General features: G+C 39.9%; 1 protein-coding gene across 2 annotated transcripts; it reads left to right on the forward strand.

Moving 5' to 3' along the window:
* The first annotated feature begins 1,820 nt into the window (after positions 1 to 1,820).
* MACC1 (MET transcriptional regulator MACC1) lies at positions 1,821 to 66,048 on the forward strand. Of its 2 annotated transcripts, none has more exons than XM_079786023.1 (5): positions 1,821 to 1,940; positions 41,465 to 41,587; positions 43,779 to 45,811; positions 50,286 to 50,474; positions 64,628 to 66,048. In XM_079786023.1, the coding sequence occupies exons 2-5, from the start codon at positions 41,548 to 41,550 to the stop codon at positions 64,838 to 64,840; spliced, it is 2,475 nt and encodes an 824-aa protein (XP_079642149.1). In that variant the 5' UTR covers positions 1,821 to 1,940; positions 41,465 to 41,547; the 3' UTR covers positions 64,841 to 66,048. The 2 variants fall into 2 exon arrangements, with proteins under 2 accessions (XP_079642149.1, XP_079642150.1); XM_079786024.1 differs by lacking the exon at positions 1,821 to 1,940 and adding an exon at positions 23,015 to 23,101.
* The last annotated feature ends 78,131 nt before the right edge of the window (positions 66,049 to 144,179 follow it).

Below are 144,179 nucleotides of genomic sequence, written 5' to 3' on the forward strand. Positions count from 1 at the left end.
ACTGGGAAGCTGTTAGAAAGCCTAGTACACAGCACGAGGCAGAGCCTTCATTCCGGGCACTGTCAGATTTCATACCTTACCTTTATGCAAATGTGGTTGTGGAGGCCACACCAGACTACTCCACAGGGATTTTGAAAATAGTATACATAGAGCTTTTAAAGTGAAAATGTTCTCTGAGAGAGATAAAGATGGCATTGAGTACTAAAATCCAGCTTAGAGTTAATATCTCAGTTATTTCATTCATTGATTATCAGAAACAGCTACATGTCAATTACTGAGTTAGTAAGGTGGGAATAAAATAAGGGCTTGCCTTCAAATAGGGCGGTAGCCTTGCCTGTGCGCACACACATATACTCACAACAATGAAACAAAGTATAACATCTGTTAGGAAAGGACTAGATAAAGTATTATGGAATTTATTAAGAAGAAGAGAATAATTCAGATTAGGGCTGACTGGGAGGGCTTCTCAGAGCAGAGTTTTTTTCATTAGGCTTTGAAGGAAAGAAAAGACCCGAACATTTAAAGGTGGGCAAAAATAGTTCAGGGAGAAGAAACAGCACGGAGAACCAAATCTGCGGGGTTTGTGGAAATAGAAAACCATTTGTTTTTAAAGGAGTATCAGTGACATAAGGGAGCGTTGGGGTCTGGTCAAGAGATTGAAGGACCTGTGACAAAGGAAAAAGAATGGTGCAGTTTGGCTTGCAGGATGACCCAAGGGGAAATGTTAGCAGGGCTCTGGGTGGATCACGTAGGTTGGGCAGCAGGGAGCCCCAGTGGAGAGGTGGCATGTAGAGAGGAAGGAGAGAAAAGTACACAAAAGGGAAAGAAATTTATCCTGTGTCATTATTTTGTATGCTATTTTAGCTGAAGTCTTCCATTACATTTTTGGGCCCAACCCAAGCCAATACTTTGTCTGTATCCATTTTTCTGGGCTGTGTCCAACAGAAAATAAAGGCTAGAGACAGATCCTGTATGAAAACCCTTTTCTTAGTTTTTGTTGGTTTGTTTTTAATACTCTATGTTCCTGATGTTGCAAAGAAGTGAAACAATTGTAGCAACTTTCATTTTACCCCCGTTTTAAAATTATTTTTTCTTTTCCCCCCTCCAAATTTCTTGTTCCTGAACTTTGAGCAGTAAGAAATAATGCTGGATCATACAGAAGGAAAACATTATATGAGGAAATGGAAAGGAAAATGGAAGGGAATATCAACAAGGGTTCTATTTTGCTCACATTTTTTAAAGCACATTTAACAAAATCTAGGCTATTTTGGAAGATGAAGGTCTTCATTATGCCTGTAGCGCCTCTGAGTGACAGTCATAGGGCGGATGCAGAGGCTTTTCGTCCTCCCTGGGAAGTAAGTCTTCATTCACCTGCCCCATAGGCTGGGAGGCATCCTCAGCTCTGAATCACTGACAGAGAATCTGGTGGGGCCAGTTCCACAGCTGCATGAGGTTCTGTTGGCATGAAGACCTTTTAGCTCTTGCCAACACTGAGGGTGCCTTCGTACTTCTTGGCAAACATCAAACTACTTCTGCTTCCTTTTAAGAAATAGGACCATATTTATAAATTGTTCTTAGACATGCCCACCTGATTACTTATTGCTTTGCTTTCCCATCTACTTACTTGGTGCTTTGCTTTTCCATCTACTTATTCTTTCTTCCTAAAGTGAAACTGTAGCCATCCACCCTCTTCTCCTGGTTTCAGGTGAGGACTTAGGAATTGTGGGTGTTGTAGTCTTTTGCCTTTTAGGGTTTCTGGTTGGGCAGCCTGGAGCTACACTGGGAGGACTTCTAGTCCCAGGTGGCTCTGTAAGCTGCAGTTCGGGTGCCACACGCAGAGCAAGACACCTTCGAAGAGAGCCCTTGGCTTAAGCAGAGTGACTTTCATTCACTGACATGATGTTCCTGAACTGAAGAGGCTTGGGTTCATTTCCACAACTGTAAGTGTTGTTTTCAAAAATTAATCTTCTTTTCACTATTGATATGTAATACACATAGGAAATTGTGTCATTTCCAGAACAATTGAAGAAATTATAAGGCTTCTTCCTTTCCAAGCACAGCTTTATATTTTGTGAGTTTGTTGGACATGGTTTAGAATAAACTTTGACACATGGAATAGAATACCTTGAGACATTATATAAAATAAAATAATTTATAAAAAGAGGAGGGAGACATGCAACATCCAAAATCAAATGTAAAAAACCCCACTTTGATTTGCTTCAAATACGTAGATGGTTGAAAACCTCTGAAAATTTTAATTATTTCAAAAGACAGCCAGCTGTATTGAAGAGAATGTGGGCATTGAAGTCAGATTCAGTGGCCCCTCTGCTTTAAATATGTGACCTTTGACAAGATTTTTCACCTTGTTGAAGACCAGGGCTTATGTTTGCTGGGAGTTTTGTTTGTGTGTGTGTGTGTGTGTGTGTGTGTGTGTTTTATTTCTGCTTCAATTTACAAATTTCCTCATTTGCAAAGTTGGCATAAAACCTACTTCACTGGGTTACTAGAGTGAAATTAGCATAGTGCATTATACTAAATAGATGGTTAGACAATAACTGATAGAGGATAAACTTGGTTTCTTCCTAATTAAGTTTCAATTGAACTCCAGAAACAGATTAAAGAGACAAAAATATTGTATGAATTAACTATGTGAGATATCTATAGTAGCAAATTCATAAAAACACAAATAGAATGGTGGTTTCCAGTGAGTGGGAGGAGAGAGAAAATAGGAAATGTTTAATGAGTGTAGAGTTTCAGTTTTGCAACTTGAAGACATTCTGGAGATGGGTCACACAACATCACAAATATAACTAACACTATTGAACTGTACACTTATAAATGGTTAAGATGGTAAATTTTGTATTATATATATTTTCACTACAATTTTTAACAAGAAGACAGAGAATGTAGTGAAAATTCTCGTGCCTCCCATTATTTATTTATCACTGACTCCTTAAAAAATGTTCAAGACTATTTTTCGTGGATCTAACTTCAGGATTTGATATTGGATCACATATGTATATGCCTAGTTTTTACATAACAATAATTAATAGTGATTATGATGTATTTCTGGTATATTCGTAAAGTTGTCTTGACCTTTGTGGTGATCATTTTTATACCTTCCTTAACTTAATTATGTGATTACCTCTAATTTATAACAGTTATTTTAAATATGATTTCATGGATACTGATAGGTATAGCAATTATGAAGTCATAATTATTAGTTACAACTTACCTGAAAACTTTAGATACAACCAAATGTATTACTTATTGCAGTTTTCACACATTGCCTGTAGCTTATTTATAAACAGACTAGAGGCCCGGTGCATGAAATTCATGAAATGGGGGGGGGTGTCCCTCAGCCCAGTCTGCACCCTCTCCAATCTGGGACCCCTCGAGGGATGTCCGACTGCCTGGTTAGGCCCAATCTCAGTAGGATCGGGCCTAAACAGGCAGTCGAACATCCCTCTCACAATCCAGGACTGCTGGCTCCCAACTGCTTGCCTGCCTGCCTTCCTAATTGCCCCTTACCACTTCTGCCTACCAGCCTGATCACCCCCTAACCACTCCCCTGCCAGCCTGATTGCCCCTAACTGCCCTCCCCTGCAGGCCTGGTGCCCCCCAACTGCTTTCCCCTGCAGGCCTGGTCCCTCCCAACTGCCCTCCTCTGCTGGCCGTCTTGTGGCAGCCATCTTGTGTCCACATGGGGGCAGCCATCTTGTGTGTTGGAGTGATGGTCAATTTGCATATTACTCTTTTATTAGATAGGATAGAGGCCTGGTGCACAGGTGGGGGCTGGCTGGTTTGCCCTGAAGGGTGTCCCGGATCAGGGTGGGGGTTTCCTTAGGGTGTGGGGCGGCCTGGGCGAGGGGCCTGTGGTGGTTTGCAGGCTGGCCACACCTCCCAGAGACACAAGCAGAGGCCCTGGCATCTGGGATTTATTTATTTTCTATAATTGAAACTTTGTAGCCTTGAGCGGAGGCCAGGGCCAGCAAGAGCGGGTGGAAAGCTTGGTTTCCTCCATTGCTGGGGAATCCCAAGCCTCCTGCTTGCTCCGTGGCCAGTTGCCATCTTGGTTGGGTTAATTTGCATACCCACTCCTGATTGGCTTGTGGGTGTAGCGGAGTGATGGTTAATTTGCATGTTTCTCTTTTATTAGTGTAGATTATCTTTGTGTCTGTGTCCCCAAGATAATAAAGACTATTAAGACAGGATCTGTGAAACACCATCTTATTTTAAACTGTATTAACTAATTTGGAGTACAAAAGACAATTTAGGTTTTATTTATTTTAAACATTAAACATGTCATTATTGACTTTTTGGAAAACCTTTTCTTGAAAAACCACTCTTATGCCTAACTGTCTATTAAAACTAAGTATCCTCTGTGGTATTTGTTAAACTAAGTATCCTCTGTGGTATCCTCTGTGGTATTGGTGACAACAACCATTATTTGTGATGAGTGTGCAACATTTTGCATGTGATATATTTAAATGAAAACTCTCTGATGAGCAATATAAGTAAGTCCAGGGTAGTATTAGAATGAAAACAAGGAGAAGGAAAGCTGCAGAAGCACTTGAGAAATACAGTTTACTATTTGAGAGGGCAGTATTGGTTTTGCTGTTGAATGACTTCTATGGTCTACTCTCTCTAGGAAATGTCATTTATTAATTTAACAATTACTTTGAACAATCCTAAAATGTTCTTCCACTAGACTTGGGGTTAAAGAGTGACTGAGGCATGGTCCTCTCGGGAATCCTGGTCCACTAGAGTAGATATGTACTCATAAAAACTTAAAGAGAGGAAATGCTAACCCATCAATCACTCATGCCATTTCTGGTATCACTGTTGATTAATTCCCATTCCTTAGAAGATATGATGTTCAGTATAATGGGATTAAAAAGAAGCCTCCATAAATCTTTGCTTGAATTGTAATCATTAGAGACCAGAAAAAAATAAGTTGGAAAATTTATATATGAGTCTCTCACAAGCAGAGTGGAGTGACTTCCCAAAATACCAAAGAAATGTATACCTAGCATGCCAGTGGAAGGGGGTTCATGTTGTATAAATATCACGAGGATGCTCTGGGATGTGGTGGACCTATACCCAGGTCTGGAAGGATGTGCAGAGTTGAAATGAGCAGGAAAAGATGTAGAGAATATTTCATGTATAGCAGTGCTTCCCTAAATTTTTACGGATGAAATGACTAGGCAATATCAATAACTATGAATAACTTTGAGTTCACAGTGAGAAAGTTATTATTTTTTAAAATTACTTTTAATTCTTCAAGAACAGAGCGTTTTTGTTGTTGATATGACTTTAAAATTCTTCTAACATTTGTGTAATCCTCTTTTATAACAGTAGAATAGTAACAGGCACAATGATTTTAGCAGGCAAAATGAATTTAGTTATAACTTAATAACTTTCAGAAAAACATTTATTCTTATAGTTATTGACTATTTACTCCAATAGATACTGACTTTTCCATTTATGTGACTGATAGAAATTTGCTATTAAAAGACTTATCTGAGCTAAAATGAGGGTGAATTTTCCAGAAAATAGTAGGTAAAAATAGTTCAGATGGTACTTGGTAATGGAAATATCATGAAGAGGCACCAGAAGGCCTGAAGTTTGAGAAACATTGAAGGTGAGGCAATGTCAAATACAGAAATTAGAAGTGAAACTGAATAGGCTGTTTTGTGTATAGTTAAAAAGGAGGGACATTGTGTATTCTATGGAGGATATTGTTGATTTGTGAATATTGAATCAGCCTTGCATCTCCAGAATAAATCTCACTTGGTCATGGTGTATGATCTTTTTGATCTATTGCCGTATCCAATTTGTTAATATTTTGTTGAGGAGTTTAGCATCTATGTTCATCAGGGATATTGGCCTGTAATTTTCTTTCTTTGTAGTGTCTTTATCTGGTTTTGGAATTAAGCTAATGCTGGCCTTTTGTAAAAAGGGTTTGGGAGTGGTCCTTTCTCTTAGATTTTTTGGAATAGTTTAAGGAGGATAGGTGTTAGTTCTTCTTTGAATGTTTGGTAAAACTCTCCTGTGAAGTCATCCAGACCAGGGCTAATGTTTGCTGGGAGTTTTTTTATTTTATTATTACTGCTTCAATTTCATCAGAAATTATGGGCATATTCAGGTTTTCTGATTCTTCCTGATAGAGTTTTGGAAGATTGTATTTTTCTAGGAATATGTCCATTTCATCCAGGTTGTCCAATTTGTTGGCATTTTTTTAATTTTTATGATCCTTTGTATTTCTATGAGGTCAGTTGTTACTTCACTTCTTTTGTTTCTGCTCTTGTTTATTTGGTTCCTCTCTCTTTGTTTTTTGATGAGTCTAGATAAAAGTTCATCAGTCTTGCCCAGCCAGTGTGGCTCAATGGTTGAGCGTCAATCTATAAACCAGGAGATCATGTTTCAATTCTCAGTCAGGGCACATGCCAGGTTGCGGGCTCAATCCCCACTGGAGGGTGTGCAGGAAGCAGTAGATCAATGATTCTCTCTCATCATTGATGTGTCTCTCTCTCTTTCCCTTTCCCTTCCCCTCTGAAATCAATAAAAATATATTAAAAAAAATAAATGAAAGTTTATCAATCTTGTTTATCTTTTTAAGGAACCAATTCTTGGTTTCATTGATCATAGATATAGCTATAGCTATAGATATAGCTATAGATATAGATATACATTACTAAAATATATATGTATATATATTTTAATCTCTTTAATATTTATTTCTGCTCTAATCTTTATTAGTTCCTTCCTTCTGCTTACTCTGAGCTTTTCTTGCTGTTCTCTTTCTAATTCTTTAAGTTACAGAAGTTTTTTTTAGTTTATTAGAAGTTTTTCTTATTTTTGAGGTAGGCCTGTAATCCTATGACCTTCTCTCTCAGGACTCCTTTCACTGTGTCCCATAGATTTTGGGTTGTTGTGTTTTCATTTTAATTTATTTCCAGGAAGTTTTTGATTTCTTCCTTGATCTTATTGGTAACCCATTCATTGTTTAATAATATGTGATTTAACCTCCATATGTTTAATGTTTTTGAGAGTTTTTATTGTAGTTGATTTCTAGTTTCATGCCATTGTAGTCCAAGAAGATTTTGATATGATTTCAATCTTCTTGAACTTATGGAGACTTAGTTTCTGAACTTATGGAGACTTAGTTTCCAAAAGTTTAGAATCTAGTTAATATTTAAATAACATTAAATGTGCATAATTCAGTAATGGGAAATGTCAAGCAAATGCTATATTTGTATTGGGGGGGATTTAATTTCTGTAGCAAGATTAGAAAATAATCCTTATACGTCATCAAACATTATTGAGCCTTGGAGACAAGAGAAAGGAAGTTAAAGAGGCAAAAAAAAAAAAATGAAGGGAGTAGCTTTCTAGAAAATATGGGAAATTGAAAATTACACGATATATTTGGTAAAGTTAATTTATCCAATCATTAACTCAACAAATAATTTCTGAACATCTGTGTGTGAGCTAAAGTGTGGGATATAATATGAACAAGAAAGACACCATCTCTCCCCATAGATGGATATACTTGGACATGTAGAATTTAGGAAATGGGGCCAAAAATATGAATGAGAAAAAAGCTTGTCTGTAATTATGAAGGGTTTTGAAATATCAGCTTAAGGAGTGTGCACTTATTCTGAAGGCACTGAGGAATCAGTGTGAGTCACTGTGTGGTGAGTGGCAATATTCATTTACTTATTCAGTAAACATTTATTCTACCTGTGCTTTGCTTAGTGCTGGGGATATAGGGATGGAGGAGCTCCTATTACAGAGGAAGTGAAAAATATGTATAAAAAAAGTTGATAATGCCATGAGTTAAACAAGGCAGTGGTTGTGCAACACAGAGATTCCTAACCCAGGCTGGAGAACTGTGGTAAGAAGAGGGATGACCATGGTGAGAGATCTTCCAAGATATTTTTGGGGGGATAAATAAAATGGCTTGAAGAAATTTGACAACTGAGTTTAGTCGTTTATAAAATAGCAGCTATGTGGTGTTTTATTTTGACTTTAAAATGTGGTGTGTTCACTCTAGAAAACTTGAGAACCACAATCAGAATTATGGAGGATGTACATCTTTGATATATAAGGAGAGGCCAGAGAAATAGTGTATATATTTATGTCTTTTTATGGCTGTAATATATATTAATGATGAATAAATTACAAAAAAATGTTATGGATCATTTTAATTCACTTCACAATATACTATACATTTCCATATAATTATATAGTCTTCTGTAACATAATTTTAAATTGCTCATTATATATGATATTATAACTTAACCAATTATCTACTGTTAATCTTTTTCTGTAGCCAATGTTTGCTATTGTGAATAGTGCCACATTGAACATTGTTATACAAACATCTTAGACATGTTTGATTACTTTTAAAGGTAAATTTCTAGAATTTGAATTATATATCATATTACTCCATACAAAAGATGTAAAGCTTTTATGGAATGCTCGTAAGAGATTGAACTGATGAAACCTACATTTTAGAAATATACCCTTAAAATATTGTGAAGGGAGATAGAAAAGATGGAGGCAGCAAACTAGGTAGTATTTATCATAAAAATCTAGGTGAGAAAAAAAATACAACCTTCACAAATGAAGTCACATTATTGATGGAATGTTGCAAAAGATTTTAGAGAAATTAATTTTGCAGAAATTGATAGATTGGAGACAGTGTCTCAGGGACAAGAAAGGGGTAAAATTGATTGTGGATTACCTCCCAGTTTCTGACATAGGTAACTAACTGGGTGGATGGTAGTATCCTTGTTCCCTTAGATAGGGAAGATAGGAGAAACAGGTTCAGTTGAGACTAGTAGTCTTTGACGTGCCTGTTACCATCCACATGGAGAAATTGTTTAAGCAGTTGGACAGGTCCAGGAGTCAGGAGTACATATAGGTTAAAATAGATAGTTGTGGGAGTCAGTGATACCCAGGCATTGCTACAGTCATGGGTGTGGATGGGCATTCCCAGAGGTATTGAGGACTGCTTCAGGAGAAGAGAAGAGCTCATGATTGTGCCTCCTGACATAATAGCATTAAAGATTAATCAGAGGAAGAAATAGCCATACTAGAGACTGACAAGGAGAGGCCAGAGAAATAGGAGGAAATCCAGTGAAGTATAGAGTGAGGGAAGACAAAAAAGAACTTTCCAAGATGGGAGAAGTTAACAGTGTCACATGTCACAAAGAGGCCTAATAAGAATGAAAGTTGTCTTTTACATTTCACTGGAACTTTTGTCTGGAACAGCTTCAGTAGAGGGTCAGGGACAGGCACTTGAATACCATGATTAGAGCTGTGTTTCAATATGATGACTTCAGAGGTGGTGGGTAAATAGGCTTAGGGAAGGAAGAGATGAGAAAATGGGAAGCCAGTGCAACAGAGAGGGCACTGGGCTCCAGAAATGAGGTAATAAGGGTGAATGCAGAACACTGCCATGGCACAACAAGACTGACTGTGGTAGCAGGATTTATCAAGCACAGGGATATAATGTATGAGGGAGAGGATGAAGTTCAAGAGGGCTCCAAAATTTTGATCTGATATGCCTGATAAAACCAACAATAAAGGCAGATTTAAGGAAAAGAAATAGGCATTTTTGTTGGTAGAGAAAAGGAAGAGCAGATTAGTTCTACCTTGGAGATGCTGATGTGTGATGCATAGGATATGACAACATTCACATGGAGACATTCTGAAGATGGCTTTATGGTTTTGTAGCTCAGGGCAGAGATCTAGGTTGGAAACCAAGATCACTGAGTTTTTCCCATTAAAAAAAAAGGGGGGGGGCGTGGAATCATGGGAAAGGCTGCAAAAGCTCAAAGGGATCACTGAGAGTGAGAAGAACAAGAAAACCATAGGTAATCTTTAAATAAACAGGTAACATCGGTGGAAACACTGAAGAAAACATGGAAGAAATGATCAAAGCAATAGTAGGCAAACCACTAAGGCAATTCAAAAAGTGGAGGGGGGGGGGGCAGTTTTAGGTTGCCTGGGTCATGACCAAATCAGCCACAGACAAGACACGCAGGGAGAGGACAAGGAAGACCTTTGGGATCTGGGCTAATTTCAACTCTTGCTTTGTCCTGAAAAATACACTTTTAAAATATTTATTGAAATACTGTGATTTATGTTGTCTTGTAAGTTTTTGTTTTCACAATTTCTTTTTCCTTTTGTATGGAACTAAGTACCTACCTTTGTTTAATTCCTTAACATAGCTTTAAATTTCTATTCCTGACTAGATGACAGGAAATATTTTATGACCAAACTTCTTATACTTCTAGAAAGTAGCCCAATTTTGAACTCATGAAAATTTATCAGAGGTACAACTCTATGTGGATTTTTCTTCTTGTTCTTGTTCTCCTCCTCCTTCTCCTCCTCCTCCTCCTCCTCCTCCTCCTTCTGCTTCTTCTGCTTCTCCTTCCTATTCTAAAGAAAATAAATTGTGTTAATTCATATATTAAACTTTTTTTTATTTGCTGAATCTTTCTCCTTGAAAAATTTAGTTCTAGAACTTCAGACTAAGGTGCTAGGAGTAGCCTCTTTATCCTTTGCTAATTAAAAATAGCAAAGTGAGCAGGTCCTACTCACTGGGCTATTCTCTTTGTGGATGATCTTAATAAACTGAAAATTCAATAAAAATATTACTTGCTTTTTAATATCTGGCATCATTTTCCAGCTGTAAAAGGTATGAATGTGGTTTTATGTTTTGTCTGTAATCTGGGAAAAGAAAGCATGTTTGTTACAGGTCACCTATTTACTGAAAAATCAGATACATTTATTGTCTTTGATATTTCATGCAAGTTTCCAAAGGTTCATGTTATAAATTGTTATAAATGAGTTAGACAATGATTTGAAAAGTGCATTTCACTTGTACTGGAGTTTAGACACAGCTGTGTCAGGATGTCTGCGCTGAAAAAAAAAGTTGTGCCCAATAAAGAGACTTAACATAATATTTTAAAAATTGAACTGTGACTGGAGGCCTTAATATGTATCTATGTATCTAAATATATTTACAAAGATATTAAATAAAAACAAAGTAATTCTTATGTATCATAAAAAATCCAAATAATATAAAAGCATATCCTGTATAATAAAAGTCTAATATGCAAATAGACCGAATGGTGGAATAACTGGTTGCTATGCATACAGTGACCACCAGGGGCAGAAGGTCAACGCAGGAGCTGCCTCCTGGTGATCAGTGCACACCCACAGGGGGAGCGCTGCTCAGCCAGAAGCTGGGCTCATGGCTGGTGAGCGCAGCAGCAGTGGCAGGAGCCTCTCCTGCCTCCACTGCAGGTAGACAGTAAGGAGCGAGGGGTCCTGGGATGTGAGAGTCCTGGATTGCGAGAGGAATGTCTGACTGCCCCCTGGGGATCAGGCCTAAGCCAGCAGGCAGACATCCCACGAGGGGTCCCTGACTGTGAGAGGGCACGGGCCAGGCTGAGGGACCCTCCCCACTTCCCCCAGTTCATGAATCGCATGCACCAGGCCTCTAGTAGTATATAAAGTAAGCTGAAATGCCTGGTTTCAGACTCCCATCTGAGTCCTCTCCTCAGGACAGCATGGCAGCTTTCCATTTCTTTGGAAAGCTTCCAGTAATAAACATTCTAAGCATATGGAATGTCCTTTAGTTTTCTGTTATGGTGATTGCTTCATATCACTGCATATGAAGAGACCACATTGTTCTTTACCATGTGGTTATGGATATGTCCTCGTTTGTTTATTGGTTTCATATTGATGATTTTTATTTTTTAAAATATGTTTTTATTGATTTCAGAGGGAGGAAGGGAGAGGGAGAGAGAAAGAGAAACATCAATGATGAGAATCATTGATTGGCTGTCTCCTGAATGTCCCCTACTGGGGATTGAGCCTGCAACCCAGGCATGTGTCCTGACAGGGAACCGAACTGTGACCTTCTGGTTCATGGATCGATGCTCAAACACTGAGCATCATATTGATGATTTTTAAATGTAATTTCCGGTCTTTAGCTGCTATTAACACAGCTGCAATGATCAAAGATGTTAAATTGGAAAATTTATCTTAGATTCTAAGACAATAGATGTCAGATACCAAAAAGATATATCTGACTAAAATCCCAACTGGAGATATTTTCATAATTCCTGATATCCTCACCTACTCCCTGGTTTTAAAGAAAAATAAAGAGACAAAAACACTGAGAGGCTTTTGTGAGAATGCTTTTTGGACAGCTAACCCAATGCAGAGAGGTAGAAATGAGAGAGGTTGCTTTTTATGCCTGAAGCTTAGAGAAACTGGAACCTGCAAAGCTGGTATGTTTTCTGTTAGAAAATGAGAGTTGAGGGAGGCCTAGCTGACAGAAGAATTAGAAGCATTGCTCAGTGTACAGGTAGTTGTAAGCTTGTGAGGATACCCCAAAACTCATTCATGTACATGTGCGCACACACACACACACACCCCTTACACATAGTATCAGCAATAAATATTTCAGAGGCAAAGCCAGCTTACAATCAGAGCAGTAGATTAAAAATGTTCTGTTTTATTTCTCCCTTTTCTTCATCATTCTCCAACTTTAGAGACTTCAATAACAGGAGCTTGCAAGTTGGGTGATGGAGGAGGTGAGGAAGAAAAAGAGACTTGCGCTGTACCCTCCTCAGAAGGCTGTAGACTCACAGGGTGTGGGCGCAGGGAGATCTGTCTTACACTGGAAAATTGCTATGCTGATGGAAATATTGGATGGGGCATTCTAATTTATGAATCAAAACTGCATTTTGCAACTTAAAGTAACCACAGGATTTTCTTTAAATCTACGAGTGGCCATAAGATACCTGGGGCCAACTGGGGAATTTTCGTCAGTGGTGTTAGAAAAAACTCCCCGCAGTGATTGCATTTTTAAAAGGAAAGTGGTGGCCAAAAATATAATTGCATTCTGATTTGTCTCACAAATTGTGTTAAAATAGTTACATACCTATCTTTGCCTATATATAAGGGAAACTCATTCTTTTTTAAAATTCTTTTTTAATTTTATTGATTTCAGAGAGGAAGAGGGAAAGAGAGAGAGAGAAACATCAATGATGAGAGAGAATCGTTGAATTGATCGGCCGCCTCCTATCCCACACTGGGGACTGAGCCGGCAACCTGGGCATGTGCCCTGACTGGGACTGTACCCTGAGCTCCTGGTTCATAGATCGGTGCTCAATCCCTGAGCCATGCTGCCAGGCAGAGAAACTCATTCTTAAACAAGGACAATATACTAATCAAAGGATTTCCAGAACAGCAGTTAATTAACTTGCAGCAGGAACAAATTAAACACAAACCACTCGCTACCTGTCTTTTAAATTTTAAATTAATTTAAATTACCTAATAAAAATTCAGTTCCTCACTTGCACTATCCATGTTTCAAATGTTCAATAGCTATATGTAGCTACTGATGACATGATTTGACAAAACAGAAATAGAACATTCCCCAAACCACAGAACTTTTGGTCCTTATCACAGGCATTACACCATTTATTTCTCACAAAACATGCTAGAAAAGGGATAGTTATTATTCCCACTTAATAGATGTAAAAATCAAAGTTCAGAGATGTTTAGAAATGTGATCAAGTTCTTTCATTCCAGGCCCCATGTTCTTTCTTCTAAGCCACATCGGTCAACCCTCAAGGCAGGTATAAAATATAAAATTGACTTCACTATACTTACAAAATGCATATAGGAATATTCTGAAATCTAGGAATCCCTAAGGAGGCTGTGCTCTTCTCCATATCATTACTGGATTTGTGGGAAGCACAAGCTTGTATCTAGTTTCTAATACCTCCTATTTTACAACACATAAAATTTATTCACTGACATAGATTCGACTAAGAGACTTTTAGTGAATGCTAAAGGTTTTATTAGCGACAGCAAAGTACTAAATAACAACATTTATCTATATTATCTCTTCACTGTGGTATATGGTTCTCTAAGGAAGTAATCACTGGCTTGGTTATGCACAGATTGCTTTGAGACCAGACTTACTTTCTGTTGTCTTTTACAAATGAAGAGAAATGAAATTCATAAAAAAACTATCGCTTCACACTAAACATCTAGCAGTGTATGGGGATAACTGTTTTATTGGAGAGAGAAAATACAGGAGCAATTAAAAAAACAAAACTAAAGATGATTAGCAGTCAGTGAGTTATGAACACCACCCCTCTTCTTTAATAGGAGGTCTGAGAGGTCCAACTGGTGCATGGACTGAGGATGTGACCTCCAAGTTGTGTGTCCCTAGAGGCTGAAGCTCAAAAATGGAATCTAAGTAGGTCCTGAGTGTAAGACCTCAAGGGATGGCTTGTAATCTTTAGGGGCCTCAGGAGTAGAAGATGATGAATGAGTTGGGCCCTGTCCCTTCTCCATTCTCACCTCCACTTTCCTAATTCAGGCAGCTGCCACCTCTCCGTGCCTCTAGTTCTGCTCCACCTTTTGCTTTCCATTTTTCTAAAATGTAAATCATAGACAGGATCATGTTACTCCCTTAATTTAACCCCTCTGTGTCTTCTTTCTTGTAGGCTCAAGTTCAAGCTCCTGGGGATGTCTCATAAGACCATTCAGGGCCCGTCCCTGTTGGCCTCTGCATCCTTTCCTCTTGCTACTTCCCCAGACCTCCCACCTCTGTTCCTACCCCACTGCTATGGCCCAGCCTTCCTCCACTACTTCGTTTCCCGAATGTTCACTCTTGTGTTCATGTCCTGTGTATCACATTCCTTTCACTTGAAGCACTCTTTACCCTTCTTCTCCCTACAAACCTTAGTGTGGAACTGGCATTTGAAGCCAGACAGCTCAACCTTCACAACCCATTTCATAAACACTACATGACACCATGGGGCAGGAAAGCCTCGCCTGTCCTCTTGTATATCATGATCCCGTCTGCTACTTTCATCCCTCTCTTTTTTATACCTGCAGATTGTGTCCACCTTCCTCTGGGTCTGACCAGTACCCATCAAGATCATCTTTATATTTGATTTATCAATTCAGATGACTTTGTGCCACATCTCTCCTTTTAGAATATATAATTTTAATAAGGAAACATAATAATAGAAATCCATCATTACAAATAATACCCAGTCATCTTTGAAGACTTTAAAAAAAGAGCTAAACAACTTAGGTTGACACTTTCCTAGATGCAGAGTGAAATTACAAATATTCAAAAAAGGATATAGCACATCCACTGACCTATCAGAATGGATGCTAGCCAGTATGTGGTACCCAGGTATTCTCACTGAATATCCTCTCTGCCTGGAAGTAGGGGATAGGCATGCAAACATTGGATAGACCCATGTTTCTAGACTAGCATGACAAGGGATATCTTTAGCTACCCAGCAATGGGAATTTCTCCTGGCTCAAGCAAAATAGGAAATTGGGTACAGATTGTTGAGTGTATTGTTTTGGCTCCCCTTTTATGTAATTGCTTGATCTCTCATGTGTTGAGTTGAGTTAAGTCATTTCCTAAAGTTGAAATTCCCTGTAATTAACCTATGCACTTTTGCCTGTTGCAATTTGACAATAATTTACTTTTTCTTCCAGGATTTGTTGTTATGAGTAAATTGATTGAGAATGTTGATACTAGAGGTCTCCCAGTAACTTCTTTTTTTCTTGGATGTTATATTTTTCTTCAGTTTTTATTATTATTATTCTGAAATATAACTTAGTGTTTGTTATTGAAAGATATTTTTATGTTTATCTGTAGATCTCCATTTCTAGTAATCTTTTAAGTGAGTATATGAATATAAATGCATGTGTGTGTGTGTGCATACAAAATGGTATAGTCATTTGTTTTCCCTTCATTATCTTGCTAATAAGTGTATAGGATGTGGTTAAATCAAAACTGCTTTATAAAACGCTTTTCTAAAGGCCTTTTTCCTTTATGAAACTATATATATATAATTCACAGCTTTCTTATTGATTCATTTTATAAAACTCCTACTGTTATTTATTTCTAAATTTATTTTAAATATTTTCTTAAAAAGAACAAGAATAGATCCAGAGACAAATGGTAGGGGAAGGGGGGGCGGGTGTTAGAGAGCAACCAAAGGACTTGTATGCATGCATATTAGCATATCCAATGGACACAGGCACTGAGGCGGTGGGGGCTTGCCTGGAATGGGAATGGCTGTGGGATGGGGGTCAATTGGGGAAAAAGAAGACGAATGTAAAACTTTAGACAATAAAATAATAATAATAATGAAAAGAATTATTTATTTAAAAATACAGTCTTTTATTATTAAAAGAAGATGGTAAGGATTAAAAGTGGATTCTGTCGTATGATTTTTGAATGACATTTTATGTGCTCTTGACTCACCTCTGTGAGTTCTTCATTCATTGTGTTGTTTACTTCTCATGTTAATAAATGCTCTGTTGTTGCTGGGTGTTTCCTATTTAACTTGAGCCATTTCATTTTACTAGTAGAGCATGGTTCTGAAGTGGATTGCTTCCTGATGATTATGTGATGATCTCCTAGTGTTGTTGGAGGGTGTGGTGGGAGAGCAAGGGGTTGTCTTCAGGCCAAGAAGGTGCCAGAATGGCCATTATGCTGAGCAAGGCAAGCCAGGGCTTTCACCTGTCTACTTCGCTGGTATCTCCTGCATTAAACGGCCGCCTCCAACACTCCACACACTCCCAGATCTCTTCATGGTGTAATCCCCTTATGCCTCAGATATCTTTAGCTGGGATGGTGCCTACTTTCTTCATGCGTCTGAACAGGAGAAGGTCAAGGCTGCCAACTCTTTATCTGTGGGCCACATTCCCACCTTCATAGCTAATGATTTTTCCTTCTACTCCCAGTTTCCTTGCGCAAACTTTGAATAAGCCACATAATCTGTCTGTGTCTCAATGTCTTATCTGCAAAAGGAGCTAATAACTTTGGCTACTTTTCCTATAAGATAGTCCTGAGGATTGATAAGCCGGCATTCTAAAGCACAAGTGTCTAAGGTGATAGGCCCTTCATAAATTCAGATTACTATTATTACCATCCTCCCTTTTTACTGCCAGAAGAATAACTCACGTAGAATCTGGTATCTACAGAGGGCTTTGAATTTTTAAAGTATTTTATAATGCTTAATAATTTAGAAAGCCTCTCTCTGCATAGTCTCATCATCATACTTCTATGTACAAAGGATTCACTAAGAGTCCTCTGTAGATCTCTCTTTGTCATGAACTCTTCATTGTTTTGCCAATTCAGATTATTATCTTTTAATCCTATTTGGTCTCTCATTTGAAAGATTTGTTCTATATCAAGACTGCTTGAGGTGTATGGGGTGGCTTGGATTTATTCTTCTAATTGAATTAATCAGATAATCTACATGTCATTTGACTTATCAATTGGTGATCTTTATAAAAATTTGCTTCATTAAAGGGAACTGGAGAGATTAAAGATGAGATTGATCTCAGAATGGAGAACTCCAGGATAAAGGCTAGGACCAGGGGCAGACTTCAGGAGCTTATCAAGACATGACTACATGCCCTAACCGGTTTGGCTCAGTGGATGGAGCGTCGGCCTACAGACTGAAGGGCCCCAGGTTCGATTCCGGTCAAGTGCATGTACCTTGGTTGCGGGCACACACCCAGTAGGGAGTGTGCAGGAGGCAGCTGATCGATGTTTCTCTCCCATCAATGTTTCTAACTCTCTATCCCTCTCCCTTCCTCTCTGTAAAAAAAATCAATAAAATGTATATATTTTTAAAAAGACATGACTACATAACCAAAGGGTGGAGCCTGAACACAGTATTTACTTGTCTGGATAAGCCTCAGTGTTTACATTGGCCAACTGATCCCTTTTCATCCCCTCCCGGCCTCTAGGAGACCAACATCCAATAAACTTGAGTTGTTGGCAGTCCTGCTTTGTTCATTGTTTATATCCTGAACTAGGCTGATACACTTGAGTTCTTTATTCCTCTTGATCTCCCATCCAACGCCTAATTCTAGTTCAGAAAAGCCCCTGGGACTTTACTCAGGCACTAGTTTAATTAGTGCCAGGTTTTTCCCAGCACTCATGAAAGGGAATCAGACATTGCTTTGATCAATATCTTTTTGGCAATGGTTTGCTTTTTCCCCCACCACTCTCCTTCATGTCCCTGGTATCCCGTGCTCTCGGGACATCCAGATATATGTAGTCTTCTTGAGGTTTCTTTGCTAATATCCAAACTTCAGACCTTCTCGTTCCTTCCTCTACCTGGATGAGCCAGTGTGGTAACTGGAAGACAATCTCCCCTAATGACTTTGCTACTTCAGGGTTTCACCACTAGAGAGTGGTGTTATCTTCGTATGATTCTTGAAATTTTTAATGTTGAAATGGTTTTTACTAAATATTTCTATCAATAACATCATCTATATATTCTAATGGACAAAATAAGCCTATGTGTGTAAAATATAAAAATGAAAACGACAATAAATTGTAGCTTTGGAAGCATCCTATCTAATAAAGAGAGAATATGCTAATTGATCGCCATGCCATGACAAAGATGGTGGTACCCACAGCCAATAAGGAGAGAATATGCTAATTGATTGCCATGCCCTCAAAGATGACAGTGCCCACAGCCACAAGATGGTGGCATGTAGTCCCCTCAGCCCCACTGGGGCACCTGCCTCCGGAGTCCCCCAAACCCCTCAGTCCTCCAGCTGCCCAGGGCCAGCCCAAGGTGTAGGCAAACCTCGGATGGCAGCTGCCCAGCCACCCAGGGCCGCCTGAGGCTCAGGTAACCAGGGCCAGCCGAGGCTTGAGCGGCCGGCAGTGGCAGCAGCAGAGGTGTGATAGGGGTGTCGCCTTCCGCTGATGGCTGGGTTGCCTCCTGCCCCTGAGGGCTCCCAGACTGTGAAAGGGGGAAGGCCGGGCTGAGGGACCCTCCCCACTCCAATGTATGAATTTTCATGCACCGGGCCTCCAGTTTCTCATAAAAGCCAAAATTCTCAGTCTACAAAAATTGATTCTAACCTTTCTGTACTTTCCTGTCCCATCTGAAAATTGAGTGTGAAAAATTGTGACTTTGAAATTTTTAGCTCAAATGTGGCTTTAAAAAACTTTATATGATGTGTCTGCAGTTTGTCTGAAATCTTTGTATATCATATAGTTACATTATATTTCTTAGTTTTTGTCTAGAAACATTTGTAAAATAAACCATGCTCTCAAGCTTATTCATTCCTCAATTTATTGATTGCTGGTACACAAAGACATGTGCAGCTTTTACTAACAGACAATAGAATTTGGTATGTATAAAGTTAAAAATCAAAGTAAGGCCAACATTTTAAAATGGCTAAGAAAGAAAAACAAGTTATCACTAAGATTCCACAGAATCTTTATCTTATCTGTGCTTATTAAATATAAAACATGCAGGGCCGTATAATTCTTTACTCAGAGGTAAAAAAAAAAAATTGAGATATTTTAGGGGATAGAACCAGTTGAAAGCAAATCTGCAAAGAATAAAACACAGCACCTCCCTGGATAGGCCTGGGAGAAGTAGGAAAGAGAAAATAATGTTTGCATCGTTGTTGAGTTTTAAAAATTCTTAGATTGTCTTTAATTTTTAACAAAATACCAAATCATTGAACCCTTCTCAAGTACCATAGTTTTCATTTTAAACCAATAGTGGGGTTGACTTCTCAACTGTGACAGAAATAAATATCTGGCAATCATGGAAGTGTTTTTAGAAGATCCATCGTCCCACTTTTCTATATTTATAAAAGGAGAAACTGGAGTTGATCAATAATATTCAAATGTGAACCATGGGAAGCTATGAGCTCTGTGGAGTGACAGCAGAGCTCCTCATTAGGGGGAAAGTGGTGGCAACAAGGTGAGGGGTGGGGGCTATTCTCCCCTTTCCTTCTACCAGATGAACTTGGCCTTTATATATTCATTTTCCAACTGTATTTCTTTAGGTTTTGAAGACATTTGGTCATGCATGAGAGAATTACGTTTACAACCATTCACTTAAATTATTGCTAAGGTCTTTTCAGTTCTAAATTGCTGCTAGGTCTTTTCAGTTTTCTATTACCATTAATGATAATATATATTGCATACAACACACACATACATACATCAACACACTTTGTTATATATATGTAACCTTTCCCCAATATAACTTGAAGTACCCAATCATATAAATACATACACATTAAAATGGAAAACCATTGCCCTAACCGGTTTGGCTCAGTGGATAGAGCGCCGGCCTGTGGACTGAAAGGTCCCAGGTTCGATTCCGGTCAAGGGCATGTACCTTGGTTGCGGGCACATCCCCAGTAGGAGGTGTGCAGGAGGCAGCTGATCGATGTTTCTCTCTCATTGATGTTTCTAACTCTCTATCACTCTCCTTTCCTCTCTGTAAAAAATCAATAAATATATTTTGAAAAATTGAAAACCATTAACAATAAAGCTAATAATATTATTATAATGTCAAGGTATGGTGATTAGGGAGGAAATTAAGTATTCAACAAATAAACAACTGGGATATGGAAAGTTACTGAAAAATGCATAAAAACCTAGCCTGAGTTTCATTAGTAGCCAAGGTAAAACCCAAAGCATGAGAGGGTACTAGTCTTTTATATGAGAAAACATTAGGAGGAAGAAACTTTTCCTATCCTAAACTATGAGAATAATTTGCTATGACACAGTGGGCAAATTCCCTGACTAAACATTTACAAAAATAATAGAGAAATTTTATATATTGTGGCATCTCATCTTTATCATGAGAAAAATCCAAGGAGATAGTGCTAAGCCATCACTCAGTGAAGGCCACTTTGTTAGGAGGCTGGAGCAAAATGCTTTATTTTTTATTGGAATTGATTTGGGGATGAGACTATAAGAACTGTATGCTGTGAGTGGTTCACTGGATCTTGGCCAGAGATGGCATAGGCTCTCAGGGAGCACCTGAGTGATTCAGGTATAAGCTTTTGGGTGCAGTGAAAGGAGTGAGGCCTACTTAAGAGGCTCTTTACACCTCTTCCATGAGGCCAGATAAGTGTCTCTCCCTGTTTCTTTCCAATAAAAACTAAGGAGAAAGAAAATGAGAAGGGGCCATGACTTTGTTGTACTTTTTTTCTCAGTTTGAAGAAAAAAAAGAAAAGCTGGTTTTCCTGCCTCTATCATTACTGAGCAGTGTGTGAGAACCTGGTAATTATTTTCAATTTCACTAGTAATATAGAAGCATACTCTGTCCCTGACGCTTCGTTAGTACTGTGGTTTGATTTAATTATTTTTAGCTCATATAGCTAGCATAACCAGGTTACATTTTGCAGGGATAATTTGAGTTAGTGTGCGTTTCTTTGTTCCTTAAAAAGAGCATACTCTGTTATTTCTTGCCACATAAGCAGATTACCCCCAAACAGTGCTCAGAACAAGCATTTTAGTATATCTCACACATAGGTAGCTAAGAGATTTAGGTCGGGATTGGCTGGGTGGTTTTATGCTCAGTATAGGGCCACCCGAGTCTCTGGGCTTTCAGGTGGGCTGGACTGGAGGGTTCAAGATGGCTTCACATTCACCTCTGGCACTTTGCAGGGGTGACTAGAAGTCGGGGCTCAGTTGGGACTGTCCACCAGAGCACTTTCAGCCTGGTGGCCTCAGGGCAGTCGGACTTCTTAAATGGCAGCTGGTTTCAACTAGAGCAAGTTTTCCAAGAGACCTAGTCAAGGCTCCAAGGCTTTGCATGATAGACCTGGAAATCCCAACACATTGCTTTTCTTGCATTCTATTAGTCCAGCAAATCACTAAGGCCAATCTAGATTCATGGGGAATCTCAATAAGAGGATAGCAAAGAATTGAATTAGAGGTCATATTTAATATACCACAGGCTAATAAATTTTTTCTTACTTGTATACTTCTTGTATAAATTATCTGCTCAACAACATCATCTATTGGTTTGAGTAGAACATTAACATGGCTTTATGACAGTAAGAAAAGATAGATATAATTTAGTAACTTGCATAAAATTACTAAATGTTCCTTGGTAAACTTGAAAAATTATAATTTATTCAATCGTAGGCTTAAATAAAAAGTTTATAGTAATATATATATATATATATATATATATATATATATATATACATATTATGTATTATATATATTATATCCTCATCTTCTATTTTTATTATTTTTCTTTTTTAGTTAAATGATAAAAATGAGATGCCAAATTCTCATTTGCAAGTTTAGTTGTAGTCATATTAAATAAATACTACAGAAAAATTGACATAGAAAAGAGGAGATGTGCCAGCCATCTGCCTGTTTGCCTTGAGCCTCCATTTCTACCAGTTGATGCTCTTCTAGGTATTATAGATTTTCCATACCCTACAGATTACCTTTGCAGGTTATTATTGTCAGAAAGATTCCAGTTTGGTCTTACAAATGGGAGGTCCTGGCAAGAGACTGAGAAATGAAGGAGGGGGAAAGAGACTCCTTTTCTGTTTTCAGCTCCAGGGCCTCTATCCACAGCAGCAAAAAGCCGTGAACGCCAGCATCTTCTGGCCATCCCAGTAGCTCTAGTACAGAATTCTGCCTTGGATCCAGCACTAGTGCCTCCTCAGGTACCCCAGCACCTGCCACGTGGAGTTCCCCTAGGCTATACCAGCACTTGTCAGCAGAGCCGCTTGGTACCAGCTGAGTGGTACCTCCTCAGCAGTTCCAGCACCGTTCTGTAGGTCCCAGTGTATTTCCCAACGAGTGTGTTCAAGACTCCTCGTCCCAGCTATCCAAGCACCTACTGCATGGCCCTCATCCATGGTCCAAATCGGACTTAGGGACCCCATGCTTAGAGTTTCAGTACTTCTTGAGGCACTCTAGAAATACAATGGCAAACGGGTTCTGGGTTCTACCACCTCCCCCTCCCTTTTGTTTCCCTGGCCGTGGGGGTAGTAGCTGCTTCCTGCAGGTATCCATAGCTAGGTTAATTCACTTTCGCTTTTTGTCCTTTCAGCTTTCGACTTCCCGTGGTAGAAAGACCTCATGTGGTTTCTATTTTTTCTTACTGGACCCTGAGTGCTACAGTAGGTGCTGGGTTGCAGCTAGTCATTTGCAGAGATGGATAAAATGTTCACTAAGGGAAAATGTTCAGATAAATGAAGCTGGTGTGACAGAAAGGTGAGCAGGTTGTTCATCAAATGTTGGATTTGTGTTTATAGGGTAATTTGTGTTTTTCAAGGAAACACTGTATTGTCATAAAACAGAAAACAAACATTATTGAGAGTAATGTGTATGTGTGTGTGTGTGTGTGTGTGTGTGTGTGTGTGCGCGCGCGCGTTTGGTAAATGTCAAATTGCATTTATATCAGCAGAAGCCATAGGAACAGGTCTATTGGTCATTCTGTCATTAGAAGTTCATAGGCAGGCTTTAAAAAAGAAAAAGTGCTTATTATTAGGAAAAGAGCTTATGATGAAAACCCTTTCATGCTTCTTGGTTTGACAAAAACCTAACAGATTTTGGCTTTATTGCTGTTTTGAAGCCGTGAACTTCGCCAGAGTTTTCATGCTTTAGAATTATCTCTGCAGGCTGTGGGGTGGAAAAAGACACAGGCAATTCCTTTTTGAACAAAAGAATCAACAAAGAGGAATGTTTATTTGTTATGGCTTGACTCTTATATTCACTTGTCAGCTCTGAAAAATTTGTGCCAAGGAAAAACTTTTATTTAATGTTAAGATCCAGTAACAATTTGTTAATTAATTTTTGGCTTTGAATATACTATGCTAAACAATAATTAAAATATTAGGAAAAATGTTTCGGATAAAGGAAATTAAGTGGAAACCCTTAAAATTAAACATTTAATTTGGCATCACTGTAATTATATTTGATGTTCACTAGACAACAAAGTCATTTGGAATACATATATCTGAGCAAACATAAAATGGCCCTGATTTATTTTTTAGCACTGTAAACCTGGTCATTAGATAATTACCTTTCTACTTTTAGAGTACCACTTATTTATTGTTAGTCCATGTCCTAGATGTCCTTCTTTTATTATTAAGTCACTTTGGGATGCAAAAGACTAGCCTCCATCAAAGTAAGATCTTATTTATTAAAGCTAGTTGGGGCTTATTTAGAATATCACTTCATGCATCTGTCTCTGTGAGCTTGTAAAACAAGTAAATGCTTGAAATTAATAACCAAACTAGATCAAGAGTGAGCTATTCAAATATTCACAGAATGAGATCTTGGGCTGTATGTAGACTAAAGAATGTAGACATTTGCTAGCTCTCAAAGTATGAATCTGAAGATAATTTAGGAAAGTGATTGTCTGTTCTAATCATTTACAATGAGCCACTTTAACCCTCTAATATAGCACTGATTATAATCAGATTAGAAGGTAGAAGGATAGACATCAGAGTCTTCCCTGGATCTCTGTCTGTCTGCTATTTGTCCCTGTTTCTTTCCCCTATCTTATATTTGCAGGCAGCCTCCTTCACTTTGGTCTAGAACTGATAGATGGTGTAATTTAACTGTCTCTTCTTGGTTAGTCTTTCCAGAGCTTTTGCACTGTGGTTGGCATTTAAAACTGATTTCAGAAAGGAAGAGAGAGGGAGAGAGAAAAACATCAATGATGAGAGAGAATTGTTGATTGGCTGCCTCCTGCACACCCCACACTGGGGATCGAGCCCACAACCTGGGCATGTGCTCTGACTGGGAATTGAACCATGACCTCCTGGTGCTTAGGTCAACCACTGAGCCATGCTGGCTGGGTGGTTAGCTTTTTTTTTTTTTTTACAAAAGCCAGCCATTCATGTAAATTACCTGTATGGCAGATTTGCAGTAGATTCACAAACTACCTAGAACACCTTCACAGACTTCTGTTGATTTGTCGCACATTAATTTTGGTCTGTTAATCCAGTTATTTCTTTCTCAATTTTCAAGGGGAAATAAAATTTATTCAACATCCTATATAATAAAGAGGTATTATGCAAATTAACCCTCATGCTATAATGCCATCACAAGATGGCGGTACGCACAGCGGGGGCAGGGCCACCTGCTGCTCCTCGAGGCTTCTGCTGGAGTTCCCTCAGCCCCGCCGGCGGGGGGGGGGGGGGGGGGGGGGGGTCCCGGCTGCTACTCCACACGGCTTCCACCGGGGTGATCAGGCCTGCAGGGGAGGGCAGTTGGGGACAATCAGGCAGGCAGACAGGCGGGCTGTTAGGAGCCAGCAGTCCTGGATTGCCAGAGGGATGTCTGACTACTGGTTTAGGCCCGATCCCTGAGGCAGTTGGACATCCCCCAAGGGGTCCCAGATAGGAGAGGGTGCAGGATGGGCTGAGGGACACCCCCCCCCCCAGTGCACGAATTTCGTGCACTGGGCCTCTAGTTTACTGTATAATTATTTATTTAACAGATGTTATGTACTAGAAACTATTCTAGGTTTTGGGGATGCAAGAGTGAACAAAATAGGCAAAGAAATAAATCTTCACCCTTAAGGAGATTGCATTCTAATATGGGGAAAATGGGACATAACAAAATAAATTAGCCACATATATAGCATATTTAACTATGGTAAGTGGTATGGAAAAAAATAAGGCAGAGAAATAACTGTTGAGTTATTAATTTTAAATAGGAGGCCAGGCAACTCCTCATTAATGAGGTGATATTTTAAAAAATATCTGAGATGTTGATGAAATATCTAGTGAAAGGGAAAACAGCAAGTGTAAAAGCCCTGAGGCAGGAATGTTCCCTGTGCAGTCAAGGAACAGCAAGTAACCAGAGTGGCTGGAGTCATATGAGGAAGGAGAAAGACCCCAGACAGGCAACCGGGCCAGATGCTATTGAGTAGGGCCATGTGACTTTGGCTTTTACTTGGCTGAGAAGTCAAGGTCTTGAACACGGATAAATAGTATGACCTGACTGTTTGAAGGAGAAGAGAGTGATAAGTTGTACTGCATTTGTTGATAGGTCAAGTAAAATTAGAAATAATAATTTACTGTTGAATTTGGCAATAGGAAGTCATAGGTGACCTCAACAAGAACATTTCTGGTGGAGTGGGGAGGTGGGCAAAAATGACCTCATGGTGTATAAAGAAAGGAAGAAAGTATTTGTAGATAAGGAGAGAAGTTTTTTGTTTGTTTTTTTTGTTTGTTTTTGTATGTCTGTTTTGGTTGCAAAGGGAAGGGTACAATGAGGTGAAACAAAATCAAGACAGGTTTGGTTGAATTTTTGTTTAAGATGTCAGAAGTATCAGCATGTTTTTATGCTTATGGGAAAGATGCAATAGAGGGGAATCCTATATAATAAAACCCTAATATGCAAATCAACCAAAAGGTGGAACAACTGGTCGCTATGACATGCACTGACCACCAGGGGGCAGACGCTCAACACAGGAGCTGCCCCTGGTGGTCAGTGCACTCCCACAGGGGGAGCGCTGCTCAGCCAGAAGTCGGGCTCACGGCGGGGGTGCACAGCGGCGCTGGCGGGAGCCTCTTCCACCTCTACAGCAGCACTAAGGACCCCTAGGGGTCCCAAACTGCAATAGGCCTCAGGCCAGGCTGAGGGACTCCCCCCAGTGCATGAATGTCATGCACCAGGCCTCTAGTAGACTTATAATGTAGGAAGAGTGTTTTTGATGCATTTTCTCCGCATAGGTCAGCAGGAATGGGACCTGCATACGTGTAGAAGGGAAGACTTGGCTGGCTGTGCCATAAGCTCATCCACAGTAATCTATAATAATAAAAACATAATATGCTAATTAGACAGGTCGTCCTTCTGGACAAAGCCGGGGCTGCAAGGGAAGCCCAGGTCCTGGGTGATGGAGGGAAGCCAGTGCCAGCAGCCGAGGGAAGGAAGGCCTACTTTTACACAAATTTTGTGCATCAGTCCTCTAGTAGGAAAGAAATCTAAATACATGGCTCCAAATACTTCAAGGCATGTGTTGTGAACAGGTGGAAGTTCTCTCTGATGGCTTCTTTTGAAAATTGTTAATAAAATATGAAGCAAGAGCAACAGCTTTCTGTATTAGGACAAGTAGGTGGAATGTTAGATTTCACCAATGTATGGTTCATTAATTAGTAGGAGAAAGTTGTATAGTATTTAGAAAGTTAAGGAGGCATGCAAGAAGGTGATTTGACTTCCTGTCATTTATGCTGTGAATATAGAAAGAGAAAGTTAGCAGGGAGGCAAGTCAGGTAAGGGGCAGTGAAAAGGTCATAGGGTTAGTAGGTTGTTGGTCCTATAAGGTGAAAGGATTGCCAAGAAATGTTAATTCATATTAGAGTTCATCTTCATTTTAAGAATTTTCTTTTGTTCCCATTATGGTTTCCTATTTATCCTGGTTTTCTATAAATGTCTCCCTCTTTAAAAACTACCTATGATTTAATCATGATTGCTTTCTCTGTGTAAAATAATATTTTTATAATCAAATATATCTGCTCAGTAAAAGTTGGAAAATATAAAAAAGAATATGAAAATAAGTATAAAGATTCTTACCACTTAAACACAGTACTAGTAATTTTTGAATATGTCATCCCAATCTTGGTTCCTTCTCTGATTTGATTAAAACACAATAGTAATCATTCTATGCATTTAATTTTGTACCATGTTTAATTTTTTTCATCTTACCATAGTCTCATAAGTATAATTCATGCTGTTACATACTTTTATCAAGATTATCTTTACTGACTGCATAATATTCCAATAGAGGTATGTTTAATAATTTACTCAATTTTGTCCACATTACAGGATATTTTACTTGGCTTATTATATTTCTTTATGCATAATTTTAAAAATTATTAGTTGGATTCCCTAAGGAATCTTTATAAGTTTATTCTTTCCTATTTCAAACAGGATAATTCAAATTCTACAAACCAATTTTCAGACATCTTTTTCTCTTTATGTGAATCCTTTCAAAATTTCCACATAAAATTTTAATTATTTTCACAGTGGATTTAAGCACAGCAGACTAATTTTATATTTTCAGTATTTGGGCTCCTCTTTATATTATTTTACAATATGATGCTACATTTTTTATGGTGCTCCACCATGACCACAAATTCACTCAGTGAACCTATAGTTTTATTAATATAATAATTTATCTTAAGTACTTAGTTTAGTGAATAAATATTTTATATTTATGGACCAATATTTTATTTTGAAAATTTCCAGGACCATTTAGAATATTGTCAGTAAATTACTCATTTATATTGAAAAACTCACAAAACATCCAAGTTAGCAGGTCGCTTTGCATTTATAAGGATAAAAAATGCTTTAAGATTCCAGGGTGTTTGGAGAGGAAACATGAGGAAAAGCAACCTGTGCATCCAAGGAGCAAGACTCTAAGGAATTGGAACCTCGTTATGGATGTAACAGGAGCTCGGGTCACATGGTGGTAATTCTTGTAGTTGTTCCCTCAGAAGATCTTCAAGGCCTTTCACATTAGTGTCTTCAGGGACACTGATTACTCTGCATGTAGTATGGACATCAGGGCAAGATTCTTGGGCTTTGGCTTCTGGCTGTTACTTCCAGATGGGTGATATTGGGCAAATTCATTAATCTCTGTGTATCTCAGTTTTCTTAACTGCCAAGTGGAGACAATAATATCTTCTACCCAACAGCGCTATTGTGCTGTTGAGAAGAGATAACAGGTGTAAAGTACTTATAACCCTGCCTATGCCCAGTAATTGTTAGCTACTATTAATTACTGCGAATCTAAGTTAATCTACATTAGACAATTATAAAAATACCTTTCTGCCTTTCTCTTTTATGCCATGGGATCATTTTTCCCACCTCCCACTCCACCAGAAATGCTCTTATTGAGGACACCTATGACTTCCTATTGCCAAAGTCTGCAGTAAATTATTATTGCCAATTTTACTTGACCTATCAACAAATACAGTACAGCCTTTCACTCTTTTCTCCTTCAAACAGTCAGATCATACCACTCAGGTCATATCAATCATAAATACAATCATAAAAATGAAGTTGGAATGGCAATACAACATATAATTAAGATTAGAAAACATTTGTGGAAATAAAGAGAAATACTACAGAAAATAAAGAGAAAACTCAATAAGAAAACATAACCTTTACATATTTATATGGTTTTAGCAGCAAAGATCTGAGCCTATGAAGCAAAAATAGAGCAAATTACAAGAAAAGTTGATTTTATAATTTTAAAATCATGGTTGGAAATTTTATCACACCCAGAGCCTAAACTTATAACCAAATGTGTAAAATAATTATAGTGTATACTTGAACAATGCAGTTTTAAAACTTCATCTAACAGATACAAAGGGACTCAGAAATTTCATGCGTTAATAATTTGTTCTTTAATTTCAGATTCTCAATTTTTATATATATAGTGCAATTTTATTTTTATATATATATATATATATATATATATATATATATATATATATACACAGCCCCCCCCACACTAACTACCATACAGTTAATATAGTTATATAAGAAAATATAGTGCTTAGTTCCAATAGCTTCAAAATTCATATTTCCTTTATCTATACTATTGTGATTTTGACATGACTAATTATAATTCTAATGTTCTACTTGTTAGATTTGGAAACTTTCAGTTTTCTTAATATTGTTTAGCTAAAAATGTTCCTTTGAGTTTATAGGAATTTTTTATTTATTTTTTTTGCCTAGAAAGATATTGGCCAATAGATTAAAAAGAGAGATACTTATACCATATAAAATTTATGTATTAAAAACCCAGATGCTTTTACTAGGGAGGTATTCTTTGGGATATACGTGTGTGTGTGTGTGTGTGTGTGTGTGTGTGTGTGTGCGCATTTATTTATTTATTTAGTGAGCTAAAATATTTCCACCTGGAGCATAAGAAAACTCTTTTTGCCTAAGCTACACTCAGAACCAAGGCTTATGCTAAAAGTGGGTTTTTACATCGTCTTAATGTCCAAAGTGCCTTCATCTAGATCTTATAATTCTAAGAGAAAGAAGAATAAAGGAGAAAATGAAGCCAAGAAATTATACTGAGAGAGATAGTATTTGTCCCTAAACCTGGAAGGATTGCCTTGTAGGGATGGGTATCTTGAGCTGCCATGTATTTTATTATGTCTAGTAATATGTTTGTCTAAAACCAAACAAAACAAATATATTCCGTCACTTTATAATTGTGGCCCGGTGCACAAAATTCGTGCATTGGTGGGGGGGCGTACCTCAGCCCAGCCTGCACCCTCTCCAATCTGGGACTGCTGGCTCCTAACTGCTCACCTGCCTGCCTGCCTGATCACCCCTAAATGCCTCTGCTTACCTGCCTGATCACCCCTAACTGCCCTCCCCTGCTGGCCTGATCTCACCCCTAACTGCCCTCCCCTGCTGGCCTGATCTCACCCCTAACTGCCCTCCCCTGCTGGCCTGATCTAGCCCCCAACTGCCCTCCCCATCTGGCCTGATCACCCCTAACTGCCTTTGCCTTGGACCCCACCATCATGGTTTTGTCCAGAAGGACGTTGGACATCCAGAAGATAGCCAGTTGACCCAGTCTAATTAGCATATTACCCTTTTAGTAGTATAGATAGATTATATAGGATAGGATTGCTTTAATGGGGGTGGAAGAGCTTTTTCATCAGGAGGAGATGCTCTTGGCAGACAAAAATACATAATCCCTATATCTGGACTGATAGCCAGCCATATGCACTTTACTGTCAAACCAGTCATTAAAAAATTGAACCACTTTCTTACACCTTACACCAAACAGCTGTTGCCCTTAAAACCCCTCCTCAGCCCCCACCTTAGGTTCTGCCTTGACAGTTCACCCAGACTAGGTTCTGATTGGTCGGTTTCTATGCCAGTCAATGTCAAAAGCTCTGCCACCTAGGCAGCCATTGGCTCCTCGCAGTTCACCCAGATTTGGTTCTGATTGGTCAGTTTCTATGCCAGTCAGCATCTCTGGGCCTATCTCTGGGCCTGATCAGAGAGGTGGGGCTGATCCGAAGCCCCTGTGGCTGCTGGCAAGGCCCAGAGAGAAAGAGAGGCAAGGGATGATCAACAGCTGCCTTGGAGGCTGCGGATCAGACCCTGCTTCTCTCTCCAGGCCTCTCTCTGGGCCTGATCCGCATCCTCCTCAGCAGTCAGTGCTGGGTCCCCACGCCTGCAGCAGCAGTAGTCAGTGCTGGGTCGTGACTACAGGATTGACTTCCAGTGTTTGGTCGTCCATTAGGTCGCTTTGAACATTACAGACCCTGGCTCTTTATATATATAGATTTAATGACTCTCTGTCTTTGCTAGACATCAGAATCTCCTGGTAATTTTTATAAAAATGGTATCTGGGTTCCACACTGTGGTCTTGGGATAAAACTGGACATCTGTATTTTTTTTTAAGTTCCATAGTTGATTTTGATGCAGAGGACCACTACTTAACACTAAACTCATTAGGGCAACTGGTTAGAGGGCTGGAAGCAAGACCATCGCAAGTTCTGTAACAGCAGCAGCCCAAGAGGTCCCGCCCTGGCACCAGGTGGTGCTGTGGACACAACTCTGAGGCTCCTCCAAGTTTCTCCAGCTGAACACAAGGAACCCACCAGCTCCCATAGAACAGTGTGGGTTTCAGCAGAGGGACACACTACTCCCAACCTGACTATGTCACTGTTTTAAATAAAAAGGGGAAATGGAGATGAAGGGAAAGGCAGAGTTCCTTCTGAAAGAATGGAAGTTCCTTTGGGCTGCTAAGTGAGAGGGCTCAATCTTTCAGACTGATTTAATAAAATAAAGAAGACAGTGATAGTTTTATTTATTTCATTCTGAATGGTTTCCTTTGTATTTAATTTGCTGTATTAGAATTTAACACCTGAAATAGAATGAAAAATTGTAATTTAAACATTAAAATTAATTATTTCTGTACAACTCAAATATATCTGTCTGTATTTCTACATAGTGGTTTTAAATATTTAAAAATTTTGTTCAAATAGAAGGAATTTACATTGACTATTTCACATTGTCAATGTGGGGCCATGTATTTTTACCCTATATGTGTAATCATAGTGACCAATTAGCCTGGTTTTCCCTGGGCTGAGAGAGTTAGTTTCAAAATGGAGCCATCCTAGGCAAATCCAGCTTGATGGATGATCCCCCTTTGTTCTGTATTCATTTATTTGAGCAGCTGTGTTTTCCTGTTATTCATTCCTTTGAGTAGGCCTCAACAACTCTTATTATTCACTATACTTTTTTTTGCATCAGTAAGTAATATGAATATTTCTGAAGACTGTATGGGCCAAGTAGATGGTAGGGTTGACAAATTATACCTCTCAGTGTTCCACTGAGAGTATTCTTCTTGCTTATATCTTATTGCCCTTTTCCCTTTTAGGCTGCAGTCACCCACAGTTGGAACCTCCAAGCCCCTCGGTCAATTTCCTTTCTTACACAGGAAAATTTTGGTCTCTCTTAGTTTCCTTTTTCAGACTTCTTTTGCACTTCATCAATACGTGATACTGTCTTCAAATAAGTGAAATTTTGAAGACTTAATTATCTCTCAGGAAGGAAGTAATCTTTTACTTCCCAATTTTCGGAACAGTGAGGCATTACTAATAATAAAATATTCTTGTTTAGCTAAGTTATATATGTACATACATTTATACTTACATCTACCTATCTCTCTGACTATATATTCAGATGTGAACACATATTAGTGTATTTTCAGTTTTTGCTTTGATAAACAGTTCACATTTTGCACACAATTCTCAGTTTACAAAATTGACCACAAAAACCCACTATGATTCCCTGAAACATTAAAAATTAGATGTAATAAGTTGTTGAGAATTTAAGGGAAACTCCTGCTTTACACATTGGATGATGTGGCATAATGTGTGTTCCTTTCCTTAATCTTATCAGTTTCAACCAACCTTTTCCTGTGCTCCTTCCCACAGTAATTACTGGTGCATGAACATTCTGTTCTCATTTAATAGCGGCTCACCATTCATATTTATCCTCTGTCAGGAGGTCTGTTTGCCAGATAATATATAAATGATTCATTCACACCAGTGTTCTAAGTTCAAACCAAGGAAGACTGTGGGTGTACACAAAATGTTTGTCAGAGGGTTTTTTTCTCTTGGCAAAGCCTATTGGGAATCTTATAATTATTTCTATCTAGTAGCAGTGGGGAAAGTGTTGACTGAAAAGATTGGTTATCATATAATAAGGTAATTTTTCAATTAACCTCTTTAGAGAAGTGAAAAGAACATTATCAGGTTGAACAATCAATTAAGCTAAAATAGCAATTAAAATTCCACAGTGATTTTTCTTCTTCCTCTTTTACAATATTCCTTAACCATCTTTGTCAGTAGCCACTCATTACTCTTGCTAAAATCAACAGAATTGGCACAGATGTGAAAAATAAAACAGATAAGAATTATCATTTTAAGCAGCTATTTGGTGTTAGCTGGGGATTTATGGTATTTAATTTAATCTTTACAGTAATTTTTGTTTCAAAAAAAGCTCCATTGAGATATAATTCACATACTGTTACAACAACTATTTGAAGTAGATATTTTATACTCTATTGATGAGAAAAGTGATGCTCAGACCAGTGAATTCCTTTGTAGGCTTTGCTTTGAACCCATATCTGTCTGACTTCAAAGCATGCATCTTCCTACTGCACCTCGGGGCCTCCTTTGTCACTCTTGTCCCAAGAAATAATGTCAATAGCTGCTGAAATGTTCTCTGAAGAGTGAGGAAGAGGAGATAGTCCTTGTTTGGTAGGATATATGATTCTAGGGGAGCATGAGGCTGGAGACCACTTTATTTCACTCTCAGTGAGTTCAATGTTTCATTATTTTTCCTTCAAAGTCTTAAAATCTAAGCTATTATTACTTGTGACATGAAATAGCATCAGAGTTTTAAAGGATCTCATATTTTACTCTTATAGAATTCGTGGAACGGGTAGAACTAGTTATTCCCATATCCTCCTTCTTAAGAAGGTCTGATCAGGAGATGTCAGTTTGATTTCTGAACCTGCTACCTTGGGCGATTCATTTAGTCTTTCTGAAGCTCCCTTTGTCATCTGTAAAGTGAGCCTTCTTCATCTTTATAGTAATGCTTTTTGCTTTTCTCCTTGAGCACTTATACTTGTAGTCATTTCCCTTGGGTCTGAAGGCTAAGGGTTTCCAACTTCATCAACCAGGACTGGCTACATAATTTGCTGTGCTCAGTACAAAATGAAAATATGGGACTTCTTGTTAACCACAATATTAAGTATTTCAAGATGGCAACAGCAGACCATTGCATCAAGCATAAAGCCTCTGTGAGAATGCGACCCTGTGTGACTGCACAGATCACATGTTCATGTTGTGGGCCCTGCTGTGAACTTGGTGAAGATCTCCTGGGATCACGAATGAGGCTTGATGCTCCCCAGCAATCAGCCCAGAGCATAGTCCCAAATCTCACTTCCTTTGGAAGGGAAGGGCTGACCTATGCGTAGGAAGCGCAGTGTAGGTTTCAACAGCTTGTTCTCTAGAGTCTGGTATCTCTAAATTGAAACCATGGCTCTGCTGCTTAACACCTATACAATCCTGGGCAAATAAATCCCTTAAACCTGATTTCTTTACCTTTAAAAGGGGAATAATGATAGAACAAACTTTTTAGGATTGTTGCAAATTATAAATGAGAAAATTCATGCATGGTACTGGGAATATAGGAAGCACTCACTAAATAATAGCCCTTAGGATGGATATTTTTTTGTTATTTTACAGCCCTGAAATGTTCCTTTTGTGAATCTGGTTAGAGTCCTTACATGTTCCCTTCCAGAGTGAGGTTTCTGGGAAGGTTCTTTGGCTACATCATTAAGCTGGACATAAAATAATTTCTGATCTACTATTTCTCTGTTTCTGATTTGTGCCCACTAATATGATGTTATCATGCACAATTATTATAATTTTCCCAAATTTCAGTTCTGCCAGTGATGGAAAGATCTTGAGTATGAAGAAAGTGATAGACAGTTTGATATGCTGATATTAACAAGACTAGAGGCCCAGTGCATGATTGAATCATGCACGTGTAGGGTCTCCTACACGCTTTCGCTTTTGATCGTGGTGGAGCTGGGTGCCTGTCCGCTGGTGCCGGAGTAGACAGGCACCCAGCTCCCCCGCTTTTGATGGTCCATAGCGGGACATGAGCTCGCTGCCCCAGAGGCCCCTTCTGTGCCGCAGCACAGCCATGGTGCAGACGCTGAGCTCGCGCCACCACTGGCCACGCGAGCTCAGCGTCCTGCCGGCCCAATCGGCTACCCCGGCCACCCCAAGTCCCACCCCCTGCGCCTCCCTCTGGCCCAATCGTGGGCGTAGCGGAGTGATGGTAATTTACATATTACCATTTTATTAGGTAGGGTTACATATTGACAGAATGTTCTGAGTTACCAAGATTGGAGGCATCATCAAAATTATTGTACATTACTAATACAGCTTAATGCACCAGGGTCCCTGGAGAATCTTATAAAGCCTTTAAAGAAAGATAAGTGACTTCTGTCATTTTTCCTGTTAGGTATTTTAAATCTTTAGTAATAATGACCAGTGATAAACTGGTGGTGGGTATATACACTACCAATCAGAGAGTGCCACTTGCCCATCAGAAGATGCCCTAAAGCCTAGAGTAACATCCAATGAGACCATACACACCATGATAACATCCAGTAAAATCACACCAGGGGAGCATCATCAGTTGGTTATAGTTCCTTTGTGATCCACTCAGGCAGTTACATATACAAGGGAATGCCAAGCTATTTGGTTAGGTTTGGCCTTCAGGAAATGAAGGAGTCCACCTGTCCAATAATTGCTCTTTTGACATTTTAGCATGTGCTGTCACCTATAAGAGCCTGTGCCAGGCCAGCATGGCTCAGTGGTTGAGCATCAACCTATGATCCAGGAGGTTACAGTTTGATTCCTGGTCAGGGCACATGCCTGGGTTGCAGGCTCGGTCCCCAGTGGGGGGCCTGCAGAAGGCAGCAGATCAATGATTTTCTCTCATCATTGATGTTTCTATCTCTCTCTCCCTCTTACTTTCTCTCTGAAATCAATAAACATATTTTTAAAAAGAGGTATAGCCTGAATGGAGGTACTTTTAATATTACATAGGTCAAGAGTTAAAAACAGTACACATCATAGAAACATAAAGGAGATCTGAGGTATTCAAGGACTATTTGGAAAATACTTCAAACCTACTGTATAGCTAAAAATAGCAATTTTCACTATATACTAAACACCATAAACATGACTTCAAAATAATACATTTTAAAGAAATAATTCTATTAAACAGTATTGCTTCCCTGGTTATTATTTTGTAAACTCACGCCCCTACCCCCCCAAAAAAAAATCTTGAGATTTTTTGCTAATTTGTACACTTAATGAATGTTCTCAGTTATTTAAGGCCTAGTTTAAACAGTAAACTAAATGAAAAGCAAAACTTTATTCATCTTTTTATGGAAAGAATTAATGAATCATGTAGAATCAGAGTAAGTTTGTTGTAAAAGGCATATTGTCAAGAATGTTGTTCCCAATTAAGTGAGTGGTAGACTGCTCTTTTCCCACTTACTCATTCCAACGAAGACTGACTCATGCTTCTTTAGACAAAGTTTTAAACATTTCTATTTAGGACAGCATTTGCCACTGAGTATCAAGTTAATTGGAAGAAAACACAGGGAAATGATAAATGTGGTTGGCTATTTGCACCTGTGTAAACAAGCACTGCCCTTCACAGGTGGGCCTTCTGGTCAAGGGCTTTCCTCTTATACCGTATTCACAGGGGGAAAAATCAGATTTAGGATGAGGTCCTGTGAAGTGTGTGTGTGTGTGTGTGTGTGTGTGTGTGTGTGTGTGTGTACATAAAAAGATTGGGAGAAGGAGACTAGTGGGAGCAGCCAGAGAATAGGGAGAAATCCACTTAGCCACGGAAAGAAATTAACATGGGGGTTTTCAAAATGTGGTGCTCAAAACATGGCCTCCAGAACTACAGCATCACACCACTTGGTCACTTGTTACAAATGCAAATTCTTGGGTGCAAGACCAGAAACACTGGGATTGGTCCAGCAAACGGTGTTGATCAAGCGCTCCGGGTGATTTTGGTACAGCTGAGACTTAGGACCACTGGCTTAAAGGACAGTGAAGATCTGCTTGGGTGACCAGAATGAATTTTAGCTAATCATCAACTTGAGCCTTCGTTTCTGAGATGTTATGATTCTCCAGGATCATAGCTGCCACAAGGCCCCATTCCTGGTGCTTATGTGGGTGAGGATTCCTAACTATTTTGACTGGGTTATAACTATTTTTTATATCCAGGGTGATTTGTCTCAACGGAATGCTAGGTATAAATTTTCTTTCTGCTTGTTTCTCCACAAGAAATTAGAGTTTAGGTAGATCTATCTAAATTGGTTTTCAATTGAAAATGTACTTTCTCTTTTTGAAATATACTTTTGCATCTAAAATTTTTCTCATCTTTTATTTGCTTAATTTTGTTGAAGGATGTGAACTTAGTTTTCCTATCTCAAAGTCTTAGCTACCTATGGTGTCCTAAGGACTCTTAGATTTTGACATTATATTTGGTAAAATCAACCACAGAATTTTGGAGATCTGCCAGGAAACTTGAGGTTTCAGTGCAAATTGTATATTGCACAATTTGGCTTTTCGCCCTATCTTTCCGTGTAGTTTCAAGTATCAAAGGAAAAAAACTGCTATTGCCCCATTTGATGTTTTAAAGTATGGCACCTTCTGAGATGAGTTTTGCATTTGCTTATTCATCATGTTTGGAAAATATGCCTTTCCTCTCCTTTTCTTTCCTCCATTTTCCATCTTCTCTTCATTTAATTTGCTCTTTATACAAGAAAAGGCTTGATTTCTTTTAAAAATGAAATAAACTTCTTGGAAATAAAGTGTCAAACACTTGAAAGATGAATATGACAAAAAAGAAGAGTCAACATTGAAAGACATGTGGTTAACACATGAAGGAGAGCAAGAAGTGAGGAAATTAGCATGCTGTAAACTTGAATTAGAAGGTGATAGTCTCAGAATATACTTGAGTTTGACAAGGGGTTACAACATCCAGAGTTATAGCTCTGTATGGTAGCTGTACTGTGTATGAGTAATTATTTCTGAGTAATCACTCACCAGTTGTTTGATCTTATAGGTCACTTATGTCTCATTGCTGCTATTCATTTTTGCACTTTATAAAATCTAATTTAAAAAAACTTTTTAGCAGGATATAAAATTAATATTCAGAAATTTGTTGCATTCCTATACACTAATAATGAATAACCAGAAGGAGAAATTAAAAAACAATCCCATTTACAATTGCATACAAAAGCATAAAATAGCCGAAACCGGTTTGGCTCAGTGGATAGAGCGTCGGCCTGCGGACTCAAGGGTCCCAGGTTCGATTCCGGTCAAGGGCATGTACCTTGGTTGTAGGCACATCCCCAGTGGGGGGTGTGCAAGAGGCAGCTGATCGATGTTTCTCTCTCATCGATGTTTCTAACTCTCTATCCCTCTCTCTTCCTCTCTGTAAAAAATCAATAAAATATATTAAAAAAAAAAAGCGTAAAATACCTAGGCTAAGTTTCAGTTTAGTACATTTTGATACTCTTAGTTGTAATTTATCCGTGTTCATAGTTACATGTTACTACTGTATATTAAGACACAATTTATTTATCTATTCATATAACAAAGGATATTATGGTTGATTTCACTTTCCTGTTAATATAATATAATGAACACTTATGTATATCTCTTCTAATGAACATATACATGGTTTTACTAGAACAAATAAGTGGGATTGGAATTGTGGGTGCTAGGCTGTAAGCATCTTTCCTAGACAATGCCAGATTGATTTCTATGTGGTTGTGCCTATTGATACTTCCAATAGGAGTGTATAGGGTTCCCCTTTGCCTGACATCTTTGCCAATAATTGGTGCTGCCAGATTTAAATATTTTTGCACATTTGATTGGTGGTAATTGTATCTCATGTGGTTTTACTTAGCATTTCCCTTATTATTAATAAATAGAGCATATTTTATATATTTAGGGGTAATTGTGTTTAATTTTTGAGAGAAATGCTTGTTTAGATATTTTCCCTCCAAAATTTTCTTTAATGTTTTTTTTATTTTGTTTAGTGATTTGTAGAAATCTTGATATATTTTGGAATTTAGTCCTTTTTTTCTTTTCTAGTCATATATAATGGGTATATCTTCTCCCATTTTTTCCCTTGTGAGGGTGAGTCTACTTCTGGGAGTATTCTGTGTGCTTCGTCTAATTCTGTTCCAATTTCATATTGTCTTTCAGCACTTATTTACAGTGAATGCTAGTATCTGTGGTACACATTACTTTTGAGATCTTCTTCTGGATTATTTTGAATATTAGCCCTTTGCTTTCTTTTTTTTCTGTTTTGTGATCTTTTTTATTTTTAGTTTTTATTTATTGGAGTGACACTGATAATAAGATTATATAGGTTTTTAAGTGTACATTTCTATGGTATGTGATCTGTATATCGCATTGTGTGCCCACCACCCAAAGTCAAATAATCTTCTGTCACCATATATTTGGCTCCCTTTACCCTTTAGTACTCCTCCATCCCCCTTCCCTCTGGTAACCCCCTTCCTCTGTGTCTATGAGTTTCAGTTTTATATCCCACACTAGAGGCCCCATGCACAAAATTCGTGCACGGATAAGGTCCCTAGGCCTGGCCAGCGATCAGGACCGATCGGGGCCTTCCTTCCCCCGAATGCTAGCTGCCAGCTGCGAGCTGGAGCCTCCCATCTCCAGCTGGAGGCCGGGGCCTTCCTTCATTCTGTGCTGTCCCCTGGTGGTCAGCGCATGTCATAGTGAGTGACCGAGCTCCCGGTCTCCTGGTCAAACTCCCGAGGGAACAATTTGCATATTAGGCTTTTATATATATAGACTAGGGGGGGTCCCTCAGCCCAACCTGCCCCCTCTCTCATACTGGGAGCCCTCAGGGGATGTCCTACTGATGGCTTAGGCCCAATCCCCACGGGAAGCGGGCCTAAGCCGCAGTCTGGCCTCCCTTTGTGGGAGCAACCGGGCTGATCAGGGGAAGGCACCAGCCCCATCACCCCGCTGCTGCAGCCACTGCCAGTCACCACAGCCACCAAGGTGTTTTCATCAACACAACTTCAGTTTCTTCACCAAGAAAAAATGACAACTTTCTTTAGGCATTTTCAAGATGTGTCTTTCATAGGATATGCATTTCTTTCTTACTTTTTTTTTTTATCCTTGCCTAGGGATATGTTTTCATTGACTTTTAGAGAATGTGGAAGAGAAAGGGCAAGACAGAGAGAAACATCTAAGTGAGAGGAACACTTTGATTGGTTGCCTCCTGCATGAGCCCTGATCTGGGCCCCAGCCAGGGAGGAGCCTGCAACCTAGGTACATGCCCTTGATCAGAATCAACCCAGACCCTGCTGTGGGCAGGCCGAGGCTCTATCCACTGAGTCAAACCGGCTAGGGCAGGATATTGACATTTCTTAGCCCTTCAGCAGCGGACCTTCGTTTTTTTCTCCAGAAGTGTGGTGGAAAAACCCTAGATCACCTTTTTGGATTCTTATTACCCAAGTTACTAAGAATATTACCAGTGGCATACAGGAAGCTTAGCCAATGTGCAATCAGAAAAGGTGTTTCCTCTATAGTTCACACCAATCACCGGCTGTGCCATGCCTAGGCCTAAAGCCTCTGGCCAAAGCTTTAGGCCTGGGAAGGGGACCTCCAGCTCCCTGTGATCGCAGACACTGCCCATTGGGCAGGGGACCCCAGCTCCCTGCAATCCACCACAGGAGCAGACCCCTTCACAGGAGCGGGCCCCCAGTTGCCTGTGATCCATTGCAGGCTCCCCGCTCATTCCCAAGGCCGGAAAAGCCTCCGGCGGATGGTTTCCTGGTGGGCGTGACTGGTGGGCGTGGCTTGTGGGTGTAACAGAGTGATGGTTAATTTGCATATTACTCTTTTATTAGGTAGGATAAGAGTGAAGTCATATGATTCTTACCTTTTTCTCTGACTGACTTATTTCAATTAGCATAATAGTCTCAAGGTATAATATATACATTTTAAAATAGCATAAGGACTTACAAACACACACACACACACACACATATATATGTCATATGTTATATACACATAACATTGTGATTTTTTTTTTTAACTGAATTGAATGTGTAGAAGGATTTGGGGAAGAATTCCAGTTTTGTGATTTTTTTTTTAGTCTTCCAGTCATCAAACAGGGAATGTCTATTTATTGAAATTTGCACTTCACTTTTAAAAAAATTATCCTTGGGATTTTCATTACTACTTTTTTGTAGTATTACAAATGCATTTCTATGTCTTCCTTCTTGCATTAATCCAGGATCTGAGTATTTTTCAATGGAGTATTGATACTTAAGCATCCTACCAGAAAGAGAGGACCTAGGAACAGTATTTTTATATGTACTTTTCTATTTAAATATGTGTGATTACCTTGAGTTTGGTTTCTCTGCCAACATGTATATGCTTACATATTGGTCTGTTTTTCACTTTGTAGGTGGAAAAATGTTAACCAGTGAAAGAGCCCATTTTTGGTTAGTATGAATTTCACAAAGCATATCTGAAGGAAGTTTGATTGACATGGAAGCCCAAAAATCATCAAAAAATTGCAATATCACAGGTATGGGAATGAATAATTGTTGTGATGTTTTCATCCATTACTAGCAGCTATTGCAAGTCTACCTCTGAAAAGTGCTACAAAAGATGAAAAGAATTAGAAAATCCCTACAGTATCATAGAAATATTTACTCTATCATTAAAAAGAGCAAAATAGTAGAGGCAAAAATTACAATAAATATTATGGGGAGGCAAAATTCATTATTAAATGAGTGGAATATGCAGTAAATATATAATGAATTTGGGGGTTAAGGACATCTCTAGAGGTTTGAGTGAGCTATTAAATCTTTATAGAGCATAAAAGAACTAAATTTATCCTTAGAGGAAAAGTAGTTTTAAGAGTTAGATGTAACTGGTTTGATGAAAGTATGGAAATAGGAGAAATACAACTTTTTTTTTCAAAATGCATCTTCTAAATTTTAATATATGCCACTAATAACTTATTTAGATCAAGGTAATCTATACTAATAAAAACCTAGGTGACCCTCGGGTGACGCCCTCACATCATCACAAGATGGCTGCCCCCACGTCATCACAAGATGGCCGCCCCAACGTTGTCACAAGATGGCCAGCATGGAAGGGCTGTTGTAGGCGATCAGGTTGACAGGGGAGGGCAGTTGTGGGCAAACTGGCCAGCAGGGGAGGGCAGTTGGGGGTGACCGGGCCAGCAGGGGAGGGCAGTTGGGGGCGATCGGGCCGGCAGGGGAGGGCAGTTGAAGGCGAGCAGGCCGGCTGGGGAGCAGTTAGGTGTCAATCAGGCTAGCTGGGGAGCAGTTAGGGGCAATCAGTCAGGCAGGCAGGCGAGTGGCTAGGAGCCAGCAGTCCCGGATTGTGAGAGGGATCCCAGATTGGAGAGGATGCAGGCTGGGCTGAGGGACACCCCTCCAGTGCACGAATTTCGTGCAATGGGCCTCTAGTAGTTCTATAAATGTTAAAGTAAAAACAGTCTGACAGATATGTCAGACTGTTTTTACTTTAACATTTATAGAACTATTACCTTGATCTAAATAAGTTATTACATATGTATTATATATATATATATTAAACAAAAGAAAGTCTGACAGTTTACTCGAACTCATTTTTCTCTTTTGGCTGGCCTCTTGGCTTTCATTTTTCCCTAAAGCAGTACTAGCCTTACAAAGTCCACAGAATCATTACCACTGTTTATTGATAAATGACCAAGTCTGAGTAGCTCTCAACATAAAAGGACTTCAATATTTGTGAGATATGTAGAAATTCCTTACAGTTGATATGTGACCATTTTAATGTGTTGCTGATTCTTAAAATACTCTCTTTTCAAAGTAATGTTTTTATTTAATAGTGGTAAAACTGTTCTTTGTCATGTTAAACTTGAAAATCAAAGCTGAATGAATTCCTAATCTGATGTTTATTGTATATGAAAATTTTTAAAAATATATGTTTATTGATTTCAGAGAGGAAGAGAGAGGGAGAGATAGGAATATCAATGATGCCCACTCTGGGGATTGAGCCCAAAACCTGGGCATGTACCTCAACTGGGAATGGAACCGAGACCTTCTGGTTCATAGGTTGATGCTCAACCATTGAGCCATGCTGGCCGGGCTTTGATGTCATTAAAATTTATCAACAAAGTTGTCAGGAAATAATCTGAAAAATGCACTATCTATTTGGCTTATTATTTTTAAATTATTTTAATTATTAACAGATATATTTGATATTTTTCACATATTGAGTATTATCAGAAATGAAAAAATTAATGAATAATCTAGATATATTGAGACCAACTATTTAATGTTTAGAAAAAAATCTGGGTAATTGACTGAATTATTCTGTTTATTGAGAGGTTTTCTTTTGTGAAAGTCAAACACAAAACTATAAGGAATAAGTGTATCTAGTCTGGGTCCTTTTGAAGAAGTGTGTTAAATAGATATCTAAATTGTTAAACATTTATTTATTTAAAAATCATTATGTCTTAAGATGAAATAGCATGACATATGGTCAAAATGAACTGGTAAAAATAGTGCTGTTTCCTCACAGCATGAAAAATTATCCAAATTTAACATTAATCTTGCAGTCCCTATTATACTGGCAATAAAAAGGCAAAATAAAAAGTCTTGAATTTTTAAGATATAATAAAAATTAATCTTGGTTGTATCTCAGAATGACACTCACTTTTGTTTTTCCTTTGTTTTTGCTAAAATGCCACAAATGTCCAGACTCAAGTTTGCTTCTCAATTGGCCAGATGCTTTCACACTTCACAGCAATAATGTTTCCAAAGCTACAAATCCATTCTGGAATGAACTGTCTGCTTCTAACCCATTTTTGGATGATGTAACTCAGCTAAGAAATAACCAGAAGAAAGATAATATTTCCATCTTGAAGGAAGATCCTTTTCTTTTTTTAAGAGAATTCGAAACTGGAAATTCTTTGGATTCCTCTGGTGATGAACTTGATGTGCATCAATTGTGTAGGCAGTCTTTCTCAAGGAAATCAGTGAGATCTAAAAGTGTTTCAGAACTTTTGGACATGTTAGATGACACAGCACGTGCCCATCAGAGTATACGTAACTCTGACCAGATCCTGGAACACGACTTAGAATGGCTTCAAAATGATCGAGAGGCTTATAAAATGGCTTGGTTAAGTCAACGCCAGCTGGCCCGCTCCTGCCTGGATTTGAATATAATTAATCAGAGTCCTGGATGGGCCCAAACACAAGTTGCGGAGACTGTGGTAGTTTGTAAATTAAACCACCAAGGAGGGTCAGTACAATTACCTGAATCAGATATCACTGTTCATGTGCCCCAAGGTCATGTAGCTGTGGGTGAATTCCAAGAGGTATCGCTAAGGGTTTTTCTTGATCCTCCACAAATGCTTAATCATGATCTTTCATGCACTGTAAGCCCACTGTTGGAAATCATGTTAAGCAACCTTAACACAATGGAAGCCATTTTGCTGGAGATGAAAATCGGGGCTGAAGTGAGAAAGGATCCTTTCAGCCAAGTCATGACAGAAATGGTGTGTTTGCACAGCCCGAGTAAAGAAGGCCCTTTCACAGTGTTAAACAACTGCTACATTTATAAAGACACCATCCAAGTCAAGTTAATAGATTTGAGTCACGTGATGTATCTAGTGGTTGCTGCACAAGCTAAAGCTACTCAGTCACCAGCTGCCACCATCTGGGATTATATCCACAAAACTACCTCAATTGGAATTTATGGGCCCAAATATATCCATCCCAGTTTCACTACTGTTTTCACAGTTTGTGGACACAGTTATATGCCAGGAAAGCTTACAATCTCTGATATTAAGAAGGGTGGGAAAAACACCTCTCCAGTTGTGTTTCAGCTCTGGGGGAAGCATTCATTCTTACTGGACAAGCCACAAGATTTAAGTATTTCTGTTTTTTCATGTGATCCTGGTTTTGAAGTAAAGACGGAAGGAAAAAGAAAAGAACTTAAACAAAAGCAGTTGCAAGCAAGTCAAGTAGTTCATCAGCAATTTTTATTTTCTTTAGTTGACTCCAGAAAAATGCACTTGTTTGTTTTCCAGGTTCAGTTGGGGCCTCCCAATGGTAGGCCAGTGACACAGTTCTTTATCACTACACCTGATCCAGCCCCAAACCTAAAAAGACACTTAAGTCTGCCAGGTAATTTGCAGAAGGAGAAGGAAATCAAGTTTGCTCCTTCATTACCAAGAGTGCATGTTAAATACCCCACATTTCAAGACAAAAAATTAAACTTTACCAAATATGGAGTGACTCTGAAGACAGTGCTAAGACAAAACAAGATTGACTACTTACTTGAATATATCAAAGGGGACACAATAGCTCTTCTTGGAGAAGGTAAGGTAAAAGCCATTGGGCAGTCCAGAGTGAAAGAATGGTATGTGGGAGTCCTGAGAGGTAAGATTGGACTTGTACACTGCAAAAATGTCAAGGTGATTGCAAAAGAGCAAGTAATATCAATGTCAGATCGTGTCTTCACAACCAGGAACCTTCTTGAACAAATTGTCCTGCCCTTTAAAAAACTGACTTATATCTATTCAGTTATATTGACATTGGTGTCAGAAAAAGTTTATGATTGGAAAGTTTTAGCTGATGTCCTGGGTTACTCACATCTGGCACTGGAAGGTTTTGAACGAACACATGCAGACAAAGAATCAGAAAAAGTTTCTTATGTTTTAAAGAAATTAAAGGAAGATTGCCATGGAGACAAGAATACCAGAAAGTTTCTTTATGAGCTTGTTGTGGTGAGTATTACTTGATCACAGTAATTAATTTACCATAGAAAACTTTATTAATTTGGTGATATTTATAACCAAACTCATGAAAGAAGATAAAAAATTCTTAGCATTCTCAAATAATTTGAAGTCACTTTACAATATATATATATATGTATATATATATATATAGCTTTTCCTGTAAGACCATATAATTAGTTTCTTAGATCCAGAAACTAGTCCCATAGGATCATCTTTTAAAGGAAGATTATAGTTTCTGTTTGTGCTACAGCATAATAGTTAAGAGATTCTTTTTCTCTCCCAAATATTTGGATAACTCTTAAAATATCAGAAATTCCAATTACATGAATGAGAGCAAACTGAAACAAAACTAATGAACTTGGCCTTTGCAATACGTCTGCTTTTTAGTGGTTTTTAAAAAACATATAATCAATGTCCTTTACTTTAGCAATTTAATATTCTTCTGTATGTGATTCATCATAACCCCCAAATAACATTGCTTATTCTCTTCTTAATCCTCATGTTTTAGTAAGACTCACAGGATCATTTTTTTTCTCCTCATAACATTCAACCTAGTATAAGGCTCAATGGAGAGTTATAAAGAAGATGATCAACTATTTTGCCTTAAAGGGAAAATTTGGTATTTTATAAAAAAAAAAAATCAAGAGCATACTTCTAAAAATTTCTAAAATGTGAAAGTATAAATAATCTATATAATAAAAGCCTAATATGCTAAGTGTCCAGTCATCCAGTCATCTGTTCAACCAATCAAAGCATAATATGCTAATGACAGCCCAAGTCTGCTCAACAGTTCACTATGACATGCACTGACCACCAGGGGGCAGATGCTTTGACCCATAGTTAGCTTGCTGCTGGGGTCTGGCTGATCGGGAATGAGCGAGACAAGCCGGACATGCCCTGGAGCCCTCCCAAAAATCCCTCCCAGGATGGCCAATCTCCCAGGTACCTTTCTGGCCCCAATTGTGCACTGGTGGAGTCCCTCAGCCTGGCCTCACAATCTGGGACCCCTCGGGGGATATCATAGAGCTGGTTTCAGCCCAAACCTGCAGGCCAGGCCAAGGGACCCCACTGGTGCTCGAATTTGTGCACTGGGCTTCTAGTCTATATATATAAAAGGCTAATATGCTAAGTGTCTGTCCTATTGGTAACTATGATGCACACTGAGCACCAGGGGGCAGGTGCTCAACGCAGGAGCTGCCGAGCTGCAGTGACTTGGTAGCAGTGTTTCTTGGATGATGCACGCCGAAACCAGAAAGGAGGGAGCCCAGTTCCTCACAGGGCTGCATGATTCCACCTTCAGCCATGGGTTATGTTGTTGCTGGGGCAATGTCAGGCCCAAATCTGCTTTACTGCACACTTGCGTTTGCGTTCCACACGCAATGCAACAGCAACTTTGCAGAGTGCCCTCTCGCACTGTGGGACCCCTCAGGGGATGTTGGAGAGCCAGTTTTGGCCCAATTGCTGCAGGCCAGGCTAAGGGACCCCACATGCCAGAGGGACCCCGCTCACTCCGCAGACGCCCTTCGAGCCACAGTGCCACCCCAGGTGCGGCCGGCCAGGGAGCAAATGCAGGAGGTTGGCTCAAGAGCATGTCTGGCTCGTCTCGCCCAGTCCTGCCCCGTCGGCCACCTTCTAATTAATTTCCTTTCAATGTGCATGAATCCGTGCACTAGGTCACTAGTAATAATAATAATAATAATAATAATAGTTAACACTACTCTAAGGTTCTTTATATGTTTGACACTGTGCTGAACACTCTATCAACACTATCTAATTCAGTCATTATAACAACTTTCAGGTAGGTATAGCTAGTCTTCATCTTGCAGATGAAGGAAATTGAGTCTTGAGGAGTTAGGGTCCACAGTTGGTTAGTATTGGAGATGAGATTTAAACACTTTTGATTCTAAAGCCATGCTTAAAACCACTGTGTCTTTCTCGAACAAAGTTGTGTGTGTATAAAAATGTTTAAGTACGTGTGTTGGTGAGTGTAGTAAATACCATTATGACTGCGTAAGGTTGGTACTCTGTAAGAGATGAGTGGGTCATGTAGATGAGGCAGGTTCTTGTAGAGGAGCAAAGTATTAATCAAGGTGCAAAATTAGGAGACAGATTTTTGGAGAGGAGTTTATTCAATTACATTAACAATAATTTATACACTGAGTGGCCAGATTATTATGATCTCTGAACGCATAATAATCTGGCCACTCAGTGTACTTCTCTTGAGTACCTCATTTATTCGATATCAAAGATACTATAAATTGTGCACCTGATCAGTTTTCCCCTTTGCACTGGCTGATAGAAAGCTCGGGGCAAATAGGTGGTTGATCTCCAGCAAAAGTCTAGAATACCTTTGGTACCCATTTGAGATACAAATACACTGAGTGGCCAGATTATTATGCATTCAGAGATCATAATAATCTGGCCACTCAGTGTATAATAAAGAAATAGGAATATTTAAAATATTTCTTCTCTTTCAATTATTTTGATGGTTCTACAGGGACACTGAAAGGGTTAAATTTTAAATGCCCCCTATGCAATTGAATGTATAGTTTTATGGTGATTTGCTGCAGTATCACTTAATCTGGGGCATTTAGAGTCATTGGCTGATCTACAAGGTCAAAGCTGCACATGTATTTTGCAGTAGCTCATTACTTCTCATAGCTCATGTACTGCTGGAAGATTTGAATTGAAAATTGCTTTGTTGAACTTAGTGGCAAAAAATGTAATATTGGCCAAATGGTCTGAAAGTTTAAACCTGACTGTGTTGATGTATGATCATGAATAGCTTTGGTGACAAACTAGACAGTACCGGTGGAGAACTTATTCAAAGGTGTAGTTCCTAAAAACTCCCAGGGTGCCCCAGGGGAGGCTTCAGGATTTCCGAATGGAAGGGGCTTAGGTGTGGTTGTCTGACCAGAAGATGATGGAATATATGGTACAGAGGCCACCTCTTGAAACTTAATTTGCAAATAAGTATACATTTTGCTTTGATTGTATCCTAATTTGGCGTAGCTGAATTGGAGTTGATAAAGATTGTGAGTTCTAAACTCTTTAGTCATCTCTAGACATTGAGACTGACTGTCCTTATATACTTGAAACTTGATACTCCACAAAGTACTTGAGCCTCTGCTTCAACTTTCATAATGATTATAGGAAATTAGATGGGGTGTTATTAATGCTATATTTATTTTAAAAATCATTAAGTAGAGATATTTTTAGATGTACCTAAAGTCCTGTACTATGTGGAGCTGGTCTTTAAACTCGGGTTTTGCAATTCTAAGTGCAGATTTTCCCCTTTGAAACAAGGAACTGGGATAAGCATTGCTAATCCCACTCCACAGTTTAGTAAAAGAACCCTAGTTGCCTGATGGCTCAGTACTACTTCTCCCTGTAATTATAAATCCTCACTATAAATGTATGGGCCAATATGTAGTCTATGTACTAGTATAAAGACCATGGGTAGTCCTTCTAATGGTTCCATGGGAAAGTACCATCTATGGACTTTAATAGTTGACTTATTTGGTCATTCATTTTTACTTATTGTTTCATAAAGATAGGCAATGTTTTTAAGTGCCATTAAATGATGAGGGGCCACCCAACATGTTTTTTTAGTTTTTTTGTTTTTTGGGTGTTTTTTTTTTTGCTTATTTGAACAAAAAAGAAATATAGATAGATTTAAACCCATATTTTAAAAATATATTCAAGGCAAAAGAGAAACTCATGGACTTCTTTGAAATGTGTAATGATTGACAAGGCTCAGACGCCTAATTAAGGAAGAAAAAGTCTGATGATTTTCCATATTGCATTATAGAAGACTAAATGTTTTATCTTTAATACCTTGTGGTTTCTATTAGGCACAATTACACTGGTGATGAAGGGAGAGGGTTAATTTTTTAAAAGTTATTATTATCAATAGCTTTGTTCAAAGTTGTGATAGTGTCTCATTTTCATGCAATGGCAGAATTCTGTGAATTTTTAAATCACATTTTGATGAAAAATCGAATGTTTATCGGCACCACTGTGCTCATTCCTCAGAGAAATACTGTAGTCAATCCTCTGATAAGGAAAGGAATTATTTTTTGAAGAGTGAATTATCATTCCTGAATTGGTCAATTATAGACCCTTAGAACCTCAGGATGTCTTTAGAAGTGTCTAGTTCAACATCCTCCTTTTGCAGTTAAAGATATTAAGAAACATATTAGTTAAGTGGTTTACCCAAGGCCCTATAATTAGCCACTGAGTTAGTCCTAAATCTCCTCTAATTTTGGTCCAGCTGTGTCCTCTGTACTTTGCTGGTTGGATTTGCTTAAAAGTAAATCAACTTTTTAAAATTTAGGAAACTCAAATATATGTGTGGTGAAAAATAGGATGCCAGTTTCTAGACCATGTAATGAAAAATTGGATTTCTAGGCAAAAGCCCACATTAGTTGCTTTTAATTGTGACACGTAATTATTGCTGCAGGCCCTGCTGAAGATGGATTGCCAAGGGATAGTAGCACATATCATCCAAGAGGCTGCGCTCCTGACTTCAGCTGTCAAGCTGGGAAAAGGCTGGAGGGAACTGGCTCAAAAGTTAGTACGATTCACAAAGCAACAAGTGGAGGCATATGAAATTCCTCACCGAGGAAAAGCTGGAGCTGTTGCTGCGGAGGTAATATTTCTGTTTGTCTAATTCAGTAGTGAAAAATTGCAGACCAAGTAAATCAAATGTAATCAATCCTGAACCACTTACATGGATAAATTGGGGTTGTGTTCTAGAGGACCCCTAACTGAAGTCACAGTTCCTATAATCATTGATATTATCTGAAATATACACATATCACTCTTTAAAGGCCTTTAAAATATGCAGTGAAAGCCTGTAAAATATATTGATGCTTATCTTATTGGATTGCATATTAACATGGTCTTTGATCAAATGAATTGACCAAATTAGATAGCTAGCCAGTTATTAGGCAGGCCTAGAAGAACTTGAGGCAGAGAACACATAACTTTGATGGAAGGAGACTGGACCCAGTCAGGGCAAGGGAAAATTATATAATGATAAGCATTTATCAATGTTAGGCATAGACTTAGTAATTTGTGATAAACAATATTTGGTGACAATAAGCATTAAGAGGGTGGATGGTAATGATAAAGATCTCTAAGAGCTTCGTTGTCTCTTTGACAATTTTGTGTAAAATAGAAACTATAGACATCAAATACAGAATGACAGCACATAACACAAAGTAAATATTTATCATTGCAAATATTAAATTAAATTAAATTTATTTTTATTAATATTAAATGTATACTGTTAGGCATAAGTTAATACATATTTGCTCTATTTAGCAAATAAATTGTGACAATTATTATGACTTAAATGAAAATATTCCAATGATAAGCACCTATAAAATGTTCTGTATTTTTTCTTTCACATGAGTGTAAGCATTTTCAAGATATGTATTTTAGTTAAGGGAAGATTATCTCTCTTATTAGTGATGACTTGGTAAGAGGCAGAAACTGTGTTCTCCACTTACTTTTGGGGCATAGAGCTGGAAATTAATAGAGCTGGAGAAAATTTTCTTACTTTGAAGCAACTGTGCCAGCTGGGTGTGCGGGACAAAACAACCTTTCCATGAAGGGACAAGAGTCAAGTCAGTTGAATCCCAGCAGGTGCAGTGGAGGTCTCAGCAGCATGGCTTCCTGGAACCTAGAGCCTACCTCTCCCTTAAACAAGACCTTTCAGCCAAGAGTAGCTGGAGGCTGACATATTCCCTCCTCTTTGACTACATTTATCTCTGTACCCTAAGAAGTGCTTTACAACTTACAAATCACTTTTTACTGAATGAGCTAAAAGATGAGGAATTTATAAGAAACAAGAATAACAACATTTAGAGGGATATGCTGCTCTGATATTTCAGTTAACTGATTAGAGAGTTGTCTAACTGAGATACCACTGCACACCTATTCGAATTGACAAATTCGAATTGACCAAATGCTGTTGAGGGTATGGAGCAACAGGAATTCTCATTCATTGCTGGTGAGAATGCAAAATGGTACAGCCACTTTGGAAGGGACTTTGGCTATTTCTTATAAATGAAACATACTCTTACCATATCCTCCATCAATTGTGCTCCTTGGTATTTACCCAAAGGCATTGAAAACATGTCTACACAAAAACCTGCACATGAATGTTTATAACAACTTTATTTATAACTAGAGGCCCATGCATGAAGAATTGAGCAAGAATGGGCCTTCCTCCCCCTGTCTGTCGGCACTGCCTTCGCTCTGGCCAGAGCCACCTTTCCACTTTCCCATGCTGCCCAGAGGCCTGGAGCGCCTGGGGTGGTGCGAAACACCTGCATCGTCGCCATGGCGATGACGCAAGCGTCCTGCCCCAGCTGGTTGGCGCTTATGTATGCAAATTAACTCACCACCTTTGTTGGGTTAATTTGAACACTCACTCCTGATTGGCTGGTGGGCATTGCGAAGGTACGGTCAATTAGCATGTTACTCTTTTATTTGGTAGATTACCAAAATTTAGCCCTAGCTGGTTTGACTCAGTAGATAGAGCATCAGCCTGGGGACCAAAGGGTCCTGGGTTTGATTCTGGTCAAGGGCATATACCTAGGTTGCAGGCTCCTTCCTGGCCCTGGCCCTGGTCAGGGCGCATGCAGGAGGCAACCAATTGATGTGTTTCTCTCACATCGATATTTCTCTCTGTCTTTCTATCTCTCACATCGATATTTCTCTCTGTCTTTCCCTCTCTCTTCCACTCTCTCTAAAAATCAATGGAAAAAAACCCTTGGGTGAGGGTTAAAAATATATACATATATATATGTATAAAAATAATATAATATATGTATAAAATATATAATACATATATATAATATATATGTATATACAATATATATAATTACCAAAATTTAGAAGGAACCAAGATGCCTTCAGTAGGTGAATGGATAAAATGAACTTGGAATATTATTCAGCACTAAAAAGAAACAAGTTATCAATCCATGAAAAGACATGGAGGAACCTTTAATGCATATTACTAAGCAAAATAAGCCAATCTGAAAAGGCTACATGCTGTATGATTTCAAATATATGACATTCTAGAAAAGGCAAAACTATGAAGACAGTAAAAAGATCAGTGGTTGCCAAGGTTTGGGAGGGAGGGATGAATAGGAAGAGCACATGATTTTTTGGGCAATGATACTATAATGATAGATATATGTCACTATACAGTTGTCCAAACCCATTGAATGCGCAATACCAAGAGTAAATCCTAATGTAAACTATGGACTTTGGGTGATTATGCTGTATCATTGTAGATTCATCAATTGTAACAAATATACCACCTCTGGGGAGAGTTGTTGATAATAGGGAGGCTATGAATATGAGGGGCAGGAAGTATATGGGAAATCTCTGCACCTTCCTCTCACTTTTTCTTTAAACCTAAAAGGTCTCTAAAAAAATATTTTTTTAAATTGTCTAATTGAAAGCAGGAATTTTTTTTGTTAATAAGTCTGTTTTTAAAAAGGTTTTGTTGAAAGTTGTTTATCAAAGAGTTATTTATTCTCTCAGCTTTGTTACGCATCTGAATTCTCTCTAATTGTGGTTGTTTATAGTTTGCCTTTCCCCAAATCTTGATGGAGGCCAAACAGCCTACTTTTCCATTATTTACATTTGCACAGCCCGAATCACAAATAACCAAGTCTGTGCCAAAGCTAATAAATTCTCAGAAGCAGAAAGGAAAGCCCCTAGGTGTCTTTTGAGGGGCTAATGTTTAATTTATTGTGGTTAATACTAACAGTCATCATTCTGATCCGTGTTATTAAATTCTTAAACATAACCCATAGTATATTGGCCTAAAGCCACCCCAAATAATCTGTGGGAAGCTTTACCTGTTAGGCCACTTAAACTAAAGAGTAAATCTATGCTAATTTCCGTCCCCCTGGAAAAAGCATGGCTGTATAATATTTTCTCTCAGGAAGGAGATGATTCTTAAATATGATCAATTTACAAGTCAAGTAGTTGATTTGAAAACAGACTGATATTAGTTCTGGGTAGGATACTCAGAGAAGGAAAGTGGAATTGGGCTGGGGAGATAATAAGGTCTCTTATTTCCTTTATCTCACCACTTCAGAGGTCACACATTCCGAATATTTCCAATGCCTATAGTCCAGCTCTTTCACTCACTTTCCTTTCTCTTCAACTTCTCTTTTCCCTTTGTTCTATTTTTATTGTATCTAACATTTATCCAGCACTTACTCAGTGCCAGGCACTCTTCTGGTAACATTTCAAAGATTAACTTAATCCTTTGAACAAAAACTTATGGGTCGGCACTAATATTATCTAAAATGTAGGGTGGCTGTTACTTGCTTAAAAGCATGCGTAGTGAGAAAGTTATGGAACCAGGTTTAGAGAGCAGGCCTTTGACTTTGGAGTCCTTGTGCTTTACACTCTGCCCACCCACTCCCAATCCAGTGTGGTGGCTGAATGACAGAGCTGGTAGATGTGGTTAGGATGGGGCTTTAAGCATCTCATTTCACCTTTTTTCTTCTTTTTTCAAGTTATGATACTACTAAAATTTGCCTGAACATCTTCATCAAGCCTCAGGCCAATTAAAGAATAGAGATTATTAATAGTATGTCTATTAGATATTTGTTGAGTATTTTGGCCATTTCTTACTCTTTTATAAGATGGGGGGAAAAAGTCTCTCTCTGGGGACTTCTGAGAAGTCACTTTTTAAATTAATCATCTCCCTAAATTAAATTTTAATAAATATTACTCAATTTTTCTAATGACATTGCAATTCCTACATAAAAACAGAACTATAAAAGTTGAACTATGACTGTTAGACACTTATGCTATGCAAAGATGTTTAATTGTTGCCAAGGTTTTCCTGTGAAAGTTAGTAAAAATTGGAGTTTTACTGAAGATATTTAAACAAAATAGGAATCAATAAAATATTGGAAAAATAGCATATTTTTAAAACGGTTGGGTTTTATAAGGGGCAGTGCTGGGGATTTCAGAGATTCAGGCGTCCTCAAACTACGGCCCGCGGGCCACAATGCGGGTGTTTTTGCCATTTTGTTTTTTTACTTCAAAATAAGATATGTGCAGTGTGCATAGGAATTTGTTCATAGTTTTTTTTAAACTATAGCCCGGCCCTCCAACGGTCTGAGGGACAGTGAACTGGCCCCCTGTTTAAAAAGTTTGAGGACCCCTGGATATTCACAGGCCTGTTAGGTATTCTTCACTTAGCCCTCCGGGGATTATGACCATATCCTAGCAACACTCTTCCATTGGCCCCCTGCCGAAGAATAGAGCAATGCGCTTTCCATCTTATTCAGTATGGACACTTACTCACCAAGGACACTAAAAGTTCACTTCCGCCTTTAAGGTACCTTTTACCAATGCTCGCTTCAACCACAGGCACCCGTCAGTTGAGGCTGATTTCTTATCTGACCTGCCAGAGTGGGCCACCCTCCCTACGGAAGCCCCCCAACACAGTCATAATTGTAATTGTTTTTTGTTTTTTTCCTTCTCAGAAGCCACTCACCTAGAGATTTAGAACTGGCAAGGTATGTTTATGTCTTTCTGTGGTCAACAAACAGGGAGGATCTAATTCTCCGTTTTATCTTCTAGCCGGAATCTGTCCTTCCTCATTTATGGCTGGCTTCCGTAGTGTTCAGAGCCCTTTATTCTAAGTCCAAATAAGAAATGGGAGAGTAGGTCAACCTCAACCAGCTAATTTTATTAATTGTTCAATAAGTTAAAAAAAAATTCTATATGGAATTCTTCCTGCTTGTTTGGTATTTTTTCCCTCTGTATATTTTATCTCAATGTTTAATTCATCCATACTTAACACATCCCCAGGGACTTCAGTTCTCAGCATTGGAGCATTAGGAGTTACAGAAAACACAAACAATGAAAAATATGATTTTTCCTCTCTAAAGCCAAGTTTTATTTGGCCTGGGAATTGTGATAAACTGTTATATTTGAATTGTTATATTTTAAAGAAGTATATGGTTAGTTGCTTTAAAAAGTGAAACTAAGAATAAGAATGATAATAGTTGTGCAATTTATTGTGTGTGAACTGAGTGTATGAACATTTTCTTTACAATATCATTTATTTCAACAAACTTTCTAAGGAAGATATTATACCATCTGCTTTTTATAGGAATGCAAACTAAGAGAATGAATTTGTGTAAGTTATTCAGAGTAACATGGGTCTTAAGTGACAGAATGAGGATTCAAATTCGGGTATTTTATGCACAGTCCTTTCCACTGTGCTCTACTGATAATCCCTTTCAGAATTAACTAAATGGAAAAGATCAAAGTTGGAGGGAACACAGCCTAATCCTGAAGAATGGGAAGCAGTTGAATAATTGGAGAGGACTAGATGGGGACTTCAGTGACTTCTCAAGACCACTAAGGAGGATATGTGGGCTAGAGGGTAGAGTTTATCCTAATAATTATTGGGATATGTGGTTAGATATATATATATTTTTTATGTTGGTGGAGGAAGGAGTCTCTAACGATTGCCACAGCATAGAGGTTAAGATTTCTTGTCTGGATTCAAGTTGCAGCTCTACCATCTATTAGCTCTAGGACCTTGGGAAATTTACTTAATTTTTGTAGGACTCAACTTTTTTAATTGAGGCAAATAATACTCTCTTACTCATCAGATGTCTTGAGATTAAAAGATGTAATATATGTGGCCCTGGCCAGGTAGCTCATTTGGTTAGAGCTTCATGCTAACACACCAAGGTTGCAGGTTCGATCCCCGGTCAGGACACATACAAGAATCAACCAATAAATGCATATATAAGGGAACAACAAATCAATGTTTTCTCTCTCTCTCTCTCTCTCTCTCTCTCTCTCTCTCTCTCTCTCTCTCTCAAATAAATAAAATAAAAATTTAAAAAGATATATGTGAAATATTTGGGACAATGCTTTGCTGATTGTAATAACAAAATACATTATTATCTGTTATTTTGACTAAGAGGCAGAGGTGAGTTTGGCAACTGGGTGACGTTGAGTGATTTTGGAAAGAGAATGAGGTACTGAATGGTAATTTTTAGTAAAATGGCTGAGAGTAACAATAGAAAGAACGCAGGTAAGGGAAAAGTCAGCATTTATTTCAAGGCTTGTCTTCTGAGAAACTGGCAGGATGGTTATACATGGAAACAAATGAGAAAAAGTCTTGGCTGATCAGCTTTTTCTTACTGGCTTAACACCATTTCGTTTTCCTTGGAAAATATCTCTTGCAAAAAGTAAAAGGAATGTCCTTGGACTCGTATGGTTTTTTTTTGGCTCACGTGGCAACTCCCAGATTCTGCTTACAAACACGTGGCATTGTCTGCGTCTGCTGAAACTGGTTCAGTTCTAGCCGTGGCACTTAAATCTATACTTCGCTGTTCTCAGTAAGACATGTATTTGCAGTTTCCTTAAAAAGGGGAAAGTGTTATATGGAAATGTACCTACCAGTGTACATAACAGTTCACTAAATCTTTGTTGTTTGTACTAGAGATTTGGCAGTGACATAATATTTAGATTACTATTGTCTAGTTTTTGCAATACTTTACGTCTTGCTGCTACAGTCTTTAATTCCAAAAAGGCTCCATTATTTGGAATGATGGAACAAAGAAATAAAGAGATCACAGTAAAATTAAGGGGGTTAAGCATTATATTCCTATGATATTTTATTTAATTATACATTGAATGTCTCATTACCACTCTGAATATCAAGTAGAAATAATAATCACATTAGGTTAAACATTATGGAGAGATTTTAGAATGGATTTTGAGACACTAATACTTGATTTAGATTTTTTATATCAAGGTTTATTAAGGAACACAAACAATAATGAATTTCAGAAAACCAAAGTCCACCTAAGTATAAGACACAAATCAGCGCTTATTGAAACTGCTTAATATTGAGGTAGATTCATGGGAATACTTCAGTGAAATGGCCCTAGATTTATGGCTAGGTGACCTGGATTCCTTTTCTAGATGTTTGGCCACGACTTTGTTATTTAACTTCATTTCAAGTACAAACTCCAATTAGCATTAATCAAGCACCTAGTATGTGCCAGGACCTTTCGGACCCGTTTACTGTGTACACTTGACAGTGCTTTTATGGCTTTAGGTACCCTTCCTCTACACCCCCTGTTTTACAGTAGGAGGAAATAAGAGTGTTGAGATGTTTTGAAACTTATCCAACATCCTAGAGCTAATAAGTCAGAAGTCTCGATTCAAACCCACAATGTGGTTCTTTAAATCCAGAGCTCTTACCACTGTCCAGGATGGGACAAATGTAGGTTTACAGTTGTTTGTATGGAAAATAATGCAATAACTAATAAATAATAATACAAGAATAAACTGTGTTCCACGTACTCACAACTATAAACCTACTTTTGCCACACCCTGTATTTTCTCTCATTTACCTCCACATTGAAAGATTGGATTAGAGAGGCCAGTTTCTTTAAACTACGATGTTCAGAGTTTCTACTAATATATAGTTGTGGTGGAGGTTGAGGGTTGGATGACAAGGAAGCAGCCTGGAATCTTCCTAACTAGGAATTTGTGAGAATGGTTTGACCAGCACATTTTCTTTTTTTTTTTTTTTTTTTTTAAATATATTTCCATCGATTTTTTACAGAGAGGAAGGGAGAGGGATAGAGAGCTAGAAACATCGATGAGAGAGAAACATCGACCAGCTGCCTCCTGCACACCCCCTACCGGGGATGTGCCCGCAACCAATGTACATGCCCTTGACCGGAATCGAACCCGGGACCTTTCAGTCTGCAGGACGACGCTCTATCCACTGAGCCAAACCGGTTTCGGCCAGCACATTTTCTTATGATGTTATACTATTTTGAGCAAATGTACTAACAAGGAATGGGTCTTCCATATTCCGCTGGCTCATTCTTAACCCCTGGAATTCCAAGTGATTGGTTATTCCTAGAACAAACAAAGCTTGGTTGTCTTAGAGTCTTTTCCAAGAGAATCTTATGTCAAGTTTTAAGCAAATATCATCTTCCCTCTGAGGAAATAGGGACCCTTAATATTCTCTTCTGAAGATAATGGCAACTTCCTCTTCAATAACATTTATGAACTTACCAATTATAGGTGCTAGAAGGACTACCTGGAAATTGTAAATGATAAATAATCATTAATAAGGCAAATTTGCCTTAATATCTCTGCAACTAATTGTACTAAAAATGGAACATTGCTTTTATAGTTTTATGAGGAAAGTAAGTGGATTATTAATCCTTTAATGTAGTAAAATGTAATTATCCAAAGGTAGTTAAAAAACTAATTGCTTTCTTCATGCTATTCATATTTTACAAGCTCAAAAGAAATACATAGCTGTTATACTCCAATCTGAATTGCTTTTATTCATGTTGCATTTCATTATCTAGACTATTATATAAAATCTTACTGGCTTCTGGGAATAAGCACTCTAAATTTGGAAAACTTCATTTTAAAAATCTCTATCCATGTTTCTTTTCTTTTGTTATTCCATTTATCACTTTTCCATTGCCCCTGTACCTTTGTCTTTGTCCTCTAGTACCTAGAAGATAAACTAAAGCAACACGTATTCCTCCCACACAAATGCTGGGACTTCAGAAAACTGCTCAACTCTGATAGATTAAATGCTTATTGATGCTGCTGCCCTTCCCATAAAGAGATCAAAGCACAGAAATGAGAAATTAACAACTCTGCATTTTGATCAGCCTTACGCTTCCGATTCAAAGATGAACCAGTAACACCATGAAGTTACCATTTAAAAATCTAAGAATGATGACTGGGTGTCCAATATTTGTGACAGAAGTGAGACGGCTGAGCGGAATTATTTTGTGGTTAAGAATAATTCTACTAAAGCAAATCCTCAGGAGCATGCTTTCCTTTTGATTTGTTAAAGCATTAGTTCAGTTTCTGAATATTTTCCCTTAAATCGTAACATTGAGCAAGAGCAGAAGAACTATTTTAAAACCACTGAATAGACAGATGATAACATAAACCTGGAAGAGGTCCTGGCAGTCCACCTCTCATTTCCAGCTTTTGGAGGCCATAACTTGGGTTATCTTGGAAAGGATATTGTTTATTTTACTCATTTTATCCATTCAAACATTTCCAGAGAAAATTATTTCATTTTCTCTTTAATTTACCACACAGTTTAGAATTCTTTGTGGCCTAGAGGTGTATGTATTTTTTAACATAGCTTTATAAAGTCCATAGTTAATTAATACATTCAAGTTACCGCTTGTGTCTTTGCCTTTAATAATATATGTTTACTTGCCGAGCAAGAAAACTAAAATGACCTAAGATAATTAGAAATGCCAAAAGAAATAAAATATAAGTATTTAAGGGCTTGAGGTCAAATGTCATATCTATATCATAAACAACTGTTTATTGCATTAATGAAAGCTGGACTTTGTCAAGCGTTGTTAAGGCAAATCTCAATAAAGAAAAAGTTATTTTTACCACATCTGACAGACATTTGCTTATTAAAGGAAAACATAGGTCCCCAAATTTAACATTTTTTATCAGTGTGTCAAGATACATAACTATAACATTTACTTTTGATCCAATTCCCATTCAATTTTTTTCTTGATACTTGCCCCCTAATTACCTACCCCTGCTCCGTAATAATTTTAATATTTCCCTTTGGTTTTTCTGCTTAAAGGAATTTAACTCTTTTTTTCTTGAGTGTTTTATATATGCTGTCACTTTAATTCTCAACAACCCTAAACTTTCCATCTAGCAAAGTTAGGACTTAAGCCTTCCTTTTCATTGTAGAATATTACTTTTTATATATTTTCCCTTTTAAAAATACTTTTATTTTTCACTGCTTCTCCTTCTAGCTTTGTCTCTTTAACTTTCAAATTCCAAATGTGACCCATTTTTTTTGTGCCTTTTAGTTCCTTGACACCTATTCATTCCTGAAGTCTTCCCTACACCTCTCTTTAAACTGCCTTCTCCAAAGTTTCCCAAGACTAATTGCCCAAATCCTGGCTTTTTCCAGTTTTCCTTCATGTTTCCACATTACTTGATGTTAGGAGTAGCAGAGGAGGTAACAGAAAAGGGATGTCCTCAGTGATTGGCATGTTGGTAGATGTTTAACAACCTATTTTTCAATTGTAGCTGTTGCCAATTTCCAAGGTGTAAATACTCCAACATGGATGATTTTAGTCTCCCAATATGTCACTGAACATGGAGTTGGAAGGCTATGTGAACAGTGGGCTCTGGGGAGCTGGTGTGACCTGGCTCCAGCAAACCACTGCTGATCTTTTTTTGGAATGTTATTAGGCCTTGGCTTTTGCAATATGTAGCACCCTGTTTCATTTTCTATCGTTCTGGCTCCAGTTTCTCTCCATTTTTTGTTGTTTTTATTTCATACTGTGCCCCTAATTTTAGACTTAATTGAGAGTTAAATTTTTCATCCCTTTATCCTCTTCCTTGGCATTTTCTTCTACTCTCATGCCTTTTATCATTACTTTATCATGAGTGATGCTAAACCCTTCACTGCTCTCCTGAGGTCATCTCCAAATTTCAGTTTCTTATCAGATAGCCCCTCCTTTACTTCTTATCCTGACCTCACCCAAAGAGTACTCACATTCCTACTATATGCCAGACACTCCATGAAGTATCTTGTACACAAGACTTGGGAGTTAGTACCCATATTTTATGGATTAAAATAACCAGATAATTTGATGAATTTACTCACATTGACCCATTCAATAGGCAATGGAATGCAGATGTGAAGCCAGGTTTTGGTAGTATGACACCAAAACCCATTTCTCTTTCTATTACACCATAGAGGTCCTCAGTTAATGGAACTATCATTTCTATCTCACACTGAATTGAAATATGAAAGTAATCTTTGCATTTTCTTAGTTGTTATTAACTACCAACTGTTTTTTATACATTGGGCACTTGTTCAAGTACCCATCTCCCTTCTATGTTATAAGCTTCTAAAAACAAGAGCCATACTATAGTAATAATTTTATCCCTTCATGTAACAAAATCACTTAATATTGCTAGGTATTCAATAATTCTTGGTTTAAAAAGTGAAATAATTATATAATGAACGGCAATGTATTTTGAATAGTTCCATTGTATCTGTGCTACAATAGTGCTTTTCTTCATCTGTGTTGCAAGCAACCAATGATATTAGATATAGAAAATCAAATTTAGCACTGAAGAAATATTCAAGTCTAGTTTGCTGCAAAGAGGAAAAAAAATAGGATGCAAAATATGCTCATATTTTAGTACAGATCATGAAGTTTACCATGTTCCTAGTGTTTTCAGCCCATTGCAATTGTATCCATTTCTAGGCCGCTTAAGGCTTAGACTCTAGGGAATCTCCAATGAGTTTAGGACAATATCCCTCCTTGCATCTCAGAGACATTGAGGGGACCTCTGAGAAGTCTTTTTACACTTTCAGAAGCCTTAATTAGGGTCAGGATGAAGTAATCTATCCAAATTTTTCTAAGTTGTAAGAGCTGGCCACACTGTCCTGCTATGGGTACAAATTGAATAATGAGGGAGGTTATCTTGCCCTCTGCCTGAGTAGATAGGTGTTTCACTGGACTTCTGAATTAGAAGTCTCCAACTCCGGCATCACCTTGGTGTGTTTCCTGTTCCCCGCAGACTGGGGCTGCTTCCTGGTTAAGAATCCCTCAGGCTTGTCTATAGAGAGCAGTCCACATGCAGCAGCAAGACATGGGATGCGGAGCTTTCTCCCTGAGAAGTCAGTGGGGCCGTTTTGACTGTGAAGGTATTTTGAGTCTGTAGAATAGTGAACAACCAGAAAATTACCTATTTGTGATTCTTTTTTTAATTCTTAAAGATATCTATTGTTGAAAGTATTACATAGGTTCTCCTTTTCCCCTCATTAACCTCTTCCAGCCTGCTTCCGTCCTCCCCCCAGACCCTTAACCACCTCATTGTCTGTGTCCACAGTTCTTAAGAGACATCGGTTTTCTGTGATACCCTGCTATCACCTTGGTACTGAAATGTTCTCAGTTATTGTTTACTGTTAAATATCCTCAAATACATCTTTTGTCAGACTCTGTCACTAAGGGACTTAGGTTAATGTCTTAGATGCCTTTACATGTAAACACCATTATTTTAAACAATACATGACAAATTGAAAAATAATGTACCAGTTAGTTGAGCATCAGGGAAAATTAAGTGAATGCAACATAGAATACAGGTGTCAAATCTTTTACAAAGGGTTACCAACTACAGAGTAATCTGCTGTCTTAGTGCTTCTTTGCTTCTGAGCTGTAGCAGACAAGATTGAGTCTGGCAAAAAGGCTCTATTATGTGCCTCAACTTATCTTCTACTTCTGAGCTATTAGTGGTGGCCAGTACTTTTAGGTTTGATTTCAATGAGTTCTTAGAATGATAAATAGATGAGAGAACACCTCATTCACATTATTTCAGAGTGGTAGATTGGTTTGGGTAAAAACTTATACAAAAATTTGGGAAGATTTTTGTTGCTGCATCATGACCACCTTGATCTGATATAATTTTGGTAATTGTCTTCCCTTCTCTACTTTGCAGAATCACATTTTGTAAATATATGGATGTTCATGACACCCAAGTAATGCCAGTGTGGACAAATAACTTCAAATGATCTTTTGAGCCTGATGAATGGCCTTTTGTATAGATTGACTGAAATATAATGATACTCCTTATATAGGTCTTTCATTCTTTTAACTTACATAGTAGCATATATAGGGATATCAGAGGAGGGTGAACAATTATATCCCAAGGCCCTACTTTATTTAATATTACTGTCAATGGGGGCCCTATTTTAAGAAGGCAACTCTGCATAATATTTAGCTCAGTCTGTGTTCCTGCATTTTGCAAGTGATAACATTACAAATGAATTAGTTTAGTGAGCCCAAATAAGTAGCAAGTAATAAAGTTTATTTTCCAAAGATTCCAATTATAACTGCATGGTTCATTTTGTTGTTTTCCTAGAGAAAATTTATTTTAAGGTGTCTGTGTGTGTGTGTGTGTGTGTGTGTGTGTGTGTGTGTGTGTGAGTATTATACAATTTGTCTTATTTGGTCAGCCTTTGTCTCTATTCTCTCTCAGCCTGGTTGCCCTGGTTACCATTACATATTCTCCTGTGCATGAAGATCCTCTTTGACGTGCATTTATTTCTATGGAAACAATGATGTCATTGGTATGGGTGGGTAATGAGGGAAAGCATAATGAGGTGTTAAATATTGATCTTTCTTTTGGTCATAAAATGTATTATTAAATTACATTTTTAATTAGATTTTTGCTTTCCCTTTGACGTGGTCATGAAGCTACATTTTCCCTTGTTTATAGACTTGCTTGAATAAAATGACTTTAAGCATTGAAATACTGTACATCTCCCTCTTATGATATGTGGTCATAAAGCTCAACACAGATACATATAACAGTAAAAGAATTGTTATTTTAAGCCTAAAAGTGTCTCAGAGAGTGAAAAGATTATCTCAATAACATGTTATCATCAAAATATTGCACAAATAATTTTATATTCACATCAAGGCAAGGTGCAATGCATAGATGGTGGATCAAGAGGAAATGAGACCCTGCTTGTAGTCCTTGGTTTAGAGTCGCAAGGCAATAATAGGAAACTGATAGTTATTAAAACATGTTTTCTATGACATTAAATAAGTCCATGTATAATTACTATTTCATTTTCTTTTAAGTCTCAGGAGGCTTTTAAACCCTTTTAGGCATCTGTTTTACTCCCTGTTTTCCTTCCACACTACTCCAGTCTATTTTTTTTTTCCTTTATAGATGATGTGGAAACCTGCATATGATTTTCTCTATACTTGGGGTGCTCACTACGGAAATAGCTACAGAGATGTGTTACAAGACCTGCAATCAGCTTTGGACAGAATGAAAAACCCTGTGACCAAACAATGGCGAGACTTAACTGGAGCTTTACTACTAGTACATTCTTTAGAGGTTTTGAGAGCAACTGCATTCTCCACTTCCGAAGAAGTATAGAAATGAAGGGTATGTCTTGTGGAGGAGGGAGAATAATAGGGGAAAATGTGTGTGTATGTGTGTGTGTGTGTGTGTGTGTGTGTGTGTGTGTGAAAGAGAAAGTCCTCAGAAAAATAGTACTTATATTTTTCCCATTTGAAAAAATATTTCCCATGTGAAAGCACACAAAATCCAAAGCAGAACACAAAATCCAAAATGGGTTTTATAACCAGACATGTATTTTTGTATCTATTTCAGATGCAAATTTGGGCTGCTTTGTTGTTGAGAAAGGAAAGAAAAACCCTCTCTCCCTTTCAAAATTACTTTTAATTTTTTTAAGTTAAAACAAATGACTATTAGCATAATCACATCACCCAGATACCCAGATAAGCTAGACGCTGTCAATGTGAACCATGCAGTTTTACCAGGAGGCAGACAGGGAGAGAGCAGAAGCAAACACACATTCTGTGCACAGTGCTGCAGGCTTCCTATATCAGATCTCTTATTTCTCAGTGGAGTTTGCCAGCATTATTCCCATTTTCCATAGGAAGAAACTAAGAACTGGATAGGATGCTCAGGGTTAAAATCTAGTGTGAAGTAGGTTTTCTCTTTGAAAAACCTGGTTTTATTTTTTTTTAATTTAGAATGTAATAGTAAATGCGTATTAAAACTTACAGGGGAATGGTAGCTATTTCATTCTAATTGAAACTCATTGCTCTTGTTCACCATCTCTTGAAAGACTGCCAAAGGGAATGTGTGAGTTATCAGAAATCTGTTGCCTGCAAAGATGGACACGAGTTCCCACCACCTTCCTCCAGTATCTTGGGACCAGCTAATCCTTGACCTCTCTTCAGGATCCTAATGTCAAATAGTTCATTAAGTCTCAGGGATTTTTAATAACAAGGACTATTTTTAAAAATAAAACCTTCCTTTATCACTGTTGAATGTAATAGTCTTAACCACCCAAAACACTGATACCTGTGTGTGTGCATGCTCACATGCTCATGCAAACACATGTGTGTGTTTGTGTACCAGAGTGTTTTATAAAGATTATATAGGAATCTGGGCCAGTATAAGGGCAAACTACTGGCAGAGAGTTCAGAAAGAAATGGTCTGTGCTTACTCATGGGTTCAACCCTCTGGCCACCTGCCAGTATTTATATATTTTGGATGCTCATTCATTTATTGTCATTCAATTGACAGATGGAGTGAGTGTTCCTTTTTTTTGTGGTAGGCACATAGGTTCTTGAGGTTAATAATGGGAAAATAAAACCAGCATGATCTCTGACATCAGGATTGCCAAGTGATGGATACAGATAATAATAATAAAAACATATACAGTTAAATGTAAATGGCATCTGGGATAACAGCTGCAATGGAGAGGCTAGGATGCCAAAAGATACAGGTAGGGGGCCATCATCTGAATCAGGGGGATCGAGTGAGCTTTCCCTGGGAAAGAAATGATGAGCCCGAAGGAGGAGGAGGCATTGCTTCCAGTCTGGGGATGGTGGGAGATGGAGTTCCTCAGACCTCTGAAGCCCTCTGGCGGGAGGGAGTGCAGGTGAGGCAGGGAATGCCTGAAAGGGTGAAGGAGTGAAGGAAAGAAAGACACACCTTCAAAGGTAATGTGGACGAGCTGAATAAGGATTTTGTTTGGGGATCCTGAATAAAACATGTCCATTTGGCTGAAGAGTAAAAGCAGAATCTTTTCAGAGCTTTTAATACATCCACCCTGGGGCATTTGGTATGCTGGCAAAGGTAACTTGAATTAGGGTTTCAGAACAATCTCTACGGCTTTCTATATTTATATTTGATGATAACAGAACAAAGCCTGCCCAAGGAGTTACATACACACATTCAAGGATGGAATTTATTTTAGTTGAAACTAAATTCTGGAGAAGGGAAAAAAATGACTTGGAAGTTCAGGACACAATCATTGAGTGGTAATTCTGCTTTCTTTAGAACATTCTTGGGATCTTATTAACATGTCAGCAATCAGAGAATTTCAGGAAGGGATAGTAAGGAATTAATAACTGGGTTTCTCCAGGCTCCAGGGTCTGAGAAGACAGAGATTTTGTTAGCTGGTTGGGGAAGTAAGATGAAATAAGTCACTTCAGGTTTACATAGCATCATGTGTTGTGATTGTGGCTGGGAAGTTTAAGAGTTTAAACAATGAAAAACACGATCTTTGTAACTTAAGGATGAAGCAATGGTTTCAATATTAATGGACACAAAGATATTTTGTAATCTTGAAATAAATCCTCTCAGATAAATTTTAAACCCATATCCAAACTCTGTTCTTATAAATATATTCTAATATTTTATAAATCATTTCTAGTTTTCTTTTCATAATGGATTTTCATAATCAAAAAATATTAACTCAGTAATCATGAATTGCCTTTAATATTTGGCAGCAAATCAAGGGAATTAATAAAGCACTTAAATCCCATCCTTGATAACATTAAAAGCATCAAAAACGATTAATCTAAAACTTCTTCAAGTATTTTGGAAGTTTAAAAGCATAGACAGTTCTTTCATTTCCTCGGGTTTTCCTCTAATGATGCCTCAGGATGAGATTTTAGTTCAGTGCTCAGCTTGCAACATAATAATTTCTGTGTAAGCCCCAGTCCTCTACTTCCTTCTGCTAAAGCCCTAATATGAAGGCCAGTTAAGGAGGTGCCTGCCAGAGTGGGTCATTAACTGCTCATATCAATAACGGATACAACACATTTTTGTAGAAAATACAAAATGAAGTTTTGAACTGGGGGATGACTAGTTTCCTGGAAGGAGCAGAATGATCTACATTAATGGGTGGTGTTGGTCTAAAAAATGTTGCCGCGAGTAAACAGCTTTGAATATGTGATATGAAAATGCAATAAAGTACATTCAAAATCATATAATATTGTAATTGGAAACTTCAAAACTTGAATTTTCATACTGTGCTCATGTAAATTATATTTTCTATAATTTTTGTAATGCCTAAGGAATATTTGAAGCAATTCAAAGGAAAAGGAGAATAATGAAAAATTATGTTGCTGGAGGCTTTTCTAATGAAAATAGATCTTGTTTCTTCTTATACATAGAAATTCTTCCTGCTCTTTCATATGGAGTGTTTTCCCATGTGCTGCTGTAGAGCTTAGTGAGTGAAGTTCCAAGATCAGATGTTGGCGTTATACCAGGTGGGCTTACTCCAAAGACATGCTTCAGAATAAAATAACAACCTGGAGAGTTTGTTGGCACTGACTGCTGGGCCCCACCCTCAGCATTTCTGACTGGGCAGGTCCAGAGTGGTGCCCGAGGATGGTGATGCAGATTCCTCTGGTCCAGGGACCCCAGTCAAGAACCACTGCATTAATTTCCTGCATTTCTATAGAAATATGAGAATCTTCATTAAACTGGAAAAACATACTTTTAGATAAACAAATGTTTGTCATTCCACCAGAGAAATGGTTTTTAAGCTGTAAAAATACACACCTAAATCACATTATATAACAGCTCAATTTATTTACATAAGCTGAACATGTTCTAAGTGGATTATTAAGAGCCTGAAAATAGTCATTTTGATTGTAAAACTAATTAAAATAATTAAGATCTGCCTATTTGAAATGTAAAGATATTAAAATAAAATAGATTAAGAATTTGAGACACTTATCAGTGTATTAAGATGATTTTGCAAATATATTCAATGATGTTCTTGTTTCTATAAAATATTTTTGGAGAAAGTCTTCTTTTCACTGACTTGTCATTTGTTAAATTTCATGTTGAATTAATTTTCCCCATTGAAAAATATGCTTATAATTAATGTGATCAGCTTAATTATGCCTTACTTTCATTGTAGAATTACAAAGGATTACAGGCACTTGTTAAAAAGACAGTCAGGTATTCTCTCTCCAGTGAGTAGTTCTACATTTAAAAGGCTAGTGACTCTGAGGAGGGGTGACGAGCTGAACAACCTCACTTTGACCTTAATGTATTATATCTCATTTTGCTTCTATAGTTCTCTTTTTGGTTATTCTTCTGTGGGTGAGTAGGAGGATCTATGGCTTCTTTCTTTCTGTTCTGGGATATTTGAGACTGCCAGGAAGCAGATTTTAATTGTTTCTAATATTTAAGTTCAGACTTGTACCTTTGGAATGTACTGAGACATTGAATATATTCATATAAATATATGACTAGTAGTTGAAAATCAAAACTTAGTCATGATGAAGTTACTGGTTTTACTTATACTGATTCTACCAAGTTCAGTGTTATAAGGAGTATCTGAGATTGGCAAGTTCCATGTAATGTTGACTGTAAGCATGTTAAGTTTAATGATATGCAATTAGTTACTACACTTTGTCATAATCAGAAAATCCATTCTGTTGGATTTTACTCCCAGAAAATATGATTCAGTGCTCACCCAGGTCCCTTACTTCATGGTGGGAAGTGAGGAAAGTGTTCAGGGAGAGATAGCAGAGAGTTTGATTATGGTCTAATGGTCTAATCATTAGACTCTAATGAAAGAAGACTATCCAGAGACAATGGGACATTGCCTTCCTCTCTTTGTGCTGATCTTCTTAAAAATGGAATATATATTTTATTCTTTCTCCTTAACTAGTTAATAATAAGATACAAAATAACTGTTGCTTTGTTTTCTCCAGGATTGATTTAATGCAACTTAAGGCTGCTCTTCAAAACTACGAAGAAACTTCAGTTAGAGCAAACTCAGCAACCCTATGCTGAGACTCACTTAGCGGTCCTCGGGAGCTGGTGTCAGAGAACCCATTTCAAATCAGCTTAAGCACAAAGAATGTATTGTCTCTCCCAACTGAAAACTCCAGGGGTAGTTTCAGGAATTCCAGGACTTTCAGGTGTAATCAAATTGCTTGTTTGGGTCCCGCCCGCCCCCATCCCCTTCTCTGCCTTTAATTACATGTTTCACCCTCAGGCTCCCCAAAGCAGCCCAGCAGTTCTGTGCTCTCTTTATGCGGCCCGATGCTGCAGCAGCTCAGCCTCACCTTTCCAGGTGTTCCAGTCTCAGGTGTCATGGCTTTGCAATGTGTCACCTTGGCCAAACTAAACTGTGTCTCCCAGAGTTCTGTTCTCTCCACTGAGTATTCTGGTTAGAGTTTGCCTCAAGAGAAATCCACAGTGGAAGATCTGATGGCCATTGTGGCTCCTGGAAGGTAGATGTAGGTCAGGCCCCATTGCAGCCCCTGACGCGGCTTGTCAGTGGGGGAGGCAGCTGGCGGGCCTGCAGGTCCAGTTTCCCTAGGTTCTCCGCCTTTCCCTTCCCCAAATCCGGGCCACGTGTGGGTGTGAGTCTGCGGCAGAGCACCGCTTCTCCTGTGGGTTACCCACAGCAGCTGTGTTGCAGGCTTGGCGTCAGGGAGGGACCAACATGGGTCCCTCATGTGGCTGACAAATACAGATTCTAGTTGTCCCTGCTCTTCCCAAGCCCACGCCCATTTTTCCTTCGCTCAAGCAGACCTATAACTTCTGGCTCAGCGCCAGAAACAAAAGAAAAAGCCAGGTAAGCTCTCACAAATATGTCTGGTCACATCATTGGGATAAATCCTATTGTACATCATTGCATGAGACTCAGCTTTTACGAATGAACCCTGATTGATAGGTAGGGCAAGAGACTATTTCCTTATAACTCCAAAAAAAGAGTCCCTATGATTGGACCATTTAGGTTTTGTGTTCATCCCTCAGCCAATCACTGAGGGCTGTAATCAGTGGCCCTCTGATTGGTCAGATCTGGGTCACATGCTCTTTCCTTCTGACCCGGTCCAGACCACCAGGTCTAATCAAGATCTGTTCCTGGAAATGGGAAGAGATGGATACTGGGGAGGCCAACAGCAATTTTCCACTAAAAATGTGAGTGAGTTTAAACTCAGCACTATTTTCTGTGTTAGGAAACCTTTATGCTTCACGTGTAATTCAAGAAACTAGTCATATGAGTCCTTCTAATAAGAGTGGGCAATGGGCCAGCTTCTATAAACTTCTGCAATATGATCAAACACTAAGTGGAACTTGACCAGCAATATCTGCCTTCTATAAACCATTAATAAGTTGCTGATGACATGACAGACCCTGTCAAGACTATGGGTTCACCTGGCCCAGAAGGCCCAGGGACAGATACCCTTAATTGCACACTCTCAAGCAGGACCCCTAACCTGGTAGATGCACCTCACCTGCTGCCAGAAAGAAATTGGGAGAGAGGGATAGAGGAGGAGGCTCCAGATGGGAAAATTGTAGTTAAGATCGCAGGGCATGACCAGCCAGTGCAAAACAGCACGGAAAACTCCTTTGAACATTCTCTAAATGAAGTTACAAAAGCAGGTATTCCTGTCTTTCTCAGCCACCTGATTTTTTCATTGCAGACCTTTACCTCCCCTTTTGAATCTGTAATTTCTAAATCCTGTCCAAGGTGGGAAGGGGAACAGCAGTATGAGCTAAATGAATTTGATGATTCTTAAGACAGTGAAAAATCGGGCAAAATGAAAGGGACATACAAAGATGGCACGCGTTTTCTTTCTTAAAACATTGTTTCTGTTTAATGTCCATTCAGTTATATTCACAATTTACTCCGTGTGGAGGAATGCTCTTCAGGAGGGAATATTATGTTTTTCAGGGTTGAGTGGAATGCTGTGGGTTGTGACAAATAACAGATTAGTGATCAAGGTTATTCATGAGAAGAGGAGGAAAGAGCACTTGATGTTACATTCCTAAAGCTGTTTTCAACGGTCTCACAGATAGTTTAAAAAAAAAAGTCTGAAGTCCTCCTTTCACTCTCTTAGGAACCTTTGTATTTCCCCCCATTTGATTGCTGAGAAGATTACTGTGTGCTTAGGGATAGGAGTCCAAGTTCAGATTCGAGAGCTGCAAACCAACTTCGAGAAATGAAGCCACCTGTTCTGGGTTGCTGCCTCGAGCAAGGTTCCAAATCTGTCCTTAATGAGAGCGCCGTAAACCCGAGTATGTCGTGTTTATCTACTAGAAAAGGTGTATTAATTTGCCAGGGCTGCCACAACACAATGCCACAGACTGGGTGCTTACACAACAGAGATTTATTTTCTTCAAGGCCAAGAGCAAAGTTGTGTCACGGTTGGTTTCTCCTGAGGGCATGAGGGGAGGATGTGTTCCAGGCCTCTGGGCTTGTGATCGTTATCCTCTCCCTGTGTCTTCACGTGTTTTTTACCTCCTACCTGAGTCTGTGTCCCAATCTTCTCTTCTTTATGGACACCAGTCACGATTAAGACCCACCCTGGTGACCTCATTTTAACTTAATTACCTCTTGCAAGTTGCTGTCTCCAAATACAGTCACGTTCCTAGCTTCTGGGAGTTAGTATTAAAACACACGATAATTCAGCCCGTAACAAAAATGATTTGGTCATTTTTTGTTTCTTCTTATTTACTGAAATCAACTACTTTGTTCAAATGACTTTTGAACAATCCTGCAATGAGCTTTTTTGCGTTTCCTTCTTTAGCACAGGCAACTAACTCATAGATGCCAGAGAAGTGGTAGGTGTTTCGAACACACAGAATGAGCAGAATTGCAGAGAGATGGCAGACCTAGGCAGCTGGAACTCTCTCACTGCGTTGTCCTCTGACCTCAGGCAAGATATATCATTAAACTCTGCTTATTAGAACTAATGAAAACTACTGGTGTGGATAATACACACTGATAGATAATTTCCCCTGGGTTTTCTTTGTTGTCACTATGGGATCTCAGTGCTGCAGATAAAGAATGCTCTTTCTTCATAAACTATGAAGACTGTCTAAGAACAGACTGGGTGTCCTGAGTAGGGATTATGACATGCACCTGGACCCCTTTATGAATTTGTTTATATTTTATTGACCACTGAAATGCCTGGGATTATCATCTGTTACTGAGACAACCAAAACAATGGAAGGCTTAGATCACACAGAGTACACTGAGCAAATCTAGGAAATTTGTCTGGGGGGTGGGGGGGGCGGGGAGGCAGGATTTGCTGGACTCTGAGTGGGGCAAGCAGATTATCCACAACAAGGATGTGAGAGAAGAGTCGGCAAAACCTCTGACTGGGAACTGCAATTTGAGAGAGAAGGCTTAAGTCTTCCCCAGTGGTCATATTTTAGGTTCTTCAGTGCAAGTAGGGTAAGCAACCTTTCCCAATTTACCGGGACAGAGGGATTTCCTGAGACTTGGGAATTTCATTGCTAAAACCAGGAAAGTCCCAGGCAAACAGACAGTTAGTTGGTCACCCCAGGTACAGAACACTGAAATCACTGTTAAAAATAAAACTGGGAAGGAGAAGACTTTTAAATCATTATCAGGCTTTTTCACTGTCGCTCAAATAATCACAGTAGTTAAACCTGTGTTATCAAAGGGATTTGGGATATTTTAATAGGTGAAGGGAGTTATGGAAAGTATCATAACAAGAATGTGTCACTGACTTGAAGACAGACTATTTTGAGGAAAGGGCAAAAACTTAAATATAAGGTGCAAACGTTGATAGGGAGATATACTAAGAACAATCCTTGCTAATTAACATTTTGGCTGAGGACCAGACTTGATAAAGCTCACACCACTCTGATGTGGATGATCTTTGCAAGGACATTTGTAAGTTACTTGGTTACCAATTTTTCTGATTACAAAACACTGAATTATTAGCTTAATTCAATTATATGTGTATATATACACACACATATATACATATATATGTATACACACACATGTATACATACTTACACAGTTTTGCAACTTTACTGGCCAGTTTATGGAAAAAGTACTTGTCAAACATTATTTTGGTTTGCAAAGACCAGTGTTAGGCATATTCATCTGCACATTATATTTAAAATATGGAGAAAGTGTAAAAAACTTTACAGTGTTTACTTTGCAATCTTTGTGAAGCATCTTTTGAAATCCTTCTCAAGATTCCCTAGAACGTGACAGTGACTTAACCATTAATTCCCATTTAAGGAACATTAACTTATGCCAAGTCAAGTACCATGTGTGTGAGCAATGATCCAAATATATTTGAATGGAAATTCATTGTTTTAATTATGACAATCCAGTCAATGTTAGTCTCCTCCCCGCCCCCTTCCCCTTTCTCCTCACCATTTTCCGTATCCTCCTCTTTTTCCTCTTCTTTTTTCTCATTGGCAAAAAGAATCGAAGGAGACCTAATAGTCTTAGAACTATATATGAAGTAACTACTTCCGAGAAAACTGTATTCATTGTCTATCCGTGTCTAAAGCACTACGCACAGCATGAGATGTAAACAAAGAAAATCCATTGTTACTTCATTTTCTATCTAGTGGAGGAGCTAGGCATGCAAACAAATAATTACAGAGAAGGCAGAAAAAATTGGTCAAAAGTTCAATTTACATGTAGAAAGGCCTTAAATGAATGCTCACTATCTTAAAGGATTTACAAAACATTAAACATGAAAAATAGCACAAGCTGTTGTCATCATTACTGCAGTCATTCCTGTTGCTTCCCCGTGGTTTTGTGGCATAAGAACAGACATGGTTGTGTTAACCATAAGTTCTTATTTTTTCTGTTTATACTTAGCTAGATTTAAAGCTCATTTGACAGTTAATTTCAACTGTGTACAGAGTAAAAACAGAGGACTTGAAGACTTTTCTTCTCTCTGGACTACAGACTTCTTAAATTCCATTTTTCTGTGTACTGGAAATGCAGAGTAAGCATCATCGACCGGCTTGCCTGCCTTCTCAGCCCTATTTGTATATTGATAGCTTCTCTATTATTTAGGAGCAAAAAAAACACCTTCAAATGGAAAGTTTCAAAAATTGCACACAAGATTTCTTATTAAATATTACAGTGACAACTGCATTAATGCACTTCTTGATTTCGTGGGGCAAAGGGCACTTGGAACACATTTAAAGCTCTGAGTAAATTCAGGAATCTATCAGTAATTCCTGACTTGACAGAATTAACTCAAGTTTACGGGCAAGGATCTTACATTAATAAAGGAGATTGTATTTCAAAACATTCCACTGTTTAAAAAAGTCTTAGACAAACTACAACCCTGTCTAAACAGAATTATTTCAAATAGAAATAATTCTGTGTGACTAAAGTACTTCATACAGGAAAAGATCTTGAGAGAGGCTCAGTTGTAATTAGCTGTGAAGAAGTGGCTTTGACAGTTGTTCCCGTCTTTCGAAAAGAAATGGTAAACATTTTGGGATATAAAAAAATAAATATTTCCTGGATATTGGAAAAGGTAATTGGAAAGAATCCCTAGAGCAAAGGGGTTGATATATCTCCCTAAAACACTAATGAATAAAAGTGTAGATAGTCAAAACCATCTGTAAAAGGATTATCTAAAATTATCTATAATAATAAAAGCGTAATATGCTAATTAGACCAGACAGCTGAACAACCTTCTGGACGACCTTCCGGATGAAGCCAGGGCTGTGAGGGCGCAGCTGTGAAGGCTGAGCCCCTTGCACAAATTTCGTGCATCAGGCCTCTAGTACAGGTGTCCTCAAACTATGGCCCGTGGGCCACATGCGGGTGTTTTTGCCGTTTTGTTTTTTTACTTCAAAATAAGATATGTGCAGTGTGCATAGGAATTTGTTCATAGTTTTTTTTAAACTATAGTCCGGCCCTCCAACGGTCTGAGGGACAGTGAACTGGCCCCCTGTTTAAAAAGTTTGAGGACCCCTGCTCTAGTCTATTATATAGGATTATGAAGGGTGGCCCTCCCAATCAGTAAACATACTGTAGTAATATAAAAAGTATGTACACATATATGTAATGCAGTTGATTTTTTATGTTTTTATTTGTCTATTTTTATAAACAATTTTATTTTCCATACAAAAATATCTTTTTAATTGTTTGAAGTGCTTTACAAAAAAAAAAAAAAGAGTCTAATAGAATATCTGCTTAAAAGTTTTTGTTATTTCATTGTGTCTTCCTTTGCCAGTGATGATGGATTGAATTCCTGTCTCTTCTTCTTTTCTGGTGTTTCTTGGGTCAACCACCATGATTTCCAAGAGGTTTGGATAAACTCACCATGATTTCCAAGATGTTTGGGTGAATATCAGTCACATTCGTATTGAGTATAGTTGTCAGAACCAATTGACCCAGAAAATAAAGGGTAACTCATTGGAAGTCCAGAGAATAGATCAGAAAATCTTACACTTGAAAGAAACCCACCATATGATCATCCAGATTGTATTTCAACAGCCTAAATACTGCAAAACTCACCACTCAGAAAGGCAGGTCATTTAAGTTTTTATCATTTCTCCATTTATGAAGGTCCGCCTATACTTGAGCCCTAATCTACCTCTGAACGTCATTAATTAATGTGTTCCTTCATTCCTTTATCACTTAATAATTCTGGTTGTGTACCTAATATGTGGCGTAAGTGCTGGCGATAAAATGATAAAAAGGACCTATTCCCTGCTCTCCTGGATCTTGTAGTCAGTGGGAGGAGCCTATTTCACCAACACCATTCTACATTCTACATTCAGACATTTGAGACAACTATAATTCCCTCAACCTTAACATATTTTCTTATCAGGCTACACACCCCAACTTCCTTCATTTCAAATAAAGAATTCCCAGATTCTTCCCTGCATTTGTTATTTTCTCTGTGGTTTGCCCATACTCCTCTTCAAATGTTTGCCCAGTACTAAGCCTAAAGGTCTTGGAGAGATCTGTCCAGAGTGTACTAATCCATTTAGTCATTCATTCAGAACACTTATTTAGCACCTGACAGACAAATGTAAATATGGTCATAATTCCTGTTTTCAAGAAGTTCGTGTTCTAAAGGAAGTTCCAGAATGGGTAAACAAGGCACTGCTTCTCTAATTGCGGGAACACCTCCCATGAATTCAGCCTGGGCTCTGCAGATAAGGAAGTGGGTCTCCATAGACTTATGACTTAATCCTTCTTGTGTTAAATTAAGGAGTTGTGGGCCAAGATCCAAGTCCAAATACGGCAAAATTCACTGAGCTGAGCCAATAGTCTGCAACTGAAGACCTGAGAAACAACAAAGCTGTCAGTTTTGAATATGTAACATGAGTCCTTGTGACATAAAGCTATTTAGGGTTGTGCTAAATTCTAACAAAGCAATAGATTTCTAACCAATACTGATTAAAAGAGGACTCCATACAGATATCCTATCTAATAATAGAGTAATATGCAAATTAGACGTCACTCCGCGACAAAAATGGCGGCCCCCATACCCACAAGATGGCGGCGCCCAGTCCCCTCAGCTAGCGGATCCTCGCCAGGGCGATCTGGAAGCCGCCTGGAGTCGGGGGAGGACCAGGGCCTGACGCCATGGCGATTGGTAAGCCCAGAAGCCTGCGGAGGACCAGGGCCCGTAGCCGTGGTGACCGGGAAGCCGCCTGGAGCTGGCAGAGGAGCTGGGCCTGTTACCGGCGATCGGAAAGCCGCCTGGAGCCTGCGGAGGACCAGGAAGCCGCCTGGAGCCTGCGGAGGACCAGGAAGCCGCCTGGAGCCTGCGCAGGACCAAGGCCGTCGCCGCGGTGATCGGAAAGCCGCCTGGAGCCTGCGGAGGACCAGGAAGCCGCCTGGAGCCTGTGCAGGACCAAGGCCGTCGCCGCGGCGATCGGAAAGCCGCCTGGAGCCTGCGGAGGACCAGGAAGCCGCCTGGAGCCTGCGCAGGACCAGGAAGCCGCCTGGAGCCTGTGCAGGACCAAGGCCGTCACCTAGGCGATCGGAAAGCCGCCTGGAGCCTGCAGAGGACCAGGAAGCCGCCTGGAGCCTGCGCAGGACCAGGAAGCCGCCTGGAGCCTGTGCAGGACCAAGGCCGTCACCTAGGCGATCGGAAAGCCGCCTGGAGCCTGCGGAGGACCAGGAAGCCGCCTGGAGCATGCGGTGGACCAGGGCCTGTGGCCTTGGCGATCAGGAAGCCGCCTGGAGCCTGCGGAGGACCAGGAAGCCGCCTGGAGCATGCGGAGGACCAGGAAGCCGCCTGGAGCCTGTGGAGGACCAGGAAGCCGCCTGGAGCCTGCGCAGGACCAGGGCCGTCGCCGCGGCGATCTGAAAGCCGCCTGGAGCCTGCAGAGGACCAGGAAGCCGCCTGGAGCCTGCGCAGGACCAGGAAGCCGCCTGGAGCCTGTGCAGGACCAAGGCCGTCACCTAGGCGATCGGAAAGCCGCCTGGAGCCTGCGGAGGACCAGGAAGCCGCCTGGAGCATGCGGAGGACCAGGGCCTGTGGCCTTGGCGATCAGGAAGCCGCCTGGAGCCTGCGGAGGACCAGGAAGCCGCCTGGAGCATGCGGAGGACCAGGAAGCCGCCTGGAGCCTGTGGAGGACCAGGAAGCCGCCTGGAGCCTGCGGAGGACCAGGAAGCCGCCTGGAGCCTGTGCAGGACCAAGGCCGTCGCCGCGGCGATCGGAAAGCCGCCTGGAGCCTGCGGAGGACCAGGAAGCCGCCTGGAGCCTGCGGAGGACCAGGAAGCCGCCTGGAGCATGCGGTGGACCAGGGCCTGTGGCCTTGGCGATCAGGAAGCCGCCTGGAGCCTGCGGAGGACCAGGAAGCCGCCTGGAGCCTGTGGAGGACCAGGAAGCCGCCTGGAGCCTGCGCAGGACCAGGAAGCCGCCTGGAGCCTGTGCAGGACCAAGGCCGTCGCCGCGGCGATCGGAAAGCCGCCTGGAGCCTGCGGAGGACCAGGAAGCCGCCTGGAGCCTGCGCAGGACCAGGAAGCCGCCTGGAGCCTGCGGAGGACCAGGAAGCCGCCTGGAGCATGCGGAGGACCAGGAAGCCGCCTGGAGCATGCGGAGGACCAGGAAGCCGCCTGGAGCCTGCGGAGGACCAGGAAGCCGCCTGGAGCATGCGGAGGACCAGGAAGCCGCCTGGAGCCTGCGGAGGACCAGGAAGCCGCCTGGAGCCTGCGCAGGACCAGGGCCGTCGCCGCGGTGATCGGAAAGCCGCCTGGAGCCTGCGGAGGACCAGGAAGCCGCCTGGAGCCTGCGCAGGACCAGGAAGCCGCCTGGAGCCTGCGGAGGACCAGGAAGCCGCCTGGAGCCTGTGCAGGACCAAGGCCGTTGCCGCGGCGATCGGAAAGCCGCCTGGAGCCTGCGGAGGACCAGGAAGCCGCCTGGAGCCTGCGCAGGACCAGGAAGCCGCCTGGAGCCTGTGCAGGACCAAGGCCGTCACCTAGGCGATCGGAAAGCCGCCTGGAGCCTGCGGAGGACCAGGAAGCCGCCTGGAGCATGCGGTGGACCAGGGCCTGTGGCCTTGGCGATCAGGAAGCCGCCTGGAGCCTGTGCAGTACCAAGGCCGTCGCCGCGGCGATCAGAAAGCCGCCTGGAGCCTGCGGAGGACCAGGAAGCCGCCTGGAGCCTGCGCAGGACCAGGGCCGTCCCCGCGGCGATCGGAAAGCCGCCTGGAGCCTGCGGAGGACCAGGAAGCCGCCTGGAGCATGCGGAGGATCAGGAAGCCGCCTGGAGCCTGTGGAGGACCAGGAAGCCGCCTGGAGCCTGTGCAGGACCAAGGCCGTCGCCGCGGCGATCGGAAAGCCGCCTGGAGCCTGCAGAGGACCAGGAAGCCGCCTGGAGCATGTGGAGGACCAGGGCCTGTCGCCGTGGCGATCGGAAAGCTGCCTGGAGCCTGTGGAGGACCAGGAAGCCGCCTGGAGCTGGCAGAGGAGCTGGGCCTGTTACGCGGCGATCTGGAAGCCACCAGGAGCCGGCGGAGGACCAGGGCCCGTCGCCACTGCGATCGGGAAGCCCAGAAGCCTGCAGAGGAGCTGGCCTGTTGCTCGGCGATCTGGAAGCCGCCAGGAGCCGGTGGAGGACCAGGGCTGTCGCCGCAGCGATCTGGAAGCCGCCAGGAGCCGGCGGAGGAGCAGGACCCCTCGCTGTGGTGATCGGAAGCCCAGGAGCCTGCAGAGGAGCTGGGCCCAGCGCGTGGCGATCTGGAAGCCGCCAGGAGCCAGCTGAGGAGCAGGGCATGGAGTCTTCCTGATTGTCGCTGAGGCGATCGGGAAGACTCCAGTGCCACCAGAGCAGGGCATGGTGGCTTCCTGATCTCGGCAGCTGGGAAGCCGCCAGACCCTGCAAAGCCGGGCCTGGTGGCTTCCTTAGTGCGGCAGTGGCAGGGAAGTCCCCAGACATGGCAGACAGAGCCCAGACAGCAGGGCTTGAGGGCTTCCTTAGTGGGCAGTGGCGATGGGAACACCCCCAGGTCCCGCAGACAGAGCCTGGACAACAGGGCATGGGGGCTTCCTTAGTGTGTCCATGTCTGGGAAGCCCCTAGGCCGGGCAGACAGAGCACACTGCAGGGCATTGGGGCTTCCTTCACATGGCACATGGCGGCAGCAGGCAGAGAGTGACAGCAGGGCATGGGGGCTTCATCTCCATGGCTGCAGGGAAACCTTCAGGCCCCACAGAGAGCAGAGAACCACGGGGAGTGGGCCTAAGCCATCAGTAGGATATCCTCTGAGAGCTCCTGGATTGTAGAGGGTGCAGGTTGGGCTGAGGGACCCCGTGCACGAATTTCGTGCACCGGGCCTCTAGTTTATGATAAAACTAAGTAGCCTTACACATTGGCACCATTATGAATTAATAACATTTTATTTTTGTTTCTTCCTCTTTCTACCAAGTAGTGACAGCTCCTGAGATTATAACAGTCTTATCGGCGATGACTTGGATATATGTGTCTCTTCTTCGTTCTCCCAGTTTCTGTAAATGTGAGGAGGCTTCTTGCCCACATTGTGCTCTGTGTTAAGGCTTTTGATTTTAAGTATAGTTCAGACCTGTGCTACAAAGAGAATTTGAGAACAAAGTGGCTTTAGTCAGTCTTTCATTCCTACACATATTCAAATCATTTTATTTATTAAATTTTTAAATAAGTTCAGTGCCTGGTCTATATTTGGAACTCAGTTAACTTCAGTGGAATGAGTGACGGCATGAAAGAGGACATAGTTAACTAACCCCTTGTGTCAGTAGATTAAGATTCATCTGCTTAATAGGCAGGAACAAGAACATGGTTTCTTGCAGCCTCAGGAAGCCATAAATTTGGGATGGAGAAATGATGCCAACAGCATCAGGGATATCACAAAGGGTGGCAGTCCAATGGGGGACAAGGTGGCTATGGTTCTGACATGATTCCGGGCTTCTCAAGTGACTAGCAAGTAGCCATGTTGCTATGCCCCTACTAAGGCCAGGCCCACAGGAAGATAGTTGATGGACTTCAGTATTCCTTTGGGCCTTTCTTAGGAATCATTTTGAAGATGATTCATTATTGCTGCATAATATTAAGTATCAGTATTGATTAGTGTGTGCCCATGCCTTATTTGTTATTAAATATTGTAAATATCACCCCTGCCCCTATGAGTGCAGCTCAGGCATTTGGAAATGGCTCTGCCCATGAGGGGTTTACAGTGATCCTTGGTCCTCCCAACATGATGGAGAAAAAGCCACAGGTTCTCAGGTCGGTGAGCTGTGTTGCCGAGTTAAGAAAACAGGCAGGTATCACTCACTCCCAGGGCAATAAATACATAGGCAGTCAAGGTTTTACATACGGAAAGCTCTTGCATTCATTTTGGGGAACCACATATGCCGGAGTTGAGAAGTAAAGACTGAGATGCAAATAAGTGACAATTCCCAAAAAGAAAAGAACAGCATGGAAAACAGAAACTAGACAAAGAGGAATTCAGGCAGGATGCAAATATAAAGTTACCTTGGTGGCTGGTTATCACTAGTACCCTAAGAAGAAGAAACTGGAAACTGCAAAGTAATTTCAGAAATCAGATTTAAGCCGTTGTAAGGATATATATTTAATGCTAAATATAACTGTATAGTACTGTGAGTGCAGATGAATTTTCTAAACCTCCCCCAAACCAATTCAAGAAACTTCTTGGAATGCACTGTATATCAAAGTTGAAATAGCACAGGGGGCTGGTTTTATCAGTGGAAAGGGGGGGACACAATTCAGCCTATAACACTGCAATGTATGGCCGTCCAGAGACAAGTGAAATAGACTAGAGAAGACATTCACATCCCAGGTACTATCTAGGCTTTGTGGGGAGCGAGAGAACATTCTCCAGCTGCCAGAGTGTGTACGTGGCTAAGACACAGACCTTTATTATGGGCCGCACCACATTCCACTCCTTTCAGGGACAGGGGGCTGAGGTCACAGTAGCACAAACAGAATGGCCAAGTGCAGATGATGACGTCCTTACCTAATCTTTATCTTAATGCAGCGCAAAAGTATACAACTTCCCAGATACTGTTACAGATATTTAGGCTAATTAGCCCTAATTTCAGTATTTCGTCAAAATGGCAACAGCCAAGTGGACCTTGCTAGAGGGCAAGCAGGCCCCTCCCTCTGAGAACATTGTCGGAAAAATGCTTATTTTCTCAGAGGGTGCTATGTGTTGACCTCTTGGATTTGGATCCCAAAAGGCAAGCCTATCTCCAGCTTTGTGTCTCAGTACTCTATAATGGATGATACAGGTGAAGATAGAGGCAAACTAGAAGGAAGTGTAGTCTACAGCTTTAAATTATTTTTATAGATTTTTTTAGGGAGAGAGAGAGAAACATCAATTTGCGGTTCCACTTATTTATGCATTCATTAATTGATTCTTGTATGTGCCCTGACCAGGATCAAACCTACAACCTTGGTGTACAGGGACAATGTCCTAACCAACTGAACTACCTGGCCAGGGTCTAGTTGTAGCATTAAATATCAATCTTTTTTTTTTTTTAATATCTCCCTGTTGTGAACATCAAATAAGGTAATGTAAGCAAGAGAGTTTTGCAAAACTATTAAGTGACTTCTCCATAAGCTGGTCATTACTTTGTAAGTGATTTGGCCCCTGTGCTGGTGTTTCGGCTTTCATCAAGTTTTGAGGTCATTTAGAGACCAGCACGCTTACTGGTGTCTCTAATTTTCAGACGGCCTTATTCATCTCTTTACCTCTTTATAAAGTCAACACCATGTATTTGACAGTGGAGTCCTGGAGAAATATCACTCAAGAAGCCACTGAGTTCTTAAAATTACTTATAAATGTGAATGCTTTAGTCACACAACAACAGTTGTGGGAAATGAGAAATTTGTGTCACATGCCTTGAGGAGTTTTTCCCACTAAAAGCATGAATAATGCAACAAGAAATGCAAAACAGTTTGTCATAGGGAGGACATTTGCAAGCGAGCTCCTGGGGCAGGGGGTGGGGGACTTGCCAGGAGATTTTGTTGGGTGGCAAGTTTTCAAGGGAAAGGAAGATGAGTTTCCACTGGGAGGAGAGAGAATAAGGAGACGATGGCAGGTGGGGATAGGAGATTTGGAAGGTAGTGGATAGGCAGAAGGCCTAAAGCCTGAGAGGACTGGGATCTCCACTTCAATGTTTTTTGTTTTGTTTTTTAGATTTTTAAAAATTGATTTTTAGAGAGAGAGATAGGGCAAGAGAGAGAGAAACGTTGATGTGAGCGAAACATCTATCAGATGCCTCCTGCATGACCCCCACTGGGGATCGGGCTGCAGCCTAGACATGTGCCCTGACTAGGAATCAAACCAGCAGCCCTTTGGTGCATGGGACAAAGCCCAACCAACTGAGCCACACCGACAGGGCTCCACCCCAATTTTGTTATGTCAGTTTTTCACCTTTAAGAAGTATACCACCTACATTAAAGATTACAAAATAATTTAAGGCATATAATATCCTTTACCTTAACGAGATCTGCTATTTGAGGTTTTTCCTTCAAAATATCTTATGCTCATACTTGTCAGATGCCTTAACACCTAAGGTTATAATTTATATACCTGAAGTCAGATAACACTTTCTAACTAAAGGTTAAAACAAATGCACGTGTTGAATGAAGAAAGTAAGGTCTAAAAAGACTCATACAATATGTAACACTTCGTATACATATTTTTTCCTAAAATAATGACATTTTTAATACTGAAATTATCTTCATAAGGTTCATAAACAGTTTAAATCCCTAACCAATTCTGACACAAGTGCCCAGAATTATAATATTTAAAATAACTAAGAAAAGACTATCCATAGTATTTCTTAATTGTTTATTTATCAAGAAAAAAATAGTCCAAATAGTCATGTTTCATTGTTCAGGAACACAGGTCAGTGACAAACTTCCATGGAATTCAACCCAAAGATACTTTTTACATTCAGGGGTCACTGCACTCTGAAAGATACCAGCCTTCCTCATGTCCTCAAAACCTTTCCTGGGATCATAATCTCTGTAGAAATCTGCGTATGGCATCTCTCTTGGTTCAGTCACAGCAAAGTTACAGAAAGCTGCAACCCCGCAGGGATACAGTGATCGCTCCAACAACATGCATTCGCAGATGCTTGGCCATAAGGCCACATATCTGAGGTTTCGTCAAAGCCCCGGAAGACATGGTAGTTATATTTGCCTTGCCACCAGCATCCTTCCCACTGGAGAAAGGGACCCTTCATGTGTATTTTAAGTATATACGTTGTGTTATTTATGATTACATTCATTTATATACAGTGAAAGTATAAAAGACACACACAGGGGAAATGCATGGCAAGAAGAGTGATCGCGTTTAGAGATGAAGAAGCAGATGGACAGTGGGTCATTGGCTGTTTGTTTGTTTGTTTGAATCATATATAAGCATTTATTCCAATACTGCCAGCAGGTCGGACACAGAAATCTGCTCTGCAGCTCACCATAAACCAGTTGCTTATATAGCAAAAGCACAAAGGAAAAGTAGGCAAAAGGGCCGTTTACAGATATGCAAAAGGATGTGCAAGGGCTGGAGTTACATGGGGAAGTAGCCAAAGGGAGTGCCAGATGGGCAGTTAACAGGTAAGCAGGCTGGAGGTCTGCAAAGGCCTGCAGGGATGCAAAAGGGGCTGGGATCTTCGAAGGCCTGGCGATTCTGGTTTCTGCAGCATCGTTGTTCATCTTTCCATGATAACAGGCAGCTCCTAATGGGGAGGAAGGGCTGCCTCTCCAGCTCCAGCCAGGGTAGATGTGCCTTCTGTGGTTGATCAGCAGTCAGTCTCCTGGTCAGTGCCAGGCTGCAGCTGTCCAAGGACAACAGGACTCTCGGTAAGAAAGAAGGCGAGCCCCCAAATTCAGGGGTCCTGGTAGAACACAAAACATACTGTGGAGCCAGGCAGCAAGGCAAATATCTTTACTTCTGCGTAGAAGGGTGTGCACACATGGTCTGGAAGCATGTGCACCCATTGGCTGTTTTTTTCTACTTGGAGCTTTGAACCATATGCAGCAAAATCTTAACATGCATTTAACCTAGTTATTTTCACCTATAGATGCTTGGATGGACAATATGTATTCTACTTTTACTAGTATGTTTGAAATACTTGGTAACCAAAAATAAATGAAAAATTAAAACAAATGAACAACAAAAAAGCCTAACCCCTGGTTTTTCTGCGTGGAAAAATCCTAGCAGGATTTCTCATCAAGCAGAATCTCAAATCACTCAGGACTCCTAGCTGACCTCTCCATTTAGTAGTTAAGAAATACACTTTCTGCCCTAACTGGTTTGGCTCAGTGGCTAGAGCATCGGCCTGCAGACTGAAGGGTCCCAGATTTGATTCGGGTCAAGGGCATGTACCTTGGTTGTGGGCACATCTCCAGTAGGGGGTGTGCAGGAGGCAGCTGATCGGTGTTTCTAATACTCTATCCCTCTCCCCTCCTCTCTGTTAAAAATCAATTATATATAATTACACTTTCTTTCGACATTAAGTGGTTAGGGATGCCACCTTTAAAACAATTAGTTATGTATTACTGTTTTTTAAAGATCACTCATATGCCATGAATGGAGTATGCAAGGGACTTTATCACCTTTGTGATCACTACAGTTTTCCTCTAAAACATTAAAACTGCACACAAATTACATGTATGTACTGCCTCCCAAAGAGGGAAGTATGCTGTAGTGGATGAACTGAGCTTAGGACCAGAACACTGGGGTCTATTTGAGTTCTGCCACTTAATAGTTAACCATAGGCAAGCTAGTTACCCGCTCTGGGTCTTCAGTTCTCCTTCTGTAAATGGGAGATTTGAAATTCTTTCTAGTTCTGGGTCCTCTTAGTAGTTGGCAAAGTAGCAGAGTGTTAGGAAGTAGGTTCTGAGGTGAGACTGGGGAGAACTGTCAGCCCTTCCTTGTAGGATGCTTGTGAGGACTAAATTAAATCATCCAGACATAGCTGTTAGAACTATATTGGATTTGCTCTTTTACATAACTATTTTATATTTGCAGGGCCCAGCAAATCTAAAAGGGCTCAGCTCTTTTTATGACTGTACTAAAGGCCTGGTGCAAGAAATTTGTCCATTGGAGGGGGGGCAGGGCCCTCAGCCTGGCCTGCGTCCTCTCGCAATCCGGGATCCCTGGGGGGATGTCTGACTGCTGGTTCACGGGCCTAAACTGGCAGTTAGACATCCCTCTCGCAATCCGAGATGCTGCATGAACCAGTGACCATACTTTTCATACAGGTGAAAGGCATCTTGCTGTTGTTTGGGCAGCTACATTTTTTTGCCCTGGTTATAAAAAGTAGTACATAACATGATCCTTCTGAGGCAGTAGTACCATTTTCCCCATCTTATGGGTGGAAAAACTGAAGCAGAGAGCAGTTAAGTAATTGGCTTTGTCACACAGTTTTAAGTATCAGAACCAGGGCTGACCACAAAATGTGCAAGCTAGAGTCCATGCATGTCATCGCTGCATCATCCTGTTTTTTCAGTGTTAGAGTAGCCTTGCCAGGTTTTAATTTTTAAATCTAAGAGACTCTTCCCAATATATAGGGTAGGGTCCCTAGGCCTGGCTGGCAATCAGGGCTGATCTGTGGGGCAACCAGAGGGCAATTTGGGGGCCCCCGTTGGCACCCGCCTTAGCTGACTTCCTGGCGCCGCCCACTGGCTGGCCCCACCTGCCACCAGTCACCTCCCTCTGCCTGCTGGCTGGCCTGGCGCCGCCTGCTCTCTGGCCCCGCCCCCCGGTCATTCTGCCATTCGGTCTATTTGCATATTAGGGTTTTATATAGATAGACTAGAGGCTCAGTGCACAAAATTCATGCATTCGGCGGCGGGGGGGGGGGGGTCCCTCAGCCTGGCCTGTGCCTTCTTACAGTCTGGGAGCCCCGTGATTGAATGCCTCAAAGAGGTAGGCCCTGCCCACTCGGCTGGGGCTCCTCGATGGATCACCCCAAAGAGGTAGACCCTGCCTACCTGGATGGGGCTCCGTGATGGATCATCCCTGCAGAGGGAGGTTCCGCCCACCCACTGCAGAGCTGCCTCCGGGTAGCCTGGGCCTCCCTCTGCAGGGTGATCATGGGGCAATGGCCAGGTCCCTGAACAATCACATTGCACCCACCTTGGCTGGCCTGGTGCCAGTGGGTGTCATAGTGTGGTCGTCCAGAAGGTCTTCTGGATGGTCATTCTACTGTTCGGTCATTTGGTCAATTTGCATATTATGCTTTTATTATTATAGACTAGAGGCCCAGTGTACGAAAATTCGTGCACTGGGGCGGGGGGGGGGGTCCCTCAGCCCACCTGCCCCCTCTCACAGTCCAGGAGCCCTCAGGGGATGTGCTATTGACAGCTTAATTCCTAAGCCATAGTCTGGCCTCCCTCTGCGGGAGGCAACCGGGTCGATCAGGGGAAGGCGCTGCCCCCATCACCCTGCTGCAGCTACCTGCCCTCGGCCCTCACAGCTGCCGTGGCTTTGTCCAGAAGGACATCCAACTATCTGGTCTAATTAGCATATTATGCTTTTATTATTATAGATTCCCAGAACCAAGGCTTATGAAAGTCCATGATGCTAAATGCTTTGTTTGGGTTCATTGTGTGTAAAGTATTGTCACACTATGTCTTGCATCCCAGAATTGAAATGACATATATGCTCTTGTCTTGGGCCTTGAGGAGTTAACAGTGTAGTTGAGATATGAAAGGTAAAGTATATGAGACAATGTCTAACCCATATAAGGTTCTATGAGGTGAAGCGCCGCATGGTGAGGTTCACATCAACCTAGAGGAGGAGATCAGGGACAAGACAGCAGTGCTGGCGTTTGAGCTGGAACAAAAAATGATTCACTGAATAACTTGAGACCCTCACTAAGTCTCAGGACCCATTGTTATCTTAGTCTCTTGTCAACCATGCAGTGCTAATTAATAAAATGGAATCACAATGTTCCTGAGTGCTTGCATCACTAACAAGGAAGGCTCTGGCTTCTGGGAAGAATCTGGCTTAATTATTTACAGCTTAGGGCATGGATTGATAACTTCTTTCTTAAGCAAGAAGTTATGTGCCAATATTTACTTTCCTTCACTTAGGAGAATTAATTCCATTCCATTCTAAAGCTCAAATACTCTTTCCAAACAAGCTATTTACTTTGTAATCCTCTCTGCCAGGAATCCTGTGCACGCTCATTACTGATACCCTGCTCATGAGGCAGTGCCTTTGGTTTTATGCTTCGTAGGTTGAACCCAGAGAATAATTCAGCCCCCACGGAAGGAGGAAGTCAGCCTGGAGCAGAGCCTTACTGCCCATCACTGTTTGCTAGCATGGCAGTGCCTTCCCCCAGGAGGAAGGTGGCCTGGCTTCCCTTCCAGAGCTAGCCAGTAGTCCATGGTAGGAATCAGGCTCTGGCAGATTTTCTCTGGCCTTCTGGAGCGTGGTGAGCTAGGAAGCGAAGGCCCAGGGGCAGATGGATCTGGGTTGGCCTCAACTTTCTACAACCTACTGAGTTTATTTTGGCAAATTACTTAGCTTCTCTTAGATTATTTCCTTACTAGTAGCCCATTTGCAGGAAGAATCCTGCAAGCGGCCCCTGTGGCCGAGTGCGCTGCCGTTGCTACTGCCTTTGCGGCAGCCGCGCCTGCACCCGCGCGCCACTGCTGTCCTCCCTGCTCCGCCCCGCTCTGCCCTGCCTGGGCTTTCCCTCTGGCAGCCACCTTGCTTTCCGCTTTTCCTCCCTCTTCCTTCTAAGTTGTCTTCAGTCTTCACTCCTCCCTCCCTCAGCATATGCAAATTAACCGCCATCTTTGTTGGGTAATTTGCATATTCACCCTGATTGGCTGGTGGGCGTGGCTTTGGCTGGTGGGCGTGGCTTGGGTGTAGCAAAGGTGCGGTCAATTTGCATATTACTATTTTATTAGGTAGGATTTGTAAAATAGGGGGGGAGAGTGATAGATCTATCTTATTGGATTATTGTGAGAATGAACAAGATAATTCATGGAACATACTTAGAAACTAATTGAAGTTATCCAATTGTGTGGCACATAAAATTTTAATAACCATAATAATTTCCATCACCTTTCCTTTTCCACTCTTTCATTCAAGTAATCCACTGCATTTCAGAATAGTGAGATCTAATGTTTTAATTTTATTCTCTAGAAAATGTAAAGAGGAAATTCAAATCTCAAATAATTGAAATAAAAATTCAAGGCTTTTGTTAGTTAAAAGAGAGGAGACAGCTATGAACAGAATAGAATCACACTTCTTTCTTTCTTTCTTTTTTTTTTTTAGAAAGAGAGAGGAAGGAAGAAGGAGAGAGAGAAACATCAACTGGCTGCCTCCGGCACACCCCCCTACCAGGGTTTGAGCCTGCAACCAGGACATGTGCCTGGATCAGGAATGGAATCTGCGACCTCTCTCTCAGCGCATGGGACAGCCACGCCAGCCAGGGCAAGTCACACATTTCTTATGCCACCCCAGCCATTTAAGGAAGTATGGTGTGTCTCCCAGCCCAGGCTCTGTTGTGCACATTTAACTTTTTTTTCTATGAGGATTACAGCTTTTCTTTCTTAAAGCCCTTGGACATGTCCTCCCAACATCTAAGTTTTTGTTTTCCTTTTTTAAAATAGTTATTTGAATTTCTCATTTGATGTAAACATTTTTGAACAAAGAGGGGTTGTTTTGTGTGTGTGCGTGTGTGTGTGTGTGTGTGTGTGTGTGTGTGTGTGTCCGTGTGTGTGTGTGTGTGTGTGTGTGTGTGTGTGTTTTGTTTTCCGAAGAGGGTTTTCATTGAACTAAGTCCGTGATTGCAGAAAGCTGATTGAGAATCCAGCCTGAGTGAATGTGTTCCTTTTTGTCTCATACTAATCATTTTATTCACTTCAGCAGGCTCTTAGACTTTCAGATCTTTTAAACTCTCCCATCCCTTCTTTTGTGTCGCCTTTCACAAGGAAGGACAAGCAGAGAGTCCTATGCATTTGACTAAATGGAAGTTACGCAGCAAGATAACTGACTCCTGTTTTCACGTCGTGGTGTTCTCTGTATTCTTAGTGTAGACAGAAAGCGGCTCTTTGGAGAGTGGCACCGAGCATCTGAGAGCCTTCCATTAGTGACGTATTGCTGGAACTAAAGTATTTTTTCCTGTTACCCCTACTTGGCTTAAAACAACACAAAATTTCCGGACCACTTCCTGAAATGACCCCGATGACTCCATATATGGCTCAGGAGAGTGAGGATCTAATTGCGTGTTCTCTGATGTTATCAGCAAAAGGTACTGAAAATGCATTTGCAGGGGATTTTTAATTTTACCAGTGCTTTCTTTTCTACATAGCTACTTACCTTAATGATAGAAATAACTAATATTGAGTAAGCATTAACTATAGGCCAGATGTTTCTACTAAGTGCCTTAATGTGCATAGTACCCACCTGTGAGCTGTAGGCCTATTATCATGTGTGGCTTTACCACTGAGAAGTTAAGTAAATAGCTCATGGTCACACAGCTTGTAAGCTTAAGTGGTAGGGCCTAGAGTCAAACTTGAGTCTTTGGACTCTAACTCCAGCGGAACCACATTTGGGGAGAGTTCTTAAAAAAGGCTGTGGTCTGTCCAAGGCTGCTGCTGCCGCCAGGTGCCACTTGCATTGTGTGAACAAGATCATTTTGAAAAGGAAACTCCAAACCCAGATTCAGGGTCCACTTGAAATAGCAACACTAGCCTCAGCAACACTTCCTCCGATTCGACGAGGCTCCCAACTCTTTCTTTTTTTAATCCTTACCCGAGGACATGCTTATTGATTTTAGAGAGAGGAGAAGGGGGAGAGAGAGAAGCATCCACGTGAGGTAGAAACCTCCATTGGTGGCCTATCATAAGTATCCCAACCTAGGTATGTATACCTTTCAGTGTACAGGACAATGCTCCAACCAACTGAGACCCACTGGCCAGGGCCCAACTCTCTTTCAATATCAGATGGCTATAAGGATTATTAGTAAAGTTGTTAAGGTATCAGACTATTGACCGAGGACCTATTATAAGAGGATTATTTTCTGAATATATTCTGAATTTCCCAGTCATGTACTAGACAGTTTTTTTAATGCCCGAATAATTTTTTAAAAAGATTTACTCTTTTAGGAAGAGAAATAGCAAGTTGTTATATGTATTTTCAAGAGAATATGTATTTTCACTCTTTTTCAATGCATATATTACATCATGTATAAAAAAAAAGACAGACAAAATGGTATTTGTGGGGGTGGGGGATGCTAAAAATGAACTGCAAGAAGAACCTTAAATCACAGAAATGTGTAATGTATAAGCAGGTCACAGTGGAGAAATGGAAATGAGATTGTGAATCACAAATATTTAGAGGAAATTCACTTTTCATTCCTACTTAGTAATAGGCAGTGAAATGAAAGATTTTTTCTAGTTATAGCTCAGAAGGAAATGACTAGTGATATCATTCAGCCCATAAGGAAGTATCTAGTTACTGCTAAGAAAGAAGGTTACCTTTCATCATTGAGAATATTTTCTCTTTTTCTTGTGGCACAATACAAAACACCCTATGGATTTATTTTGCAGAAATGTGCTTTTTTTTTTTTTTGCATTAATGAGAATAAATGTACCTTTTCCCAAATTTTGTGGGGGAACTATGCTGAAGCATGGAATGTTCTTCTGGGCTACCATTTCCTTCAATCAAGTTATCATTTATTCTTTACAACTTCATGGACTCCAATAGCTACCGGGGCACCTGGGAAGTCTTTTTTTCCTGACTTGCTTGACTCAGCCTGATAGGTATTCATATCATGAAACATCTAAACTAATATTTTAGTATTATACCTTAAACAAACTGCTCTCCTATATGGAAACCTGTGCCTAGGACCCTCTTTAAATACAAATATTAAGAGTTGGTGTAACTGAGAACCAAACCTATGAATGCCATGCAAATATTTCTTTTTGCTTTGAAAAAGTATTGTCAAGAGTCAATACAATTAAGAAAAAAAAATCTGGTTGTTTATTTGAAAGCTTTCCTTAATATAGAACAACTTTATTAGTATATGTTAAGACTTCCAAATAAAATGATATACTTATCAATAATTATGCAATTATTCCACATGTTTAATCTGTTTAGATAATAAATTCCCATTCTTTATTATCCCCTTTCATGTTATTAAATATTTTATCACAGTTTTTACAAAATGTCTGATAAAATTTTCTACCAATGCATATTACTCCTGTACAGAATATATATTCTAAGCATAATTTAGCTATTTCTGAATGATGCACATTGCTCTATATTGCAATCTTTTATAAAAGTTTTAAATTTTTTCTGGTCTCTTCCTTTGATGTTTTCCAGCTTTTCCTTTTTCAACTCTTGCTAATAACCAGGCCTCCTCAATCAGCTAACATCTTTTTTCAAATTAGCTATTTCTAATGTGTTATAGACATAGAAACCAGATAATAGTTCTTGTCTAAATTTAGAGTTAACAGGCTCTAAATTAGGTCTCTCTTTGGTCTTTGTAACATCGATTTTAGTTTTTTTGAGAACCTATTTTAATTTCATCTCATATTAGTCAATATTCTGGATGATTAACATTTCCAGAGACGTGATCTCAGTGGGAAAGTGAAGAGGTGGAGGTGGTCTCTATGCAGCCCAAGCAACACATGGGTGTTGAGAGTATGTTGTGTTTGAAAACTGCAAATAGATTAGCAAGGCTGCAGCCTCAACTATAAGACAAAGAGAAGAAATGTGGGTTGTGGCAATAAGTGACAAAGAATGGAGCAATTAGCAGAAGCAAAATAACAAAGACCCTTATATTTCATGCTAAGGAGTTTTAACTTCAACAATGAGGTATAAGATGCCACTGAAGTGTTTTAGAGAAGACAGCATCATGATCTGATTTGCCTCTTAGAAATAAAACTGTCATGTCACTATGAAAATGTTGCTATAAATGACTGATGAGATCACATTTATATCATGTATTACATTACTGGAACCATTTGATTCAGAAACTACAGTAGTGGAAAGGGGTTGAATTTGACCCTTCTTTATAATATGAATTCTCTTATTGTGATCTAAAATACTTTTTAAGAAAGCTAAACAAATGAGCTAAAACTCAAATGTGACAATAATAGATAGACTCACACAAGGAAAACAGAGAAAAGAATTACTAATATTCTGTATGGCCTCTTCTGAGAGTTCCAGAATCCTCTCATGTATGTGTTTTTGGCATCTGGCACATAGCATGAAGCCTGGAGATAGGTCTACATGCCCTTTTATGTAAAGCATTCCAGTTGAGAAAGAATGCAGAAGATGATGTATGTAGAAAGTTGAGTTAAAATATCATAAAATGCCAATCACCAATTATTAAAAATTTTCATTACTATTATCATTATAACATCTTAAGTTTCAGTGATAAAAGAGGTGCCAAGAAGGTTGGTGGTTTGCTTAAGAAATATGCAGCAAAGATAAATATATAAATAGTCTTCACTTACAGTGAAGGTGAATTTTTGCTTTTGTTCTGCTCAAAAGCAAGTAACTCTCAGGTATACTAGAGGCCTACTCTAAGAAATTAAGAATGGATAAACAAGTATTTCTCAAAAACAATTTTGAATTGACTCAAATAGTCAAGACAAGAGAGTTCCACTCCATTGAATAAGACTGACATGACTGGCTGAGAGAAATGAGCAGCTGAGAGGGAAAAAAGAACAAAGAATACTATTTCTTTCGCTGAACCATTTGGGAATGTTATATATCCACCAAGTATATAAAAAGATAGGTTGCAAAGAAAACTGACAAATCTTTTTTTCCCTTTTCCATGAATCAAGAACCATCTGTACAGCAGAATGCGTGAACAAATATAAAATGTGCTATCATGCAATAGATGAAGTGAGATGTATAAGGAGCTAGATGTGTATACAGATTTCTTTGACAAATATGTAAAAATACATTTAAAATGTGCATTTAAAATATCAGGAGTAGATGTGGGATAGATAACCTCTTCAGTGCTTTCATTATACTTTTGGTTGATATCACAAGACAGTTGTTCAATCCAGAGACAAGCAAAGAAGCAAAGAAGCTAAACTCTAATACTAGCCAGACTATTCTCAGCATAATTTTTCAGGCCAATGAAAATGCAATGCTGAGTTGGACTTTTCTATTAATAGTGATTGATTTGATATTAACTGACATTGGATGACTTCTAAGTTTCTTCCTATCAACCAAAGGGAAAAGAGGATGTGTGTCAGTTGGCATATTATTTCCTGCTGCATCTGGTGACCCTTGGGATCAGGTTCCTTATATTTCCACACAGGGCTATCACCTCCTTTTTTGTTTGTCTGTTTGTTCTGAGCTTCAGCAATAATAGAATTAGTGGTAGAAGTAGAAAGGGCTTTATGAGTTTGGACACTTCAGTTCTAAATACTTGGTTTTGAGGAATACTTATCGGTGCCTATTACCTTTGTAAAACGACTCTCTTATCCTTCTCATGTTCCCAACTTATGCCCTTAAATAACAGTTTAGTTATTGCAGACTGCCTGCACAACTGCCCTAAACTTTCCCTCTCTCCGATTGCAGTCTTTCTTGATAGAGAAATGTGTCTTCATCTTGACATGACTCTAGGTAGTAGTCATTTTCTTATTTTTTATCTCCCCTACCATGGAGTATAATTGACTTTAGAATGGAGTTGTTTCCTATTGCTTCTTTGGTGTTGTTCCTCATACATAGCTGTTTTCTAATGAATATGTGGATTGTCAAGAGACATGAGGTAAGTTTTGTAGGAATTTGGTTAGAACATTGCTTTTTTAAACTGACCTTATTCCCTCCCCTCCCCTCTCTTTTTTCTTTTCTTTTCTTTTCTTTTCTTTTCTTTTCTTTTCTTTTCTTTTCTTTTCTTTTCTTTTCTTTTCTTTTCTTTGCCTTTTCTTTTCTTTTTTCTTTTTTCTTTTCTTTTCTTTTCTTTTCTTTTCTTTTCTTTTCCTCTTCTCTTCTCTTCTCTTCTCTTCTCTTCTCTTCTCTTCTCTTCTCTTCCTTCTCTTCCTTCTCTTCTCTTCTCTTCTCTTCTCTTCTCTTCTCTTCTCTTCTCTTCTCTTCTCTTCTCTTCTCTTCTCTTCTCTTCTCTTCTCTTCTCTTCTCTTCTCAGAATTACTATACAAGTCAATCAGAAGATGCCAGAAACATAATACACATAGTTTCAATGAATTGTCATATGATATCCTATATAATAAAGAGGTAATATGCAAATTGACCCTCATGCCCTTGCACAAGCTGGCCACCCCCATGTGGTCAAATGTGGCCGCCACAAGATGGCTGGCAGAGGAGGGTAGTTGGGGGCAATCGGACTGGCAGGGGAGCAGTTAGGTGTTGATTAGGCTGGCAGGGAAGTGGTTAGGGGGTGATCAGGCTGGCAGGCAGGTGAGCGGTTGGGAGCCAGCAGTCCCAGATTGTGAGAGAGATGTTCAACTGCCGGTTTAGGCCTGATTCCTGTAAACCGGCAGTCAGACATCCCACGAGGGGTCCCAGATTGGAGAGGGTGCAGGCTGGGCTGAGGAACCCACACACACACACACACACACACACACACACACACAGTGCACGAATTTCATACACCAGGCCTCTAGTCTTTAAATAAAAGTCAAAGAAAAAGGGGCTCAGTGATAGGATAGTTAAGTAGATTTATAGCTTATTGAACCAATTAATTAGACTGTCTCTTGATTAATGGCTCAGTGGAAAGCTATTTTGTGAGAGAGCATGCTAGAATGCCATTCTGGAACTTCTCTATTGGAGTTACACAAATTAGAACAGCATTCTAGAGGCTGGTTTGTATCATCATTTAAAAGTACTCAATAATATACTATTAACATGGAAAATCCTAATGATCTCTTCAAAAACACTTTTATAACTTCCTATCTTCATGTGAAATAAAATAAATCATTTCCTAAGACACTTCTTCTCTCAGAGTGAAATTTTTTCTTTTTCCTGGATCACATGTTGGTCAGCCTATTTCATAGACACTACTGGGAAAATAATGGAAGAGATGAAGATAACAGTAAAACTGTGGATTCAGTATTTATTAATTTGAGACATTACTATCGCTAAATAATAACTCAGGTTCAACTCATGGTTCTTGGTATGTTGTAGAATGGCTAGTGAAAGAGGGAACCAGTCAGAAAAAACTGAAATATGTTTTCCTTTCAATACTACCCTTCTCTTTCATTGTTTTATTCTTGTTAGATAATTAAGTCATGCCATATTATAGAAAACTAATCTATGGCAACACACAACAAAAATAATTATTTCTAAGGATGTTAATAACTGGAAAGGCAGATGAGGTAGTCTTATGGGGTGTTTAAATGCCTTGTACCTTGGTATGGGTGGTGAATACATAGGTTTACTTATATTGAGTAAAAATGGAGTAGTTTATGCACTGATCTATATTTACTTTATTCCTCTTTTGTTAAAAAAATAGAAGAATATAATTATTAAAGATGTTAGGCAGTAATAAGCAAATAATCAGGCATTAAATAATTTTGATGATTGGATGGATATATATAATAGGTAAGTGGAAGGAAAAGTTGAAAATGTCCTTTCACACTAAGTTTTTAGAATCTTAAATGTCATGATGAGAAAATAAAATTTATTCCTTATACCTGAGGTAGACTTTGGGGATCCCATTCTTGAACACTTAATCTTGAACATCATTTGGGTGAACTGATGACTAGAAGAATTGTTTGGGCATCTTCCAGAAAGCATATTGTTGTTCCTATTTAAGGACACCTCAGTAGGTCATGATTACTGATGAAGTGTCAGAATCAATGACCTTCATCTCAACCTAGGCAAGAATTGGTCAAGAGTATCCTCTAAGAGACTCCATGGTCTTAAAATAAATCATGTCTGGAGAATTAAAGGCCTGGATGAGGAAATGAGAGATGATGCAAAGAAGTGCCTCCCGGGTGAGTTCCTTGCTACATGCCAGAGGCAACCCAGGTCTCTCTGGGAGTGATGGCTTTTCAGCATAAGCTGACCTCCTCACCTCTAAGAGCCTATCGAATTTGTTTTCTGGAATAGGGCCAGCACATAGTAGGCATTTAATGAAGTTTTTCAAATGAATTAAAGAAGATGGACAATCCTCTCCAAAATATCTTTTTTTTGCAAAAGAATGATTTGTTTTTATTGCCAAGATCATTAAAAATTGTGATCACTCTAAGTTAATATATGAAGTATTGTATTTCCTTGCTGAAATACATTTTCAATGCCAGATGAAGACAATTTAACAATTGAAGGTTTTATTGATGGTGGAAGGAGTGTATGTGTGCAAGAAATAATGCACTAAAATATTCATAAGTTGCATCCCAATTTCAAAAATATTAAAAACTGAAAAGGAATGCATTTTAGAAATGATTGACTGGACATGCATTAAGTCCTTCTACCCAGCCTTCCTTGATGACTACATTGCACATTCATGACACACCCACCTTTCTTTCCCTCAGATCTTCAAAGGTTCCCAGGGTTAGCTGTTGATGTCTTTATTACTGAAGAATCCATGAGACTATCCAGTAGATTAAGTCTGAGGAGAAAAAGGTGACCACATACTTACTCTGCACAATTTACAGGAAATTGTATGCTGTCCCAGACCTCACACCTTTTTTAAAAAAACAAAAACAATTGGGAAAGAAAGAAAAACTTGGAAGTCCCCTCCTCTAAGATTTTATTCCTGGCAAGATAATTCCATGATTTTTGTTATTTGCTTGAAAGTTGAGTTTTCCTGCACTTGAATTTCCAGTAAACCCTCCCAAAACATAAACAGTCTTGACTTCACCTTATTTGTCCTTATGTGGATTTCCCACTGTGAACTTACCCTGCTCTGTTTAAACTGGAGTCTCATCTGCTGTTCATTCCTTCAGCTTCTTCTGGGCTGTAGCTGTTAGTTCTGAGAATTAATAATTATATCTAATAGTAACAGTATTTTATAATTATTGATGTATGTATAAATATAAAAGTGCTTTACAATTTTCAAAGTACCTTCATATTTTATTTAATATGGATAGGGTAGCTATTATTAATGATATTTTAAAGTTGAATACATGAATGTTTACTGAATAAGCACGTATTGAATTAGCAACTTGTCTACGATCACATAGCTATGACATGCCAGCTAGGGATCTAGAACTGAGTTATTGCACAGCTTTGACAAATGTTTGGGAAACCCCTCCTACTCTTTCTTATGCTCATAGCTATTTCTTTCTTTGTGATTTATTTTTAAAGGAACCGCCTATTTATATAAAACAAGGGCATTCTACCCTCTTTAATGTTCAATATCTCACAACATATCATACATTTTAGCAAAAATATTCTCTCCCTTTCTCTCTGCTTTCATTACCCCACTCCTATTTCCTCCTTTCCAGTAGCCCTCAGCTGTTTGAAAAGATATAAAATGAAAGATGCAACAATGACACTTCAGTTACCAATTTGCTGTTTAATTTCTCTCACATTTGGGCAGCTGTTTGCTGATCTCAACATTGACCTTCCACTCTTGCACATACTCTTTGTTTAAAATGCAGTCATCATTTGCTTCCCAAAGGAGCCTGCTGGACAACCTCAACCCACATCTAGACCGACCATGCCTGAGTGCTGAGGCCAAGAATAGGCTCCTTTGGTTTTGAATTGTCTCCCATGGTGGCCCAGACCTGTTCTGCTTCCAGCGTTTCCTATGGTGGGAATGGTATCATCTAGTTAATGCAAGTCATGGAGGTAAGCACGGAGATGTCATTGATACCTCTCCAGTCTTCACTCCATATACAACCCATCACCAACTCAGTCACTTTTTCCTCCAAACCATCTTTTGCATGAAACCACATTCCTCTACATGACATGATCCCAATTTATGTCATCACCTCTCTCCTAAAATGTCTGCAGGAGGTAACCCATCTCCTTCCAGTTGCTTCTCACCTCCAATGCTTATGTTATTCTCTGTGTACCCCCATTAAAACTAGTGCAGTGTTTCTCTTTGATCACTAATCTATCTTCTTTACCCAGGGATTGTCCCTTTCAGATCTCTCAGAAAGCATTTTTACCCCATTGTCTATCTTGATCCTCATAATCTAGTCTCAACCTACATGCTATTTCCTTTCCCTGGAGAATTCTCTCTTACTCTCCGTCGCCTTCAATTCTCAGTTCAAATGCCACTTTTTCACACAGATCTTCTCTGACTCCCCTGACTTGTCAGTTCTCCCCTTCCTAGCAGGATGCACTTTCCCTTGGGGACACTCACCACTGTGTCAGGTTTGCTTTTGTTGGGCTGACTGTTTGATCAGGTGCTGCACAGGAAGATGTTGACAGTGAGTCTGTAACATTCTTTTCACCTTGGAAACGGCTGAGGCACTTTTTTTTTTTTTAACTCCAACCATACATCTTGCAAATATTGACTGTGAAATTTACTAGCTCCCGGTCACTAGGAATGCTTTTAACAAATGTACCCGATCTGTCTGGACTGTTTCTTGTAAATATATCTGTAAGTTATGGATTTATGAACTGCAGCTGTGCGGATGAATGCCAGTGAATCACGTGGCTAGGATTGGGAGATGATGAGATGTGTAAACTGTGAGACCACAGTCCACCACACAAAGAGGCTTTTCTTTGCTAATTCAAGCCAGAGTGAGCACCCTTCACTCCAGAACCAAGACATATCACAGGAATATAGCTGTCAGATAAAAGAGTCATCGTTCTGATTTCATGGAGCTCATGAGACAATGAGGAGGAAGTACAGGCATTCCACCTACATAATAAATAACAAAAGTCGGGCTTGTCAATAAGACTCACATGAAATGTTACCCAGCACCAAGCTTTACAAGTGATTGGCAAAGGTTATAAGAAAGAAGTAGCAACAAAACATGTCACAACAGGAGCAAGCAGACCTCAACTCCCTTACAAAAAGAGAAGTAACTGATCAACACTCAAACTAGACTCCTGCTGTGGCATACCTGCTAGACATTTGAGGATATAAATGATAAAAAGCATTTAGTAAAATTTAAGGATAATACAAAGCAATTTATGGCACTTAAATAACACCACCTTCAAAAGTTTAAAAGTTCAGCATGCCAATAGAAAGAGATGTTTATTGTTGACTACTGAATTAGTAGCATAGAAGGAAAAGTAAAGGAAATATCACAGAATAAAATACAAAGGGTTAGAAAACAAAAGGGAAGAGCTAAATGACATAAAGGAGATAGTCAGAAAACAAGAATTCCAGAAAAATAAAAGGGGGGAGGGTATTATGTCAAAACATGAATTAATTGAATAATAAAGAAAAAATTATCTGAGTTGGAGAAAAGCCCAATTAAAAGAATTTCCCATTTCTAGTCAGGATTTATAAGAAAAAAAAAAAAAAAAACCTCATATCTAAGTTGGGTAAAATTCCCAAAGTTTAGACATGAAGAGAAAAGATTAAGATTTCTATTTGGAAAGAATCCTATCTAATAAAAACCTAATATGCTAAGTTTAGCATAATGACTGGTTGGCCATTCAACCAATCAAAGCGTAATATGCTAATGATATGCTAAGGCCACTCAACTGCTTGATATGATGTGCACTGACCACCAGGGGGCAGACAGTAGACCGGTCAACCAGTCGTTATGATGTGCACTGACCACCAGAGGGCAGACACTCTGACCAGTAGGTTAGCTTGCTGCTGCGGGTCCAGCCGATTGGGACTGGGCGAGATGGGCTGGACATGCCCTGGAGCCCTCCCGCGGTCCTTCCCCTGCTGGCCAACCTCCTATATCTCTCCCAGCCCGGATTGTGCACCGGTGGGGTCCCTTGGCCTGGCCTGCACCCTCTTGGGACCCCTTAGGGGATGTCGGAGAGCCGGTTTCAGCCCGATCCCACAGGACAGGCCGAGGGACCCCACTGGTGCACGAATTCATGTACTGGGCCTCTAGTAAATTATAAAGGCAGACTGGAATATGGACTTCTGGTCTCCCATGCTAGACCACAGTAGAGCAGTATCAACAGCAGAACAGTATCACAATAGAATACCATCTATATGTTCTTAATCCTAGCTGCACCTTAGAATGGTTGGATAGCTGTGGAAAATGATGATGTCATGCTCACCTTAGGTAAAGTAAATCAAACTATCTGGAGGTGAGTAAAGAATTAGTGTGTGTTTTTTTAAGATATCGGGGTGTTTCTAATAAATGACTAACATTGCGATCTTATCTATATAATACTGGGTGAAAAAGGAATGCATCCTCAAAATGCTATGCTCAGCTGGGCCAGTTGTTGAGCATTGGCCTGTGAACCAGGAGATCATGGTTTGATTCCCAGTCAGGGCACATGCCAGGTTGAGGCTGGATCCCCACTGGGGGGCATGCAGGAGACAGCTCTCTCATCAATGTTTCTGTCTCTCTATCCCTTTCCCTTCCTCCCTCTAAAAATCAATAAAATATATATTTTAAAAAATCCTATGCACAGCCAGTCCTATTTTGTATCTATGTGCTTAGGTGAAGGAATGACTATTTATAGATAAACATATTTTTAGAAAATATATCACTACCTAATCTGGAAATGGAAAAACTCTCCTCAAAGAGCAAATAAGTGAAACTAGTCAAAAAAGGATAAAGACAAGGAGTACAGGAACAATGGTTAGCAAGGAGCCATACAGTATCTGGTTACATCTGACTGTACAATGATAGAGATAGTGACTGGAGGCCTGAGATACTTTAATAAAGGTTCTTGAACTTGTGTGGGGCGATTCTAATAATAGCTTGAAATTGAAAGTGTCAAGTGACTTCAGTAGAATTTAAAAGTTGGGTTAGACTCATGATGAAAAAAGAGAAGTAAAAGGACTCCAAAGATTTCCCCTAAGGGTGGAAGAAAAGAGTGTGGGGGGTGGGAGAAGGAAAGCAGAAGAAGTTAAAAGACTGGGGATAGTTACAGTATTCTAAAGGTTTCATTTTATGTGTGGGACATCAGGGGAATAGAGAATGTTGGTGGAGGAAGTGGTTGACATATTGTTTTCATATATATAGATCAGTGATGGCGAACCTCTGACACGTGTGTCAGTGCTATTTTTGATGACACGCGGCCGCTGAGGCGGCCGCATGCCGAGGATGAAACATTTATGTTATTTAAACTATAAATATCATGAAATAATGTTTTTTCCTCAAAGGGACACACTACCCGAGTTATGCTCAGTTTTTTGGCAAAGTTTGAAACACCAAGCTCAAAAGGTTGCCCATCACTGATATAGATGTTGTTTTTTATAGGCATCATCAATGGAAAGGTTATTAATAAATGGCATGAAAAAGTAATATATAAATCCTAAATAGGAAATAAAGAATACTTTGTCCAAGAAAGCAAAACATACGTAAAAGGACATCTGTAGTTTCCTAATTTGCCATCCTGCCTCTTCCTGTAGATGACATAACTTAAGGTGATCTCTGTACTTGTGCATTAGGACTCATCTCCTCTAGTCAATTCATTGATGCATCTCTAGAAATTTTCCTCTCTCTCCTACATTATCGCTACTTCACTGTCTTCTGGATCATTCACATCAGCATCCAAATATGCTGTTATTTCCCCCCATATTTTTTTTTAAAAATCTTCATTCACTTTCCTTGTGAGCTCTGTTTATATACTCTATTTGAAATTACTTCTCTTCTAATTTCTTTTTAACTTAATCACATTTCTGTACCTCACCACTGCACCAGGATTTTTGGTCAGATCTCCATGTTGCTTAATTAAGCATTCATTTCTCAGTACACATTAACCTTTCAGCAATACTTAGCACAGGTAACCAACCCTTCACTTGAGAATCTTTCTTCACATGCCTTCCAGGATACCATACAATATTAGTTTTCCTACTGGTCATTTTTTAACTGTCTCATTTGCTGATTCCTGTCTTTTCCCCAATAAGTTTATCCGGAAGTGCCCCCAGGCTCAGTTCTTCCAACCCTTCTCCACCTATACCCACACACTTGATGATCTCATTCTATCTAATCACTACTGAATTCCAAATTTCGATCTCTGGCCAAATCTGTAATGATATCCAAAAACGCCCATTTAACATCTCCATTTGGATATGGAATACACATCACAAATCAATAAGTACAACACTAAACTGATGATATTCCTGTCTCTGTGCAACCTTCTCCATCTCATTTAATGCCAACTTATCTTCTCAGTTGCTCTTGCCAATTAACCTGCTTTACCTTCTCTCTTTTTTATTTATTTAAATTATTTATTGTTGAAAGTATTACATATGTCTCCTTCCCTCCCCCCCCCCCGTTGACCTCTCCCTGGCTGTTCCCACCCCCCAATACATGCCCTCACCCCCATACTGTCTGTGTCCATTGATTATGCTCATATGCATGCATACAAGTCCTTTGGTTGATCTTTTACACACACACACACACCCCACTTCCCACCCTCGCCTGCCTTCCCTCTGAGGTTTGATGGTCTGTTCGATGCTTCTCTGTCTTTGGATCTATTTTTGTTCATCAGTTTATGTTGCTCATTATAGTCCACAAATGAGTGAGATCATGTAATATTTATCTTTCTCTGACGGGCTTATTTAGCTTAGCATAATGCTCTCCAGGTCCATCCATTCTGTTGCGAATGGTAAGAGCTTTTTTACAGCAGGGTAGTATTCCGTTGTGTAGATGTACCACAGTTTTCTAATCCATTCATCTGGTGATGAGCACTTAGGCTGTTTCCAAATCTTAGCTATTGTAAATTGTGCTGCTACAAACATAGGGGTGCATATACTCTTTCTGATTGGTGTTTCTGATTTCTTGGGATATATTCCTATAAGTGGGATTACTGAGAGTTGCATTTTTAATTTTTTGAGGAAACTCTATACTGTTTTCCACAGTGGTTGTACCAGTCTGAATTCCCACCAGCAGTGTATGAGAGTTCCTTTTCTCTACATCCTCGCCAGCACTTGTTTGTTGATGATAGCCATTCTGACAGGTGTGAGATGGTACCTCATTGTTGTTTTGCTTTGCATCCCTTGGATGATTAGTGACTTTGGGCCTTCTGTATGTCCACTTTCGAGAAGTGTTTATTAGGTCCTTTGCCCATTTTTTGATTGGATTGTTTATCTTCCTTTTGTTGAGTTGTATGAGTTCCCTATAAATTTTGGAGATTAAACCCTTATTGGATGTCACATTGGCAAATATGTTCTTCTATGCAGTGGGCTTTGTTTTTATTTTGTTGATGGTTTCTTTTGCTGTGCAGAAACTTTTTATTTTGATGTAGTCCCATTTGTTTATTTTCTCCTTAGTTTCCATTGTCCTAGGAGATGTGTCAGTAAACATATTACTATGACATATGTCTGATATTTTGCTGCCTATGGATTCTTCTCTAAGATTTTTATAATTTCCTGTCTTACATTTAAGTCCATTATCCATTTTGAGTTTATTTTTGAATATATGGTGTTTGTTGGTGGTCTAGTTTCATATTTTTGCATGTATCTGTCCAATTATCCCAACACCATTTATTGAAGAGACTGTCTTGACTCCATTATATGCTCTTGCCTTCGTTGTCAAATATTAATTGAGCATAATGGCTTGGGTCGATTTCTGGGTTCTCTGTTCTGTCCCATTGGTCTATATGTCTGTTCTTTGCCAGTACCAGGCAGTTTTAGGACAGTGGCTTTGTAATATAGCTTGATATCTAGTATTATTATCCCTCCAACTTTGTTCTTTTTCAGGATTGCTGCAGATATTCAGTTTTTATTTTATTCTATACAAATTTTTGGAGAGTTTGTTCTAGGTATGTGAACTATGCAGTTGGTATATTAATGGGGATTGCATTGAATCTATATATTGCTTTGGGTAGTATGAACATTTTAATGATGTTGATTCTACCAATCCATGAACAAAGTATTATCTTCCACTTGTTTATATTTCCCTCTATCTCTTTTTTCAATGTCTGTAGTTTTCCAAGTATAGGTCTTTTATCTCCTTAGTTAAGTTTACTCCTAGGTATCTTAATTTTCTTTGTTGCAATGGTAACTGGGATTTTTTTTTCTTTTTAGTTTCTCTTTCTGTGAGTTCATTATTTGTGTATAAAAAGGCCACAGATTTCTGGGTGTTAATTTTGTATCCTGCTACATTGCCAAATTCATTTATTAAGTCTAGTATTTTTTTGATGGAGTTGTTAGGGTTTTTTTATGTACAATATCATGTCATCTACAAATAATGACAGTTTTACTTCTTCTTTTCCAATTTGGATGCCTTTTATTTCTTCTTCTTGTCTGATCACTATGGCTAGCACTTCCAGTACTATATCAAACAGGAGTGGTGAAAGTGGGCATCCCGGTCTTGTTCCTGTTCTTAGGGGAAATGGTTTTAGTATTTGCCCATTGAGTATGATGTTGGTTATGGGTTTGTCATATAAGGCTTTTATTAGGTTGAGGAATGATCCCTTTATTCCCACTTTGCTGAGAGTTTTTATCAAAAATGGGTGTTGGATTTTGTCAAATGCTTTTTCTGCATCAACTGATATGATCATGTGGCCTTTGTCTTTTAACTTGTTTATGTGATATATCACGTTTATTGATTTGCGGATATTGTACTAGCCTACATCCCTGGAATAAATCCCATTTGGTCATGGTGTATGATTTTTTGGATGTATTGCTGGGTGCTACCTTATCTTTTTATATCTTCCCCTTGCTCAGTTTTCTCAGTGACACTAGCTCCTTATGATTCCTTAAAGTTGTTCATGTTTTCTTAGGGTCATTTCCTCCCCCAGGATCACTCTTCCCTCAAATATCTACAAGGCTATTTCTAGCCCCAGTTTTGAGACTTTGCTCAAATACCTCCTATATCCTGAAAACCCCATTTAAGAATGATTCCTCCCCTTACATCACAGCATTTGCAATTCCCCTATCCTTCACTGTATTTTCACAGTAATTACTGATGATGTAACATATCATCAGTTAAAATATTAGATGTTATAATTTTATAATGTTTACTGTGTTCCTCCTTCTTTAAAATGTACATTTCTGAAGGCCAGGGATCTTTTGTTTGTTTGTTTGCTTCACTAATTTATTTATCTTAATAGCTTACAATAGTGCCTGTTATTAATAGGACTCAATAAATCAGGTACATTTGTATCTCAGTATAATAAGAATGATTCCTTGGATATATTCAAAACCCAACTTTAATTTCATAATATGTCTATGACATAATGACCATCATTTTCCTCTAAATCCATATCATGATTACTTTGGACTTTTGTTAGGGATGATTCAGCATGAATCATTTAATTCGGGAGAACAATTAAAAGACTTTTATTTTTGTAGAAATCAAACCCGACTTTATAAGGCTGAATGGCTAGCATTGGCTTCTCTGCTGAGATATGAGGTGCCAGGCAGGCAGGCAGATGACAGAGAGTGAACCTTTGTCACCTTGTCCCCATCCTCACCACCCCTCCAGCCCTCCAGATGCCCACCTCTGCAGATCACCCATGTCAAAAAAAAATACCCTGAAGAGGAGTCAGGATGGATGGGGTGGGGGCTCAGGCTGGCTGCTGGCCACTTCCTGCCATCAGTCAAATGCTCTCCCCCCTCCCCCCAGGTATAAACTCCCCTGCCTTTTCTGATTTGTGCATGTGTCAGAATGGCTGAGCAAGTTCTTGCATGCATCCTGCGTGGTGGAAGCAGAGCAGCATGGGGGGCAGAAAATGAGCCACCAGCGAGCAGTGCAGGTGCGACACCACTGAGTCACACTTGCTTGCAGTTGATTATTTGTACATTGCTGGAGTAAAACACTAGTAGAACCTTTGCTTGTGTGCCCAATTTTGCCACTTCTTTACTATAAAATGGGTCCCTTTGTCTGAGGCAACGTTAGGTGGGGACCCATACTAGTGACTCAACCATTCTGTGAGCTTCTCATGTTGATGGGGGCAACTAGAAGCAGTGAATGAGAAGCTATATCCAGACCAGAAGTCCCCTCCATGAAGGAAGAATTACTGCTGCTTCTGGGGCTGCCATAGTTTGATAATACTTTATTCTTGGCATCAGCATAATTTGTGGTGGACCTCAGATTTCCCTTGATTATTTTAATACATAGTAACTAAGTAATCCAAAGAACTTCCAGGCCTCATCAATGCCAGAGCCCGTCTCTGGCCAGTTTGGTCTATTTCCATGTTCTTCAACGCTGAATGCATTCATCATAGAGTAACTCGACAGCTGCAGAGCTCAGTGGATAAATTCTGCAAAGCGGGTTGGTGTTTATTTGTTTATTTTTGTGACTAAATTGCCATGACCTCACCAGAGGCATTAAGTGAAGGAAACAGTAATTATTTAATTAACTGCAGCTGCTGAAGTTGAGTCACCTTCAATTTCTCTCTATATATATCAGAGAAAAACATATCCTTTCACTACATGGAGGTTTATGGAAATTCACTCAATGTTTATTCAGAATGTTAGTAGGTGTTCATTATGTGCCAAGAGATACAAGTTTAAACATGGGGACAGCAGTGACTCAGGATCAGACTATTCAGTTATGGAGGAGCGAACTTCATGTGTGTGACAGCGATGGTTTGCAGTACGGGTGGTGCTGCTCCTGTAAGTGGATATGCTGTGTGTACTAATTTAAGGTTATACAGAAGAATTGCATTGGCCCTAATGAATAACTCATTAGGCTGATGGTCTTCCGAGCTTTGATTATTGCTACCCAAGACAACATATGCCTTTCAAAGTTTCTTCAAAAGAGAATATATGCTGTTTCATGTTAGCATTAAAAGAGTTACAGGAATAGGAAAGAGGACATTAAAATGCTATCAGATGTTGGACTGCCTAGTCTGCTTCTCTCATTTCTTATTTTTTTCTTATCATTTATTTGTCTTCTTGCTGTATTCTTTGGGAAGATTTCCTCAATTATATCTTCCAATTACCCACCTTCTTTTGAATTCTCCATTTTTACTATAATATATTTTAATTTCTAAGCATCCTTATTTGTCAATTTTTTTAAGCAACCCAAAGCAATATAAGCAATATCTTCTTATATCTGTACATATTCAGTGCTTCCTTGTCCCTCATAGTTTCTGTTTCTTCCAATTTGTTTTGTCTCCTTTTTGATTGCTTATATCACTGTAGTCATGCATAGCCTAACGACAGAGATGTATACTGAGAAATGGGTCCTTGGGCAATTTCATCAGAGTGGGATCATCGTAGAATGCTCTTACACAAACCTAGATGGTATAGCCCAGTGGTCGGCAAACTGCGGCTCGCGAACCACGGTTTGCCGCTCTGTTGACTAATGAGTTTGCTGACCACTGACCTAGACTCTCGATTTCAATAATTACAGGCTGTTGTTGTTCCTTGTGATTAAGCCCCTAGCCTACTAACCACTTAGGCTACATGGGATAGCCTATTGCTCCTAGGCTGCACACCTCTACAGCACGTTACTGGTTGAACTCTGTTGGCAATGGTAACACCACTGTGAGTGCAATATTTTTATATCACTAGTAGTGCAGTGGGTTTGTTTACGCCAACATGACCAAAAACGCATGAGTAATGAATACATTGCACTACCAGACCTGTTCCCTGAAAGGTGTCTGAGGGCCTGGCAGTGTGACTTCAGGCTTTGGGCTCCAGGTTCCTCCTGGATTGTGCCCTGGTGCAGTGAGGACAGAGAGAGAAGGAAAGTAGGGAGGAGGAGGCGGAGGAGGAAAAAGGAAGAAGGGAGGGTTGAGTCTTAAGTGGAAGTCAGGTAAGAGGCACCAGGTGCGTGGTAGCCACACTACAGGTCCCTGCCAGCAGCACGATGACGTTACCTCAGCTATGTGGTCACTCGGCGATAGGAATTTTTCAGCTCTGTGATAATCTTATGGGACTACTGTCCTGTATGTGGTCCCTTGTTGACCCAAATATCTTTGTACAGGACTGTATAGTCCACATGAAAGACATCTCATCCCTCAGAGGTCAGTTAAGACTTGGCATTGTGCTCATGCATGAGTGGGAGACAGACAGCTGACTGGAATCTCTGTGTGGCTTAAGCTGGTCTCTAGGTTTACCTGAGTGGGTTGTTTCTGAGGACACCCTAGGATCAACATCTTGAAACTGACATTGTTCAGGCAGCCAAGTGAAGGAGAAGGGCTGGGGGTATTCTCTGTTCAGGGTTTGGACTGTCAATGGTCACTTCATCCTCAAGTCAGAAATGTAGCTCTGAAATTCCTCTGGGGTCCCCCCAGCAGAGACCCTTTTTCACCTGCTCAAAGACTAAACCTCCAGATTTCTGCTGGGGGTGGGAGTCACTTCCCCCGAGGCATGGGGTGGGAGAAGGACCCAACTTTTCAAATAGCACTCACGCTAGCCCCGCACCTCAGTACCCACTTAGTGCTTGGTCCCTGTGCTCCTTGAAATAAAAATGTTGGTTCTTTGTTTTCTCCACTGCCAACTTTAGTTTGGGCCTTCGTGGGCGTGCTAAGCCAGTTATTTTTATGGATTAAGAAAAAGCGTTCCCTCCAGAAGACACAGGTCTTACTTGGTGATGGCAGGGTAAAGAGCTGGATTTTGTATCCCCTGGCCCTCTTCCCAGCCTCTGTCATACACAATATCCGTGGTCCCCACAGGCCCATCTGCTGTTTACCTCCTCTTTGTGAATGTTTTTTAAGTTCCCTTTGCAAAAGCTTGAATGACTGTTGTTCTTTTTTTCTGGAGGAAGCTAAATTACATACAATTATTTGATCTTTTTATCATAATCTGGAAAAGATTTTTAGCAATTTTTAAAGTCAGATGAACATCATATTCTGGAATCATTATTTCACCAGATCTATTCCGAGATTTGTATTCTATTTTTGCAGCTAAATAGAAGTATCTGGCCAAAATTCTTAAGACAGATCGTGTGGCATCAGAGATCAGGATATCGCTGCATAAGCAACCCTGAAGAACATACTATTTGCAAAGCAAATTCAAAACCACATATTTGCTTGAATCGGATCATATTCAAGTTTAGATGTCATCTAGGATAAGGCTGATATTTAAAACTAATTAAGAAGTTGTGCAAATTGCACATAAATATATTACTCAGCATATCCTGAATGGCTCAGTAATTGCAAAACATTATTCATCTCACTTAGTGACCTCCCGTTCAGGGGTGAAAACAGAGATTTCTTTATTCTCAGTGATGGAAGCCAGGAGCTATTTACTCTGAAACTAAGAGTTCTCACACTCTAGCTTTTCTAATGGGTTGGAAATTAGTAAAATCACAAGGGACTCTGTAATATCTTTCTCTTTGCCACAGAGATGTGGGCAGGAATGCATGACGTGGCTTATCTTTTTCAGAATCTAAGAATGTGTTTTAGTCCAGCCATTGTGGCTTAGTGGTTGAGTGTTGACCTATGAACCAGGAGGTCATGGTTCAATTCCCAATCAGGGCACATGCCCGGGGTTACAAGAGGCAGCCAATCAATGACTCTCTTTCATCATTGATGTTTTTATCTCTCTCTTCCTCTCCCTTCCACTCTGAAATCAATAAAAATATATTTAAAAAAATAATATGTTTTAGACATTAGACCTATATAAGACACAATTCTTTTTTTTTTTAAGTTAAAGGATGATTTGGTGTTTGGTGACTACTCACACCCTCTGACCACAACCAATATGTGGCATTGCCTAAGCTCACCTCTGCAGTGGCCTTCTCCCTCACACTAACTGAAAATGACGCTCAGGTCCTGTATGGGAGCCCATTGCATCACAATGCTCACTGTGTCCATGTGTTTCATGAGCTCAATGGGCCCTGTTCTGAGCACAGAAATATCTTCACCCAAATAAAATTTTCTAAAGTATGATTTAGATTGCATCATTTTCCCTTAAGATGTTTTGCAGTTCCTTATCCCATCCACTCAGCCACTAGCATGGCATCTGAAGCTCTCAGAATTTCTATTCAGTACACCTTCACCCTCTAAATTTCCACTAAGTTGGATTACTTGCTGTTTTTCTAAAAAGGTACAATTCTCTGATTCCATACATTTGCTCTTACCAGTCTCTCCATCTGAAAATTCTCCCTCCTTCTTCCCCCTCTGTATCTGTTCAATTTTATCTGCTCTTTCAGTCCCAGCTCCAGAGTTACTTCTTCACTCAATCTATACAAATTTTACAGCATTACATTGTATATTATGTGGTATATCCTATATAATAAAAGAGTAATATGCAAATCTACCAAATGGCAGAACGACAGGTCGCTATGACGCGCACTGACCACCAGGAGGCAGCCACCCAATGCAGGAGCTACCCCCTGATGGTCAGTGTGCTCCCCCAGGGGGAGCGCTGCTCAGCCAGAAGCCCTGAGCTGGGCTCACGGCTGGCAAGTGCAGCGGCAGTGGTGGGAGCCTCTCCCGCCTCCACAACAGCACCAAGGATGTCCACCTACCCTTGAGGGGTTCTGGACTGTGAGAGGGTGCAGGCCAGGCTGAGGGATCCCCCCAAATGCACGAATTCCGTGCACTGGGCCTCTAGTATTTATATAATTTCCCTTAATTTTTGTCACTTTAGAAAATTCTCTCTCTCTTTTTTTTTTTTTTTTAATTCTCTCCAGCTCTGAGCCAGGAGGCTGGCAAATAGTAGGTACTGAATAATGAATAATTCTTCCCTAAATGAGTGATATATTGAGTCTTTCAGATACTTTTTGGACGTTAAATTGACAATAGACTCTGTTTGGACAGGGACAAGATGTTTGTTTTATAAAGGAAATTGTGTTGCTTGTGTAAGTTTAAGGTTTAAGGGGGCATCTACATTGCTGTTTCCTAATGATTGGTCAGATTTCCTTTGTGCCCCAGTATTGGGCAAATCCTTATAAATATTCCACGTGTGCTTGAAACCACTATGTAATCTTCCTCTTTCCTGGAAGAGGCAGTAAGGTTTCTAGCACCCACATGAGTCTCAGTTCACCTTCAGTGGAATTACAATCCTGGCCCCAGCCTCTGTAACATTCAACTGAGAACAGTGAAGGAACGAACGTCGCGATGCCAAATTCTACCCACCTCACATCGAGTACCCAACATACTCCTACACACGGGCATACCTTTTCCTCTTTTGTCCAATTTTTGTTTAATTTTATTATTGATATTTGTTGTCTAGCATTTCAAATACTTTTAGTAAGAAGGGGTTCGTTTCCTGCTAGATTAGACCACTATGTTGCCAAAACTCAGGAGATTTGTAATGTCCACATATCAGACATTCTTCAGGCGACTCTTCTTTTCCATGCCCGGAAACCATCTACACTAATAAAAGAGAAACATGCAAATTGACCGTACCTCTGCTACACCAACAAGCCACACCCACCAGCCAAACAGGAGCAAGTATGCAAATTAACCCAACCAAGATGGTGGTTAATTTGCATACCCAGGCACAGAGCGAAGACTGGAGACAGCATAGAAGGAAGCCAAGCGCTGCAGAAGGCAGCAAAGCTGCAGAGGAGCAAGTGGGGTGGCAGAGAAGGGAGGGAAGCAGGCGGGGCGGCGGAGAAGGGAGGGAAGCAGGCGGGGCGGCAGAGACAGCCACAGGAAGCCCGATTCTTGCAGGAATCTTCCTGCAACGGGCCTCTAGTGGAAAATATGTTAATCCCCAGGCATTAAACCAATGTCAGATTGCCTTTTTCGGGTAGTCCAGTCCTAGGCATGCTAACGTATCCTTGAAAATGGAGGGAAAACCCAAGTTAACACTTCTTGGCATCAAAAGTCTGTACATAAGTGAAGGCAAGGGAAGATTCTGCCTCATCTTACTGTTAGGAGCTTCATCCAACACAGCATCAGAAACAAAGAATTTTGCTCAAGCTGTGGGTGATTCTTAAAAACAGAAATCATTATCCATAATTCAAAAAAGGGTAGGCTGTTTGTTTCTAAGCCTCAACTACGTGTCCTTCATTAAATTGCTAAAAGTTTTTAAAGGGTGCAAGTTGTCTTAGTTTTGTGTGAATATTAGATAGTAAGAAACATTTTGAAGTTGTACATATTAGTGTGCAGTGCTATCCTCATTCCCATCCAAACTTCTATTCAAGAAATAGTATTTAAATGGTTAAAGTAAATACTTTTGGGGGTTAATCCTCATCTGAGGATATTTTCCATTGGTTTTTAGAGAGATTAGAAAGAGAGAGAGTGCGTGAAAATTTTATGTGAGAGAGACACATCGATTGGTTGCCTCCCCTGCACACACCCCAACCAGGTGCATGCCCTTGACCTGGAATCAAACCTGTGACCCTTTGTTGTGCAAGCCAACACTCTAACCACTGAGCAGCACCAGCCAGGGCTAACATAAATACTTTCTTTACTATCCCTTCTATAAAATCTATGGGACCATTTTAGAAAAAATAAGATACCGTATTTTCCGGTGTATAAGACGACTGGGCATATAAGACGACCCCCAACTTTTCCAGTTAAAATATAGAGTTTGGGATATACCTGTCCTGTAAGATGACACCCGGTGTATAAGATGACCCCCGACTTTTGAGAAGATTTTCCTGGGTTAAAAAGTGTTTTATATGCCAGAAAATATGGTACTTCTTATTTCTCAGAATTCAGAAGTTGGGCTTTTCTGGTCTCTGAGTTCACAAATATTCATTCTATTTCCCTTGACTGAGTAGAAGGGAAGGACACTCATCTTTCTCAGCCTCCCTATGAGATGGGCACTTTACAAACATTGTTTCATTTAATCTTCATGACTATTAAACACGTAGTTAGCATTATTCATTTTGGACAAAAGTGAGGAAATGAGACTCACAAAGATTAAATATCTTATAAATGTCTAAGAATTATTTAGCAGGTAACCAGAGTTAAGACTTAAGCCCCAATGCTAACACTTTGACTTCATAAACTATCTAAAATAAGAGAAATTCAAAACTCATTTCTGATATCTAACTAGTGATTCCAGGGCATTGCTGGACATAAATGGATGGACCGAGAGCCACAATTAAAAGATCTTAACCTTATTACATTATGCTTCATTTCCCTTCACTGTTAACCTCTAATGAATGGCAGTCTTTTGAAAATGATTTTCATTTATGTGAACTGTTACAGAAGGGTCAGATCCATAAAATCTTCTTATGTATTCTAATCCTAAAGTCCAAGTAGAGAAATAGAGTCATTTTTCTTGAACATGGTCTTTCTTTTGTCCACATTTCAAAGCAAGAGTCTCACAGGGCTAACCATAGGTGACTGTTTTAGCTATATCAATATTTTTATTGGTTTATACTAGTATTTGCCTCAATATCATGAGATAAAATAATAATAAAATAATAGCTTTCCATATTATAATAACTTCCACTTACTTTGCATATTTTATTAGGTGCTAAACACACTTTGTCTCAGCATATCCGTGATACATGGAATATTACCCACTTTTCAGCCAAAATCCTGAAGTTAGTAAAAATTTCCAAAGTCGCCCAGGTTATATGTAGGACTATAATAATCTGATCTATCTGACTCCAAGCCTAAGTTATTGCTACTATAGTACATCTTTTAAAGACCTTTGGTGAGAGCACTTCTATTTTAAGATGGTTCAGTTTCTGAACTCAAAGTGGTTATTCTACCCCTGTAGTTTTTGTGAACTTGAAATAAAACATTAGATGCAATCCCGATTAATATCTATATATAAAAGGCTAATATGCTAAGTGTCCGACTGGTCGCTATGACACGCACTAACCAGGGAGCAGACGCTGAACACAGGAGCTGCTGTGACACACACTGGCCATTGACAGAGAAACAGCACTGTGGACCTGGCGCTGACAAACCAACACTTGGCTTCCCCCAAGTGGGACACAGGCCCCGCCACCACCCCGGAGCGACAATCACAGCTGACACTGCCGAGATCCCCTGGTGCAAAATACAGCCCAGAGCTCAGCCCAGCCCATAAATGGTCACTGTGGGTGCCAGGTAATGACGTCACATAGCAACGCCCAGCTTCCTCTTCTTAGCGACTAGCCTCCTTGGAGTTTCTTCAGCCCAGGAACATGACTTGCTTTTTAGCCAGGTGCAAACATTTCAGACTTGAACCAAAGGTCTGTGAAGCGTTTTCCCATGCCTTATCTCATTTGATCCTCACAAAAGTCCTGGAGTAGGTAGATAGGAGACTCAGTGGAATCCTATTTTCTTTTCATTAGCCGGAAAATGGAGATTTCGAAAGCTTAGAAACTCGACCCAACTGAAAAGAAGTAAGAAATGGTGAGCCTTGAAAATGACTTCAGGTTTTCTCACTGCACAGAATATAGTCAACACTGCTTCAATTATGTGATCTACAACAATAATCCACTTCATGTTGATATTTATTGCTGTGTTGCTGACAATTACCTGAAAGAGAAGTTGGGGTGGTTCACTTGGCTAGAAAAAGTTTAGCTATATCAGAAAGCAGGTCTAATTAAGCAAGTTTATTTATCTAATAAAAGAGTAATATACAAATTGACCATCACTCCAACACACAAGATGGATGCCCCCATGTGGTCAAAGATGGCTGCCCCCATGTGGACACAAGATGGCTTCCACAAGATGGCCAGCAGGGGTGAGCAGTTGTGGGCGATCAGGCCAGCAGGGGAGGGCAGTTGGGAGGGACCAGGTCTGCAAGGGAGGGCAGTTGGGGGCGATCAAGCCTGCAGGGGAGGGCAGTTAGGGTTGACCAGGCCAGCAGAGGAGGGGAAGTTGGGGCGACTGGGCCTGCAGGGAAGGGCAATTGCGGGGGGACCAGGCCTGCAGGGGAGGGCAGTTAGGGGTGACCAGGCCTGCAGGGGAGGGCAGTTAGAGGCAATCAGGCTGTCAGGGGAGGGCAGTTAGGCATCAATCAGGCTGGCAGGGGAGTGGTTAGGGGGTGATCAGGCTGGCAGGCAGAAGCGGTTAGGGGCAATCAGGAAGGCAGGCAGGTGAGCAGTTGGGAGCCAGCAGTCCTGATTTGTGAGTTGGACATCCTTCGAGGGGTACCAGATTGGAGAGGGTGCAGGCTGGGCTGAGGGACACCCTCCCCCCCCCCCCACCGCCCCCATGCACAAATTTCGTGCACCAGGCCTCTAGTCTATATATATAAAGCTCTCACTGGCGTGTGTTTCGATCTGTCATTGTCGATTGTGAATTTGGTTCACACTTCTATTATAGAGAAAGAGCAAATAGCAATATTAAAATATTTCTTCTAATTAATTTCCTTTCAATGTGCATGGATTTGTGCACTGGGCCACTAGTTTAATATAAATGCACAGGGAAGAGGAGGTGGTTGCTACCTGTACCTGTGTGTTTCCAGGGTGAGTGTATTCTCCTTCACCCTCTGTGTTGTGCTCCCTTTAAGGAAGAGAAAATGTTCCCCCAATCCTGGAAGCCATTACTGGAGATTATGTGATATACTGTGTCAAATAATAGTAAAACAACCCTGTAAGGGGCAACACTTAATACTTGACAGTGCTTATCCAGTGTTAATCACTTTGCTTGTGCCTTTGTTTCACTGCGTTAATATTTGCCACCTGACCTCTCATAGCTACACACAATGAGACTTTGAAAGTTGTAAATTCAAACAAGTTTGATAAAACAAAGAATTTTTTTTCAAGGATTCCAACTTGCCCTGCTCTTAAATTTTGTTTTGTACATTTTCCTTTTACCATTTCAAGGTATAAAACTAATTAAATCAAAAGTCTCTGTGCATGCCCTCTAATTATGAATTCATTCTACCATGTCCAAAGAAAATATATCCCTTATAGTTTTGTTTCTTTATAACACTTTGATCATTGTAACTTGCTTTCCTTAGCTACTACTAGGACTTTTATTTAGAGGTATATTCTGGACAAATATTAACATAGTGGGTTTTTACATACTTGAATGCCTAAGAAAAGTATTATTTTGAGGGTATAGACGCCTGCTTTTCTATAGTTAAAAGTAATATAATGTCTAATTAATTCAATACAAATGAGATATTGTTTTGATCTCTGCGTGGTATTAAAATATGTAGGTATATGCAAGATGTTCTCTGTAGGCTACCTGCAATAACTCACAGATTAGATAATTAAATATTGTTGGTCTGTTTGAACAAAGCTAATTGAAATATAGTAATGTGTCCAAGGAACTCCTGTACTTTTGTTATCTCCTTGGTGACCGAGGTCTTATCTTCATGTCTCTGGATAGCTTTCATTGAAAATTATTTTATTGAAAAAATATTTTATCTTATTCTGTAGGTAGTAAGTTGTATCACTGTAATTAGCTAGTTATTAATAATCATAATAAAAAGGAAAATCCATATATTATAGACATGACAGTTGGGCACCTTCACTAGGAAGCTGCAATTTCACACTTACCAGGTAGGGAAGGGGCCCAACAAAGGGAAGATAGATGCATGCCCAGTAAAGTTGGGGTGACATAGAAAAGTTATTTTCCAGTCAGTCACACCTGGGGACAGAGATGGTTGGCCAGAATGGGTGTGACCACTATAAGCTTGCAAATATTTGGAATACCTAATCCCCTAAACAAAGGGGTTCGCTCTTTTGGGACTCTTGTTGCTCATGTGCTCCTGGCTTGCTCTTGGCTTCCTGGTTTTCACGCACATGGCCCACAGCCATGTGGACCCCACGCACAATGGACTAATGGGCTGCAGCTAGCCTGATGCTATATTGGACTATGCAAATATGGAATGGAAACTTTGGACACAGGGTCTGATTTTAGCTCTACTGAAATCCCAGCTACAGTTCTTCTATGACTGGACTAAGAAAAATGGGACTTTGAAAACCCAGGGGTATAATTCCTTGGAAATAAATTGGGATAGCTTTCTACTATATCCCATCCTCCCATCCAAGTCTCAGAAAATTCCTTTTCTGAGAATATCTGTGTTTTCTGATGGTCTTAGGCGACCCAGCTAGCAGTTCTCAACCTGTGGGTCATGACACACAGGTTGAGAACCACTGCTGTAGAGCATAAGACCACCTGAAAACACAGATATTTACATTACAATTCATAACAGTAGCAAAATTATAGTTATGAAGTAGCAACGAAAATAATTTTATGGTTGGGGGTCACCACAACATGAGGCTGTATTAAAGGGTTGTGGCATTAGAAAGGTTGAGAACCACTGCTTTATGTTGTTATTATATATTTTGTGTAAAATAATACTTAATAGCCCTGGCTGGTTTGGCTCAGTGGATAGAGCGTCGGCCTGCCCACTGAAGGGTCCCAGGTTCAATTCCGGTCAGGTGTATGTGCCTTGGTTGCTGGCACATCCCCAGTGGGGGGTGTGTGGGAGGCGGCTGGTCGATGTTTCTCTCTCATCGATGTTTCTGGCTCTCTATCCCCCTCCCTTCCTCTCTGTGAAAAATCAATAAAATATATTTTAAAAAATAATAATACTTAATAAACTATATCTGTTATGCTCTGATGTAACATTTTATACACGGTGGGTTCCTAGGCTTATTTATTTCAAAAATAAACAAGGTTTATTTGACAAAGTTTATTTTTTTTAATGTGTTGTAATCAGAACTATTACTGACCCAGATTTGTTTTGAAGAGTAAGAAATGAGGCATTTTGTTCCCATGCTATCATTGTTAACAAGTCACTGAGATTTTACAATATAGCATGCATTTTCCCATTGTTATTAAACATATTGTAAAAATTTTGGATGAAGACTCCTTTCTGATCCCTAAAGTAGTAAAATCAGCACATACCTGATGGTGAGTTAGCAATGAACAGAAGTCATTGGTCCATCTCAAGAAATGAGGTTATTAGAACCTTAATAGGACAATTGAAAACACTCAAGGAAGGTCTGTGGATTGTATTATGTCATCATGACTTTCATGATTGTACTTTGATTATGTTTGAGAATGTCCTTGTAATTTTAGGAAACACATTCTGTAGTATTTAGGGATAAATGAGCATATTGTCACATTAATTTACTCTGAAATAGTTGAATATTGAGAGAGAGAAAGAGAGAGAGAGAGAGAGAAGAGGGAGGGAAGGAGAGAAAGAATGATAACAAATGAGATAAATTTTTAACATTTGGGAAATCTGGGTGAAGGGTATATAATGTTTTTAATATTCTTGCAACTTTTGAAAATATAAAGTTTTCTCAAAATAAAAAATTAAAGGGAAAAAAAAGAACCAGTTCATCTAAGGAAGGAGATAAGGGGTAGTTAGTCACTGTTTTTGCTTCTAAGAGCTCTGCGGCCAGGGCGAGTATACTTTGAAAAGCAGACTTGAATATTGTAGTGAAAAATAGGAATCCCTTCTATTATCAATTAACAATTTGCCATTTATTCAGTACAAGAAAAAGGGACTTACGTTGGCATCTCCATAATAAACACTTTTGAATAGAATCTAAAGTGGAAATTCCTTGCATGAGTTTCTCTTTGTAGTAAACAGAGTTGTATTTTTAAAAATCTTAACATAAGTTTTGTTCTTTAGTTGTAACATATGTTACATTATTGTAAATCACATGGCTAACTTGTTGGGAGATGAGATTTTTGGCAAAAGCAACACTTTGGAATGAATTAAAGGTGCACAACAAGTGGAGATTTATCAGTCTGTGAGGAATGTGGAAAACAAACCACTAATTCCCTTTGTTCAATTCACATGTCTAACCTGAAGGGAAGAGGCGATGCTGAGCTGTATTCTAGTGATTGGCAATGAACATAAGGGGTAGAGCAAGAGATCAGAAAAGTTAAATAGAGGGGGAAAATGAGAATCAGGGCAGATTAGAAACATTGAGAGAACTAGATCGCAAGAATAAAAGTAGAAGGACATGAAAACATACATAGCATTGGGCTATAGAATGGGATAAATTGTTCCATATACCTTGCCAGCCCTTGGGAGGAAGACTGAATCAACCCCAAAAGCACAGAGAAATGTTGCTATGTCCTCTAGGTCATTTACTGAAAAGGCAAGTTAGTATTTCCTAATATATTTTGTAATTATAGTACAGGCAGTCATCGGGTTATGTCGGACTCCTCGTACATCATTTTGTGGTTACATCACCATCTCCTATCCTACCTAATAATAGACAAATATGCAAATTGACCATACCTCCGACATACCCACAAGCCACGCTCACCATCCAATCAGAGCAAGCATGCAAATTAACCCAAACCAAGATGGCTACAGCCACAGAGAGCAAGGTTTCCTAGGTAACAGAGGAAGCCAAGTTTTCCACCTGCCCTTGCCAGGCCTAAGCCTCCACCCAACCTACAAAGTTTCAATTATAGAAGGTAAACAAATTCAAACAAATGGCGGCAGAATGGAGCTTGAGAGAGCAGGCCAGGGTTGCCGCTGGCAACAGGGGAAGCAAAGCTTTCCACACACCCTGGCCGGGCCCACCCGCTTAAGGCAACAAAGTTTCAATTATAACCCCAACAGAAATGGCTGCCGGCCTCAGAGGGAGCCCCAGGCTTGGCTCTGCTCCAGGCTACAAAGTTTCAATTGTAGAAGGAAAATAAATTCCAGATACCAGGGCCTCCGCTTGGGTTGCCAGGGGGCATGGCCGGCCTGCAAACCACCACAGGCCCCTCGCTCAGGCCGCCCCATGCCCCAAGGGAACCCTCACCTGATCCGGGACACCCTTCAGGGCAAACCAGCTGGCCCCCACCCCTGTACCAGGCCTCTATCCTATCTAATAAAAGAGTAATATACAGATTGATCATCACTGCAACACACAATATAGCTTCCCCCATGTGGTCAAAGATCCTGCCCCCATGTGGACACAAGATGGCCACCACAAAATGGCCAGCAGGAGAGGGCAGTTGGGAGGCACCCGGCCTGCAAGGGAGGGCAGTTGAGAAGGACCAGGCCTGCAAGGGAGGGCAGTTGAGAGGGACCAGGCCTGCAAGGGAGGGCAGTTGGAGGTGATCAACCCTGCAGGAGAGGGCAGTTAGGGGTGACCAGGCCGGCAGAGGAGGGAAGTTGGGGGCAAACAGGCTGGCAGAAGAGTGGTTAGGGGGTGATCAGGATGGCAGGGAGAAGTGGTTAGGCGCAATCAGGAAGGCAGGCAGGCAAGCAGTTGGGAGCCAGCAGTTCTGGATTGTGAGAGAGATGTCCGACTGCCCATTTAGGCCCAATCCCAGTGGGATCCGGCCTAAACTGGCAGTTGGACATCCCTTGAGGGGTCCCATATTGGAGAGGGTACAGGCTGGGCTGAGGGACAACCGCCCTCCGTGCATGAATTTCGTGCACCGGGCTTCTAGTTTTTTTATTAAAAAAAAAAAATTCCGTCATTTTGTCGTATGTACATAAGTGCTTTATGTTCTTGATTATTTATTTACCACAAGTAAAGGCCAGGAATTGTTATCTTTCTTTAAAATTTTTTTTCCTGTTTCACTTCATTACTGCTGTGTATGTGTCCATGTGAGTGACGTAGGTGCTTATGTAGGTGGGTTCTGACTTTCAGCGGAAATCACGTTACGTAGCGCCATAGGAGCGGATTGCCAACGTAACCCGAGGACCTACTGTACACAGGATCTTCCATAGAAATTCTGAAGTATAGGTGGGCACATGTTGCCAGGTTCTTTGTTAAGGTCCAGCCCTCCTAATTGGTAATGATCCTCTGATGCCATTAACTATGCTGTCAAGACACCACCCTCTGGTCATTCTTCCTTTACCACATGAAATGGTCCATGTTTGCATTTAAGTAGGTAGCTGTTTCTTACCCTATAAGGTTGAGTTCTCCAGGACATGCTTTCATTTTGAACTGTCTGTATCCCTTTTGGTCCATGCTCACACTGCTTATGTTCATGCTAATGTTCTTCATTGTAAACGTTGTGGGTTTCCCGTGAATCTCATTGTGGTTTTAACTCTATTAGACAAAAGAAATACCCAGTTCTTTGAGAGGGGCCTCTCTCTACCCTTCGCTAAAAAGAGAGGTATTGTGGGACAGCACCCTTAAGATTTTTAGAAGCCCTCCTGAGTAATTATGAGGGTCTGTGAGGTACCTTAATTATTTCTGAGGTCTCAACAAAGCGTCTCACATTAGATAATGAACTTTTTCCTGAGGCCAGGTTTTAATGATATTGTTCTTGCTGTAATCTTTGCCCTGAGGTCATTTCTTACTTTGAGAATGTCTTTTGCTGTTTGAAGAAAAACAGTATTATTTATGAACTCAGCAAGTCCTGGATGCTTAATATTTTCTCTAAATTCTTCTGGAAAATTGGACAGTCCCTCCCTCCTGTTTTAAACATCTTTTGCTCCTACCCTCTTTTATCATAGGCATCTAGAAGAAGCCCTTTTACCTCTCTGACTGAAAGCTTTGTAGCCAAAATTGTCAGTTTATTAAGGAAACTTTCTATCATCCATGATATTGCAGGTAACACTCACTAATTGTTCTGCCAACATAGCTTTGGTCTTCTTTTTCCCACCCTCTAATCCTATCTAATAAAGAGGGAATATGCTAATTGACCATCACTCCATCACAAAGATGGCTGCACCCACAGCTGAGGCCAAGTTCCCTTAAGAAGCCTTAATGAGCAATCAGCAGGGACCTGAGGCTACACCCTCTCCTGCCCCCATGGGGCTTGACAGGGGAGCTCAGGCCATGTCCCCAACCCAGCGGGGCTTGATAGGGGACCTCAAGGTGCACTTCCCATCCTGGTGCTGGGCTAGGGGACCTCAGGCAGCTCTCCCCACCCCAGCGGCAGGCTGGGGGACTTCAGGCCATGCCCCCCACCCCAGCACTGGGCCAGGGGACCTGAGGCTGCGCCCCCCCCCCCCCCCCCCGCCTGGCTGGGCTTGAAAGGGGACCTCAGGCCATGCCCCCCACCCAGCGGAGCTTGACGGGGGACCTCAAGATGCACCCCCAGTGCTGGGTTGGGGGAACTCAGGCTGCGCCCCTGCCCAGCGGGGCTTGACAGGGGATCTCAGGCCATGCCCCCCACCTGGTGGGGCTTGATAGAGGACCTCAAGGCACGCGCCCCCCCCCCCCCCCGGTCTGGGCTGGGTGACCTCAGGCCACACCCCCTGTCCTGGCACCAGGCCAGGGGACCTGAGGCTATGCCCCTTGCCTGGCAGGGCTTGACAAAGGTGGGACTGGCCAGGTCTGGATCTAGCCCAGTGGGGGGTCGGGCAGCCGGGTCTGGGTCTCTCACGATTTTGAAGTTCATGTGGGTGGGTGGGGACTTGACTCTGGGTCCTGTGGTGAGCCCCAGACTCTGACAGGAGGAAGGTTTTCATATACATTTTACTAATTTTCTTTCATCTCTGACACTTCTATTATAGAGAAAGGGCAAATAGCAATATTAAATTATTTCCTCTAATTAATCCCCTTTTAATGTGCACAAATTTCATGCACCGGGTCACTAGTAATAATATATTCATTGTGCTTCAAGCTTTCACTAACAGACTCTGCTCTCTCTGGTTCCAAAATCAATGGGACACATTTTAGGTTTGGGCTGTGTAGCACCCCATTTCTAGGCCCAAGGTAGAAAGTGAGAGAAGAAAATAGAAGTATAAAAGCACAAAATAAATTACCATGAAAAACACTTATAGACTTCACTATCTAAAATATTTACAGCCTCATTTTATCAACCCCTCTCATCATAAATAAAGATAAAGACAAATAATAAACTGAAATTGTTTGAACCATATGTGATGAGAATATAATTAGATTTAAATTTATAAATGAGAAATGATCTTAGCAGAAATTAGTTAAAATAATTAAGAGGCATTAAAATCATGTTTTCTGAGAATTTTGAGCATATGTAGAAAAGCTCACAAAATGTCTATTAAGAAATCAGGTTCAAAAGATTTGGCATGATATAAATATATATACACTGAAAAAAAAGGAAGGATATATTTCCAAGTGTTGACTGGCTATATTTTGTCTAATATTTTTTGTAAGAAATATGTAATGCTTTTACAATGAAAAAAAGTCAACAAATATTCCATACAATTTCTAGCATTTGGTGGGTCCTCATTTAATGTGTTCAATTAATGCAGTGATTTTAAACCTTTTTCTGCTCATGACACTCATAAACTAATTATCTAAACTCTGCAGCACACCAAGAAATACATTTTTTGCTTATCTGACAAAAAAATAGGTATGGTTTTTATTTATTCACACCGATGGCTATTGTGTTGGCTGTTGTCATTTTTGTTTTGTTTGTTTGTTTGACAATCTAAGGGAAACAAGGTCAGTGCCCCTGACTAAATAGTCAGATATTTACATGTTTTATAAATTTGAACCATACACCAGCATGCCACAGCATACCAGTTGAAAAACACTGAATTAATTATTTTTTATTGACTTTTAGAGAGAGGAAGGGAGAGGGAGAGAGAGAAACATTGATGTAAGAGAGGTACATCAATCAGCTGCCTCCTGCACACCCCCTACTGGGGATTGAACCCAAAACCTGGGTATGTGCCCTGACCAGGAATCGAACCAGCTACCCTCTGGTGCATGAGACGATGCCCAACCAACTGAGCCACATTGGCCAGGGCAATGAATTATATTTTTTAAAGGAATAGAAGCTGTGACTGAATTCCCTAAAACTGGACCCAGATTCAGAAGTGAAGTACCTAAAGACCTAATCTAATGTCAGGATCTTCTGATAGACAAGGTCAGAGCTGGGCAGGGGCTGGCAACACTGGCTTATAGGAAAGTAGAGGAAAAAAGAAGCCTGGAACCTGCTTCAGGAAACAGCTGTAAGTGAATAAACACGGGAGAAATTTTTACTTACTCTACACTTGAGACATGAGATTTGTGAACTAGCTTCTATACTTACTGGAAAGTCTAGGGCTTAGAAATTAAAAGTAGAAAGGATAACAGAATTATAAGAAAACGGATTTTTTACTTATTTTTCTGGAACATGGATACAAAATAGTAACTAATGATTCTGGCGTGCCTTGACCATGTAGCTACACTATGTAACAGCAGCCTGGGTGCTAACCTTTAGCAGGGTTCACAACAGATCAATTTGTTCTTGGTCATGCCTGCAACGCTGCCAAGGATCATTATGCCTGAAGCCCTAGCAGCCACCCAGGACCTGCCCATGATTACTTCCTGGAAGTCTTCGTTTTCAGTCTGTGGGATGGAGCAGGCCCTGACTGCACATTATAACACAGGTAATTATTCATCAAACTTGTCTCACTGCAAGGAATTCATGCCTCTCTCAGCAGATGCCCCCCACCTTGACCTGCAGCAGCAGGAACCTGGGCTAAAAATAGCAGCTACCCAGTGCCGCAGGCAGCCGCGGGAGGCTGTACATCCAGTGTTTTCATACCCTTGTTTCAGAGCACTGTCCTCAAACAGATTAAAGAAGGAAGTCCTGGTCGCCAAAGGCTGTCTCATTCTCTCTCTCTCTCTCTCTCTCTCTCTCTCTCTCTCTCTCTCTCTCTCTCTCTCTCTCTCTCTCTCTTCTCAATCCTTTGAGACAGAGACCACATTTCTTGTGAATTAACTCTTATTTTTGCCTAACGGACAGTTCCTTCTTTCTCTCTGTTTTTATTCATTTGCTGTTTCTTGTTTACTTGTCTGCTTTCTCCTTTTCCCACAGCTGGAGTGGGAGACTCAGAGTGTCGTTTCTCTAACTGTCACTACTCATCCTTATCACATCACATGCTCAAAACAACACAGTCACTAACACCCTACTATGTGCAAATATGCACTAGGCATTATGGCAGATAAACATATAATCTTTATTCTCATCACATCAGCCTGAGGAATATCAGGCATTAAAACAATAACTAGAGCCAGGCCGAGCATCATCCTGTGTATAGAAGGGTTGCCAGTTCAATACCCAGTCAAGGCACATTCCTGGATTGTGGGATTGATCCCTGGGTACATTCGGAAGGCGACCTATCTATGTTTCTCTGTAGCCTCCCTCCCTCCCTCCCTTCCTCCCTCTCTTCCTCCCTCCCTCCCTCCCTTCCTCCCTCTCTTCCTCCCTCCCTCTTTCCCTTCCTCCCTCCCACCTTCCCTAAGGATGTCCTCTGGTGAGGATTTACAAAAAAGAAAAACAACTATAGAAGCATTTACTCCAATCCTTAGTTTTACTAATGTGATTTTAATATCTCTGGTCTCCTCACCCTGTTTGCTTTTAACTGGATTCTATTGTGAAGGTCCAGTGAATGAAATCCTGCTTTAAGCACTCCATCTACATCATCCAAGTAAAATGCTGTTGACAACAGTCTTCTACCTTATTTAACAGAACATCTTTGTCTTGTTGATCCAGGGAGCTGATCATCTTGGCTCAAGTTCCCCTACTGATTATTCCCCAGTGCCTGGGTTCCCTATGCTGATAGGACCACCGCACATCCCTGAGTTATTAAGTTGCTTAGACTAATTAAGCTCACCTCTAACCCTCAGAAAGGAAGATGATGGGCAGATGTGGTCTCTGCCCTCAAGGAATTTCTAATCTAACCATGCATGCTGGCTGCGGTTATAAACACAGCATCTCATGTTATTCTTTTGTTTCTTAGACGTTTAACACTAGACACTTTATTTATATTAAGTCATTCAGTATCTGTGATGAGTGTATAAGGTAGGAATTGAGATATAATTGACATACAGAGTTGTGTAAGTTAAGGTGTACAATGTAATGATTTGATATTCCTCTATATTGAGAAATGATTACCATGGTAAGATTAATTAGCATATCCTTCATCTCACACATTATCCATTTTATTTCTGTTGTTATGGTGAGAACATTTCCATCTCATGTAATTCTATTGGCAGGTGCTTGATGGATTTATGAGCAGTAAGGTGAACCCTAAGTTCTAGTCAGACTAGTAATGGAACATGATCTCTACCTTGTGGTTATTGCTTCTGCAACTTTAAAAAATAACATTAATCATTAGCTGTTTTCAAACTTACTATATAGTAGGCACTATTCTACATGCTTTACGTGTTTAGTCATTTTATTACCACAACAACCATATTTTTATTATCTCCTTTTGAGGGATATGCTCAGAATTCAAGGTCACACAGGAAAAATAGTAGCAGAGGCAGGATTCAAACCCAGATGGTCTAATTTGACAGCATACATTTTAACTATAATAGAAGAACTAGGTAAAAGATAGAAAATTCTGTCAATAATATTTGTTAATGTGATTTGATTGAGTCGTTAGGTATCTGAATTTCTGGTAGTCCTTCTTTGGGTGTTTCTAATATTTTTCTTTTTCAAACTTATTTCCCAAAATATTTATTTGCACAATTCATTTTTATGAGTGAGTTAAACAATCAAGACTAGTTTCATATAAATTCTTTTAAGTACCACATACTGATTACATCACTGGAACTATTCCTGGAAATTCTTTAGTTTTATTAAGAATGTCTTCTAGCCCGACCAGCGTAGCGCAGCAGTTGTGTGTCAACCTATGATCCAGAAGGTCACGGTTCGATTCCTGGTGAGGGCACGTGCCCAGGTGTGGGCTCCATCTCCCATGGGGGTGTGCAGGAGGCAGCCAATCAGTGATTCTCTCTCATCATTGATGTTTCTATCTCTCCCTCTCCATTCCTCTCTGAAATCAATAAAAATATATTTAAAAATAAATAAAACAATATCTTACATAGTTCTTTGGGAAAATTCAGGTTTTTCCTTAGAATCTAACACTCACCCCACCTGTCCCTTACTTACTCACAATGTACCAGATTAGATTGAAGCTACAGGAAAATAAACATTCAGATAAGAAATGAAATATTGAGGTAATTGTAAAGTTCTCTGAACCCTCCAGATGTTTGGCATTCTGTACGGAAACTGTCACATGACTGAATTTCAGTTGACATCTGGATGTTTTGCAACCACAGACATATTCTCTTGGCTGTTTATATGAAACATTTGTTTCTTATAATGATTCTTTAAAATAGAGTCCATTTTAAAATGACAGCAATGAAACAAATTACATATCTTCCATGTATCTGTCAAGCCACGATGTTTGAAAGTAAATATTTGAAGAGATGTATTATGAGTGTATACTTAGTATGCTTTTGTCCTTCTACAGATATGCAAGTTATGAACAGCATTAGTTTATGCTTGGGTTGACAATTGAAAACCATGAGTCAACTATTTATTATTATTTTTTTGCTATTTAACCCATGGATAACTTCTCATAGATAGCATGCTTTGCCTTGAACTCTAGCTCAGAGGTCACAAAATCAAATGCCCTCCAGGGTGAGAAATAATAACAAGTTAACTTGCCTGGACGAAAAACAGAAGGAACTCCTTGGGACAATCTGGGAGTAAACCAAATTCCTAAATTCCCTACCATAGAAGATTCCTTTGAAAGATAGTGATAACCTAAGAAAACATTTCTGGGAACTGAATTAGAACTATTCACTTTTGAACCGTTAATTTTAGTATAATTTCCCTGCTTTATAGAAAATGAGACTGAGTTCCAATTTATAATACTAGACAGCAGCCTACAGAAAACTAGAACCCAGTTATTCTGACCCCCCTAATGCAGTAATATTACCCCCACTACCATTCTTGACTCTTTTGCAGTACATTTATATGTCCTTCAGCAGAGTCTTTAAATTCTTGCACAGAATTATGTGTTGTCAGTACCTTCAGGTAATACAGACATGAGTTCAGATAGTCTACTTTTCAACAATCACCACATTATTTTTTGCAAGCATGGTCTTTGGAATATAACCAATTCAAGACCCAACTTCCTCATTTAAAAGTTGTGTAACTATGGGAAATGAGTCACTTAAGTTCTCTGAACCTCAGGTCCTCTTTATAATATAGAAAACCTAAGAGCACTTCTTCAGAGGGTTGTTGTGAGAAATAAATGAGATGATATCCATGCAGTACTTAACTTAATGTCCTGAAGAATATTAAATACTAGAAGCCCGATGCACGAAGATTCATGCTAGAATGGGCTTCCTTTCCCTGGCTGCCGGCACCGCCTTTCTACTCCGACCCAGCCCCTTTCCGCTCAGGCCCAGAGCCGCCTCTTTCTGCTCCGGGATCCGCTTCTTTCCACTCCAGCCCTGCTTTCCCACGCTGCCCAGAGGCCCTGAGAGACCGGGTGGGGCAGAATGCCTGCATAGTCTCCATGACGACGATGCAAGTGTCCCGCCCCCATCACTTGGCGCCTGTGTATGCAAATTAATTGCCATCTTTGTTGGGTTAATTTGCATATCACTCCTGATTGGCTGGTGGCGTAGTGGAGGTACGGTCAATTTACATGTTTGTCTATTATTAGGTAAGATTGCTTGTTGTGGTTACATTATAGAAACTTTCAACATAGAATTGTTATTTTAGGAATTAATTACCTATACACTTATTCCTTGACATATCTAATTTTCTCTACAATTTCAGATTTGGAAAATAGGTTATTCATCCATGTATTCATTTAACAATTATTTATTCAACGTTTAATATGTGCTAGGCATTTTTCTGGACACAGGGTCTAAGCCATTATGCTGTGTGCAGCTCAGTGGAATAAACACAATAAATTTCATTGAAGAAAGAAGGGATGAAGGGAGGAAGAGGAAGGGAGACAGGAGGAAGGAAGGATTCAAGTAGTGATGCTGGTTTTAATTAAAATAAATGATTTTGGAAGTTTATGCTAGGTCAAAAGTTCAAGATCATAAAGTCTCAAGTAGGAATATGTTGGAATATTCAATGAATTAAAAGAAGATTAGTGAGGCTGGAGCTAAGGAAGACAGGATGAAAGGTCAAAGGTGAGGTCAAAGAGAGAATCAAGGGATAGATTACATAGAGCTACCTATGGGCCATGATAAAACATTTCTATATTATTCAAAATGTGAAAAGGAAGGTGTTAGAGGGTTTTGAATAGGAAAATGTCTTGATCTGACATGATTTTTAAATGCTTACTCTGGCAGCTGAGTGGAAGATTGTAGATAGGCAAGGAAGGAAAAAGCAAGTAGGCCATTATTAACTGCAATAGTTGGAGCAACAGGTGATGGCCACCTCAACTAGCGGCAGATAGACTGAAATATGATAGAATTCAGGATGAAAGCAGAGTCAATACAATCTGTAGGTGGGTTGGAAAAATGCAAGCAAAAGCTAGGAATTGGCTTCATCCAGGGAATGGTAGCAACATGTTGTTTGGGGGGAAGATTGGAGAGCTAGATGGGAAAATCAAGAGTCTGCCTTGGCCTTGTTTGCTTGAAGTGCTTGTAAGGTGCCCAAGGGGAAAGATGGACTGGGCAGAGTTCAGAGGAGGAATGAAGCTCAGATTTCTTTGGGAAGCATCCTATATAATAAAAGGGTAATATGCAAGTTGACCGTGAATGGTGGAACAACCGGAACCCCCACGGCCCCTTACCCCAGCCAGCCCTGCCCCCCAGTGGGCACTCCCACCCCGATTGGGGGCAGGGCCAGCCGGCAAATTGCCCATGGCCCATCGCCCCAGCCGGCCCCACCCCCAATTGGCCCCCAGCCCCAGCCAGCCCGCCCCCGATGGCCTCCTTTGGGGTGGGCCAGCTGGACCCCACCAGTGCACGAATTCGTGCACCAGGCCTCTAGTCAGCTTATAAAACGAGATGAGCCCATCCCAGGAGTGAGTATAGAAAGTAAAGTAAGGCTGAGGATGTTTGGACCTGACACATTCCAGCATTGTGAGGTTCAGAAAAAGAGCTTAAGGAAGAAATTCTGTTTGTTTTTCTTCATTCCAGCTAAAGGAAATAGCATTGCGTGTTGCTTAAATTTTTGCTCTCCAGCCCCCTTTTACCAGTTATTTCATACTAATTAGAACTTCTAATTATGTGCTTTGATTTTGTTGAGTCATCATGTACATCTGGCTCTGTAATTGTGAAATATGACTCAGTGAAATCGATGGTAAGCCATTATGTTCTCCAGTGTACAGGAATTTTCTGGTGAAAGTGGATAGGACAGTGATCACACTCTGGCCAGCCCATTTTATTCCCAGAGGCTATTGAATAGAAATCAAGGTAATTACATTATAATTATGGAAAACAATATAATCAAAATCTACTTAGGGGGATAACTTAAGGAAAGGACCTTACGTGACACTTTTCAGTGAAATGAAGATTTCCCATGAGAAAGCAAGTGTCTTCAGTAGCAGAGTGAAAATAAATATTAATATTAATAGCTGGCACCAGTGGAAACATTCTCTCTTTAGGGAAATACCCAGATAAGTTACATGGAATGGAATATGAGACCATGAGAAGAAGTTAGGAGGAAGTCTAGGAAACAATAGACATAGTTAAAAATGTGAAATTACAGGGGGAAAGAGCCAAAGTCTGAGTAACATTGTGAAGTTGCCCAAGAAATTTGGAAACAGTAATGTCTAATGATTATTTATTAAAATGTTATTACTACCCAGCAGCGTGACTCAGTGGTTGAGCGTCAACCTATGAACCAGGAAGTCAGGATTCGAGTCCCAGTTAGGGCACATGCCCGGGTTGTGGGCTTGATCTCTAATAGGGAGTGTGCAGGAGGCAGCTGATCCATGATTCTCTTTCATCATGGATGTTTCTATCTCTCTCTCCCTCTCTGAAATCAATAAAAAATATTTTTTTAAAATGTTATTATGGCAGCAATTTGTTTATTTTTTTCCTTTGTTTCTCTTGCCCTAGGCTATGTGTCTGTAGAAATTCTGCTATATGAGATGTCTGAGATTTTGCTGCTTATGTTTCCTTCAAGGATTTTTATGATTTTATGACTTCAGTCTTTTTTGTTCATTTTGAGTTTATCCTTGTGTATGGTGTAAGTTGGTGGACTAGTTTCATTTATTTTGCATGTGCCTTTCCAATTGTCCCAGTACCATTTATTGAAGAAACTGTCTTTACTCCATTGTATGCTTTTGCCTCCTTTGTCAAATATTAATTGAGCATAATGGCTTGGGTCAATTTCGGGGGTTTCTGGGGTCTCTGTTCTGTTCCATTGATCTATCTGTCTGTTCTTGGGCCAGTACCAGGATGTTTCGTTTACAGTGGCTTTGTGGTATAACTTGATATATGGTATTGTGATCCCACCAACTTTGTTCTTCTTTTTCAAGATTGCTGCTGCTATTCAGGGTCTTTTTTGGTTTCATATGAATTTTTGTATTAAAATCAGCAGGTGCTCTTGAGATCCCTATTTAAAATCGTGTAGAACAATGCAAACAAGCAGCCCTCCACACAGGGGTTCCAAAACACAGATCAAAAAAACTGTTTTGGCCCTGGCAGGTGTGGCTCAGTTGGTTGGAGCATAGTCCCATGCACTAGAAGGTTGCAGGATACTTCCCAGTCAGGGCACATACCAGGGTGGGGGCAACCCATCCATGTAGCTCTCTCACATCCATGTTTCTCTCTCTTTCCCTTCTCTCTCTCTAAAAAATCAATTTTAAAAATACTGTTTGGGATTGTGATTAGTTGAATCTGTGTATATGAAACCCAGGGATCTGGAGGGCCAACTATATTTGTTGAAAGAAATCCATGTATAAGTGGACCTGTGCAATTCAAACCCTTGCCGTTCAAGGGTCACCAGCATGCACATACTGGGGATGATCTAGTGTCTGTCTGGGCTAGTTTGCATGACCCTAAGTTTTATATACTCTTTCATTTGACTATAAATGGTCCAAAGAAAGAATTGCATTTTATATTAGATTTTTTAAAATGGTGACTCCTAACTTATCTTGATACTAAGCACAATTTCTTCTTAGCAATGAAAATGTATTGAGGCTATCATGTTTTGCTTGAAGTCACCTACATTGCTCTAAACCACAGTGACTGCCAGTAAAGGACTCTATTTGCCCTTCCCTTTTGCAAAAAGGAAAGGAGAGATCAAACTCAAGGTCTCTATTGAGACTGTTACTCCCACTTTCTTTACTTAGTGCCTGGATGATCCTGAGTAAGTTATTACCTTCTCTGAGTCCCTTTACTCATTTATAGAATTAGACATGTCAATACTTTTGGCATAGGAATGTTTTGAAGATTACATCCAAAAAATCGATGTATATAAAAACTAATTTGTAAACCTTCAAGCATAATGAATACTGTGACTATTTTATTTTAAATTTATGGGGCCAGTATAAGACTGGGGTATATGGCTTAGACTACCCTTCCTTACAACTTTCAGAAACTGACTAATCTAGTGTTCTCATCTTCTGCCCCTATCGCCACACCACTGGGGCCGTTATAGGTCACTATCTTTCGTTCACTCTATAGGGATAGAAATCATCCAAGGAAAAGTGGAGATTGTACTCTCCAAGTCCTGCTTCCTCTCCGGGGTGCGCAATGAAGGGCTGGGGTCTTTGCACAGCTGGAGGTTCTGTGGAGTTGACAAGAGCTATTTTCTGTCACTGCCCTTGGATTTCTCCCAGGCCCAGTGAGGGTAGTCCAACCTTGAGTCAAGAGATCTACGTGCTAATTACAGACCCACCATGGGCAAAGCAACTTTAGTCATATTATTTAAATTCCCTTGTTCCCAGTTTCAGCAGATTTTAAGTAAAGATGCTCCTCATGGCCTCTCATTTTCTCTGAGAAAATTTTCTCAGGGACACAGACCGCTGTACGATGATTAGCGAAGATGTAATTTCATCTAGAAAGCACAGATTCCGCAGTTTAAGGCTCAGGACTGTGCTTGAACCTCAGAACATGACATAGGGATATAGAAAGCAACGATCTGTTTTCCTCATGTTGACACTTTCCTGTGATCCTTTTGCTATGCTAGGGAAAATAGAAATGAAGCATACAGAAAATGTAAATGGTTTATTTTTCTACCGTTTTTTTTCCTCAAGCAAAAGAATCTGTTTGAAAGTCCCACCTTCTAAAGAAGCTATCAGCACACAAAAACATTTTCTTAGGGTACGTGTACACTACTCACACCTAAGTGAAATGTGGCTGCAACTCCATTTCTCTTTAGGCAGGTCATCTCGTGTTCTTGCCTTTATTACCAAGGTGATAAAAACTTATAGGGAGGAAATAGAACAGCACTAGTACATCACCCTCAGTTAAAATGGCATATTTATTCCTACTCAGTGAGGGGACTGAAAATAGTCACTTTAAATATCCATTCAAATATGAACATTTATGGCTAGAGATCCCAAAAGGACTAAAATGTGGCCCCTGTCCTGTCAGCTAACATTCAAAATAATTTCTGCTATTTGTTATTTTGTGTCCCTCGCATCTGGACTGATGTCCTTAAAGAAGCAGTAGCTTTTAAGAGATCAATTCGGTTCCTGTCTCAAATGCTATTGTGAATAAAAACCAGGAGGAGAATAGAAAGACAGCACACAGCATCTTTTCGTGAATCTCCAGGATATCTCTGACTACAGAGACCGAAACAAGCTAAGGAGACCTATGTTTATAGAACAGGCTCATCAGCAAAACTCCAAACAATTTTGTTAATGATTTATAGGTTTCTATTTTATGGGCATTAATTCCCTTTCAGTGTATACATGTCACACAGTGAATAAATAGACATAATGGATTAATATAATTCTAAGAAAAAATCATTCAAAAGCAATACAGCAGAAAGGTCAACAGATATATGGGACCAGATATGCGACAAGGAAAGTGCATTTATCAAGATGAAGGAGGAAGATTTGTTTTTCAAGAAGATATCACCATCTCCTATTTCATTGTGAAGGATTTCTCAAGTGAATATGAATCAACCAGGCATTTAAATGATGAGCTGATAGCAGTAAAATGAGCACTTAGGGTAAAGCGTGGCGCTTTGGTATAATCACTTATTCCGGATTCTTCTCCATCCTTCTTGAGATGACGGTGATGAAATAAGGCATTATAAACTCATATGGACAAAGGGAGAAGGAGATGGAGATAACATTTCGTGAGACAGAAAACTCAAAAACAGAAAGCAGAAACTTCTAGATGGAGAAGCCTCGTAGAAGCAGGAAGATTCATTCAGCCTAACCCCAGTGGGCCCTGGAAGAACAGGCTTCAGATATCTTAGAAGTTAGGGATAAAGGATAGGCTTGAGAACAGAAAGGTTAAAAGGAATGAACATACAATTGGGTGAAAATATTAGGACACTCTTGAAAGTAAAAGGGTACATTATTAATTATTTACCAGGATAAGTGACATACATTAGGATTGTCCTGGGCAATAAAAACTTAAAGGGATGAAATAGAGCAGCATCGATTATATGGAAGTACCCTTTTACATCTTTTTTTTTTTTGCATTTGAATTATACTCTTTTCTACAACTGGATTATACTCTTTTTCAAATTGATTTGTGTTTTTACATACAGTGTATTTTATAGTAAACTTTGTCTGATACGTGTTGTATTACAATAAGGACAGGTGTAAGAGACAGAGATAATTTGTTAGATCTTTAACTAAATGGGCACTTTAGACTTGATTGGAGCATTAAAAGATCTGTTGTCATGTGGATAAAACACAGACACATATTTTGGGGAACTTAATTTCTCTAGCCCTCAGTTTCTCATCTATAGAAATGATGATAAATGAATTAAGCATCTTAAGGGTTTTACTATGCACGTGGATTTGTGACAAGTATATCATACCAATGTAACATGTTAATAGGGGAAACGTGTGGGGTGTATGGAAACTCTCTATGCTAGCGTCAATTTTTCAGAAAACCTAAAACTGTTATAAAAATTAAGTCTATATCTTAAAGAAAGACATATATAGTATTCAAAAGCGATTAAATTATAACATATGTAAAATACCAAATAGAATGTCTGGCACATAAAATAAGCTCAATAAATGTTATTTCCTTTTTCTTTTGTCTTTAAAGCCTCAGGAAATTGATCAGCCATCTGCCCATTAATCTGTTTCTTCAGCCTTCCTTCTTATTCTTCTCTATTTTTTACAATTTGAGTCACATTAATTCAGCCCAGCACACATCTCATTTGGGTTCTTCATTTTGAACAACCTTCGGATAGTAATTTCTGTCACAGAGCAACTAGATCGCTTTTCAAGTCTCACTTTTACATTTGTTAGAGTGTTTAAATAAAACACTCCAAGAAGCCCATTTTTTATCAGTTTCCTTGGACATTTACCTCATGTTTCCGTAAGATACTGAAAACAATGAATTATTAAAAATACTCTGAAAATCCTATACAACCAAGACTCCTCTTCACCCGAATGCTTGCTAAAGGCCTTTAAACATGTATGCGTCTCTACTAGTTAGTTAATGAAAAATGCTGAGAATGTGGCTTAATTTATATCACTTTAAACTAATTGGAAGTAAAATATAATCGTATAAGAAATTCATTAAATGCACAATTCACAGAAGCAAATAGAGAAGATAGGGAGAAAATAAGATAAATATTTTACAGATTGTGGATAAATCATGACCATCTCATATACATCTTTCTATGTATCTCCTCTTGGTTCTGTTTCTCTGGAGAACTCTGACACACTGTCGTTAAGCAGCAGCTGATGTCTGCCATAGGCTCACAGTCTAGGGATGTGAAATGTGTTTCTGTAGGATCTGTGTTACTACATTCATTATCTCAAGGGTGATCCAGAGGGAGAATGCATAGCTGTACAGTCTTGTACCATTTACAATTTTGTTTCAGAAACAGCTTGTCTATTCTTCTTTGTCATATGCCAAATTTATATCCTCTTCCCCAGTGGTGGAAAGAGATCATAGGAAGATATGTTGATAATTCTCTCCTGAGAAATGATAATAATAATTTTATGCTTTTCAAATCTTTCATATACATTATCTTAATGTAGTCTCCCTAGGCCTAGTGAAATACTCATACAGGTATAATTATTCCCCTTGAGATACAGAAAGATTATGCAACCTGCTCAAGTTGACCTGGATAGATAGAATGGCAGAATGTGTACTTAAAGAACATTTAAGCGCGCACACACACACACACACACATACTCAAAACCAAACCCCACAATATTTTTTTCAATTTAGGAGACTTGAGTCTCTAGTCTTGTCTTTATAATTTAGTATTTGTTCTTAAATAGATGACTTTATTACTTGATTCTTCATTTTACATCCTTTAAAGGGGAAAGATAATGTATAACCTCATATTGTTGTTATGAGAAAACAGGTTTCTGTGAAATGACTTGTAAAATAAAAAATGCTGTGCACACGGCCCTGGCTGGTAGCTCAGTTGGTTAGAGTGTTGTCCAAATACACCAAGGTTGTGGGTTCAATATCTGGTCAGGACACATACAAGAATCAACCAATGAGTGCATAAGCAAGTGAAACAACAAATCGATATTTCTCTCTCTCTCAAATCAATCAATAAATTAAAAAAATAATGCCGTACACAGTGAATTAGACTGGCTGGCTGCCCAATTTTTATTCTAGAGTGTTTTAATAGTTAATTTAGAAATAAAAGTTTCTCAAAATCAATAGATTGACACATTTTTTCTAATGATTTAGTACTTGAAGTTTTTGGTTAGAACTGTATCAAAATGTTAAAATAAGAATAATACTCTAAGCATTGTGTTATTTCGATCTATCAGAACTGCACAATAGGAAAACACAAGAGACAGACTAAGCAGCACCATTAAAAATGATCAATGACTTCAGAAATCTCCTGTCCTATAAGGAGCTCCTTTGAATATAAGCCACGATTTCCTGACAAAGGAGGAAGACACGAGACCTAGCGGTTAGTGTTTTATGCATGTCAGATAGCCTGCACACGCACTGCATGCATTGCCTCAGGTCATCTTTTTAAAAAAAATGTTTTTATTGATTTCAGAGAGGGAGAGAGAGAGAGAGAAATATCAATGACAAGAGAGATTCATTGATTGACTGCCTCCTTCACACCCCCCACTGGGGATCCAGCCGGCAACCCAGGCATGTGCCCTGACCAGGAATTGATCTCCAGGTTCATAGGTCAATGCTCAACCACTAAGCCACGCGGGGCCACGCTGGCTGGGCACTTCCTGTCATCTTTGCAATAACCTCTTGAAGTGATATATTATCCCCATTTTATCATAAAGACATTCAAGCCCAATGATGTTAGAGGACTCTTTAGGCTACATATTAAGCAGCCAAGATTTAAACTCTGGTTTGTGCCCTAATCATAACAAAACAAAACAAAAGAAAACACACACAAAAAGGGGGGGGGGGTTTACAAGGTACCCTGACATTATTCAATATATTTCCTGGTTTGCAAAATAGCTTCCTTATCAATATCCATAGTTATGTTGGCCTTTGCCAAGTAAATATCCTTGCTAGGTTTTAAGAGCGAGGAACTCCTGAATGATACAAGGAATGGAAATTTTAGTACAGTTGGTAAGATAACCTCATGATGATTTTGTAGCATCATCCTCTCTCTGATTCCAAAAATAGAGCTCCCTGAAACAACACAGCCTTTGGCTGACAAAGCAGAGAGTCAAAGTCATTCCAGCCCCAGGCTTCCAGCTGGGTTTTCCATTGTTAGAGCTGCTTATGGAATTCCACGTTCCCTTAACTAGAGCCACCATTGTCCCCTGCAGCACAGGTGTTGCTTTGATTTAAAACACCTATAGACTGCTGTGCCTCAGAAGGTGTTTGGGAGAGCACTTCCCTCCCCGGGAAAACAATCTCTCTCCTGGAGCGAACTCTCCAGTAAAAGTGTCATTTTCAACATCTGCGACTCAGTAGGACGATCTCTGTTGAGTGCATTTTCTGTCTGAGTTTGATATAATGCCGGCAATGGATTTGTTTAGCTATTTTCTCCAGAAGTGCTTATCTTTGAGTTTGGGTTCTCAAGAAATAATTGATCAGGCAAGTGAAAGCGCCAGACTTCAGCGGTGTCAGATCGATTTGCAGGGGAAGTAAACTGAAGTCTTCAACTGTGGAGACAGCACAGCTCAGGAGGCTGGTAAGGGGAGCAGTGTCTCTCCCTCCCTCTCTCCCTTTTGTGCTTTCTCCTTGAGCATGGACTCAAGTGCTGATTATAGCAAAAGATATTAAAATTTCATACCCAGATGCCTCACTGGTGTTTTACGGTTAAAAAATAGCAATGAAACAATCTGGGTTTCAGTAACAGGAAGTAAATATCTGCCCAGTGGGAGACTTGGTTTGCCTTCTACTCATTGGGTGGGTAGTGTTTCCCTTCACATGTGTAAAGGGTACTTTCAGTCTCTGTTTATTACACACAAACCAGATTAAAGACTTCCACAAAATTTCCAACCTCAGTAATTCCAATCTTGGTAAAGGACATGAGATGGGGTAATGGGACTTCTATATGAGAGTCTATTTTTAAATTTCTAAATGCTTCAAAAGATGATCTGTCTCTGGGGAATGGGGATGTGATACAGACTGTGCAACCCTTGGTGCCACTCTCATTACATCGTCTAACCAAATGGGATTTCAAAAGTAACTTTCCAAAGTATCATTATAAGGACATTTATGTCTGACCAGACGGATCAGGATGTCAGATTCTCATGGCCTTTGCGTTAAGTCAAACAAAAGTAGATCCTTCCCTGAGCTTTTGAAACGTTCGGCTTCTTTTCCATGAAAACATTGACCTTTGGACTGGAAAGCGATTGAAATAAACTCACGTCTTATTTACAATATTGCACACAATGGATAGGCAAAATGGAAAATCTCATTTGAAAGGATTTTGTAGGTTATTACATTTAAAAGCATTATAATAGTAACAACGACAAGGAAAATAATACTGTGCTTTAGGACTTAAGCAAACCTGTTGCTACCATATGATTGTCTATTATGTGCCAGGCAAGTACAAGAGATAAATACCCTTCCTATCACTGAGGAACTTGTAATGTAAGGATATTTACCTGGAGAACTGGAAGAACTATTGCACAATAGGATTGCGGGCATTTCTCCTTAGTCAGAATCAAAATCTATACTTAAATGATGCCCTGGACCTGATAAAATCGGGTACACATGTTGAGATGACTTTTTGGTGATCTCATGGTAAAATGGCCTCCTCTAGGCTATGATTGAACAAAAACAATCAAGTGCGCAATCATATAGGAAAAGCTTAGCAGAAATGTGTAAGAAATGTCAAATTACGGCACAAATTGAGTTGGAAATTTCAAGTAGAGAAGAAAGCAGGGAAAGGTCATGGTAAGCTTGACTAGGCAGCCCGGCTGGACTGGGTTGACTTGTGTTTAAAAGATTGAATGGAATGATATCCTGAAGTCTCTGGAGTTTGTAGAATAGTTTGGGGTTTGAAGGAGAAAAATGTGGTGAATACGGAATAAGAAGGTCTATGTTTAAAGCCTATATATGCACCCCTCCCCACCAAAATTATAATCTGAGCAAAACTAGTAAGTAAATCTTGGCATTGACTGAAAATTATTGCTATTTTAGGTTGTCCGGAGTATCTGGCTTTTCCCACCAACGATCTGCGTTGGTTATGGCACATAAACACAGTTCTTTTAGCTGTGTCCATGGGAGACACTAGTAATCTGTCTGATATTCTTTTCTCTGAATCTTTCTGAGTCCTGGCAGTTTTGACCTGACACCTTCTGTGGGTCGGGTAAGGTTTCATTAAAGTGACATTTAAATTTCAATCGGAAGGAAGTTGTTAGCAGAGAAATCGGAGTGGCAGAAGCATATGCCAGACATTTCCAATAACTTTACCTTTATTTTCTTAGTTCTCAACATGAAAGGATATTCTAAACATGAGAGACTTGGGACACCCACTTTATTTAAATTCCAGTTTCCCTTAATTAGAGTGTAGAGTTTCTTAATACATATTTCTCTACTGACATTTTGCTAACATAATTTGTAAAAGAAAGGAATGAGCTAAAATTCCTAAATATGTAGTAGCAATTAAATGTTAGTTGTGATACCGTCCCAAATGATTGCTTCAGAAGAATTATTTTAGGAAATAGATATCCTAATGACAATTTTTCGGATTCTTTACACATCTGAGGTTGGTAATAGTTTTTATATCCAGTGGAATTTAAAAAATTTACATGGTGTGTGATCACTGTTGTATTCTAAATTAAATTTCCTGAGAGAAGTTTTAGAGACATATATTTTACTTAAAAATATTACATTCCAAGATAGGATGCTAGAACCAGAAAGAACTTCAAAAAACTATTTAATTTATTTTGTATGTACTCCTTCCTGCTTATTCTTAAAAATTACATTAAAGCCCTGAATTTGTTTTCAGCCATTGGATTAATATTCATCATTTTAATGAACACTGAAGAATAATAGGGTGAAAATTTTATAACATTATGTTAACTAAACATTGTAAGCAGTTGTTATAACTTCTGTAGACTTGATTAAGGAAACATAGACCACAGATAAGCAGGAACAAAAAATAATAGTGAGTTTGAGTAAATATGTAAGGAATTCTGGAAGTAACCTTGGAAGTAACTTGACCAAGATTCTAATTTCAGCTCAACCCCTTATCTACATATATGACATGAGGCAACTGATTTACTTTCTGTAAAAGATGACATGTAGCACCCATGTCAATGTCCTGTAAGGATTTGATAATTATCAAATTTTGTGCCTGGCACAAAGATCACAATAAAAGGTCACATGACTAAACCATTAATATAAATTTAAATTACTCTGTCTTTCCTTTTTGTTATTGCCTACAACCTGGTGAAGCAAAAGATCACCTTAATAAGAGCCTCACTCAGAATCCTCACCTACCCCACGCTGCCATCATTTTTTTGTACTATTACCCACTCAACACCACATGAAGAAATCCCTCAGGTATTAAGAAAACTTCTCTTAAGCATACCTACTTTTTTCCAAGCCATCTTTGCATCTTTCTAACCTGCTGGACAAAATTGGCTTTCTAGTTTTTCAATAACTATAAGAGCTATTTCTTCTAATCCTCCTGACTCACGGGAAAAAGAGCCGCGTCCTCTCTGCCCTCCATGGCAATGCTTATCTCCTTGCTCTCCACCGCTTCTTAACAGCATCCCCGTGTCTGAAATTGACACTATTTCCTTACCTGACCCTCTTCCTTTATTTTATACTTAGAAACTTAGGGAACTTTCCTGTATTCTTTAATGTTTCTATCTTCATGTTTCCATTTACTGTTATTCTGTTTCTGTGATTTTAATGCCCATGTGATAATCTATAATAAGAAAAGCATAATATGCTAATTAGATTGGACAGCAGAACAACCTTCTGGATGTCATTCCGGACAAAGCCGCTGCGGCGGGGTACCGAGGCAGAGGCGGTTAGGGGCGATCAGGCAGACAGTCAGAATGGTTAGGGGTGATCAGGCAGGCAGGCAGGTGAGCAGTTAGGAGCCAGGGGTCCTGGATTGTGAGAGGGTGCAGGCCTGGCTGAGGGACTGCCCTCCCGCCCCCCACCATGCATGAATTTCATGCACTGGGCCTCTAGTTATTATATATTTGCCTTGCGAAAAACCAAATTTCCTTGGACTTTGTTTTTTTTTTCGTTTCTGAACATTATTAAAATTGTTTTGGAAACAGCACCATGGCAGAGAATGGCTGTCCATTCAACAGCCATTCCTTTCTCTTCATGGGCCCTCGGGTGGCTGATATCTTCCAGACGCTCTAACCGTGCTGTCTGGTGGTGTGGCTGAGTGTGAGCCAGTGCAAACTGAAAGTGATGTATGCCACGTACAGGCCTGGACCATGAAACCTCCTCTGCATGCTTTTACCCACCCACTTACTTAATGCTGATGAATGAACTAAAATTAGAAGCCAAAAAGGCTGAACGATAAAATAGAAGGTGCCTGGAACTCTGAATCATTATAGGGAGGAGAGACACATACTTATCTGGGATTTGGATTTTATGTGCAAAAAACTATCAAGCTTGAGCTATTGTATGTTTTGGGGTTGTTGATTACAGTAGCTGGCATCAGCTTAGCTAATACATATACTGATGAAGCTATATTATTCAGAACTAAGTAAGAATGGACTGATACTTAGGGGCCACTTTATTTATTTTTAATTGACTCCTGCTTTATGGACATTGGAGCTTATTTTGGATAATGGCGATTACTTCCTTGGGAAGACAAGGTCGATACCGAAATCCCAGAGGGAAGAATAGTATGTACATTGAATGGAGAATTAAATTGATGTGTGTTTAAAGACTCACAAACTATACCATGGAGGAAACTGACAGCAGATCTGGTGGCCATGTTAGTTTGTGGAAAGATCATAAAGAGTATTTTATACTAGGCCCCAAGTTAAAAACTAATGCAGCAATCAGAGTCAAGGAAAAAAGGCTCAGGGTAGTAAGCCTGATATTTTCAAATAAGGAAAAGAATATCAGACATACTTCCCCAAGTACTTTCTGCCTGCCTCTATTATCACACTGCTCACATTATGTCATCGTTTTCTGTCTGTTAAAAGAGACTTTCTGAGGCTTAGCTCTAATATGTCAGTGGTTCTGACTTGACCACAGAATGAATTAAAAATCTTTATTTAACTCGCACTGGTTCCTGTTTCACGCTGCTGTGCAGCTATTAACCTAGAACTGGGTTTCTCAATTTCCTCGGCATTATTGGCCTTTTGGGCTGGGTGATTATTTGTTGGAGGGGGTTGTCTGATATGCGCACGATGTTTAGCAGCATCTCTGGCCTCTATCCACTAGATGACAGTAGCACTCTCCCACTGCCCCACTTGTAACAACATATTGTCTCCAGACATTGTCCAATGTCCCCAGAGAGATAAATCACCCTCAGTTGAGTAAAACTGTCCTAAATATCTCATCGCCATATTGGGTGGGTGGGGGGTGATTCTTGTTATTTTTTTATTTTTGTAATCTTTTTTGTAGATCTATTTTTTGCTTGGAGCCCTTGTTTTCTTCTTTCTTGTTTAACCTCTTCATCTTAGTTGATGATATCTTTTGTAGCTTCCTGAGACACAATGCATGGGTAGTAAAATTACTGAAAATGTGCATGTCTTAACATGAGCTATTCTACTTCATTTAATACCTCAGCTGGGTATATGATTCTTAGTTGGGAAGCAGTTTCAAAGCATTTCACCAATGTGTTCCAGCTTCCAGCATTTCCATTGACAAATCTGATATCATTCATATTCCTGAATGTAAGCTCTTGTTACTTCTCTTGGGAAACCTCTAGAAGTTCCTTTTGGTCCCGAATGAATTCTGAAATTTCACAGTGCTTTACTTTTTTTGTAGGTCCTATGTAACAGTTGTGCTGAGAACTTGATGATCCCTCTCAATGTGGAAATTCATATGCTTCAGCTTGGAAAATATTTTAAACATTTTCTGTTATTTTTCTCCCCTCCATCTTCTCTAATATTTCTTTCTAGAATTCTAAATGTTCAGTGTTTTAAGTTCTAGAATAATTTTCTAGTTTTTCCTCTTCCTTTATTCCTGCTTTCTGAGTAGTTTTTTTCTACTTTGCCTTTAACCCTTTTATTGAATGTTCCATTTTTACTGTCATAATTTTTGTTCCAAGAATTTTTTCTATGCACAGCAGTTTAAAACATTACCTCATGTTCTCATTTTATGAGTATAATAATCTCTCATAAGA

The sequence above is a fragment of the Cnephaeus nilssonii genome (genome assembly GCF_951640355.1).
Source record: "Cnephaeus nilssonii genome assembly, chromosome: 12".
NCBI classification, from domain to species: Eukaryota; Metazoa; Chordata; class Mammalia; order Chiroptera; family Vespertilionidae; genus Cnephaeus; species Cnephaeus nilssonii.

Coding starts and splice junctions, on each gene's coding strand:
- MACC1 (XM_079786023.1), top strand. CDS start 41,548: ATGGAAGCCCAAAAATCATCAAAAAATTGCAATATCACAG. Junction 41,588..43,778: donor AAAAAATTGCAATATCACAG/GTATGGGAATGA, acceptor ACAAATGTCCAG/ACTCAAGTTTGCTTCTCAAT. Junction 50,475..64,627: donor CTGGAGCTGTTGCTGCGGAG/GTAATATTTCTG, acceptor TTTCCTTTATAG/ATGATGTGGAAACCTGCATA.